General features: G+C 39.9%; 4 protein-coding genes across 9 annotated transcripts; 3 read left to right on the top strand and 1 right to left on the bottom strand.

Annotated features, from left to right (window-relative positions):
- Positions 1-2,893: 2,893 nt before the first annotated feature.
- Positions 2,894-31,511, top strand: sh3rf2 (SH3 domain containing ring finger 2). 2 transcript variants are annotated; one of them, XM_032555200.1, is made up of 11 exons: positions 2,894-2,970; positions 3,486-3,891; positions 8,892-9,182; positions 13,139-13,234; positions 14,127-14,477; positions 28,315-28,436; positions 28,597-28,767; positions 29,414-29,685; positions 29,776-30,083; positions 30,165-30,469; positions 30,561-31,511. In XM_032555200.1, exons 1-11 carry the CDS (start codon positions 2,909-2,911, stop codon positions 30,739-30,741), a joined length of 2,565 nt encoding a protein of 854 aa, XP_032411091.1. In that variant the 5' UTR covers positions 2,894-2,908; the 3' UTR covers positions 30,742-31,511. The 2 variants fall into 2 exon arrangements, with proteins under 2 accessions (XP_032411091.1, XP_032411090.1); XM_032555199.1 differs by having other exon boundaries at positions 2,900-3,200.
- A 1,728-nt stretch (positions 31,512-33,239) lies between these two features.
- Positions 33,240-51,987, top strand: kif3a (kinesin family member 3A). 2 transcript variants are annotated; one of them, XM_032554930.1, is made up of 19 exons: positions 33,240-33,409; positions 34,716-34,989; positions 35,211-35,355; positions 36,812-36,896; positions 37,054-37,159; positions 39,278-39,417; positions 39,559-39,756; positions 40,043-40,217; positions 40,306-40,404; positions 41,023-41,109; positions 43,844-43,852; positions 44,919-45,075; positions 45,160-45,340; positions 46,946-47,056; positions 48,129-48,254; positions 48,804-48,857; positions 48,934-49,002; positions 49,105-49,235; positions 50,375-51,987. In XM_032554930.1, exons 1-19 carry the CDS (start codon positions 33,404-33,406, stop codon positions 50,421-50,423), a joined length of 2,202 nt encoding a protein of 733 aa, XP_032410821.1. In that variant the 5' UTR covers positions 33,240-33,403; the 3' UTR covers positions 50,424-51,987. The 2 variants fall into 2 exon arrangements, with proteins under 2 accessions (XP_032410821.1, XP_032410822.1); XM_032554931.1 differs by lacking the exons at positions 41,023-41,109; positions 43,844-43,852 and having other exon boundaries at positions 33,241-33,409.
- A 6,176-nt stretch (positions 51,988-58,163) lies between these two features.
- atrx (ATRX chromatin remodeler) lies at positions 58,164-93,284 on the top strand. 4 transcript variants are annotated; one of them, XM_032554587.1, is made up of 35 exons: positions 58,164-58,358; positions 59,771-59,832; positions 59,914-59,963; positions 60,071-60,180; positions 60,276-60,356; positions 60,447-60,556; positions 60,645-60,712; positions 62,608-64,421; positions 64,500-64,877; positions 65,174-65,240; positions 66,085-66,230; positions 66,323-66,484; positions 66,562-66,676; positions 66,788-66,893; positions 67,150-67,326; positions 68,922-69,063; positions 69,148-69,257; positions 69,641-69,787; positions 69,883-70,060; positions 71,169-71,306; positions 71,510-71,685; positions 71,777-71,894; positions 72,666-72,796; positions 72,965-73,059; positions 73,595-73,734; positions 74,503-74,659; positions 74,759-74,859; positions 75,454-75,562; positions 75,643-75,820; positions 77,374-77,565; positions 85,694-85,843; positions 89,645-89,758; positions 90,248-90,343; positions 90,427-90,555; positions 91,702-93,284. In XM_032554587.1, the coding sequence occupies exons 2-35, from the start codon at positions 59,776-59,778 to the stop codon at positions 91,921-91,923; spliced, it is 6,264 nt and encodes a 2,087-aa protein (XP_032410478.1). In that variant the 5' UTR covers positions 58,164-58,358; positions 59,771-59,775; the 3' UTR covers positions 91,924-93,284. The 4 variants fall into 4 exon arrangements, with proteins under 4 accessions (XP_032410478.1, XP_032410477.1, XP_032410476.1 ...); XM_032554586.1 differs by having other exon boundaries at positions 62,608-64,877; positions 74,506-74,659; XM_032554585.1 differs by having other exon boundaries at positions 62,608-64,877.
- Positions 93,285-99,808: 6,524 nt separating this feature from the next.
- Positions 99,809-108,212, bottom strand: fgf16 (fibroblast growth factor 16). Its single transcript, XM_032554176.1, has 3 exons — positions 107,072-108,212; positions 104,262-104,365; positions 99,809-101,173 (listed from the first exon to the last, which is right to left on the bottom strand). The coding sequence occupies exons 1-3, from the start codon at positions 107,373-107,375 to the stop codon at positions 100,976-100,978; spliced, it is 606 nt and encodes a 201-aa protein (XP_032410067.1). The 5' UTR covers positions 107,376-108,212; the 3' UTR covers positions 99,809-100,975.
- Positions 108,213-117,290: the final 9,078 nt, after the last annotated feature.

Here is a 117,290-nt window from a genome sequence, read left to right as displayed (position 1 = left end):
TATATCCACCTTTAGCTTAGCAATGGTGTGACCCAGTTCTTTTAAGAATGGGGTGAAAAGGTGCTGTATTAAATTAAAAGTGATAAATTAAAAGATTTATCACTGTAAGAAAGAAAGAAACTAAAACCCACAAAAAGTTATAAAAAAAATTTAAAACATGATTTAGGTTAAACATTCTTAGCATTCAAGGAGTCCAGGTCCGCTTGGTCCAAGGGAGGGTGGAAAATACACGGCGGCCATTTCTGAATCTGGACTCTGCTTGCTCCCTGAGATCTTTCATTTCTCTCAGCCAAGATTGGCATCACTACTGCTGCCTTTCTTCTGCTGCTGCTACATGCTCTGCTTTCACTTGCTTCTTCCTTCTGACTCTTTCAGAGCCTCCAGCTCTCCTGTGGTACTGGCCTCCCGCTGCTCCCAACCTGGTAGTTAGCCTCCCCTGAGGAGGGTAGGGATCCTCCCCTCTGCTGCTCAGTCTTGACAGGAATAGTTCATTTATTCATCAAATAATAAAACAGTAACACCCACAACTTACTAAGATTATGCTGCAACAACAAAATCCATGCTAGAAAACAGAAAAAGCATGCATTAAAAGCTTTGCCCTCCTCGATTCCTAAAACTTTGAACTCAAACTTCCTGACAGCTACGATTCTTTGCTAAGAAACAGTGGTTGTTAGGAAAACAGTTCCCATGCCGCCTTGATTGATTTGATTTCAACATTTTGTTACTATTTCAGTAGCATTTCATGCTGCAGCTACCGTAGCAACAACATTAATGTTTAAGTCATTGGTAGCAAACTTGCTACCAAGCTGAACTTGAAGCAGTGGTTGCCAGTGAGCACCATTTTAGCTTCTGTTGTCAGAGAGAAGGTTTGCATGTCATTGTCTGAGAACAGAATCTGAGGACTGACTTATTGTGTGCATTAGTCACTGTAACTGTGAAACTGTATAGATACATAAACTCAAAGTCCAAACCACACAAAAACAATCAACAATCAATAATAATTATAAAAGTACACTTTATCAATTAAGTGTGTTTAGTAATGACTGATGTAAGCTTATGTTGTGGAAACATATTCTTCATTGAGAAATTTTGACTGCATACTTTCTTAAAAACAGATTTTTCAGTTGTTTTCATTTCCAATTTATTCATAAAATAATACTTTGATGAATGCCTACAGTCTGAGCCAATATAAGACCATGATAGTAAGAATGTAACTAATTTGTTTCATAAATTAAACCAATAACATCATCTTAGGAGTTGCCAGCATTGTTTTTGCAAGTCATTGCTAATTTACAGCCATTAAGCTTTACATCATATCTACTTGGTAATATTATTCAAAATCTAGCCAAATAGAATGTTATACCAATTAAATTGGTTAATTATGGTAAGAAACAGTTTATTTGATCAGTGTGGGCAAAACTGAGGTACAAATTGAAATTCTTGCCTCACCACAGACACCTTTACAGCTTCAAGTCTTGTGACTCTTCTTAACCTTTACTAAACACCACAAAATATAAATGCAGCAATCACTCTAGACACAACTCAGGACAACTGAGAATAACGTTGACAAAACCAATGTTTTCAGTAAATATATAAAAATATTCCGATAGTATCTCTTACCAAAGGAAATGGAGAATGTTTTTACAATGTAACCATTGCTGAACGTTACTGTTTTCAAACAGTGCAGTTTCTTAACATGAACACATTTAAGTATCATTTTTCCTGAATGGGAACGGCACTTGAATGCCCCGCAAATTTTAATTTTCCAATGTGCAGGGCGACCGCAGCCTCTGACCTCTGACCTTTGTTTTGCCAGTATGTGTCCAGGTGTTGCACAAGAGCAGTCATCAAAAAAAAATGACCAAGAGGAAAAGTGTTTTATGTAAAAGCTGATCTAATGCTGAGTGTCTGATTTATTGTAACATCATTACATTATAACAATAATAATAATTATTTTCTGTAGTAGATGTAGTACTAGTATAAATTATAATAAATTTATAAAGATGAGTAAAAATAAATAACATTTTGCAAGGAAGAAACAAACAATAAAACAAACAATTGTTGCGCAAGGCGCACAAAGCTGCTTATCATTTGAAGCATAAAGCTGTCCAAATTAATGGCTGCTTTAGGTAACATATGTAAGTTTTGAACATAGTAAACTAATTATGCTTTATATAATTCGTATGCCTGATGTCCAGATTAAGGTTGTTTTATTTTTCCAACATGTTTATTTTGAATAGAAACGGTAGGGTTTTGACTTCAATCTGATTGAGAATTTGTGGAAGGAGCCAAAGATTAGGGTGATGATAAGGATGCTTTCCAATCTTAAATACTTAGAGTTCATCACCAAAGATAAATCATCATGTTTTTGGTCTTGGATGCTCTTCCAGGAACAATTTACTGCATGTTGTCCACGACCTTGACCTTCAAATGCCACTGCAGACTCAGCAGATAGGAAATAAAAATGCAACCAGGTAGACTTTGTTCAAACAGCCAATATAATTTTAGCATAATATGTGGGTGAGGGTGTGTGCATGTTTGGCTCACATCAGTCAACATAATAATAGAGTAGCTGAAAAAGTGAGAGTAGTTTCCTTTAAAAAAATGTCACTCAAACAAAAGTAAAAAAGCATGGGCCAACAAAAATGATCCTAGAAGCATTTCATCTCCAGAAGGTTCCTCAATTAAATTTAAAGGTACAGGTATACCTTCCTCTAGTAAGCTGGTTCAAAGTCTTTGAGTTCATGCTTGAGAAATAAAATTTATAATCTAGAGTTTTCATTCAGTTTTCGTGGTTCGAGTTTAGACCGTTTAAATGGCTAATATTTTAAACCCTGTACAATTTCTTTTTACAGTGCAAGGGTTAACTGAGCTCGTCATGACTGAAATCCGACACAGTTCCTGAAGAATGAGCCTGCCTGTAGAGACATTTCTCTCTTCGCCGGCTCGTTTCGGCCAGAAGCTCCACAGGTGGGTTTCGTGTTGACACGTATAACCAAACTGTAGACAGGAGGTGAGCTGTCGGTGTTTATGTGACGCCGGGGTGCTCCTCCTTCCCTCCCCGGGGCAGAGAGCCGCTCTACCGCCGTCGCCGCCTCCTCGTCCGGGTTCACACATGTCGACCGCCGCGGAAAAACTTACGCCTTTTTTAAAAGCGGAGTTCAGGGGGGAAATCACCGTGACAGGCCGTAGATGAGCGTGTAAGTAGGAGTTAAAGGTTGTTTTTGTTGTTGTTTGTTTTTCATTTTGGTTTGGAGGAATACGGATATTTTCGTATATTTCCTGTTGTTGTCTCACCTGTGCAGCCTGGTGAGGCGATAGGACACCTGTGCACACGCAGTGTTGACACGATGTAAACTCCTAATGTAGTGAAACCGCCTTGTTAAACTCAACCATGTGATATATTTAAACTTCAAAACTTAATGTTATGTAATGGAAATATTTGAAGTAGTTTATTGTGTCTCCTGTCACTTCTGTTTCTCCAGCATGGTGGATTACAGTGTTTCAAATGGACCTGGATCCGTGTTCTCATTTGAACCAGAGGACCTGGCTCTGATATCCCTCCTGGAATGCCCTTTGTGTTTTGAGCGGCTGGATGCTTCTGCCAAGGTGCTGCCCTGCCAGCACACCTTCTGCTTGTCCTGTCTGCAGAGGCATGGGGTGGCCCAGTCCCAGCTGTTCTGCCCGGAGTGTGGAGCTCCTGTCCCTGTCAGGACAGTGGAGGAGCTTCCGGAAAACCTGCTGCTGGTCCGGCTCCTGGAGGGGCTTCAGGGCCTGTCGGGACCTGGAAAAAGCCCAAACAGGGTCCTTTATGCATTGCCAGTGGATAAGGGCAGGTTTGAGGATCAGCAGCAGGAGGGTCAACGCAGAGAGTGGCAAGGACACAGTGAGGTCAGTGCATGACCCCAGTGAATATGCTCTACATTTCTTTTGGGGTTTTTATTTTATTTTTAACAATTATGTCATTAAAAGATGAGGTGTTACAGAAAGTATGTGGATCATAATGTTTACAACTGCAGAAACTTGAACAACATTGTGCAAATTTTTAGGTGTGGCTTAGTGGTAGCATACACACATTAGTGGCTGTGCCAGTTGTGGTTGTTTTCTACTGTGAGTAAAAACTACATTACCTTCGTTCATCATCTTCAAAATCATGTCTGGAATGATCCGTCCGGAGCAAAGGTTCTCAAACATTTTAATTACAAGTACCACCTTAGTAACTACAAAGTTTTGTAAATATACTGACAAATTTAAAACAGTATTGAAACAGGAATTGGACGTTTAAAGTAAGATTTATTTATTAAATGTCTTTGAAAAATGGTAAAACTAACGAAATACGGACATATAGCCTACAATAAGAAAGCAAAACATGGCTCAACAACTTTGTGCTATTCCTCCTACTATATAAAACAATGTAAAATAAGTTGGTGTTATTGTAAAACCAAAATGTAATCCTTATTTTAAGGACACAGAGCAAAACATATATTTGTCAATGGAAATTTTATTTTTTGTTTTTTGAAAAACTGAGAAACAAGTCATGTAGTTTGTAAGAACAGAATTCGAACAATGTAATATTGCGTTAAATATGTGACGTTAACGTCTTTTGTTTTTACTTTAACGGATTAAAGAAAGCTGTTAAAGTCACATATTTTATTACCTTTACTCTTAAAATTACCACTCAGTTTTAATACATTTTTTCTTCCAAAGGTATTAGGACCAACTAATTACTTTGGCACAAAAGATCCACATTTGGTTGCGGAGCTCTCGATAGTTTCAGTAAAAAGACATTTAATAGAACATAAAAGTTGAGTTTGGCCTGATAGCATGGGAAAAACCTGTCACATTTTTCATGATAATGCAGTGCTGCAGTTTAATTGGTAATATTTCTCGCAGTACAATGATGCATTTTGAAACAATGATGCTGTTTCAGTGCACACAGGTTTCAGTGCACACAGCAAAAAAAATCTCCTGGCGGTTGTTGCTACTTGCCCAGTGACTTGGTTCCAGTGACGGTATTTTTATGGTGTCTTTTGTCTTTTATGCACATTACAGCCTGAAACGGTTGAATTAATTCTGTAATAGTCACACTAGAGCATAATCCAACTCATTAAAATGGCATTCCCTGCTCCGTTTGGCCTGGAGCAAGGCGGTCCGCTCAGACCTGTGTGTGGATGCTGCTGTTCCTCAGGTGCATGTAAACTCAGAGCTGAGGGTTCACTTCCCTCATGACAAAGAGCCGAACACAAACCCCTGCATGTCCCTTGAGTCCTGTTCTCAAACACAAGTCTCCACTGAGAAAGCCAGTGCAGTGCACAGGCTCAAAGTGCTCATAAGTTATTGAAAAACTCTAAAAGGAATGCATTGAAACAGCAAGACTGGATCAGATAAACTGTGATTCAGTCATGAAGTTTCAAATTTCACTCCTGCCGGAGCACTTTCTCACAATCAACACTTTCTGTTTTTTTATGCTTTTAAAAAAGAATAAATTATTAAACATTTTAGAATTATTAATCTATTTGAAACTCATTTGAAATTTCCACATTATTTATACCTGGCATCCTGTGAACATACTAAGCAGATTGGTAATTGAGATGCATTTTTGCTTGACATCCACCTTATTGTGAAAAAGTATTGTCTTAAAGGGAAAAAAAGACTTACTTTCTCCCATTTGCTCTGCCTAGGAATTGAGGGTTTACTTAAAATCCCCATCATGAGTTCAAGCAGAGTTCAAAAGGCACTGCTCAGTTCAGGTTATTGAACCTCGGGTCATTTTACAGTTTAGACATGAAGGTATCATTTTACATGAAGTTGTTTAACTTCAATCTTTCATTCTGGGATAAAATAAGTACTACAGTGCAGTGCAAAAGTATTCATACATACTACGCTTTTTTCACATTTCGCTTTGTTAAAGCTAGAGACTCCTTTGTGTTTTATTGATATTTTATAACTGGAAATTTGAAGTTTTTTGTATATAAAAAGTGTAAAAGAGTAGCGAGCATTTGAGAATTTGTCAAAGCTGCAAATATTTAGAGACTAGCTCAAGCTCAGACACATTGGATAGAGAACATCTGTGAACATAATTTTTTCTGAGTCTAACCTGCAGAACATTAAGACATTGTGAAAAGATTTGTTTTTGTAACACACTCTGGGACCTTCACTGGACTTATACTTAAAGACTTGCACTCTGGTAAACTATTCACTAAGTAGGTGACTTATTTTTAATAGCAGTCTCGGGCTAAAAGGGGTTGAGTAGTAATCATACACACTAATCTTTATTATCTTGACATTCATGATTAAATAAAGAAACAAAAATAACATAAACAGTAACTGGTAGCTTTTAGTGCATTTCAAAAACTAACTGATTTCTAAACTTGCTGGATATTTGACTTTAAAGCTGCAGTATGTAATTTTTTACAAAAATATGTTTTTTACATATCTGTTAAAAGTGTCCCTGTCGGGACAGTATAATATGAGACAGATAATCTGTGAAAAGGTTGAGCTCCTCCATGACCTTTCAGTGCTACTTTATCCGTCTTAATAAATGCACTGCTCCTCATCAAAACGGTCTTAACGCTGTTAATCATCCTCATGTGCGTGCTGCTCAGTGTGCTAAAGGCGGAGAAAAAACTCACTGTTACAGAAAAACTGCTTATTCGTTATCATCGGTGGCCTGCTAACTAGTCTGAGAAGTTATGATAGACTCCTTTGTGGTGAACCAGCTGTAGCGTAGCAGAAAGAAAAGGTGAGAGTCTGAGCAGCGTGAACATAGGGATGCTTGACAGCACTAAGACTTTCCTCCTGGCTCTGATTGGTTGTTCTTTGTGCAGATGACAGCAGGTACATAGAGAGAAGGCAGAGAAACTCCATTCTTTTTTTTTTCACAGATTTTCGGTCTCTTATTATATTGTCACGATACAAACATATTTTTTAATAAAATTACATAGCTTTATATATATATATGTATATGTATATGTATACACATACAGCAAGGTTTCCCACAGTGTATTATAAGCTTGGCGGGCCACCAGGCTTATAATTCACTTATAATACAGACCGCTGGCTCATTGTAGCCAGCGGTCTGATTTTTGGCGTTCCCTGTTCAGTGCATCAACTATAAAAACTATAAACCATCTTTCTTACAGGAATAATTCTGTCCTGCCAGTAAAATGCTCACCACAGAAGAGACGCTTGCAGTCCTGCTTCTAAAAAAAAAAAAAAATTAATATATATTTTTTTTAAATAAAAAAAAAAACACTCTGACTCCAAACAACTTTGGAAAATAATTTTAGTCGCTCAGTTCAATACTCCTGTTCCTCACTTCCAACGTCCGTCATGGTGCCTCGAAATGAGTAAGTGACTCGTTGCAAAGGGTCAATAGTTTGGGTCATGCAGAACTCATTTCCATAGCAACGAGCAGAAGCAAGACATTCCCCCAGAACTACAGTGAAGGATTGTAGTTCATTGACCCTATGACCTCTTCTATGACATGCATAGAAGAGGTCATAGCTCTTCTATTCATGAGGTTATGAATGCTTGTGTTTCAAAACATCAGTTCATGTCCAAACAGCTCTTCGAACCTCAACACTGTGTCTCGCAAGCATTTTCAGTATGGCAGAGATGTTGGTCGGCGTGTTTTTTCCCCTGGGTTTTGGCCTTGGATATTTGGTCACCACAGGTATGAAGAAAATTTTTAACAATCTACTTCCTGGTAGCGATTCAGACATCAGTAGCTGTCAGGACGAGAGCACTTTTTCTGGGTACGATCTTTTTGACGCTTTTCTGTTCAATCCTTCCCCGACTGGGAAGCAAACGTCCCCAACTGGGGACGTTTCTATATATATATAGATATATATCTATATATATATATACAGTATATGTGCTCTCTCTCTCTCTCTCTCTCTCTCTATATATATATATATATATATATATATATATATATATATATATATATATATATATACAGTATATATATATATATATATATATATATATATATATATATATATATATATATATTACATATTTACATATTATTAATATAGAAATATTAATTATTATTGTTGATTTAATAATACTTATTAATATTTGTAATAATTATAATGATTACTATTAATAATGGCAGTAGTAGTAATATAATATAATAACAATGTTATTATGATATATTATTATTATTGTTTCTTATAATATTAAAAATAATAATAACATCATTCCCACACAAAGAACAGAACATTCAGTCAGTTTTATGTTTTTAGGCTGGATGTTTATTTTGCAATGAGTGATTACTGTGGTTGATTAGCTACCGCTACTATTAGCTATGCTAACACAATGGTGATTGATTAGCTAATTTAAACATTTGCTCTGCTGATGATCTGTCAGAGTTGGTGTTTAAATCAATTTTTTTTATTTTTAACTGAACCGAACACACAGAATTCCACACCACATCTACATGTTAAGGTTGTCATAGTCAACCTAGCATAACTGAGCTATTTCCCTCTCCCTCGCAATTTTTTTCTTAATTAACTTTTTCCTGACCTGTTTTTCTAAGACAGCTATGTACTTCATTAAAGCTCTTCATATCTCATAATATATTTGGTAAAATGCATGGTTATTTTGTCATTTAATTTTAAACAAGCATTTTAATAAATGAATTACAGGTTTATAGAATTTTAAAAACGGCTTTAAGTTTGCGTAAGGGAAACACAATTCAGCAATCTTTGATCATAACAGAATCATCAAAACATAGCTAATTTATTTTGTGGTTTCATGTCATTTATGAACAAGCTCCTAAAAAGACACAACACTTTTCTTACAGACAAACTCAGTGTGCGTGGTCTTTAAAAGCAATGTTGTCACAGGAATCCGCTGATGTCTGACTCTCTCCTACTGCTCAGGCGGCCTTCAGATCGTCAGCAAGCAACCATCGGGCTGACGTATCGGGGGAGCTGGTCTTCACACCTGCTAGCAGTGTCCCTCCCAGCCACAAAGCAGAGGACAAGCGGTACTATGAAAACAGCAGCGACAGCAGCAGAGCTTCTCTCAGCGTGCTGCAGGCGGGCAGCCAGACGCCTCAGCTGCAGCCCCTGCAGCAGGCCCTGCCGCAGCCTCTCTGCAGGGCGCTCTGTGACTTCAACCCAGAAGAGATGGATGTGGAAAACAGCAAATATTATCTCAGCTTCCTTAAGGTCTGCCACTCAACGCAACACAAATACAGCAGGGGAAGCTCATGTTCATCGCCTTCGGTTGTCAGTGTGCGTAGAGTGGAGTTTTCCTGTTTTCATTCGACCAGCCTGCCACCAGCATTCAAAACACTTTTGTCACCCAATGTGCAGCATCACCAAATAGGGGAAATACACTGCCTGGCCAAAAAAAAAGTCGCCATCTGGATTTAACTAAGCAAATAGGTACAAGCCTCCTGTTGGATAAGTACTGCATAGGCGATTATCTTTCAGCTGGCAACAAGTTATTTAACCCCAGCTGATGCAATGAGTAACTCGTCATTTCTTAAACAACCATGGCAAAAGACACATCCTGTGGTCGTGGAAAAGACGTTAGTCTGTTTAAGAAGGGTCAAATCATTGGCATGCATCAAGCAGAGAAAACATCTAAGGAGATTGCAGAAACTACTAGAATTGGGTTAAGAACTGTCCAACGCATCATTAAAAACTGGAAGGATGGTGGGGAACCATCGTCTTCCAGGAAGAAATGTGGTCGGAAAAAAATCCTGGATGACCGTGATCGGCGATTACTTAAACGTTTGGTCAAATCAAATCGAAGAAAAACAACAGCAGAACTCAGGAGTATGTTTAATTGTGAACGCAAAAGCATTTCCACACGCACAATGTGAAGAGAACTCAAGGGGTTGGGATTGAAGAGCTGTGTAGCCGTAAGAAAACCTCTAATCAGTAAGGCTAACCAGAAAAAAAGGCTTCAGTTTGCTAGGGAGCATAAAGATTGGACTCTGGAGGAATGGAAGAGGGTCATGTGGTCTGATGAGTCCAGATTTACCCTGTTCCAGAGTGATGGGCGCATCAGGGTAAGAAGAGAGGCAGGTGAAGTGATGCACCCATCATGCCTAGTGCCTACTGTACAAGCCTGTGGGGGCAGTGCTATGATCTGGGGTTGCTGCAGTTGGTCAGGTCTAGGTTCAGCAACATTGTGTGCCCAAAGAATGAGGTCAGCTGACTACCTGAATATACTGAATGACCAGGTTATTCCATCAATGGATTTTGTCTTCCCAAATGGAACGGGCATATTCCAAGATGACAATGCCAGGATTCATCGGGCTCACGTTGTGAAAGAGTGGTTCAGGGAGCATGAGACATCTTTTTCACACATGGATTGGCCACCACAGAGTCCAGACCTTAACCCCATTGAGAATCCTTGGGATGTGCTGGAGAAGGCTTTGCGCAGTGGTCAGACTCTCCCATCATCAATACAAGATCTTGGTGAAAGATTAATGCAACACTGGATGGAAATAAATCTTGTGACACTGCAGAAGCTTATTGAAACAATGCCACAGCGAATGCTGGCTGTAATCAAAGCTAAAGGCGGTCCAACAAAATATTAGAGTGTGACCATTTTTTGGTGGCAACTTTTTTTTTGGCCAGGCAGTGTATATACTCACTCTCAAATGTAAAAGACTGCACAAATAGTAGATTTTAAAGTCTTTTATATTTGTCTTTTTACAGTTTTTGAGGAGTTTATTTTCAGTTCACATTTAGGAAAATCTTAACATCCGTTCTCTGAGCTTCAGTGGTCATGTAAGTTGATGCTAGGCTAACTTAGACTTCACTAAAAAAAAAAAAAAAAAAACTTTGGACAATTTTAAGAGTTTGTTATTTTTCCAGTCCCTTATTTTTATTAATTTCTTGCTTATCTTACAGTTATGATTAAGCACTTTTTTCCCCTTTTGACACCCTTGCTCTCATAGTGAAGTAAGATATTTTGTAGCCTGTATTTTCAAGCACTCCCATTCATTGCAGGAAAATATCAGTTTTTTCATTAGTCCTGTATTTTTGTTCTGCAGACCTGTTTAGCAGGTCTGGTAGGATCCCTCTAAAACCTGCTGAACCTTTCAAATCCCTTTGCGGTGAAATGGAGGTTTTCACCTTCCTTAGAGGTTTTGTGCTTTGTTCGGACTTTAAATTAATCTTCATCCCGTATTAAAGCGTCTTTTTTTAGATACTTGGACTGAAAGGTTGATGCTTAAAGTAAATCACAGCTGCTTGGTGTTGAGACAAGTTTAATTGAGTTGAAACTTGAATAAATCCTTTTCCTAATGATGAATGAAAATAGGCCATGAGCTGTGAAGGAAGCTTATTAGAAGTTGATTTTTCTTGTTTTTTTGGTAGATGTTATCTATATTTGGATGCCATTTCTTTATTATTATTATTGATTGGCTTTTGTTTTTGTTACTTTTAAGTAGATCTTCACAATTAGAGAAAAAGAGGAGAGAAGAAAAATATATGTTAAGCCAGCATAAAATAATTCAATGCAGGAGTTTACAATTACAGTGCTACATGTCGGTTGTGAAGCTCTGATCAGAATCACTCTCTATTTAATTATCATTTGTAACAATATGCATTTTAGTCACATTTCTTTTATCAATATTTTTAAAACAACTGTAGTTCTTGGGAAACTATCCACCTCAAATGTCCATGTTGATACCGGCTAAATTAAAGTTTTGTCAGTTTGCTGCATTGGGTGGTTACCTGTATCCAGGTATCCCAAGTTTTTAAAAAGTCACAGTTTCAAAGTGGCTAAGATTTACCAGGGTTAAAGATCTTTTGCCAAAGAAAATGCTGGTGTTTTCTTTGGGTGGTTGGACCAATGTAGCCCCTCCCCCACCTCTTGCTGCAAATTGCAATTGAGCGATCTTCAACATATAACTTAATCCTAACCCTAGAAAACTTACTTGAAAAACGAATTAGGACAGATAGCCTATCTAAATATTCTCCTGACATCTTCTTGAACTGCAAAAAAATTTTAGAAACTACTCTAAATAAATTTAGTGAGTGTTAGATCTACTGTATATTGTAGCATAAATCCCTCCACCCAATTCAAAATGACAGTAAACATGATGGATATCATACGTAACCGTCACAGTCATCAGCAGCAGTAGGGATAGTTATTTCAATGATGAATAAAAGTAGTCGTGCCATGTTTTACATTTTTGTGTAAATCTCATGATACTGTAATATAGATCTTTTTTTTTATCAAACTGAACTTTAAAGAATATAAGAAAAGCACTGAACAGCATTACAGCATCACTATGACAACAGTCTGTGTTTACTGAGTTTAACTAAAAAGTTACCTGTTGTCTGCTGGGAGTTGTTGAATGAACCATGTGACCTGGAAAACACGTTTTTTTTAAAACTTCTTCTCATTTGACTTTACTTGAACACATTGCTGATTCTAAAAATAGCCAGATGTGGAGTATCCGCTGGTCAAATACAGATCGGATCTTTGAGCTTCTAACCGGGCGGTCAGCTGTCAGCGCCTATCAGGGTGAAAATTGTCCTCTCCACATCAGCAACTAATTCATTCGCGCCTCTTTAATTTTTTACTCAAGGTTAGTAATAATGACGATTTTCTAGAAAACTTATAAAGAGTCAGCAGTTTTGAAAATAGCTGACTCACGACCTCAGCATGTTAGTCTCTCTAACAACGTGCGATCATGAATGTACTGCACAGTAAGTTCACGGTGGCACCATTATGTAATGGTCACTGCGTTTTGTTCGCTCGCCTGTTTTTCACATAGGCAAAACTGAGACTTATGGAGCTGAGGGCACCGACCTCTGCTGCACTGGTCGTTACTTACCCTGAAGCATCTCTGAGGCTGTTATATAAGGGCCTCGGTTTCTTGTGCGCTCTCCACTAAAGCACACTTGAGCTGGCCTTTCTCTTTAATGGAGGTGGTCAAATGGCTTTTTCCTTTTTTTTAAGTGGTTGGCCACAGAAAGCACCAGGTCTGCAGACACAAAGCGAGCTGATGTCACATACGGCAGCAGAAACACAGGACTCTGAGAGTTTCTGGGCAGAGTGCTCAGTCTCTGGGATGAGCTCCATCTTGTTATCAACCACCTGATGTTTTCCTGCTGCTCTCTATGTGTCTCTCACTTACTTCCGATCTTTGCAGGGAGACATCCTGACCGCCATCAGGCGAGTGGACGAACACTGGATCGAGGCAAAGTTGGGGGAGAAAGTTGGGATTTGTCCCAGACAGTTTGTAGAGGTGAGCTTCTTTTCTTCTGTTTTTTTTCTCGCTCTACTTTTCAACTAGTTCTGCTTTAAGATGCTCGGCCCTCGACAGTGAAAAAAAACATGTCCCAGATGTGACTGGACACAGCTCAGCGGCTGGATGCTGCCTTATTTTTCAGTTAAATGGTTGATTCATCAGTAAAGGTCACTGTTATGCTGCAAAGCGCTGAGGCAGAGGGCTCGTCTATGAAGCTGTGCTGTGTCTGCAGCTGCTCATTAGTGTGTGACTGTGTGCTTTACTCAGGTTTGCTGGGCTTGCTTAGCTTGCTGGCTGTCATTTGTTTTCCTCTGTGCTTTCTGTCTTAAGGAATTAACTTCATCCACGCTGGAGAAAAGTGCATTTGCTCCTACAGTGTGTTCACTGCTCCTGGTTAGATTTTCTCCAAAAGTCTCCTCTTGTCACTAAGACATCTCTGCATGCACCTGCTTTTGTCCCCACGTCCTCGCCTCCTCCTTTTTCATCCATCTTAGCCTCTGCTTGTACTTTTTTCCTCTCCAAGCCTGTCTCTCCTCTCGTCGTGCAGCCAGGCGTGAAGACACGGTAATGCTTTCTCTGCCTGGGTGACATAACAGCACATCACAGTGCCGAGGGAGCAGCATCAACCCCGCTATGCCTGTCTGTCTGTCTGCTCCTTTCTCAGCATCGCTCAGCCCTTCTTGGCTGATTGGCTCGTACTTACCCTGTCTGCCTGCCAGCCTGCACAACAAGTTGTAAGGGAGAACCTAGTTTTTGATAAGTAGGTGTGTTTAAACAGCCGCTTTGCCGATCAGTGGGAGCAGAAGGTTGTCAGGCACTAGCAGCGTGTAGGAGAGGATGTTGCATGAATTCATCCTGATTTTTAGTTACGCTTCTCTGACTATTCCAGCCAAACTCTGCATCTGCCAAGCTGCTTAAAGGAAAGGGCCGGAGCGGGAGTGACTCAGCAGAACCTCACCATCAGTCCGGCAGCGGGGGCAAAGACAAGGCCGCTGACGCATCCAGCCGCTCTGCCCATTACGGAGTCCCTCAGGTCCAAACCAAGACCCCCGTCATCAATGCTTTGCGGAAGCAGCCCACAGCCAGCTCCTTCCAGCCGCCCGCCAACATCAGCTTCATCCCTCAGGGTCAGCCGCAGCATTTCTCGGTGCCCTCCGCAGCGCGTAGCCAGTCCTACCCTCGCAGAGTGAACTCTCGGCGAAACAGCCGGCGCTCTGACTCCCACAGACACCTGTTACAGGTGAGTCGAACTCTGCAAGCTCTTCACCTTTTCTTTCTGCTGTACTCGCATCACTGCTGAGCTAAGTCATGTTTGACTTTGTTTTCTTGTCAGGGATTTATCCGAACAGAAAACATGTGGTTGGCAAAAAGCGTGCGGCCGATTTTCAATGGGATAATAGAGATGTTTTGCTTGAGTCATAAAAAAGATCAAGTTGACCTCAGGAATGCAGGGAGGGAAATAATAACACTGATCTCAAGGAGCGGATAACAAAGGGGCGTTTGCCCATGCAGGGTTTGATTAAGAGGCTCTTAAGAGAACACAGATGTGGAAAAGAGCAAGATAAGAAAGATGAGAGTGGGTTGTAACATTGAAAAGGTCTTTAATCATCTGAGTCTAGGGGGAGAGTCCAGGCTGAATTCCAGCCAAACAGGGAATATGTAAGCTTGTGTCCTTTTTTCTGCCTTCAACTCAAGCAGAGTCTTGCACAAATTGAGACATTTGATACAGGATAAGAAAAAATGTTTTTAAAATACCTGTCTTGTGTTAAATATGTAACTGCATCATACAACAGAAAGGTTAGAGATTGACTGATCAGAGGTTTGTTTGAATTCTGGTCAACAATTTTATGAAGCTCTGACCAATTTCTTACTAAGAACTTTAAATACTTTTGAAATAATTTCTGAATCAACTGAAAATGTGACTGTCTTTATAATAAAATGTTTTCTAGTAAAATAAAACAGTAGCTTAAAGTAGCTTAAAGCTAAAAGTTCAGACTTTTTGCATCACTGAAAATCTGTAAATACAGTAATGTATTCAAAGACATTTGATTGAGGTACCTGTACAAATACATACTAACTAAAAATAGTTACTGCTTGTTATTTGCAGAAAATATTAAAACTCACACAATTATTTTTGAATACTTCAGAATGTACAATGCTGAAAATTAGGACAATTAAGGAACTATATATTTTCCTTAATTTTGTTTCCAAAATTGTATAAAAGGAAAAAAAACATTCCAAATCTCCCACAGTCAGTTATGCTTCTCATTTCATTTTAAAATGAAAACTACTTTTCTCTAAATAACTGAGTTAAATTTGGCAGAATGTGTCTGACAACATGACGTTGACTAAAAGTTGTCAAAAAGCAACTGATTTGAAGGAGTTTATGACCAGATTAGAAACAAAAAGCTGATTCAATTTGAGAACGGTTTCGAAGTCATTTGTAAACCTTAACCTTGTTGACCTTCTAAAGTTTGTGACCTACCAAAAATACTCAAAGACTACCTGAGTGACTCAACCACAACAAATACTGCAGGCATCACTTGGCTCAGTTAAGGTCAGAGTTCATGAGTTAACAATCAGAGTATGCATAGGAAAAAGTGGGTTATTTTAGAAGTTATTCATCTCATAATGACATGTTCTGTTGTGCAGTAAAACCAAGCTAACATTTTATCGATATAACCTCATATTGACATCTCAGACATGGTGGTGGTAGTGTGATTATCTTGGGTTGCTTTGTTTCGTACTTGATCTAAAATGAAATACAATATTTTTTTCTCCGACGTAAATTTTAAAATGAATATAACATTTTCCAACTTAATATTTCAGAAGACAAAATACTCTTAATTGAATGTTAATTGTTCATGTTAAAAATGTATTTTCATTGTCGACTTCAAACAGCCTTTCTGTCATGATCAATCATTAATTATTCAGAGTAGCAGCAGAAGCAACATCACCTCCTATAAACCATTCAGTGTCACACAGGTTTACACATAAACAGGGTTTCGATAATACTTAAAAACCTGACCTCATAACAGAGTTCATATTTAGACTCTTTAGCATCTTTATATAGATGTTTGCCATGATTAGTGCAGTTAACAGCAGGCTCTTTCTTTAATTATGAGATTTCAGTATTTTTCTAATCCACCCTGCTTAATGACCAAATTTTTCAAGAGAATAAAAAAAGAGTAAAATTACTGTTTTAGTTTCCTGCTATTTGCTGACATGTCCCATTCTATTTCAGTAGTGGCTTCTGCCATCCTGAGTCTTGTTCTTTAGATAACAACTTCCACACAAGTTACAGTTACTGTTTAAGTGTTATTTGTTTACAAAATTTCAAATAAATACTAGCATTTCAAATGAAAGGCTGCATTTAAGTTTTTATAATCTTAAGGAATAATACAGCAGAATATCCAGATGGTAGATCATCAAGGCGTTTACACCGACTGCAGCGGTCGCACTGAAACCTGAAAACCCTTGATAATATAATCTGCTGGTCCGCCCCCTCACATAATGGTTTCCCTTGAATTACCTCAGATTTCAGAGCTCTAACCTGCAATTACATGTGTCAGCTCATAAAAAAAAGTAGGGGGAAAAAAATCTCATTTGTGCTGAAGAAACAAGGAGGGGAAGGAAGTGGAGGACACCTGAGAAGAGTGATAAGAAATAGAGGAAATGGAACAAGTAAGGCAGGAAGAGGGGAAAAAAAATGTGAGAGAAAATACTTGTAAAGAAAGATGTTTTTGAGCTGGGAAGAAAAGCAGCCCACAAAAAGGCAATCCACAAGAGGGAGAAGGAAGGAGGTGGACAAATGAGAGAATGATGTGGAGAGTGGGAGGCTTAGAGTGTCCCTCAGTGTGTCTGCTTATTTTGCTCATGCTGCTGCTACTGATGATGATGAGGATGATGATGAGTCACTTGTGAAGTTGGTTACATAACAGACCACACTATCCTCCTTCCTCTTCACGAAGCAGGTAACACCTTTACATCAGTCGGCATCAGACAGGCATTAGCCTCTCGGTTAGGGCCGGGTCCCTGAAGCCGAGGCCGGGTCCGCCCAGGCGACCGAGCCCAGCTGGGGTTGGGGTGAGATGGGGTTTCTCCGTAAAGCTGACAGGCTCCTCTTACCTCAGGTTCTGCTTTCTGAGAGAGCGGCAGCATCCCTCCCACTGTCAGGGAAATGACGTTCATCATTGTGAATATCGACATGGTTGCGTAAGAGCAGAATTTAGGATGGAGATAGAAAAGGTAAAACAAAATCAATATAAGATCAGGCTTCCCGTTTTACAGCAGAATCACGCCTTACATTTAGCACAAACTATTTTAATCCATATCAGATGAACTTATTCACCTGGTATGGAATTCCTTTTCAAATTAGAATTTTTTTTTCTCAACGGGACTTTTGGTTTCTAATGTCATATGTATTTATAACAGGGGAATTTCAATTTCTTACAACAAAATTATCTGAGGAAGGGACTTTTATTTTCTGATGAGACATGTGCTCCAACTCAGTTTTTCCAGTTCTTATCAGTGTTTGTGAAAACTTTTGAACTACCGCTGCCAAAATGGCATATGTGGGAGTGTGTCAGGCAGGACATTTCTGAAACATGTATGACAATGTACTCAACTTGTATCTATTTAATAGTGGGTGTATTCAAGTTTGCACTAGGACTGGGGACAGTCCTAAATATTTAATGAACATGTAGGTCCTCAGATATTTGCTACTTAAATTTGTCCAACTAATTCTCTTTAAATGCAGATGCACACTATTTATTACAGTCAAGAGTTTTGGATAATATTTAAAAACCAGTCAAAATGTTATATGATGTCTGTAATCTTAATCTGGCCCTGCTTTTTGGAGCAGCACCTTCTGTTTTGAATTTATTAGGATCCCTACATTGTCAAAAACTCCCACAAATTAAAATGACTCTCCAAATGTAAGTTTGGAAAGTTAAAAATGTAGTCTTATATGGATATTGTTTGACTTATTATGAACCTTCTGCTGCACGGAGCTCTGAAATATGTTCATTTGCATTTCATTATGTGCGGATCAGTAATTGCTGGTTCAGCTAAGCAAACAGAGCTTTGCTCCCACTTCATCGCCACAATCCTCTCAGCTTGGATGCGGCGCAATGTGCCGTGTCGTGAAGTTGCTCAGCTGATAGAAACACAGAGACATGTTGATGAAAGCAATACCATGGAAACAGGCTTAAATCCTAAATGGTCTAGTGCTCATCTGTCACTAAAAGTCTCTATGCTTGGACTTACAAGGCAGATGCAGACTTTGGTCAAAGAGTTGTCCAGCACATGCAACATTTGTCGCACAGACAGTTTTTTTCATCGCGTATGTGACTGTTTTGTCGAACTGCACAGCAGGTCAGTCAGCGTGTCGAACGATTGTAAGTTTTTTTGTCTGACATCTTAAAAATACTTCATTATTGTCAGACGTGTTTTCACAAATACTGGTTCTTGTGTTCAGATAATATTTAGATATTCTGACAACATTTCAGAAAACATCACACTCTGTCAGTGGTGGTAGTGTGATGGGATGACACTGCTTGGTTACTTTTAAGGCCCGTTTGATTTGCTGTAGTTGATGAAGCCATATATTTTGCTTTCTAGCAGGAAATCCTGATGGAGGTCATTCAGCCACTAGTTTCCGATCCAAAGCACACCAGCAAGACGGCAAGTGAATGACTTAAAAATTATTTGAGTTGAGGGATTCGAGGGGACTTTGTTAAAGTTGAACTTACGTTCAATGGAAATGTTTTGTCATGACCCATAAAAGACTAAGCATGCACGTTGTGGCTGAATTGAAACAATTCTGCACAGAGTCCCTTCACATTAATGTAAATGAGTCAGAGTATTATCACTCAGACATTCAATGAAAGTATCTGCATCAGACCTCACAAACCACTTATTAGCACTAAAAAGCTGGACTCCTCATTACTCTCTCATGCAAACCATAGAGGTTTCAGTCATCCCTGACAACATTTGATGTCACCCCCAACTTTTCATCACCTCCTCTGCACCAAGTGACAGCGGTTATAGTCTGAATCATATTATGGATTTGTTTTCTCTTTATTGAAATGTCTGTCTGTGACTGTCTCCATTCAGTCACAGACAGGGTTACACTGTCTCCATGGATTACACTAATCCAGTTTTGTTTAGACTGAAGCAGGGTGTGTCTATTTTGGGATTGGTTTTACAACTTCCTGTGATTTTATTATAGATGCACATTATACCCATTATCTATACTGCATTTGAAGTACTCACCTTTAGCTCATCAGCAGATGAGTTACTATGGGAAGCTCATTCATACCATGTTACTGTGTTGTGACAGCTAGTATTGGGGAAAAATGGGCCTTGTTCCTGCTGGAAAAAGGCATCCCCACAGCATGATGCTACTGCCACCATGCGTCACTATGGTGATAGTGTCTTTCAGACGATAAGTCAAACCTTTATCGCGTGGTTTAGATATGTGGATATGAGACAGTTTGTTTTGAGGGGTCTCAAATAGAAATTGGGATGAAATAGTTTTGAGAACAGTTGGTTTTGTCCTTAATAATTGCTGAACATTCACTATTAGTTTGTGTTTCTGTAAAAGCGGATCTTATGACAACTTGGTTCATGTTGTATTCTCTTCTACATCTCTTTTAAAATGCTGGCTGCATTCAGTTTATAAGTGTGCAGTCTGGTTCCTGTTTTTAGATTAACATTTTTAGGCTTTTTTTTGGCCTTTTATTTCTCCCTCGTCTCATTGAGACATGTGGTCTCATTTTCAAGAGCAATCGGTTTTAAACTACCACACGAGTTTACAATATGTTAGTACAAACTCTGCAACAAATTAACAGAAAATAAAATGCAAGATGGGAGCAATAGGGATCAGCCATGCAGTGATTCTTTCACCATTAAGGCCTCTAGTTTTGATGTCTTTGTTGTCGGGTTCAAAATATCATGCTACATTTATGAGGGGACACATTTAAGAAAAATATTTATCCCTTGACAAAATATAAAATACATTTCCACATTCAAGCTGGCAGTAAACTTGGAGGTGATTAGAAATTAAAGTTCTGACAATTGAAGACTTTAAACAAAGTACTGGTATAGCATTATTCACTTATTAGTACAGCATGTGTCTTAATGGCAGTTTGTTAGGATGAGCCAAAGACAAAAGGCCGCTCTGTTCAGCTTAAGTACTCACAGAACATCTTGAACAAACCCTTATTACAAATCTATCCTGGTGACGCACCCTCAGAAAGATTTATTATTTCAGCCATGAGCAGCCGAGGGTTCAGCAAATTCAAAACAGCTTTGATTTTGCTCTGCCAAAGTGAAACACAGTACGATTTGAAGCAATTTTAGAGAAGACGGTGACATGAGTTTCAGAAATAAACATCCTGAAGGATAACCTTAACCCCATGTAGTCCTTACCATAACATCTTTCCAGCTTTGTCAGGATCTGTGTTTTCTGTGTTCATTTAGAGTTTTTTGTGTCCTTGCGTCTCTTCGTTGTCCTGTCCTCCCCTTGATTGTTCCCAGGTGTGTCTCGTCTCTGTGATTACCCTCCCGTGTATTTAACTCCACCTGTGTTCTTTGTTCCTCGTCGGGTCCTCGTCTATGTTTCGTCAGTGTTTCCTTGTGCCTGCTTCTTGTTGCTGGACTTATTTATAATTAAAATCATCATCATATTCATCTTACCTGGGTCTACAGCGTCTGCCTCACCAACCCGCACCACACCTCATGACAGTAGGACCCGACCAAACCGAACGGTGAGGCACGCTATTTTTACATCATGGACCCAGAAGATGTTAAGGAACTCACGGAAACGATCGGGGAATATAATCAATCAATCAATCAAATTTTATTTGTATAGCACATTTCAGCAGCAAGGCATTTCAAAGTGCTTTACATCATAACAAACACAGAATCACAATGCAATATAGAATCAATCATTAAGTCAAGTTACATCAATAAATTTGTAATTGATTACATTTCAAATACAATTTTAAACAGGTGGGTTTTCAGTTGAGATTTAAAAGAAGTCAGTGTTTCAGCTGTTTTACAGTTTTCTGGAAGTTTGTTCCAAATTCGTGGTGCATAGATGCTGAAAGCTGCTTCTCCTCGTTTGGTTCTGGTTCTGGGGATGCAGAGCAGACCAGAACCGGAAGACCTGAGATGTCTGGAAGGTTGATACAATAAAAGCAGATCTTTAATGTATTGTGGTGCTAAGCCGTTCAGTGATTTATAAACTAACAACAGTATTTTAAAGTCTATTCTTTGAGCTACAGGGAGCCAGTGGAGGGACTTTAGAACTGGTGTTATGTGCTCTATCTTCCTGGTTTTAGTGAGAACGCGAGCAGCAGCATTCTGGATCAGCTGCAGCTGTTTGATTAATTTGTTGGACAGACCTGTGAAGATGCTGTTGCAATAATCAATACGACTGAAGATGAACGCATGGACGAGTTTCTCTAGATCTGGCTGAGACATTAGTCCTTTAATCCTGGAAATGTTCTTCAGGTGATAGAAGGCCGACTTTGTAACTGTCTTTATGTGGCTCTGGAGGTTCAGGTCAGAGTCCATCACTACTCCCAGGTTTCGGGCCTGATCGCTGGTTTTCAGTTGTAATAACTGAAGCTGTGCATTGACTCTAGATCGTTCCTCTTTAGGTCCAAAAATAATAACTTCAGTTTTGTTTCTGTTCAGCTGGAGAAAGTTTTGGCACATCCACACATTTATCTGTTCTAAGCATCTGTTCAGTGATTGGATGGGCTCTGAGTCACCTGGTGACATCGTAATGTAGAGCTGTGTGTCATCTGCATAGTTATGGTAGCTAATATTATTTCCTGTTATAACCTGAGCTAGTGGGAGCATATAAATATTGAATAAAAGGGGTCCTAGGATTGAACCTTGGGGTACCCCACATGTGACCTTTGACCTCTTTGATGAAAAGTTTTCAATTGAAACAAAGAAATCCCTGTTCTTTATGTAGGATTCAAACCAGTTAAGCACTGGACCGGAGAGTCCGACCCAACTCTCCAGTCGATTCAGTAATATGTCATGGTCAACAGTGTCAAAAGCTGCACTGAGATCCAACAGAACCAGCACTGTGGTTCTGCCACAGTCCGTATTTATATGGATGTCATTGAACACTTTTACCAGGGCGGTCTATAAGGAGGCGATGGCCAAACCATACGCTGCCTGCAGACGGCTCGGTTTCGCCATTCGCCTGGGACACCTGCTGGACTACTGGGTTCCTCGTTTTCCGCACCCGGGGTTGGTGGAGTTGCAGAGGGAGGCAGAGTGGGAGCGTATGGCGGCTCTAGCCGTCATGGCTGGCGAACCTCTGCCTCCCAAGCCGCACACGTTCTCCGCCAGCCCAGATCCCGCTCCAGTTCCGGGACCAGCACCTCCAGCCGGCGCACCCGTTCCAGCCGGCGCACCCGAGGCCGTTTCTGCCGGCGTTCCAGCCGGCGCACCCGAGGCCGTTTCTGCCGGCGTTCCAGCCGGCGCACCCGAGACCGTTTCTGCCGGCGTTCCAGCCGGCGCACCCGAGGCCGTTTCTGCCGGCGTTCCAGCCGGCGCACCCGAGGCCGTTTCTGCCGGCGTTCCAGCCGGCGCACCCGAGGCCGAATCAGCCGGCGTTCCAGCCGGCGCACCCGAGGCCGAATCAGCCGGCGTTCCAGCCGGCGCACCCGAGGCCGAATCAGCCGGCGTTCCAGCCGGCGCACCCGAGGCCGAATCAGCCGGCGTTCCAGCCGGCGCACCCGAGGCCGAATCAGCCGGCGTTCCAGCCGGCGCACCTGAGACTGAGACTCCCTGTGTTCCTACCGAGACTCCCTGTGTTCCTTCCGAGACTCCCTGTGTTCCTTCCGAGACTCCCTGTGTTCCTTCCGAGACCCCCTGCGTTCCTCCTGAGACCCTGACCTTCTGCGTTCCTCCTGAGACCCTGACCTTCTGCGTTCCTCCTGAGACCCTGACCTCCAGCGTTCCACCCGAGACCCTGACCTCCAGCGTTCCACCCGAGACCGAGACTCCCTGCGTTCCACCCGAGACCGAGACTCCCTGCGTTCCACCCGAGACCGAGACTCCCTGCGTTCCACCCGAGACCGAGACTCCCTGCGTTCCACCCGAGACCGAGACCCCCTGCGTTCCGACCAAGACCCCCTGTGCTCCACCAGAGACCCTGCCTCGGGGGGCTCGTCGTCGCCGTCTGTGGGCGGCCCCCGGGACTCATCGCCACCTCCAGCGCCGCGGACGGCCGCCGGACGGCCTCCGTGGTTCCCGCCTCCAGCGCCGCGGACGGCCGCCGGACGGCCTCCGTGGTTCCCGCCTCCAGCGCCGCGGACGGCCGCCGGACCGCCTCCGTGGTTCCCGCCTCCAGCGCCGCGGACGGCCGCCGGACTGCCTCCGTGGTTCCCGCCTCCGTGGTTCCCGTCTCCGTGGTTCCCGCCTCCAGCGCCGCGGACGGCCGCCGGACTGCCTCCGTGGTTCCCGCCTCCGTGGTTCCCGTCTCCGTGGTTCCCGCCTCCAGCGCCGCGGACGGCCGCCGGACCGCCTCCGTGGTTCCCGCCTCCAGCGCCGCGGACGGCCGCCGGACCGCCTCCGTGGTTCCCGCCTCCAGCGCCGCGGACGGCCGCCGGACCGCCTCCGTGGTTCCCGCCGCCGCGGACGACCGCCGGACCACCTCCGTGGTTCCCGCCTCCTTTGCCTCCGCCCACCCTGTGGGTAGTTTTTTGTTTGTTTATGGACTCTTGGCCCTTCTTGTGTTTCCGCCCACGATGGTGGGTAGTTTTTTGTTTTTCTGGACTCTGGCCCCCCGTCCAGCGCCCCTCCGCCCACCCTTGTTGTGTTTTTGTTTTTTCTGGACTCTGGCCCCCCATCCGGCGCCCCTCCGCCCACCCTTGTTGTGGTTTTTTTTTTTTTTTGGGCGTCTGGTAGCCGCCCTTGAGGGGGGGGGTACTGTCAGGATCTGTGTTTTCTGTGTTCATTTAGAGTTTTTTGTGTCCTTGCGTCTCTTCGTTGTCCTGTCCTCCCCTTGATTGTTCCCAGGTGTGTCTCGTCTCTGTGATTACCCTCCCGTGTATTTAACTCCACCTGTGTTCTTTGTTCCTCGTCGGGTCCTCGTCTATGTTTCGTCAGTGTTTCCTTGTGCCTGCTTCTTGTTGCTGGACTTATTTATAATTAAAATCATCATCATATTCATCTTACCTGGGTCTACAGCGTCTGCCTCACCAACCCGCACCACACCTCATGACAAGCTTAATCTGAGTTAAAACTTAAACTAAATAGGTGCTCCAAAGGATAAATTGATTAATGCTTGTTATATGTCATGTAATAAAAAATTAAGATATCAATGTTAAAACTTGGTGGATCTGGGCTGATATATATATATATATTTTTTTTTTTTTTACAAAGGCTGGGTCAGATCATTTTTTTTGTGTTTGTCAAATTAATTATATAACCATTATTGCCAATTTTGATGACATTGATTTAATTAAACCTTTGATAAACATGCTCTGCTACATTCCACAAGTAATTTTAAACCAATTAAACCAACCAAGTTAATAATAGAACCAACAGTAACATACGATAAGCAGACCATCTTGACCCTTCTCCTGATACTGAATTAAAATAACAGAATTTACTATTTTTATGTTGAATGTAATTCAGGTCTAGTTTTTATTAAAGTGTTACCTTCACATACAATAAACATTATATCATTTAACAAACCTTAATCCCATGTAGTCCTGGCCAAACGTTTCTACGGACTCATTTAAATGTCATCTGAAAAGTTGTCATTTGAGTCAGGCCTGCAGTCGGTAAGTTTTTGGAATAGCCCAGACCTTCTCACAGTTGAAAACTTGGGCGCTGCTCTTAAAAGCCTGGTTAATACTCAGGAATCAACCAGTTTGAATAAATATGACCAGTTCTAGTTGTGGTTGAATAAACAGTCAGATTTATGCCTAGGTTTAATTGTCACTACAGTGAGCTTGTGGTTGCTGAACAATTTCTTAAGGTTCATTTAACCGCATATTATATGTGTCTGAACATGCATGTATAATTTTGCATGATTCACTTAAAGACCCAAATCAGTAAAACATTTATGCCGATGGTGACTCTATCCAAAGTTTTAGTGTGAACAGGATGAATATTGATATCCTCACACTCAAAGCGCCTCATGTTTGCGTAAGTCTTTAAGCACAGAGGGAAAAAAACTGAACAATTTGGAAGGAATTTAAATAATTCAAGAGGTGATAAAAGTATTTTTGTTGTTGTTGTTGCATAATGTTGCAGAAGAATTTTTGCACAGGAGTTTTGCATAATTGTAAGAAACTGTGAAATGAATCTGCTGCCTTAGAAAGGATATGTAAACTCAAACTTGTGAGGTCCTACAATAATGGTTATGATTGTTTTGGGTATAATTGTGTGTATGGAGTAACGGATGTGAAAGAAGAAATATAAAACATTTTCCTCTGAACGATGGATGACGTAGAACAAACTATGTATCTTAACTTTCTCTCACAGCTCAGCCATTTCTCATTACTATTTTAATTATCATTATTTAATAAATTTATTTTAATTGTTTAAGTATCCAGTCCTGGAAACTTGCGCTACAGCTTAATAATTTTGGACTTTGTGCTTTTAGGATTTAATGTGAATTGAGAGCCTGATGCGAGCTGCATTTAGGAAACAAAATGCCCACAGGCCAGCAGTAATGCTTTAAGTAGAAGATGAGTGGGGGTAAGCTATAAATAGTACCAAATGTCTGTTATGACAAAAGATAAAGGGCAGCACGAAAGTTTCTCCACCCACTTTGTAGCGACTGTATTAAAATAATGTGAGCAGGAGACAGTGGCGGAAGGAAAAGCAGAAACATGTCTAGTCAAAGCCTTGTTAAAACCATCATCAGTGTTCTAACAAGAGGGATTAAGCTCTGAACTGGATCTTTAACGGTTGGCTGGCTCGCCGCCGTGTCACTCCCTGTCATTCACCGACAACGTCATGGCTGACTCACAGCTGGCTGACATCTAGCCTGGAAAAAGTTTCCCAGCTTCTCAGCCTTACACAGAGAAACTATGTTCATAGACTAACTATTCTGAACAAGCTTTCGTTCATTTATATTTCATGGTGTATTCTACGTAGCTTTATGCATGTGCATCGTTATTGCATCAGCAATTTGAAAGTAAAAGGCTTTAAGCACTTCAAAGAGTAAATCATCAAATCGTAAACGCTACGCAGACAGATGAGAAAGTAAAGGAGCAGAGCGATTATGATGCTAGCTGTTTGCAACACAGCTTATTTTTGTCCACTTAAAAGTTATGTGCTGTTGCTTTCAAAGTGTCTGATCACAGGCTTGTGCAGCTGTAAAAGATTATGAGGAGAGATGATGAACAAAACCTCATTAGGATAGCAGAAAAATTATGCTTTTTATTGTCATTTTTAGACTTTATGAGAAGTCTCGCAATCTTATTTCTTGTTTAAAGTCATAAACAAATTTTCTCTACAAAAGCTTTTTTCTAGCTAAGTAAGTACTTCTGTTATTATGCAAAATAAATATTGTTTGTTTGCACCAGACACTTTTATATCTTATGCTGTGTTGTTAAAGCTTTTTTATAAAGTCTGTGCCAGAGAGGAAACAGATTAACCATTACAACCATTTTGGTTGACAACATGGCAAATTTTTTTTAATTATATGTCTTAAATGCTGGTTTGACTAAAGTTCAATTAAGCTAAGTTTGTTGCTGCGTGGTGGAAAAGAAAGACAAATATTATTGGATTATTTTTCAAAGTTTCTGTTTTATGCGTAACTTCTTGAGTGAATTTTTTCCCCCTAAGCTTCATATTTACATTCACAGAAAAACAGAGTAAATTCTTCCAGTTATCAAATCAGCTTGAGATCTGAAGTTTTTATACTTTAGATCTGTGATTTTCCTTCTTCATCAACCAGTTTTGCTCAGTCTGAAGCCTACAGAGGAGTTTCATGGTTGTTTCAGTGACTGCAAGTTGCCCAGATTCTGTGGCTACAAAACAAACCCACAGCTTCATCTCTCCACCACCATGCTACCAGCTCTTCAGACAAACTAGACTGCTTTTGTCTCTCTTTAATTTTACAGTCAAGAACTGTAACAATAAACTTGCTAACTGAGGCTTGCAGAGTCAGATTTTGTGCATCTTTTTAAGCATGACCCTCTTCTGGCTTTGGGTGATTTTGCTGTTAAAGCCCATCCCAGTTTGATGGATTTAAGTAGCAATACCTGACAACTACTTTTCTTTCTAAATCCAATGGAAGCAGTCATGGTGTACTTTGCATGCTGCTTTTCTATTTTGTAGTTATTTCTGTTTGGTGAGTAATGAAAGTTCAGAATCTGCTGTGTGATTTGGAAATGTAGGGTAGATTTGAATAATTTTCCCATCTGATCTAGAATAAATGTTTATTTTTGTGCTACTGTTTAAGACCTCGATTTTGAAATATGAAACTTAAACTCCCCTACTTTAAAACAGTGTAGCACAAAAGTCATTTGCGTCAGTTTTTGAACTTCCTTTCAGATAATATCATCAGCTTCTCATGGTACAGAAATACATGCTCCTGTATTTATTTATTTTATTTATTTATGTGCATAATAAATAAAATCCTAGGACTTACTGGGTAAAAATAACTTCACAACTTGGCAATCATAATTTCCCAATCATAAGAGCTGTACTGAATTTGTTAAAATACCCTGAGAGACACAATGAGACATCAGCTGTCTACGTCGGACAGATCAAAGGAATATCAGCTGTAGTAATAGGTTTTGCACAGAAATTTTCCACTTTGTTCTTTTCTGTTCTGGTGCATGAATTACCATTAAGCTACACCCAGTATAAGTCACAGTGCATGTAGGATGAGGTTTAATGACGCCATTCGTACCCACCATCAGGTCTCTTGTTGACTCATGTTGTTAAAAAAAAAAGAAGACATTACATTCCCAGAAATGCAGCTGTGCCCTCATCTCTTATACATGTGTACTTTCATAATGCGCTGTGCATCATGCTTTCAGTTTCTTATTATAATTTCAAATCGGATTGCCTTTCAGAGTGAGAAGAAAATGACCAGTGAGACCCCGTCCACAATCTCCATGGCTCTGATGAACCCCCAAATGGCCTCCTCCTCTGCAGACGGCAGAAACTCCTCCACGCAGCAGCTCTCGATCAGCGTGTGAGTCATCTGTAAAACATAACATTATTAAGATGATAATGTATGATCATGTATGCAAGAATGAAAGTATTAAGGGTATAATAAGAAAAGCTTGAGTGAAATTTTATGGGCTATGAAAATGTGGTAACAACTTAAGCAAACCATGGGTGTGCCCCCCCAGGTGCGCTGTCCTGTACTCCTACAAACCTCGACGACCGGAGGAACTGGAGTTGAGGAAAGGAGAGATGGTGGGCGTGTACGGGAAGTTCAAAGATGGCTGGCTGCGTGGGCTGTCGCTCCGAACGGGGAAAGTGGGCATTCTTCCTAGCAACTACATCACCCCTGTGCTAAGGTGAGAGGCTGCATCTATATACATGCTAGGAGGCTTTCAGTCATGCATACATTTCAGAAATGTGGTCAAACTCAATGGAATTCAATGCCCAAATAAATAAGAGAAACAATTTTAAGATCTCTCTCTAATTTATTATTGAAGAACTTGATACACAGCTTATTAGAACCAAACACCTCTCTTGAAGAACTAACAAAGTAATGCCAAATTGTGACATGAGAGAAAAATAATTCATGGTTTGCAAAATATTTTTCAAATAAGTTGTTTGTTCATTTGTTCTCATGAGTCAGTGCTTTGTGGAACCACCTTCCACTGCAATTACTGCTACATACCTATCAGGGTGTGTCCCAGCTCGGTCAAATTGGATGCAGAGGCTCTGTGAATATCACGTTTCAACTCTTACTGTGGCATCTTGGTTGGCATTAGTTCTGGACTTTGACTGGGCCGTTTCAAAACATGAATATGATTTGATTTGATCTAAACCATTCTATTGCAGCAATTTATTTAAGGCCCGTGTTCCCTGGTCCACCACATCATGTTAAAATCACAATAAGACACAGTTGTGTTTGTGGTTAAAGTGTGAAAAAATGTGAGAATACTCTTGTAAGGTAAAGTACTGTTTTTAAAATGACATGCGTTTTTGTTACAGAACCTCAGCCAGACTTTTGGAGACCAAAGCAGCTAACGCATCATCGCATTACAACACAGTATCTGGGAAGAAACCCACCGCTGCAAAAAGTCCCACTGTGGTCCTTGCTCTCGACAAGGTGGGCGGCGATGGAACGAAATTCTCAACAGGACCGGTGTCAACTGTGCCAAATGGAGCACAGCACGCCGCGTCCTCCAGTGGAGCTGCTAAGCCGTCCTTTTATGGGACGTCTCAAGGTTGGGACACTGTGAGACGTGTTTTCAACCCCAGAGGTCAGTGAGAAATCCGTTTCTAATAATGGGCTGCTTTATCTTGGTCAAGCAGTTGTTAAACAAAAATGCACTCTTTATATTTTATTTCAGCCTCAAACCGTCCCTCTCATGCGTCCTCTTATAACATCCCGTCCAACTCGCAACCTTTCGCACAAGTTCAAGCGTCGGGCTACTCACCTGCTCTTCAGAGAAAGAGAAACAGCAGCTTCCCATTCTCCAACTCCAAACCTTATGGCTGGATGACTGAGCCAGCAGTGCTCTCTGCTGGTGCAGTCGTGAAGGACAGGGACTGTGGTGCCTCACATGAAGCAGTATTTCAGCATCACAGGCAGCCTGCTGCAAATGCACCTCAGTCGATTTTAGTCAGACCTGACGCACAGAAAAACAGCATAGACAAGGTAATGTCAGATTCATGTTTGCCTTCGTTTTCAAGTTCTCAGGCTTTTGGGAAGGTTAAATGTTTCTTTGCATTTCCAAAGCCTCCAAAATCAGTTCGGTTCCTGACGGATGAAGAGTCTCCTCCTCCAAGACATCGGACCTCCTCTTGGTCATCTGGGTCTCAGGTTCACCCAAACTGTCGTCCTGGGCCCCTGCCTTTAGAAGTGTGGGCCCCTTCTCTCACCATGGGGAGAGACGGACCGGGGATCCTCCTCAAAGACGGGAAAGGTCCAGTTCTTAGGAAGGGCTTTGAAACGGCCGTTTCTGATCCAAATTCTAACCTGCAGAAACCATTCCACTCACAGCCGTCGCTGTCAGCCTTGTCCGCTCAGTTCAGCCCCGTCAGGTAAACTTCACTTTGGAGTCCTCACTCAGCCAAGTAGAGGCAGACCTGAACAATTACTTATCTATTTTATTTGAAATGCTTTGTTTTCCAGGCACAGAGTGACCACAACACATTTAGCCCAGACAGACTCAGAGCTCAGTCTGCTGCAAGGAGAGGTGGTCCTTGTCCACAGACCTCGCCCTGACGGACGGGTCCTCCTGACGCAGGAGAGCAGCGGACAAACAGGCATTTTCTACAACACTATTCTCCAAGCCCTTGAGAGGCTCAGCTGACTGTGTATTACTGCTAAATTAATGGATACTTTTATTAGGGATGCACCGATTGCAGTTTTCTTGCCGATTATGATCTTTAAAAAGTCCAATTTTGGCTGACACCAATTTCTTTTGTCTGATATGTTGCTGAATATAGCATGAAAGTCGCTGAGTTGGCAACAGTGGGGTGACTATTGTTAACTGCAAATATGCAGACATAACCTGGTGGGTCGGTCTATCAGTCAAACCTCTCTGACAGCAGAGCAGAAGAGAACAGTGGCTGATTTTTAAATATTTGCTGACATAGGGGGATAAGATGTGTTTCACATGTAAGTATCAGCCAATCACTAATCTCCCAAAAATAAGGAAATCCGCTCAGATAAATCGGCTGGCCGATAAATTGGTTCACCCCTAATTTTTATCCTGACTGCCAAATAACTTAATAGATCAACTGAACAAAACGAGTGTTTATGTCCAAAAACGAATCCTGCCGCACGACAATCAAATAACAGGTTTTTACTTTGGACTTGAGTGGATGTGAGAGCGTGGGTAAAGTCTTCACAGATGTATTTTGCGTCCTATAATGTGTGCGCATGTTTGTAACACGTGATATTATTCAAGTTTTGCACTAAGAACCCACTTCAGGTTCCTTGCTTCATCTGTTACACAATGGTGAGTGCCTTTGTCAAAACCCACCAAGAAAACATATTATATTTGTACATATTTAGAGAGATTAGGTAAATTATCTGTACTGCTTTTGTGTTAATAAAGTATAGTTCCAGAACCTCTAACAGTTTGGCTTCTTTCTTCTATAACCCAACCTTTCTTCAGGCCACTTTAATGAACCTGTAAGTATTTTTCATTGCAGTATTACGGCTGGGAAGCTATGACTGAATTTGCCTCAATTGAGACCAAAATGAAAGGAAAATGTTACATTGCATAGACAGCTATGATAGTCAAAACAAAAAAAGTTTAGAAGAACCAAACGCTGGTCAAGAAAACTAAATTGCTAAACTAGGACCATTAGAACATTTTTAAAGTTTATCATACCTATATACAAGATTTACAAAGGGTAACATTATTGAGAAAAACTGTAACAATCCCCAGACCTTTTTGACTGTTTCTGGCAGGCTGTCGCCTGGACTCTTCACCAATAAATCCTGCTGATTATTTCATAGACAAAATTCTAAGAGTAAGACTTTTGTGACCTCGGTAATAATTTGTTCACATAGATCAATTGAACCATTGAACTATTCATTTCATCTCAGTTTCATAGAAACTAATCACGACTTAAAAACTGCAACTTGCTGACTAGACATGGTGCCCACAAGTTCTTTTTCGTTTGTTTTTTTTTACCTATTCATTTGATTTGCCTCTGAAATATTACATATTTCAAAGATAATTAATATATTTTAAGGAAAGCAGAAGCCTCTGTAATCTAACCAAGCATTTTTGCAAATCTAATTTAAAAGTGAATCTGTTTACTCCTTTTTCAGAAAGAAAAGACAGTCCCTTGCTGTTTAGTCAGGATTTCAACCACAGCACACACATTGATGCATCAAAAACATCTTAGTTTTTAATCAATTAATCATAATATAGTGAATGATAAATAGATGTTGGACCGTGCTCAACAAGTTCCGATCTAAGCTGGTAGGAAAGGACTAATTTGTCATTTTGTGAGTAGAAATCTGAGAAAACTTTAAAGTACTATTATATTTAATAACATATTTGTTGATGACAACTTTTTATTACTGTAAGCACATGACACCAGTCTACCATAGATTCTTAAACAGTGCGTCTATCCATGACAAGTGGTTCTAAATTTCCCACTGCTTAATTCAGGAAAGGCAGAAGTTATTATTTTAAGTACCATAAAATTGCAATGTTTGAAGTCAAAGCTCAGCAACAATCAAGGAGCCGAATCACCACAATCCATGTACAGCAACTTTGGAGAAGACTAACTACAGCTCCATTAGTCAGAACAAAGATCGATTCTTTAAACAGATTACAGCAGCAGCACTAATAATTGCGTATCTTGTTATTTTGTTTGTTCTTAGCATGGAGTTATCAATAGTACCTATCAATATTCATATTAAAGGTAGGGTTTTTCTGAAATATTAAACAAAAGGAATTTATTTTCTTTTGTCTGTCCAAATAGTCCAAATAAAAAAAGTCTAGTCTTAGTTTTTGAGAGGTAGATAATGAGAAATTAATTTATAGCATTTTACATATAGGCTATGGATACAGTACTGTGTCGTCTACTGGATACAGTGTAATGAGCCAATATTTTTTTTACATTGGCTTCTACGATAAAAAAAAAAAAGTATAGTCAAATATCTATTAGTCAGATATTTTGCTGACTAATGGCTCAGAGTCCTCGTTTATGTTATTAAAATAACAGTTCTATGGTTTAATAAATTGCAGAGTTACCAAATTAACTTCTGTAAAGTAGTGCTAATATATACAGTATATTACTGTATGCAAACTGTCCAGTCGAAACCAGTGGATACGCATGCGCACACCGACTCAGACTGGAGCTGACAAGCCAACGGCCATGAGCTGCTGATGAGAATGACAACATCGCTGGTGCACAAATTCAGCGAGCAGTAACCCCAAAATCAAATGAACAGAACACTCCAAGCGTCTAGAAGCCTCCATATATAGCACATTCCACTTCCTCACTATGCCGGTAAGTCGCCACGCCTTTTTGTATGTTTTTTCTTGTTTTGTTTTGTTCGTAAGTAGGGTTCCTCCCTTCCTCTGTTGATGTGATGCTAACCCCGCTTAGCATTAGCATATCAGTTATCGTAGCTGTTGCAGGATACAGAGATATGTTAAAGGCCTCTGACAACTGTCCCGTTTCTTTTTAATGTTTTATGTACTATTGGGTTTATTTTTGTCATAATAGCTTTTACTTTACGTTCGCTTCTTCCATGTAAGTGAACATTGCAGTTATTATTAGGAAACCAGCTGCGGTCAAAGCAAAGACCTTAACGTCGTTACCTAGCAACATCTTGTAACATTTTGACCCATAAAGGGATAATTAAAACCTCTCAGCTCTGATTGATTTATGCATTTATTGTGTCTGCTTTAGATTGCGTGTTCTCTTATGGGGTGTTTATGAGACGGTAAATTCCGTCTATACATACAGATGCAATTGCAACACTGATAAAAACGCGTAAAAAGCTGTAAAATATATTTTAGCAGAATAATCTCGAAGTGAAAATTTTAGTAATCCAGTCTTTAATTTAAATATACAATTTATTTGCGGACTAAAATCACATGCTAAGAATTACTGTAACAAAATCAGTGCACAGTTATTGTCAATGCAACAATCATTTGCCAATGGAGCATCACTTCACAGGACTGGAGCATACAGAGAGAGGGATTTTTCATCATTTCTCCTTGGAGTCTGTTCTAGCACACATTAATCAAATGAATGATTAATTACCAGGCCTCTGCGTGATTTGCTGAGGTTTATCCTTTCCATTTGATTCATGTATTTGGTAGCAGAGCCATCTGAAAGTTGCAGGAAAGCAATTAAGACCAATGATGGAGACCCCTGGCCTGGTCTAGACTGTCCAGAATCCCTTGACTCTCTTGAGTCTCTTTACTCTCTTTCACTTAGCTAAACCATTGAGTTTTCTGTAGGATTTAAGTATAGGGACTGATATTGCTATATTGTGTTAATTTAGCTTTATGTTTTGTATCAAGGATCTGAAAATCAACCACTGTTCCCTTTTGTTTGTCCATGAGAGAGGATTGACTAATATTTTAATTAGCTTGATGTTCTGAAGCATTTAAGTGTGGCAAACATGCAAAAAAAAAAGGAAATCAAGATGGGCAAACACTTTTTCTCACCACTGTTTTTCCACAATACTTTTTCTGCATGTCTTCATTATGAATGCCAAAATGTTCCTGTGTATGCATATATGTATCCCATGCTATTTGTCAGCTATGCCCGTCCATGTGTTTCTTATTTTTATCCATTTCAGAGCAGTAAGGCTGAGAAACAGGAAGTCAGTGATAATGTCAAAGTTGTGGTAAGATGTCGTCCCCTCAACCAGAAGGAGAAGATGATGGCCCACAAGCAGGCCGTCATTGTGGACGAGATCCGTGGCACCATAACGGTGAACAAACTGGAGATTCCCCACGAACCTCCTAAGACATTCACCTTTGACACTGTGTTTGGGCCTGACAGCAAGCAGCTAGATGTCTACAACCTCACAGCCCGCCCAATCATCGACTCCGTTTTAGAGGGATATAACGGTACAGTTGTTGTCCTTATAGAAACGATTTGTTTAACAAGCTCTGTTAAACCATTGAAATAGTTAACTTTCAATCGTTGCAGGGATTACTGTAGTGTGGCTTATAACAAGCACATAACAGTTCTTCTAAAGTAACTTCTACTTGATACTTTGTCATTTTCAATTTTCACAATCCATATTATTAGGAATGATGGAATTATATTATTTGATTCCCCAATCCAGGCACAATTTTTGCATATGGGCAAACTGGCACAGGAAAAACCTTCACCATGGAGGGGGTGAGGGCGGTACCAGAACTTCGAGGGATTATTCCAAATTCTTTTGCTCATGTTTTTGGACACATTGCCAAGGCAGAGGGTGACACAAGGTATGAAATCAGACTGCAGACAGCATTTTATTATATCCCTTTATGCATTCTATAACATTACAATCACAAACATGCTCATATTTTATCTGATAAAGTTCTGCATAATTATCAAACTTCAAAAAAAAGAAACATGGGTTTTCAAGCTTGTTCCACACCTTCTGCCCGGTGACTGCTGGAGATAGGCAGCAGCACCCCTGCAATAATAAGCAGGTATAGACGATGGACGGATGACCTTCAAAAACGTTTTAGTAGTGAAAGGTTTTCACATGAAGACCAACTTTATTACACTTTCCTCATTCCAAATTAGCCCAGGCTCAGTCACATTGACCAGAGAGCATCTGTTAACTTCAGTTTTTGTTGTCCCACAGAATGTAAATTGAGAGACTATTTACCTCATTGACTATTTACCAATGAGGTAAATCTGAGAGTGATGACTGCAGTCTACAAAATATACAATACACTCTTATATTTGTTTGTAAAAATAAATAAATAAAAAATAATAAACCTAACTTGCTGCACTACTTGCTGCACTACTAAGAAGTAGTGCAGCAACTTATTGGTTTCCAATAAGTTGCTGTATTTCCACTTTTTTATACACTGTTTTGTGATGGTCTATCACATGCAAAATACAGTGACGTTTTACTTAACATGATGCTAAAGTAAGGATGTTGAAAGCATATTAATGCTTCTGCCAGATACTCTTGGGAAACAAACCTTAGAGCGTAATATAAGCATGAACAGGAAACAGGAAATGTTGCTTGCAGAAACTAGGATAGGCATTGGTGCCATTTCTTGTGAACACTGGTTCACACAAACTACATGATTGAACTGAGCTAGGATTTTTTTTTTTTTTACCCAGGTGAACATTTCATATCCTTATTGTGGTCTACCCTTTTTTTAGATTGCGTCTGATAAACACAGAATTTTTCACTGGTAGATTAACAGCTTTGACAGTCATTTTAGAAATATGACACAATTAAGTGGCTGGCAAGTTTTTCTAACCAATACCGGGGAATTGAATCTATTTCTCGTAACTGCACTTAAAGTTGTAAAGTATGTGACGTGGTTTTGTTTCTGAACAGTCATGTTGTGCAAGCAGAGCATAACCATAAAGCTCTCCTGTTGCTAAGCTCTGAACATAATTTATCCTACTTACTAGTTATAGTTAAACATGTCATTGTCTGGATGAGCTCAGGAAAAGTAAAGATTTTTCCCACATACTTATTAAATCCCACTAAAGAAATATACAATGACTTGTCCTCATAGAAGTTAATTGGGTGATCGACTTCCTTTACATATTCTTGTTATGGGCTAGCTTTTTTTTTCCCTCATCGAGATTGTGGGAACAAAGTGAAAGCATTCATATACACAGGGCTTTTTGAAAGGTTTCAAATGTGTATATTCCAGCATCAGCCTTTTTAAAATGTAATTTTTTTTCTCTGTTTGTCTTTGACAGGTTTTTAGTTCGTGTTTCGTACCTGGAGATTTACAACGAGGAAGTGCGGGATTTGCTGGGCAAGGACCAGTTGCAAAGGCTTGAGGTAACAGGATATATAAATTTAGCGACTGATTAGAAATGTATTGCACAATGACTTGTCTTAAAAGGCACAGTTGTCATTTGTCTTTGCTAAACTCTAAATTTGGATTTGCAACTGTTGCAACTTTCAATGATAAGGATCTTTTTTTTTTTTTTTGTAGGTCAAAGAAAGACCCGATGTTGGCGTGTACATCAAAGATCTCTCTGGTTATGTTGTAAATAATGCTGATGATATGGACAGAATTATGACACTCGGTCACAAAAACCGTAAGCACAACCACTGAATTGATAAGAAATCATGACAGTAACAGATCAAACACAAAACGCATATAACTGTCAACTCTTTTTCTATGAGAAATTCTGCTGTGGTCTGAGGTTCATATGCACCCAGCCTGGGCATAGATGTCATAATACATTTGGGTTTTGAATGGATTATTTGAATTATTTTTCTCGGGTGGGATAATGCAACTGCATAAAGTCTCAATGATTATATCTGGCTGAATATTGGATAATTTTTCCTGATAAAATTGATAGAGTTCTATTGAATTGGTTTGTTTGCTGAAACCGACCCAGCTTTGAAGCCTAGTTCTTGCATTTTCTATACAGTTAAAGCCTGGTTCTGGTAAGGCTATTCCAAAAATGTAAAGTTAGGCAGCTTCATCCATGCCAAGACCAGTTTCAAGGTGTGATTAATGTGTTGAGCACCTAGCAGTATTCACGTTTTAACCATAACATCCAAACTGTCACCCTCATACGTTAGCTCCAGAATTTGACCAATGATATGTCGAATTTGGAATTTTTTTTTCTTCTTGTTCACACTGTTGTGGCTAACATTTCACATGTTTTTGCAAAGACACGAATGAATGTAGAGACTTTTGTTCAGACTAACTCTCCCTGCAGCGAATGCTAAGTCTGTTAACTTTTAGCAGTGTCTATTTGGTTTTTGGGTTTGTTTGCCTGTTTCACTTACTTATTAATAGCTTGACTTTTTTGCCTGAAGTATTCTGGCATTCTTCTGGCCAATACAATGATTATTGTGCAAATCCATTAAGATTATCAATATTATTTTAATTTTGTTTAAATATGTTAAACATATGTAAAACATTATTACAGACTAAAAGTAATTCACTAACAGTGAAGCCATCAACATTTTTAATTAGTATTAGTGATAGTTTAACCTATAGTAGTATGATATCATGTTAAAAATATAATTTTTTTATTTGCTGTGTTGACACATATACCAAATCCAGTTATTGAATTGCTTCAGGCAAAACTTAGGAATTTTATAACATGTGGGGGACAGGAGTGACCCATACTAAACGAGCATGAGGTTCAGAATTTCATGCTATGCTCCGGCACATAATTTTCTTTAAACCTTTACTATGACTTCAAATATTACAAAGCTCATTGAAAATAGCCTCCATGATTTTCTCTTCTTGCACACAGCAGTCGTGGTGCAGGAGGGATTGTATGTTTATTCTTCTGACTGTCATCGAAATGAAAGTCTGTTGCTTGTAGTGAAAAATGGTAAGGCGGCATTATGTGAAATGCACTGCAGACACAGGCTTCTGTTTGTTAAGTTAATGTGCATAAGGCGTCAAATTCTTTGTAATTTTCCCCCGCTGTAACAAAAAAATCCTGTTTTGCACACATGACTTTGTTGATGTCATTTTGCAGAGAATTTACTGCCTCCGTCATAAAATATGTGAATTTGGCTCATCCAGGAAGTATTGCAGTTAATTTTTTAAATTACACATATGCTAATGCAGACTTCCTGTGTCAATTAGAAAATAGTGTATCAATAACATACTTTGTACAGGAACCTCAGTTTATAATGATAGTTTTGGGATATTCTCAAGACATTTTTCACACCACGATCAGTTGCAACATAATGATGACTATTTTTTAACCATATGTCACATCGGCTCAGGAAATGGAAAAAAATAACGATAAAATGTGATATTTTTGTTGGATGTTGCAACAATACTACTCATGATAAATCTCTATTTTTCTCACCTGTCTCTTTTTTATCGTAGAGTGATGCTTCCAATGCTCTGTAGTTTATTAAGCACTTTGCAGTCAGTTTTAATCCAACACACTTTATATGTTTTTGTATTGAAATGATGAATTCATGATCTTGGAATATAATAGACATCACCAGTCATCGCATATATGTTTGGTGAAGTCAGGTGAGGCTTTCAAATTTATGAACACTGTGCCATTGTCAATAATAGTGGTGGATGCATCATGCTGAGGTTCTGCTTTGCTACCAGTGGTACTAATGAATTGCACAAAACAAAAAGGTTGAGATATTGGAGGAGCAGTACTTTAAATTTTAAATGTCAAGTTTAAATTGATCTTTTTTTTCGTTTTTTTTTGGTGCAGGATCCGTCGGTGCTACAAACATGAATGAGCACAGCTCCCGCTCTCATGCCATCTTCACCATCACCATCGAGTGCAGTGAGAAGGGTGTGGATGGTAACCAGCATGTGCGCATGGGAAAGCTTCATCTCGTAGATCTGGCAGTAAGTATGAGATAATAAATGATTTTAAACTTTTATTAAGTATATAAACAGTGAGGCTTATATACTGTACTTCTAAATAAGCCTCACTGCACATGTTCTGCATAATCTTCACCAACTACCGCTTATTCTCAACAAACACAGGGTTCAGAAAGACAGGGCAAAACTGGAGCCACAGGTCAGCGTTTGAAGGAAGCAACGAAGATCAATCTGTCCCTCTCCACCCTGGGTAACGTTATCTCCGCCCTGGTGGACGGCAAGAGCACTCACGTCCCCTACAGAAACTCCAAACTGACCCGTTTGCTTCAGGATTCGCTGGGGGGAAACTCCAAGACCATGATGGTACAGCTTCAGTTTGAACACAATATTAGGAGCCCTTTTTAAATGTCATATCTCACATGGATTAATTGTAAGGCTGTGTTACGGTATTCCTATTTGAAAAAAAAAAAAAAACCTTTAGGCAAGTTGTTGTTTTACAGATATTCAAGGCACATTTCTGTATTGTATTTTTTTATTGGTCTGATGTGATCTTCTAATTTTAGATGTATTGTTTTCATTAGTTGTCTGAGGAAAGTCGTTATACCTGTGTCTGCCTTAAAATTTTACACACCATACCTTTCCCTACCAGTGTGCAAATATAGGTCCTGCAGACTACAATTATGACGAGACCATCAGTACCTTGCGCTATGCTAACAGGGCTAAAAACATCAAAAACAAAGCCAGAATCAACGAAGATCCCAAGGACGCCCTTCTACGGCAGTTTCAGAAAGAGATCGAGGAGCTCAAAAAGAAACTGGAAGAGGGTAAGGAGCTAAATAATTAAAAAAAATATAACATATAATGTGCTTGTTTTCTTCAGAGACTAAAATGTTGTTGTTTGTGCAACACTAGGTGAAGAGATTTCTGGCTCAGACGGCAGTGGATCAGAGGAGATGGATGAAGGGGACGATGAGGCAGGAGAGGCAGGAGAAGGCCGACGGAGGAGGAGGGGTAAGAGTTGATCATTAATGAGCACAGATTGTGGAAAAAGTTAGACCCACATTTTTGTGTGACTAAAACAAAATCTGTTCTTGCAGTTTAGTGTGCGGTTTTAGCACAAGAATAGATAACCATCTACATGATTTGCATGTAACTTGTTTGATCCGTCGAGAGTGTTTTAATGCTAAGCAAGTATTCAGTTTCTAAGATCTGAATCAAGTCGAAGTTGTTTTGAGGTTTGATGCATAGCATGACTAAAGCTGCAATTAACCTCGTAGTTTGCTCATTTAGGAGTTCCCCCGGTAGTCTCAACATGTACCTACTGTGAGTGGTGTGAAAAATGAACAAGAATTATTTTGTCATCACAATAGAATTCCATTTAGTTAGTTTATTTTTATTTTTTTTTAGATTTCTTTGTGATTTTAGTTTTAAGTTGTTTCTCTGAGCTTATCTGGTCTGCTGAGTTAGCAATTTGCATGTCTGTACCTCCAGCTTTTTCACTTGCAAATGATTTTTGCCTTATTTTTTGTTCTTAAACTTATAATCACATTTTCCTACAACTGTTTATGGTTTATCTTTCTTTCATGTTTCTGTCTTTGGGCTTTGGGACTTCTTCTGCTTCTTTTTCAGACAGTTGTGATTTCAGCAGAAGTAATAGTTCAGAATTTACCAACACTTCCTCAGTGACACCGCCCACTGACGCCGACCTGCGGGATAGTGAGTTGGAGTAACCCTCTGCTCACCAACCAGCCTGCCCACATATTATAGCCCTTTTCACACATGAGCACAGGAATTTTAAGCTTTTTAATATATTAAATCCAATGTGATATTTTTGCTGCTGTGACCATGCATTCATTTGAATGTTTTACTTTATTTCTTTTTCTTGGTGCCTATTACTTTTCTTGACTTATATGGCTGTATTCTCAAGTAGAAGAGAACAAAATATAAATATATTAATATATTCTTGGAGTAAAAATGTCTAGAAAGCTGAGTTTTGTAGCATGGCAGCTGCATGAAGATCTTTTGGGGAAGTTTAGTATCTTCAATCCTTTAAATCGGTAGATAACAATCCCTTAAATCCAGTCAAAGTTGTCATATATGTGACCTATACTCCTACGTTATTAATGCGTGCTTTTCAAGATCTTTCTGTAAGATTTTTAGTAACACTCTGTAAATAGCTGAAATGGTTTGTATAGGTAGGTGGTTTTCCTTAGGGGGTTTCCTGTTGCCTTGATGTCAAGTCTACAAGCTGAGTCAGAGAAAGTATTTTTTCTCTTGACATAGATGTGAGATAATATATAAAACTGTGAACAGTGGTACAAAATGTTGGAGTGTCACAGAGTTTTCTTCAAAGACCTTTTAAATTGAGTGACTGACGGTTGATCTTAGTCATATTTAGTCACTGGGAATTTGCCAAGGACACTTCAACCAAATCGATGTGATTAGGTTCTGATGCAGACAGAAAATTTTAATCTGACCTAAAAATAATTTATTTTGATTGATTCCAAGTATTTTATTGAAAGAGCATCGTTCTTGTTCCACATTGTTCCATGTATTCCTTACTTATGGAAGTAATAATCATAATAATGGTTAACAAATACTGTCACAATTAAATAATTGTTTTTTGAGGTTAGAAAAACAATGCAGCAGCTGCTCTTCAATAATATGTTTCAATAAAGTAAGTGTTGAAATGTAGGATATTATATCAAATACAAACTCAAATAAATTTATCAGTATACTGTTCTTCAACATAATACTAAAAAAAATCAATGACAAAAAATAATCAAATCTAAAAATATAACTAAATTACAATAAGAAATGAATGTTTAATTATCAGACTGTCGTCAGATTGTCAGGTTTTAATGTTTCCAAGAGATCTTTGACTTAGATTTCTATAAAATATTTTCAATACAGTTGTGTTTTAATTGACTTTTGTCTCTTTTATTCCACAGAGTATCCACACAAATGAGCTGATTATGTTTTATGTTTATGTATGTTTTGCCAAGTACCTCAACTGTCTGGTTATTTGGGCCATTTGCAAAGTGTAACTTTGTGGGTTTAGTAGTTTTGTGTCCATACATTATGGGCACCAGGAAATGGGGGGCTCGGACACCCTTCGGGGTTTTCCTGCATACAATTTTAACCCAAGCAGCACAGTATTAGCTGCTGCAGAGATGACATGCAGAGGGCACTGATGTGCCAACAGTAAAGACAAAGAAGCTCAACAGGGTTTTCTTCATCTAGTTAGTGCAGTCTATGATGTCAGATACGTTGATAACTTTGCGCCTCTGTGATTATGTGCAGACGTTCTGCAGCCAAATTAGTTGTAAAACATCTTGTTTTAATCATATTTATTTACCTAGACTAAGAAGATAAAATCACAGAAATTAATAAATATTACACAGAGTTCATTAATAGAGGTCAGTTGTAAGTTTTAGTTGAACCTTATTGTGTTTAGTATCCTGAATATTCACAATATCAAATAAAGTATCTGAACAAATACTTTATTTCTTAAATAATAAAAAGTAAGGGATTCCATCTTTAAAGGACTTTTTATTGTGACTGCAGTATATGTGAAAGTCTAATTTAATGATTTAAAACGTTCATTAAAATTATTTTTGTGGAAAATTTTTAGGATTTATCCTAATCCTAGAATAATCTAAACTAATGATTATTGGCGGCCTTAGGCCCGGTACAAATCCAGATAAATACCAGACCATTTCTGCTGTTACTAAAAATGCAGAAGTTTATAAAACTCATATTAAAGAATTGGGCAGCTAAGACTTAATATCTTTGAGTATTGAACATAAAAATAATTTCTGTCCTTTGTAGGCAGTCTATCAGAGAACATTTTCAAAATCCTTTCCAGAGTTAAGAACATGTGTAAAAAGGGCTTTGTCTTTTCTTCCTGTCTTTATCACTCCTGTATTATCACAGCACAGCTCCTTACCTTTCTTTCATTTTTATTACACGGATATTAAAAGTGTCTCCCTGGTTCCTGGTGTGACCCACTTTGCAGATTTCTGTCTGATTTATCTGCTCAGTAGCAGTAAATCTTTCTAAGAATGAATACTTCACATTTTACCTAACTGGTTGCTCCTTTGACATCATAAAGAGCTTCAGCATGAGCATTGTCTAACCAGATTGTCTGCTTTCATCTCTAACTTGCCTTATTATGTGAAACGTTTGCCCCTAACCTCAAAGATGCAGTTTGCCCATGTCTTGTTTTGTTATATATAGTTAAATTCATCTCTCTTGACTGGCATATGGTTGGTCTTGCTGAAAGTTTTCGTTAGTATTCGTTTCACTGTTTGACCTCTTTTTTGGTGCCCTCCCCGTACACAACTTTCTAAATCACTTTGTAATGCATTTTTTTCTCTCTCTCTCTCTCTCTCTGTCCTCCTGTTGCAAATGATGCCTGTTTGACTCGCTTTGTACCTTTTTATTCAAGGCCAAAGAGGTTGGTGTTAAAAAATAAACCCCAGATGGTTCTAAGTCATGTAGCAAACAATTACATTACAATTTAAGGAGATTCAGCTAATACTGCAGCTCACTCCGATGGAATTACTGAATAAGAGACGATTACTGGTAACATTTTTATGTCTGGCTTTCAAGGACGGTTTTCATTTTCATCTTCATGACAATCACGGTGTTGAATCTCTCATTTGATACAGTTCTTTGGGGAAAAAAGACATTACAAATTTTCCCACATTATTAACTTAAACTTTGATGTAGTTTATTGAGATTTTATGTGGTAGACCAACATGAAGTAGTGCAGCACTCTGAGGTTGAAGGAATTGTTTAGAGCTACGCAATATGTTGATTCACAATTGTCATTAAAGTATTAGTGTGAGCAATGTTGCAGTTGTGCAGGACTGCATGGATGCAATATTCAGCAGGAGGTTATATTTTAAGTGCGATGCATGCAAATTCTGCCTCCCAATAACATTTTGGACCTGTTGTGTACACTTTCTCTTTCCTTGATTCCCACAGTTAATGTATGTCTTTTAGTTGTGCAGATGCTAAATGTCAGCGCGTGTGAATATTGGGACAAAAGAATGGATATACATCCATTATGTACAGTATATTCAGTTATACATGCAAAAGACTTTCAGTTGTAACTGTAATGAAAGGTGAGCAGCAAAATGCACGCCTCAGATTTATTCCTTTGTAAAATATTTTGAAAATCAAGCATGATTTTCCTTCTACTTCACAATTCTGCTCTTTGTTTTATAACATAAAATCCCAATGACAGTATCCATGAAAGTTTGTGGTTGTAAAATGACATAATGTGCAACGTTTTAAAGAAACTGTCTAGGTTTTGTTGGATACATATTAAGAATTTATTATTGTGCATTATCATTTATCATTCCCTTAAAATAACAACAAATCGATCCTTTAGCATCCATTACACCACCATCATTCCTCGACAGTGGTGTAATTAACTGTGCACACTATGAATTACCACTGATACTTTCTAAGAAGTATCTGACAGACTTTGATCATATTCTCTGTTCTCATTTTAGGAAGGAAGAAGGTTTCTCCAGACAAGATGGTGGAGATGCAGGCAAAGATTGAGGAAGAAAGAAAGGCTCTGGAGGCCAAGCTGGACATGGAGGAGGAGGAGAGGAACAAGGCAAGAGCAGAGCTGGAGAAAAGGGAGAAGGATCTTCTTAAAGCCCAGTGAGCCATAAAACTTAAAAATCATACATGGTTATTGAGGTCAAAATTGGACATCTCGAGTGAACCATTTTTAATATATTTTAGACAGGAGCATCACCTCCTGCTAGAGAAATTGTCGGCTTTAGAGAAGAAGGTGATTGTAGGTGGAGTGGATCTTCTCGCTAAGGCTGAGGAGCAGGAGAGGCTCCTGGATGAATCGAATAATGAGCTTGAGGAGCGTCGCAAGCGAGCAGAACAGCTACGCAAGGAGCTGGAAGAGAAAGAGGTATGATCTGCTGCAAATCAGGTCCCTGGTACCAAACCACTTTGATTGATAGATCATTTGTATTGTGACTCAGTTTTTCTCTATCTGATACAATTATGGCATTTGTGAATAATTGGTGGTATACAGCTTCTAGCCTGATGGAGCGATAAGAACAATCTGATTTTGTATGTTCTGAGCGACAAGTAGCCGAACAAAATTCTTGCAGCTTTTACCTAAAATCTGCTGTCGGTCACCAAGTGCAAGCTGTACCGGATATGAGACCACAGTGTTGCTGCAAACTGAAAAGCTGAATCATTGTGGTGTAAATAAAGTTACCTCTCAGACTCAGATTCTCACATCCTTATTGGACTTGCATTCTGTGTTGGCATTATCTCATCAGCTGTACTGTGGGTACGGAAAGTATTCAGATCCTTTTAGATTTTTCACTCTTTCTTGCATTGTAGACGTTTGCTGAAATCAAAAAGTTCATATTATTTCTCATTAATGTACACCCAGTGTCCCATCTTGACAGAACCCCCCCCCCCCAGAAATGTAGAAATTTTTGCAAATTTATTAATAAAAAAAAACTAAAATATCACTTGGTGATAAATATTCTGACCCTTTACTGTGATACTCATATTTAATTCGCATGTTGTCCATTTCTTCTGATCTTCCTTGAGATGGTTCTACTCCTTCATTGGAGTCCAGCTGTTTAATTAAACAGATTGGACTTGATTAGGAAAGGCACACATCTGTCTATATAAGACCTCATAGTGTATGTCGGCACAAATGAGAATCATGAGGATGAAGAAACTGGCCAAGAAGCTCAGAGACAGAAACGTGGCAAGGCACAGATCAGGCCAAGGTTACAAAAGAATTTCAAAAGGTCTCAAAAGAACCTTAAATGCAAGAAGTGTGGGACGACCAGAACTCTTCCTAGACTTGGCCGTCCAGCTAAACTGAGCAATTGTGGTGAGAGAGAGGAGGAGAAGAACCCAAAGATCACTGTGAATGAGCTCCAGAGATGCAGTAGAAAGGTCCTCAAAGTCAACTATCACTGCCTCTCTCCACCAGTCGGGGCTTTATGGCAGAGTGGCTCGATGGAAGCCTCTCCTCAGTGCAAGACATAAGAAAGCCTGCATAGTTTGGCAAAAAAAACACATGAGAGTCTCCCAGACTATTAGAAGTAAGATTCTCTGGGTTGATGAGACGGAGATTAAACTTCGAGGATCTGCCAGGAAGAATGGCAGAGGATCACCAAATCCAGAAGTGAAAAACTTGTTGCATCATCTCCAAGAAGATTCATGGCTGTACTCACTCGAAAGGGTGATTCTACTCAATACTGAGAAAAGGGCCTCAATACTTATGACCATGTGCTATTTCAGTTTTACTTTATTAATAAATTTGCAAAAAATTTCTATATTCACATTTTTATCTTGTCAAGATGGAGTGCTGAGTGTACATTAATGATAAATAATATGAACTTTTTTGATTTTATCAAATGGCTGCAGAGTGAAACATTTAAAGGGGTCTGAATACTTTTCATACTCACTCTATGTTACAATGTATACTATATTGTACTATATGTTTCTGTATGACAAATTACCTTTCTCCCTCCATAAACAGCAAGAACGTTTAGATATAGAAGAGAAGTACACAAGTCTGCAGGAGGAAGCTCAGGGAAAGACCAAAAAGCTGAAGAAAGTGTGGACCATGCTAATGGCTGCCAAATCAGAAGTAAGTCCAATAAATAAAAATCATCTGGGAGTGAATTGAATTGTCTGCGTTGGAATAATTTCAATTAATTATTCACTCTTCCTTCCGATGTTAGACTTTAGCTCCTATTCTTAGTTAATTTACACTAGATCCTTTTTTTAGTTGTTTTTTTTTCACTTGGGATTACAAGAATGTCAAATTCGTTGTGCAGAAACATCTTTGAAGGGACTTGAAATGAGCTTGTTGAGGGCAGATTCTTTTCCCCTTTTCATGCCTCCTGTGATCTGGAGTTTGACATTACTCACATATACCTTGGTTACTGATCTCCCCTGCCTCTGAAGTAGCAGGATACCTCCATGATGATAGCATCTCCATGATGACCGAGATGCTATCATCTCAGGCCTGCTGCCACTTGAACTTTGTTCATAAAGATACCATTCATCCCGTGGCACACAGAGTTCTGTTCCATTGACTGACTGTTCTTTAGGATCTTTGAAATGGTTTAAGTTTTTAAAAAAATGACAGATTCTGATCCAAATTATTGACAGGCCTCTGATTTGGTCACTTTGCAACATAGTTTCTCTGAGCTGGTATAGACTCATTAAGAGGGAATTTTAACCAGGATGGAAATGTACTGATAGAAACCCATGAAACTTAGATACGGCATTAATAAGCTGCTGCCTTGTTTGCTGTTCTTTTTGCTTTATTATTCATTCATTATTCACTATTAGCTCTTCTGTTTTTGAAGCACATCATTGTGAAATAGATAGATATCTCATATCTATTTTATGAGATATTGAGATCTCATAAAATCTCAATATTTTATGAGATCTTAAAGTTAATTCGAGAAATATCTTTGGTTAGTTATTAATTATTTCTATTTATTGCGACCCTTATTATTTAAAATATGCTATCTTGAAATTGATAGGAATGAATGTTTCTTTCATAAACATGACTTGCATATAACCATAAATAATATAAAATACAGTAATTCATTTCGCTGGGTCTATCCACAGACGAGTTCATTTTACTGTCAGCGATAACGGAACATTTTCTCACAGTAATATTTTTTTTTTCCTGATGTATTTATCAGATGGCAGATCTGCAACAAGAGCACAACAGAGAGATTGAGGGCCTCCTGGAAAACATCCGCCAGCTGAGTCGAGAACTGAGGCTCCAGATGCTCATCATAGATAACTTTATTCCCCAGGAGTATCAGGTCCATGTTGTTGTTTTTTTATAAGGTTATTGTTTTATACATACTGCAAAAATGTTACATATCCCTGTTCTTCAACTTAAAAATGTTTGCATACCACAAATTAATATGTAATCCATAATCTGCCATTTAAAGTGTGAAATATATATAATCTCACCCTGAGCCAGACGAAAAGAAAGGATATTTACAAATGTTATTTAAAAACTTGTGTTATAGTTTTAACAGTTTTTATATTAGCATGTTTTACACCTTTAAATTCGATTAGAGAGGGATGTTTTAATCCCAGCCCTGACTGAAGTCGAGCCTGACTGGCGTATGCCGGCACACACACATGAATACGCTGCAGCTTCAGCTAGAGGACACTTCTCATGCACAGTGGGCTTGAATCAGAGCAACCTTGAAGTTTGTTAGTTCAAGAAAATGTAAAAAAAAAAAATCAGAAACTGAAATGATGTATTGTTTGCTACACTATGCTAGGCAGACTGGTATTTTAGTTTGAGTGAAAATCTGACCTAGTTTCTACTTCCTAAAAATGTTCTCTTTTTTTTGTAGGCGATGATAGAAAATTACGTCCACTGGAATGAAGATATTGGAGAATGGCAGCTGGTGAGTTGAGATTGCACAGTTGTGCCGTTAAAATTTAAATCTTGACTTAACCTTTGTTTGTGATTTATTTTTTCAGAAATGTGTGGCTTACACTGGCAATAATATGAGAAAACAAACCCCAGTTCCAGACAAAAAAGAAAAAGATGTGAGTTTCAGAAGTTTGTCACCAATGACTAATCATCTGGATGTTTAGTTGTCATTGAGGTGCAATATTTACCCTTTTCATGTTTGTCTTCACCACTTCCAGCCATTTGAGGTGGATCTGTCCCACGTGTACCTAGCATATACAGAGGAGAGCATGCGGCAATCACTGATGAAACTAGAGAGGCCCAAAGCCTCTAAAGGCAGTAAAAGTGGCAGACCGAAGACCGGCCGAAGGTAAATTTGCTCCAAAGCAGATCTTATGTTTCATGCACCACTAGACTCTATTCTTCGGCAACCTTTGCAATTTTTATTTCTCTAGGCTCGTTGTTTTAAAATAAATGTTTAATCTTTAGGATATTGACAAAAATACACAAATAATAACTTACACAGTACAAAAATTAGAAAAGGATAACCCAGCGTGTATGTTCAAAACTTTTCTCTCCACAAGAATCAACCTTCTGTTTTAACACTGACTTAGAATATGAAGCTTTTTTTTCCTGCCGTTTCACATCAAATCAGAAAGACATTTCCTGACATGATTGCAGTTTCTGCTTCACTTTTTTTTTGCACTTGAGCATCTTGTGCAAAATTCTTTTTAGAGCATCTTAAACAGCTGAATCCATTTGGTTTGACCTTTTCACCTCATGCGGAGACCGAACCAGTTTAATCCCAAGTCTTTATAAACCCAAGCACGCTCATTAAAAAAAAAAAAAACAACTGTTCAATAAATTCTCCCATGTCTGCATAGTAAAAACTATGTTGTGATAAAATAAAACTAATTACAGGGGTGAAACCTTTGCTTGAGGTGATGTTTATATGTCTACTTGCTTGCTTAATTAAGTGATTAACTGCCCAACTGATTTACTGGTTGTTTTTTGAAAGTGATGCAACCCATCATATCTGATAATAGATAATAATATGCATATGTTGCATCAGTCCTCAGTGGTGTTACCAGAATTTTACCCACCTCATTTTAAATTCTGTTGCAACTCTTCCTGTGTTTTTTTTTTGTTTTTGTTTTTTCACCTTTTTACATTTTGAGTTTTGCATTTTTATGTTCTGTTTCAAACAAAACGCTGCTAAATATTATTATTGTTGTTGATGCCTCGCCTATCATTTTTACTTGCATTTTACTAATGTAAATTTCAACTTTTTCTTTCTTTGCTATTTAACAAAGCTGCATAAGAATTTTTTTGTGCAACTGTTTCGGAGGCCTATACATCACTACATTTTTTTGTGTGTGTTTTTAAAATTGCGCAAAAGCCTGATCGAAATTGCTGATACGGTGGTACGGCGCTGTTCTCAGAAATCAGGAAACTTAAAGCTACCCAAGGATGTTCGATAACAATAATCATGCACCTATCTCCCCACAGGAAAAGATCCGCAAAACCAGACACAGTGATCGATTCCCTTCTGCAGTGATGATGTGGTGATCAACATTTCACTACAGCTTTACCTTGACTTCAGCTTTGATGTAACGTAAAAGAAGTATTTAGTCCTGCTTATGGTCGAACAGTAATAGATTTTGATCGCACACTGCATAAGATGGTAAGGTTTTAAATGTGATCAGGCGGCACCTTTATTAGGAGAACAACCACTTGAAAATAGGACACAACGAAAGACAATCTGCTTGAAGCAGTGCCTTGCAACTATTCAGGCCTCTTCTGCTTTTTCACATTTTGCCACATTGGAACCACAAACTTCAATGAATGTTGTTTGGATTTTATGTGATACACCAACAGAGACAAGTGCATAACTGGGAAGCGTAATGGAAATGACGCATTGCTTCTAACATTCCTCACAAATACAAACCTGAAAGTGTGGCGTGCATTTGTATTCAGAGCTTTCAGGGTTATGTCTCTACTGGCTTTGTATGGACAGACACCACTCACCTTGTGCAACATTGTGAATGGTGTGTTTAAGATGATGTGCAGTATTAGTTTTTCACATAAATTAGCAATTTCCAGGGAGGCCATATAGCTCTCTCCATATCTTTTTGTTAGCTGGATCCTCTAATTAGTTTGCAACAAACTGCAGCAGGGCTTTATTTCAGCAGTGGCATTCAAAGACCAGATCTGTGAAGTGTGCAAATAGTAGTTGATCTGACAACAGGGTCTTCCAACTGAGCTGTGGAGCTTTGCAGCTCCTGCAGAGCTACATGAGACTGAATTGTTAACATTCTTTCTTCAGAAAGCACCTTTATAGTGAGATTAAGTCACATATAGATGGCCTTTGTTTTATACCGTGGTGACTTCTGAAGTTATGTTGCATTTTATCTAGGGATATCAGAATAAAATGGGCTGAAAACAAGTGCACGCCACACTTTTTAGAAACTATGTATCATTTCCTTTCCATTTTTAATATTCAGCACTTTTGGATTGTCTATAAATAATTGAAAGTTTTTGTTATATCGGGACAAAATGAGAACTGGTAAAAGGGGAGTTAAGACTTTTGCAAGGCACTTGAGTCAGATTGTTTAAAATGAAATTACAATGCTGTCCTACAAACAGCAACACCTTCACAAGTGTCCTGTTAACACATTTATCTCAGAAATTAAACTTTGACTGTTTTGCTTCTCATAAATTAACATATTTCTGTTCAATGAAAAACTGAATACATTCTAATCGGATTCTAGTTAGTCAAATTATTCTATTGCAGAAGCAAGAAAACGCTTTAAATTCAACTGAAGCGCATTAAACTTCCTAATCTGTTTTCTTTAATAGGTCAGAAGCATTAAGGGCATGCATGCCGTTTAGCTCTTACGTCTGCACCATTTCCTCCACTTCAGTCAACTTTATTTTCAACTCTTGTTGTGATGCACCATAAATGTATGTATCTGTATCCCTTATGCACTTGTATGACCTTTTTTTTAATGTTTTGGTCTTTAGTGGATGTAAGCTAGCTTTTTTTGTTGTTGTTATAGTGTATGTCAAATGTTTACACCAACAAACATCTGGATTTTATTTAATAAATTATTCATGTCTGATCTCAGGTTCTCGTTGTGTAGTGATGTCACAAAGCAATGCATTGCATCCAGCTTCCCTACGAAATTATGCCTGTTAATTTAAAGATCCTACTCTGGGTTGATCTGAAGATTTAAAAAAAGGCTTGCATAACATTTTCATTGTCACATTTCAATTTATTTTTTTAAAGGCATTTCATCTACAATAGAAACGCAAAATAAATATAAAAAAATAAATATTACATTATTATAAATAACTTAGACAAGGAGCTTAATACTTCATGGGGTCCCTTCATCTTATATACTTGGGAGGATGTAGGACACGGTCTGTGCACTTGCTCACATTCTTAAGAAATTCATGTAGTTGATATCTGCTCTTGTATTCCAGTGTGCAGTGGGTGTCGTTTGTCTGAAACAAAATCAATTTGACAAATTTAGCTCCAAAAAAACAACAACAAAAAAACACACATTCAATTTATCTCAAACCAAAATTAATGTGCACAATATTTTAGGAAAAGGCTCTTAATATTTCGTTCAGCAGATATATTAAATCCATTAAATACACTATAAAGTCTAATTTGTTTAGATCGCATGCAAATTATTCTGTACCATGTTGTTGTATTGATGCAGGGCCCTCCGTAGCTCTTCAAACTTGCCGTGTTGAGGGTGATTCTTTGCCTCAGTAATGTTATAAAGAGCCTTCTCAGCCAAACAGAAGAATTTGTCCTATAAAGTATAAAAATCACAATTAAAAGTAGCCAACAGAGTTCAGACTTGGAGAATCATTCATGGTCTTTACATCTTAACTCATTGAGATCAAAAGAAAAGGATTGTAGAATTTTTTGGGAAACGTAAAAATAAGGTACTAAACTCTGATGTAGATAAAGAAACAACAGATTCCCATGTTATTTGTTAAATTGAGAATTGTAAAATCTTACATTTAGAGGGAATTAACCCTTTTTCATTTTACCATTAATCTATATGTTTCATCATGACTAAATGGATAAAAGTTTAAAGATGTCAAAGATCACTGTGACACAAATACAGCCATTTAAAAAAATTAACATTTTCCACATACCGCACATGTATCTTTATAAATCCTTGGCACCCTTCCGTGTAGGTTCTAAAATAAAAACATGATTGCTTATTGTCAATCAGACCTGGAAAAAAGCTCTTAATAAATGATTTGTAGTATTCTTACCTGTTTTAACAGATCTTCAGTTGCATTCTTAATGTGGCGCAGATAAAGCACACACTGTTTTTTGTTTAATGGACAGTTGTGCACTGACGCTGAATACACCACCACGACCATCATCACACTAATAAATACGGAGCACTGAAACGCAGAGGTGTTCATGTCTGCCTCTAAAGAAGCTATTGAGTCAGCTCTGTCAGGTTCAGCAGAAGAACTCGATTCTCCTGCAAACTCTCAATACTGCTGCTTATATCTGTTCACGTCACTGTGGTTGATAACGTCAGAAAGGGAAACACCAAATTGGGACAGGATGATGAAGAAGTCTTATCTGGCTTACTTACTTTCCACTATAGACTTTTATATTTACTAAGAAATTGACGCCTCCAATTTCTGCTGCTCAGGAACGATTGACCGCCTTCATTTAGATGTGCAAAATGACTTAAAGCTCAATGCTAGTATGAGAAATTAAATGAAGATCCTCTTGAAGCTTTTAACACTAATCTACTAAAGCCAGAACACACACCATGAAGCAAACTAATCATGTGACAATTATTCAAGAGCAACTTTATTGAAGAGATATTATTAGTTTATTACTAAAGTAAGATTCTTTTCCTGTGACATGATAAAATGACTGCTGTGTAGGTTCATGGGAAATAATTAGAGGCGAGCTTTTAACTTAAACCCACGCATTAGTAAAGGGAAAATGTGACAGAAGAAAAAAATTCCTGTTAGTGACAGTTTATGCACACTTCTGCCCCTGGGGAACGGCCTTTTGTTAGAGTGCAGAAAAGTTATTACTTTATGCTGTGCACACAATATTAGTAGATGAAAAATATCCAACAATCAAGGAGAACATAAAGACAAATACAAGTCTTCTACTAATATGATTATTACCCAGATGAAGTTGCAACACTTCATTGCTTTTTTCTTTAAGCTGGAAATAGAAGTCAGCCTGAACTGATTGGCATCGAAAGCAAAGGGGCCAATCGGTCTGACTGGAGCTTGAGACTATGACCTGAAACTATAAAGACTGATATCTTTGCAAAATTTAACATCCACCTTACCACACTCCACCACTTGTGATAAAGAGTACGTGCACTTTTGCAGCACCAAGTGACAACAGTATGAGCTCCATCTGGAGGCGAACGTTAAATGAATCAAGACCTACTATAGTTTATTTAAAACTATGACACAGGACAGGACGAAAAAGCCCTCTAAACATTTAGTGACCGGAGGCTGTGAAATACAGTACATGTACTTTTCTTTCAAACTTAAATATTTCTGATCAAGCAATTTTTAATTCCAGACCAGTATATTCTGAGTAAATAGGATCATTTATTAAGGGAGAAGGTCTAGGACTTCAGGGGTTGGCAACGTAAAAATGTTTACAGAGAAAAATAAAAGGTGGAATTTAAAATGAAACAAAGAAATGTTTCAAACAGTATATTTTAACCCAATTAATACTCAAAAACAGGATTGCAAAACTAATGGGGGAAGTAAGGGAGCGGTCAAGTGTAGCTTCAGCAATTAAATAACCAAACAAATCACTCTAAAACTAAAAACAACCCAAAGGAAAACACTAAAGCGGCACCAAACTTTCCAAAAACAAGCTTCTAGATTGAATTAGAGTGAGTCAGTTTCAGAATCAGTCTGCTAAACAAAGAAAAGTGGGTCAGCAGAACAAAATACTCAAAAGCTTCCTCTTCTTTTTTTTATGGCGGTTGGCAAGCAACTTACTGATGTGCATTACCACATACTCAAAAGCTGCCCTAAACAGTCTTCAAAAAAGCTAACAAAGTGACAGTCAGCTGCACAAAACCTCTTCCTAAAGCTGATTTGATGAACATTTTATAGGGTGCAGGTGGGCCTCATCATCGTCTGATTGGGTTGGTGATCTTCAGCTGGTCCAATGCGGTTGCTTCTCTTTAGCCTCCAGCAGCCGTGTGCTACCACAACTGAATCTGCAAAAACAAAAAGATACTGCACAGCCTCTGGAGGCCACGGGCCTTAACAGGTGTTCACTTCCTTCCCTTTTTAAGTCATGAATTAACTTGGGGGTAGTGTAGTTTTTGCTTCAACTTTTGTTGTACATTTCCATAACTGAAATTTTCCTTCATCAAAATGAAAGTTTTGGATATCCAGAAGAGTTGTCCTCTGAATTTCAGATACCTCAAAGTCCTTCTTCCTTGGATGAATGCCATCATTTTCCCTCTCTTGTCTTGGACAGCAACCCAGGTAAAACACTGCTAGCATTGTCTCTGTTTTAGGAGTAGCTTGACACAAGGAATGTGACATTTTCAGCCTTTTTGTAAGATGGTCTGTACGCTGTGGCTCTTGATATGCTGACCCCAATCCCAGTGCACTCCTGGAGAACTTTACAAAATACTTGAGTGGATGTTCATTGATATTCCTTCTTGTGGTTATCAACTTTACATGAATATGTTTGGATACATCACTAAGTGAAAAAACAGCTTTTCTTTTAGCAATGTCCTCTAGTGGCCTTCCTTTCTTGTCTGAAATGTCAGTTGTGATCTTCTAGACCAGTGTTTCCCAACCCTGGTCCTCAAGGCACACTGTCCTACATGTTTTAGAGGGTTCCCTGCTTTAATGTGCCTGATTCAACTGATCGCAGGTCAACAAATGCCGGTTAATCAGTCATCAATTGAAATCACCAGGACTGAAGCAAGGAAATGCCTAAAACATGCAGGGCAGTGAGCCTTGAGGACCAGGGCTGGGAAACGCTGTTCTAGACATTGATCAAGTCCGTACAATTGTATAAGCTGTAATATGGCAATTACATCTTTTTGTACATTAAAAAAAAGCTTATTTTAAAATTTAGTGTTGTATAATCAAATTTTCTAAGATGATGAATTTAGGATTTAATGCACTTTATTTGTGGGATTCCTCTGGATTTTGTTTTAGACCCTTTAGAAAGAGTTAAAATGATCTTTTATCTAAATGGTCTTTCGAGGACTTTCAATATTATTGAACTTCTAAGAAGACAGAGAAGTTCTAAAAATTAGGCACCAAACACTGCATGTAGGCATAGATTTCCAGTCAAATTTGGTCAAATCAGGTGATGTTTGGGACCATCAACATCTTTAGACAGTCATCCCAAATTCTTGGCCTGAAACAGCTTTTTTTTTTTTGTTGCTATTTCAAAGAAAAAAGGGTATGTGTTAAATAATTATTTATTAATGAATTTAACAATGTCTGTCTTTGGTTCCATAAAAGGTTGGAAAATGAAGAGCTGAGGTGAATTTCTCTTTGTTTTTCAGACGTTTCCAAAAAGATATTTAGAAGATTGTTTGTATGGGTGACATGAAGGTTTTTCTTCCTTGCATTTTTGTTTCCAAATTGCTCCTACAGTTTACAAGCTTCATCAGTGATCTTTCTGTCACTCAGTGTGACCACCATGACTTAGTTGACACAAATAAAAAGTAACAAAATAAAATGGGAAAGTCACAGTTATGCTGAAATGAGTGGACATACCTCTGATAACATGCCATCAAAAAAATAGACCATGATTAATATATTTCCACCTTTTTTTTGACATTTTTCCTGTTCAAGCTGACTAAAAAACATGTTAAAAGAACAAATGTTAAAAATAAAATGGCTGCAGTAACCCGTTTCATAAAGTTAGCAGAAAGGATCAAAAGCTTGTGTGCATGCATGTAGAATGTTTTATGTTGAGAGGGAAACAAGCTCAACTTCTGGGCACCATCTCCAAACTTTGAGTTTGGCATAGAAACGACACTGAACATCACCAAAAATACCATACCCATAGGTGGGGACAGATTGATTTAGGGATATTTTTCTTCAGACGGAGCAGGTTAAAATGCAAAACAGTTTTGACCTATACATTTGGGAATGAGCTTGAAATGTGAAGGTAAAAAAACATCTCATTTTCAGCATGTCTGTGAGTCCCTGCTTCAAAAATACATTGAAAAATGGCTTAATGACGTTTCTGGCCAGCCACATCCAACAACAAAAAAACAAGGGAGGTTCACAAATTTTCTCTGAAGAGAGTTGTGAATAAGAAAAGAGGTTGAGATGCAAGATGTTGAAAGACTCCTATCCAGAAGACTTGAATCTGAAGTTGAATCGAAAGCTGCATTAACAAAGCACAGTGTGTGTGTGTGTGTGTGTGTCTATAATCATGCTACAAAGGTATTTCACTTTTAAATTTTTTTTCAATCTAATAAATTTCTGTTTTCCAGTAGAATTGCACATGATAAATGTTGCATTGTATGTTTTGAAATGTTTATCATGTTACATCCCAGAAATTGAATATTTTGACAGGAGTGTGAGGGATTCTATGAGCATATGAATAATCAGTAATATAACAGGATAGAATTTCACCTATGAAGATATTTTATTTATTTTGCAGCATCTATTTCTGTAGCTGATTAGTAGTAAAAAACATTGCAATGTAAAGTGAGTGTGTGGATAAGGTATGGTATGTTGCCACTGATTAAATGTTACACACAATTAATTACTCTAGGTTTTTCTTTAACAGTAAAGATTTGATTTAATGTGGCTTGTATCTGCGTAAAACATGACCTTCAGGAAAAGTGAGTCATTTTTCAGTTGTCCATCAACAAGGTGAAAATACATGATTTACTAATAATAGTTTAGCTGGTGTCTTAGCCATGGGTTTCTCAGATTGAATGGGACTTCCAGCACTTTGAGGATCTCAGATCACTGGGTTTAAGTCTAAAAACAATATAGAAAAATAGACAAACACTGGGCATGACATGTCCATGAAAGAATCCCGTTAAGTCTGAATGACTGAGAAGAGGACTACTGCGAAACCCGGCTTGATTCACTAGTCTATTGTCAGAGTTTGTGTGATAAATGGACTTTCCTTATCCAAACAACACTATCATCTTTGCTCTACTTTCAGTGGAAGCTTTTGCTTCCTTTGGACTCAGCCAATCACATCCTCGGAGCCCCTGACGCTGCCAGCCAATAGGAATACTCGCGCGGTTGAGACTGGATGCGCCATTTTACTGCGTCCACAGTCATCCGGCAAGATGGTCCCTTGCTTTGTTTCTTCTCAGCGGAGTTATTTCGGCTTTTAGCCCTAAATTTTAGCTTCACCACCATCGAAATTTAGTACATTGGGCGGAGCGGGGTTTGCTGAAGTAAAACAACACCTCGCTGCCGTACGTCAGGAAATGACGACTGCTGAAAGCAGGTATGGAGGTTGTTTATACTGTTTGTTTTAGACGAGCCATCTTTGCATTGATTAGTGTGTTGGCTTCGTTAGCAGAAAGCCGGGCCATGGCAGCCTTGATGCTAGTTAGCACGCTAGGCTAACTGTGTGCTAACCGTTAGCTGCGCAGCCGGCAACATTGAAGTCCACAGACATGCAGGGTTGAATGCTTACATGCATACACCCGAAATGTAGCGCAATACAGCAAATAACGTTTTAACATAAATTATTAATGAAATGTCTGGATTTGTGTTGCAATGTCGACAGCTTAATGCAGCATAGCTAATAAGTGTGGATGCTACACGGTAGTTCCAGGCTGCAGGACGCGGGTTCGTACCATGTTATGTCCACATAAAGGAAATTAAGGCCTGAATGCATGCCCATGCAGAGGACCTTGCATGCAGAACCACCAGTGCAATAGGACCAGTCTCAAATGAGCCAAGGAAATTCTGTTTTCAGTCTTAACCAAGTGCTAAACACGCAAATTGACTCGACGTCACGATGGTCATGAGTTTCTGGGCTGTCAAAACTGGAAGATGTTTTAGTTCTAGATAAATAAGCTGCAAACGACGGAAGAACAGAAAACCAGGCCTGAACTTAAATTTTAATCATAACAATAAAAATTTTGATCTCGAAACTGAGCGATAGTTACCCTCATCTAAGGCCATGCAAAGTAGGTTGATGGTAAACAAAATGTGATGTGCCTCCATCTCAAGTACTTTCTACTGTAAGACACTGGATAGAAACTTGACCTATATGTGGAATATAATTTTTTTTTTTTTGATTATAGTCGAACTGGGAACGGCTTTGATTTTTAGTTTTTATAAGCAGTTTTTATAAGAATTGACACGTACGTGGTCCCTGTAACTTCGAGTTCATTGTCATTTTTTAATTTATTTAGTTGTTTTTTTTAATAACTTTAATCACATAAAACAAGTATCTTTGCTTGCTTCTGATTTCATGTTGGAAATGGATGTTTCTTTGCTAAATTTGGGAAAGTGTAGTCTGGCTATTGCCTTCTTACAGAATTCTGATCAATTCTCATCTCCCAATTCAAAGCTTTGCTCAAGGGGGCAGGTTTTGTTTTTCTTTAACCAGGCTAGGGAAAGTCTAAAACAAGCACACAAAAAAAAAAACCAGAATTCACTGATCATGCCATTCCTAATAGATACTGATTTCAGTTTTCTTAAAAGCCGGACCTACCAATTCTGAAGTTGTCCAACTTTTATCCAGTTTTCTTTCATTTTGTCATTAAAGTGAAGAGTGTGCTGCAAAGTTTAGATTTGTTGCATCTGATGAAGAATATAAAATGGCTACATCGTTTTTGGTGACTTGACTGCATTATGTGTCATCACTGCACACACACAGAAAAAAAAAGTTTGATGTCTCTCCAGGTAAAATGAGTCTGGCTTCTTCCGAATCAAACCTAGATCAAATGGGAGAGAAAGGAGAGGAGGTGAGTGTGCCGTTTGAACACGTGCTGTAAACATATTTTCCATTGTTTATAAACTTAAAATAAATCCTGGTTTCTGCGCAGCCTGGGAGCTCATCGGAAAGCATGAAACCATCTTCTTCTCGAAGCAGGAGGTTAGAAACTCACTGTTAATTTATGAATATGGCTTTTATTTTGCGGTTGTATTTTAATGGTGCAGATACTGCTTAAAATACTAAAGATGCATGTCTACACAATTTAGGAAGCCCACCAATGTAACAAAGCACACAGAACAGAAAGACTCTGACGCCTCGACTAGCAGCGAAAACGAAGGTGCCACCTCTGACAGTAACACAGGCAGCGGATCTAAAGGTAAGAGTTGTGCAGTGGGAGTTAGACTCATTGTAAGTTGTGCTGTAGCTGGAATGAAGTGGGATCTTTGTGTTTCTGTCGTCTTATTTTCTCAGGCACTTTAGTGATGAAACCGAGTGGGAATGAAAGCAAAGGTGCCATGAAGCTCAGAGTGGATTTCAAACAGAAAAAAACAGGTGATATTCTGCTTTTATTCAAATGTTTGGGCATAAGTCTGATACATTGATATTAGAAAAATAAGTAACCACTTAATTTGTTGGTCACAGACGATACCCTGGAGAAGAAAGTCAACTGCACAGCCTGCGGAAAACAAGTAAACCAGTTTCAGCGTAACTCTGTGTACGAGCATCCTATGCTCAAAGTACTCATTTGCAAGGTATTCAAATTTAACTTTATCTCAATGACCTTCTTAAATATTTGTACTGTTTACGGATTGCTGATCATATTCATTTCTATTTCTGCAGTCATGTTTTAAGTACTACACAAGCGATGACATCGGCCGGGATTCTGATGGGATGGATGAGCAATGCAGGTGGAGACAATCGAAAGAACACCGTTTTGTGATATGCTGAAGTAAAAAATATATCAGAATGTTAACAGAAAAAATAAATAAATAAAAAGGACTTTCATCTAATTAACTGTCACTATTGGTTACCAAGCAGAGATCGGTAAATGCAAGAATGAGAACAGCAAGAATTATGTGACAAGCTCTATGTTTGTTCAGTCCATTCTGTTCTAACTAGACAGTAACTACTATCTAATACTTGAGGCTTCTTAAAAGGATTTTGATAACCAACATTTCTGGCTCAGATCAGCAGCAGTGTAACTATTAGACAACCTTGAAAATAGACGGGAGCTTTCTCCTTATCTCTAAACTCTCCCTAAATTCCAGCAGAGTAAAAATACAATAACCTTTATATAAATTAACTACAGCTGCAAGAGGCAAAGTAAATAGTTTTTTTCAAGTTGTACAAGGAATTAAATATACTTTCTAAAATTCCTCTTACACAGAATTAAACAGATGCGTTACAATGCCTTGCGAAAGAATTTGCACCCCTTGACCTTTTAATTTCAACCATAAACTTCAGTGTATTTAATTGGGAGTTTAATTTGATAGACCGACATAAAGCAGTGCCTACTTATGAAGTGGAAGTAAAATAATACAAAGTTTTCTGTCTTTTTCCCAATACTGCTTTAAACTTTTCCACCACTTTGTCCCTGACCTGTCAATTGTTGTATTGTCTTCATATTTCTGCAGCGTTTTGGCAAACCTGTTTTGCCTGTGAGACACACTATATAGATGCTAAAGTTGGTAGCACTGGAAACGACACTCTGTTTGAGAAAATATCTGTATCTGCAGCAGTGAAGTAATAGGCCTCCTGGATAGTATAAGGTAGTGTGCAAAATTAACTCAGAAAAATTTGCATCTGCTGAGAGCTCCATCGGCTACTGGATAGTGAAGAAATGATCAGTACACAAGCCTTGGCTAATAATATTACAACTGTAGCAATATAATGTGATTCAAGATGACCAGAAACAAAAACATTGAACAAAACTGCTGCTGAACATATTTGCATGAGCCAAATCCTTGTCTGTGTGTAAAAAATGTTTTAGAATGGAATAGTCCTTTGAGTCTGGCTTCTTCCGAATCAAATGGGAGAGGAGGTGAGTGTGCTATTTGTAGTCAAGTCATTGATGCACACTGAAATACGTAATAACAGAAACATTATTGCACAATTTAATATTACAAAGGTATATAAATATTAACACCATTAAGTTTTAAGTTAGGTACTTGCCCCCTAATAATGCTCAAATGAAGACGATCAAAATATTTTTATACTGCATTTTAAAAATATGTTTTTTCTTTTCATTAGAAAGAACCCCATGCCTTAAAACTAGTGTTGAAATGGGCAATTAATATTTATCTTAATTCAAGTTTAAAATTTGAGTGTTGCAAAATTGCTCAAAGGTGAATTAATTGGATGATTTTTAAATGTTGAAAATTTATTTTGGGAGTATCAGAGTAAAGTAGACTGAATACCAACTTGTAAATTGTACAAGGAACAATTTACAAGATTGTTCCTTGTAAAAAAAATAAACTTTTCATTAACTTTACTATTATACACTGCTTGTATTGGCTTGTCTCATAACCCAATAAAATGCATTGAAGTTTTAGTGGCAGGCAAGGAAATGTCACCAAGTTTAAGAGGTATAAGAACTTTTGCACAATACTACATTGGGAAGTTTTAGAAATATTAATTTCTGTAATGGGAAGTTGAAGTCATGGTCGATTCTCTTCCCTGTATTGGTTGTCATGCGATTGATGTCAGGTTTAGTGTATTTAGAGCTTTCAAAAATGTTTTAAAAGCAACATGTAGAAAAGTATTCACTATTTACCTTGAAATATTGTTTAAACTTTGCCCTCAGATGGTGTGCTGAGGGTGGAAAGCTAATCTGCTGTGACTACTGCAACAACGCTTTCTGCAAAAAGTGCATACTGCGCAACCTGGGCAGGAAGGAACTGTCCAGCATCACGGATGAGGACTCCAAGTGGCACTGCTACGTGTGCCGGTCCGAGCCCCTCCGGGACCTGGTCTCTAACTGCCACAGCATCATGCAGAGGAAAGAGGAAATGGAAATTAAGCAACGAAAAACGGATAAAGCTGAGGAGCGTGAAGGCAAGAAAGAGAAGAAGAAATCCTCCAAGGATCAGAAAGCAATTGCAAATGGAAAAGAACACAATGAAGGCTTGGGGACCATGACTTTCTCCTATAAAAATCTGCAGATACCCAAAGATCTAATCAAGAAGACAAAGAAGCTTGTTGAAACTACAACCGGGTTAAATAACACTTTTATTCAGTTCATCCAACAGGCGACCGACGACCAGGCAGACACCACCATCAGGTATCGACATTTGAAAGCCTTCAAGGCTGTGCTCTCAGATCTGAGGAAAGCCCACAATGCCTTGGAGGAGGCTTTGAAGCCCGAGTTCAGAAACATGGAGCTGCAGAATGGTACTGAAGGGCAACATGCGAGAAAGACTGGCAATGTTGTGGAACCTGCAGAAAACGAGATGGATTGTTCTGCAGATTTACTTCCTGGTGAGGATGGGGAGCAGTATAATGAAGTCAAGCCAATTTGTGACACAGAAGAAATGAAGGAGACTAAGCAGCTGCCTGATGAGAATGATTTAGTTTGTAAATCTGGCAAAACCAAAAAGGTTTCAAAGGACCAGGATAGTATAGCAGATTTAGTTTGTAAAACGGAAACGGGGGAGACGGTTGAAGAGCCGCCTAATGAAATAGAGGTTTCAACAAAAGAGTCACTCAAAAAGCCGTCTATTGAAACAGATCCAGTTGATGAAGCAGAATCGATGGACGAAGGGGTGAAAGAGTTGGATAACCAGCAGGACATGAAGTCAGAAGACGAAGTGTCCAATAAGCCTGAAATGGAAGAGCACCAAACAGAAACAAGCGTCCCCAAAAAGATAATTAAAAGCGAGGTCTTTGACAGTGAACCAGTGTCTACTGCTGAAACATCCCTAGATCATGACATTATGTCTGTTCCTCCTTCAGTCCCTGAGGAGCTTTTCCAGATGGTGGAGAGCCTCGCTGATTCCTCCATGCTCTCACAGACCGATACCAGTTCAGTGAAAGAGGTGGATACAAAGTCAAATGAACATCCTCCAGAAACCCAATGCCCCCAACCCAGAGTTAAGAACCTGATAGTCAAACTAACTCCTGTACCAGTTATCAAAAGCAGCAGTTCTAGGTCTTCTAGGTCAAAGGACAAAGAAAAGGATGCAGAACAGCCGAGCAAGAGTAAGGAAAAAGATGAGGGTAAGAAAGACTCCGATTCTAGTCGAGCAGAAGAAGCCGACAGCCCACCACGAACCCGCCGCTCCAGTAGGGTGAAGACCACTCCTTTAAGGAAGCAAGGGGAAAATAAAGGCAAGAAGGACTCCTCTGAGTCAGAGTCTGAAGGAGACGGCAAGGCCAAGCCATCAAAGAAATCCAGTAACACTAAAAAAGAGACCAAAAGTTCAGAGAAAACATCAGAAGACTCTGACTCAGACGAAGTTCCTCTTGCTCTACTGGAGAAAGCTGCAACAGGCAACAGCAGCACAGACGAGGAACAGGAAAGCACAATGGCTAAAAAGCGTCTCTTCAAATCAGACATGTCTTCAAAGGACACCGAGAAGCTAACCAAACGCAAACGTAAGTCCGAAAGCTCAGGTTCAGATGCAGAGAGTAAAGACAAGAAGACGTCCAAGAAGAAGAAGAAGCAAGCCGGTTCGGACAACTCAGACTCTGATTCAGATGGAGAGAGTAAAAACAAGAAGACATCCAAGAAGAAGAAACAAGCCGGCTCGGACAACTCAGACTCCGACTCAGATGTGGAGAGTAAGAGCAAAGCAGTCACAGCTAGAAGGAGGTCTAGCCGTGTCAAGAAACAGGAGAACTCCAAGGGCAATGAAAAAGACTTCTCTGATAAGAAGCAGAAGCGATCTTATGAAAAGAAGCGGAAGGGAAAGAGCCCAAAAGCTGCCTCCAAGCTACAGTCTTCATCTGAGGAAGAGGAGGAGGAGGAGGAGGAGGCTGGAGGCGACTCTGGAGAGGATAGTGACCAGCAAAAGATCAAGCCCATTGTGGAGGATAATGTCCTTGGAGGCAGTGGAGTCTTCAATCAGTCCTCAGGTAAAGTTGTTCTGTGTAGAAATGTTTACATTTGGTTTCTCCTTTTATGCAAAGACGAAGCTTTTCCTTATCGCTGCTTTCACAGTTTCTTTCAGTCTCATAGAGCCTCTCCGGTTTACACTTAAACTTTTCATTTTTTACAGAGATGCCATGATTTTAGTTTTTCCCCACACAATTTCATGTAATTACAAAATTTCATTGACAGTGAGCTGAAGTACATTTTACTATTATATAACTTCATAATAAAAGTGTTTGGGTTCATTGGGAAATAATGCTGTTTTTTGTTTTGTTGCTAGGAGACGAGGTAGACCCTAAAGGTGATTCTCAAGTTTTTGAAGACGACGACGACGACCCTGAAAACAGGTACTGAGGAAATGCATAGAGAAGATATGTAATAATTACACACAGGTGACCTCCATTTACTAATTGCGTAAATTGGGAAGGAATTAGTTGCACTGGGTTTTATTTATGGGTATCAAAGTAATGGGGTATGTCTTTTTCTACACACTTAGGATACCCTAAATGTTCAAACCATGTAGATGTTTTTACCTGTGTTGAAAGTCATTTATCATTTTTCTTTCCATTTCATAATTATGCACCAGTTTGTGTCAGTCTGTTGTATAAAATACAAATAAAATGTTTTGAAGTTTCTAGATGTACTGTGACAAAATCAGAGGAATGAAAACAGCAAGGCAGTGCTGGTTCTAATTGAGGCTACAGGTTGTTGAGTAGAAATGTTAAACCTATTAGTTGGGTACTCCTGCTTCAGATGGCTTATTGATTTATTTAACCTTAAACACTCACATGCTGAAGAATAAAGTTGTTTTATTTCCCTGGACTAATTCAGTTAGGCAACTTTAACTGGTTGGACCCAAACAGTTGCTCTGCTGCAGAATGTTGTAATCTTAATATTTCAGTAAGTAAAGTTATTTTTTTATTTTACATTTTTATCAACAAATAACTAAGTGGAATGACACGTAGGTGCTCAGACTAATTTGTCTACAAGTAATCTCTACATTTAGGGAAATGTTTGCTCATTAAAAGTGTATTTAGTTGTTGTTCTAACTTACTTTCAACCAACCGGTTAACTATGTTTCAACCTTGATAGTTTGTGGATCTAAAAACAACACTTTGTGCTTGTTTTTGATTGTTAAAATGCATGACATCTTCATGGGGCTTTTGTTTCTATTTTTCCCTTTTCTCAAAGGATTGCAAAGAAAATGCTTCTTGCACAAATAAAGTCCAGTTACTCTTCAGGAGCAGAAAGCTCCTCTGACAACGAAGAGGAAGACACGAAAAAGAAATCCTCCAAGAAAGTTAGAAAAGGAAAAGAGGACGACGAAGAGGAGCGAGGTAGAGTCCAAACTGAAATATGCAAGTGCAGAAATATTAAAGAAGACCAATTGCCTCCTATCCTTTAATAATATTTGTTTCTGTCCTGAAAGATGATGAATTTACAGAAGACTCTGAGTCTGATGTTGATGTGAAGAAGCGCGGCGGTCGGCACAAATTGCTCCGTCATAAGCTCTCCTTGAGCGAGGGTGAATCTGGAGACTCGAGCAAGGAGAAGAAGAGCAAGGGCAGCAAGAAAAAGTCTTCACGTAAAGGTAGATTCTGGCTTTTATTGACAGGACTCCCCAACTGAGAAACCAGTAAGTGACTTTGTTGTGTTGTTTTATATCAGTTGGCAGCGACGACTCTGAAGACTCAGACTTTGAGAAGTCAGCATCTGGTTCTGCGTCGGCGATGAGTGAGGAGGTCAGTGACTCAGAGGTGGATAGCAAGCGTCGAAAGACCAGGTGAGAAAGCGGGATCTTGTCCAAGCAATCATTTACTTTCTGTTGATTAGACCCGTTTTCTCTTGGTGGACATAAAAGAAAAGAACATGCTTCCTGTTTTTATTTCTGTAGATCAGCAAAGAAGAAAGAAGATGAGAATCAGAGGAGCTACAAGCAGCAGAAAAAGAAGCGACGTAGAATCAAAGTTCAGGACGACTCCTCCAGCAATAATGAGAAGGTGTTCTAGATGCAGTCTCATAAAATTTCTTATTTCTGGAAGGATTACCTTGTGGTGGAGGCAAACTCAACTAAAGTTTACTAGTCAAGTCATGCAGAGCTTCTAAACGTTATTAAACTTGCCCTGCAGTGTGTTTTGAGAGTTATTGGACCCATAAATGGATCTTGGGGGTTGCTCGCTCACTGATAATAAGGACTAGCTCTTTGCACCAGAGGGCTAAAGATCAAAGAGCTGAACTTAATGTCCTTTTTCACAGAGCGGAGAGGAAGACAGTGAGGATCAAGATGGAGAGGGGCGCAAAGGCCGGAAAAAGATCCGCAAAATCCTCAAGGACGACAACTTGAGGACAGAGACGAGAGACGCTCTGAAGGAGGAAGAGGAGAGGAGGAAACGTATCGCTGAGAGGGAGGCGCTCAGGGAGAAACTCCGAGAGGTAAGCATGGACATTCTTGCTGTTTTGGGAAAAACAAACCTTACACATAAGGTGTGTGCTGTGGCATTTACAATGGCAAGATAACATGGTCAAAAACCCACTTAAACCTGTAATGGTAATATAAGGTGTATTGTCTTTGAATATTACAACTAAACTCAAAACTCTGGGGGAAGCATAGAAATTAATATGGAAAAATTTTTAAGTTTTAAAATTATTTATTTTTTGAAAAGTAAAAAAAAAGGACTTTTTACATTTTTATGTTGAATTTTTCTCACGTTTGTGTGTAACTTTATGCTCATGCAAAAATAAATAAAAATGCTGTTTTTTTTTTTTTTTGGCCTCTTGATCCTTTTAGATCAGGGGTGCAAAAAGTCAGTCCTCGAAGCATCCTGCATGTTTTAGTTCTCTCCCTGGTTTAATGCACCTGGATCAAATGATGGCTGGTTGGAAGGTCTAAGAAGAACATTGACAGAGAGGTTCAGTCAGCTGAAAAGGTTTTTGGTGCCACCAGGGAGAGAACTAAAACATGCAGGATGCCGGCCCTCGAGGACCGACTTTGGGCACCCCTGTTTTAGATCAAGGTTTTTAAACTGGGCCCAGTGGGAAATGGAAAACAAAGAACTGAAATTCTGATTTATTAGGATTTTTACAAAAATAAATGTTTCACAGAATAAAGTTTGTGCTGTAATCTTAATGTGGAAAGCTCAAACTTTAACAGGTCAATTATCTGTTTCTTGTGGGCATCAATTATTGGGAGAAGATCGTTGTAAATATCGTGCAATACTGCTACCACAAGGTGGCGGCAGTGGGAGAACTGAGTGGTTAAAAATTTATAAATAAAACCTCACTAAATACAACTCCTGAAAGTACGACTGTACTGTCAAAACAGCTTTAAAATGCTACCGGAGTAAGAATTTGATTTTTTTCATGTTCATCTTTTTTTATTTTAATCATTTTCATCAATTTGCACAACATGCTTTAAGGAACAGTTTACAAGTGGGGAAAATTTACAAGAACATCCACCGGCGGTGAATACGATAATTTCTCACCAATATGACCAAAATATCCAATATGAAAAAACATATGTTTGTGAGACTGTCTCTGGGTAAAATTCAGTAGGACAGGACGCTATGGACTACTTTTAATAGCAATTAACCTAATCTGTGGGTACAACAACTGGTACATAAACTTTGGAGTTTTTTTAAAACTTGGAACATGGTTAATGTTGTCACCCATGAACTACTGGCCTCTGCACTTTACCTTTTAATAGAAAAATGTTTTAAAAGCACCATTCTTACTTTCACAAGAGGAAGTTATATTTGGTGCTGTTAGTAATTGTCATCAGTTTTAGCTCAACGCTCGAGCTAAGCTAATGTTCCTAGCTGTATCAATCTGCCCGATCAGCTGATTGAGTCCTGTAGTTTTTTTCTTTTGCAGGTAGGGGAGCCATTAGTGATAACATCACGGAACCTGTCTTGGAAAAAATCCAGTCATGTCCCATCAATTTCTCAGAATGGTTTAATTCGCCTTTTAAAATGGCTTAGAAAACCTTTTTTTTCTAATTATTAGATTATCTTCCTGTAATCTGCCTACAGGTTGTTGTAGTAGAAGAAGCCTCCCAGGTGGCCTGCCCCATCACCACCAAGCTGGTCCTGGATGAAGATGAAGAGACCAAGGAGCCGCTGGTTCAGGTGCACAAGAGCCTCGTCACAAAGCTCAAGCCTCATCAGGTGGATGGTGAGTAAATGCCACTGGGATACAAATTTGAGTTTCAGGCCAGTCTGAAATGATTCCCACTCAGTGTTTTGTGCTTGGTTTCAGGTGTTCAGTTTATATGGGACTGCTGCTGCGAGTCTGTGAAAAAGATTCAGAAGTCTGCAGGCTCTGGCTGCATCCTGGCTCATTGCATGGGTCTAGGAAAAACTCTACAAGTAAGAAATGGATTCATTTGTCTGGATTTTACATTTTACCGAAACTGCACTGATGTTAAGAGCTACATCTACAGCACATTCAAATTTGTATCTTTAAGATGTTTGTTTACATAAAGAAAATTACATTTGTCTTAATTTGTTCCTAAAACATTAAATGCGATCTTCGCTGCATGAGATTGCTAGAGACATTGTTGTTAATGTCACACTGGATTTAGTTGCTGCACAGAAACTTCTCCAAGTAATTCCCAGAGTTGCATTTTTCTTACAACACTGCTACATATTGCAAATACGCAAGACAGAATAGCTCTGCTAGGTCCTTTTTTTTTTTATCTCCAAAGCTGTGCGATGTGGCCGTTTTTAACTGTTCCCATCTTGGCCTGTAGGTGGTGACGTTCCTCCACACCCTGCTGCTTTGTGAAAAGCTCGACTTTAGCACAGCTCTAGTGGTTTGTCCCCTCAACACTGTTCTTAACTGGCTCAATGAGTTTGAGAAATGGCAGGTGGGACTGAAGGATGAGGAGAGCCTCGAGGTAAGAAATGCTCCCGTTTATTTATTATTTGCTCCTGTTGTCAGCCTTGCAAAAATCATGTCTATAGTTGATGATTATGTATTTCTCACCCACAGGTAACAGAGCTAGCCACAGTTAAGAGGCCTCAGGAGCGAGCCTATGCTCTCCAGCAGTGGCAGGAGTCGGGTGGCGTTATGATCATAGGTTATGAGATGTACAGAAATCTGACGCAGGGACGGAACATCAAGAGCAAGAAGCTAAAAGAGACATTTCAGAAAACGCTTGTGGATCCAGGTACAATTTGTGTAAACAATAATTAAAAAAAAGATCCCTTGTGACTTTATTATGGCTGGAAGGTTGGTGGTTGGGATTTAGGTGTGAGGTAATCTAAATCTGAGGTTCTCTAAGGTCCAGATTGGATTTAACAATAAGGTCAAAGCAAATTCCTTTGATTTAAAATTACATGAAAAGTGCCATCAGAATTGATGGACCATGGGCCATACTCTGGACCATAATCTGTTAAAATTTTTGACAGTAAAGCACTTGGAATTTTTTAAGGAATTTTTACCTAAATTTGATTCAACTTAATTACTTTTCATGGCTAAATAAGCTAATTTATTTATGCAAAAGACGCTGAATTTAATGTGCAACAAGATGGTGTAGCATCACTTTTTTAGAATGTACTTCACACATTGTTTTAGGAGAAAAATCTGAATTTTGTTAATATATAAATTTTTAGATATTTACTGAGAATAATTGAATGTTTTTGTAAAATAAACTTGTTAGTATTTTTCCTTTACTTATGAGTATAAAGTAAAAAAAAAACTCTAGATAATTAAAATGAACATATTAGTCACTATTAAATCATCTGCAATTGTGGCTAACATTGATTTGCTTCCTTTCTGTTTTGACATGACCCATTGATAATTAGACGCATGCAGAGGTTATGTAGGAATTTTCTTTGTGAAGTGTAGAAGTCTTTTTTTTAACAAATTTCTTAATTCTGCATGATTCCATTTTTTATTTTCCTCTTTGTACCCCACCGGGGGGTCTTTTTGTGGGCTCTAGTGTCCTTTATTTTTTTGGAAGTAGGCTGACAGGAGAGGGGGGAAGACATGCGGCAAATGTTGCCGGGTCCGGGAGTCGAACCCGCGACGGCCGCGTCGAGGACTCAAGGCCTCCAAGCATGGGTCACGCTAACCTCTACGCCACCACGGCACGCCCATGATTCCATATTTTACAGTGATTTTGTGCCCAATGCCATAGTTTGTTTTGTGGCTTAGAAATGAGTTTGATCTGGGTCAGCATTCAGGGTTTGAGGATTTTCTGTTTTACTGTAGCTTAAAAAGAGGTCTCTTTAAACATGTGTGAAGCTGATAATGTATAATTGTCATAATTTTAGGTCCAGACTTGGTGATATGTGATGAAGGCCACATTCTGAAGAACGAGGCTTCTGCTGTCTCCAAAGCAATGAACTCCATCAGGACGAGGAGGAGGATTGTCCTGACTGGAACACCTCTGCAAAACAACCTCATTGAATGTGAGACATTTTTGTTTCTTTGAAACCAAAATTGAGATTTAAAAACATTTTTCTCAGCATTTTGCATGAGGATTAAAAGTTCAAATCTGTTGCTGCAGGTGACTGAACCGGATGTTTCTATAAATTTCTTCACCACTATCCCCTCATGCTTGCTCAATACTAATGCATTTTAATTAATTTAAGATGTAATGTGTCTTCTTCAGACCACTGCATGGTGAACTTTATCAAGGAAAACTTGCTCGGGTCGGTCAAGGAGTTCAGAAACCGCTTCATTAACCCCATTCAGAATGGCCAGTGTGCCGACTCGACGCTGCATGACGTCCGGATTATGAAGAAGAGGGCGCACATCCTCTACGAGATGCTGGCCGGCTGCGTTCAGGTAAGAGACTCTCAACCAACGGACTCGGCCTCTGCTCGACCTTTCTCCTTTTCACCTCTTAGAATAACATTTTGTTCCTTCTCCCGCTCAGAGAAAAGATTACTCGGCGCTCACCAAGTTCCTGCCTCCCAAACACGAGTATGTGCTGTCGATCAGAATAACCCCGCTCCAGTGCAAACTCTACAGACATTACCTGGAGCACTTCACAGGTGAGAATGTTTGGGAATCTTTTTAATCTTTTGCAGCAGGGTCCTGCAGGGCGTCGTGTTTCCAATAAAAGTTCTCTTTACCTGATGTCAGTTCCACAGAGAGGGATTTCAGACGAATACAAAGCCCTTCTGGACGCTCTCTGTTTTGTCATGCATTAAGTAGTTTGGTGGACTTCCCTGTCAGATTGTGGCCCAGCACATGTATGTGTGTGTATATATGTATTAGAGTTGAAGTGGCAGCTGGCACTGTGCCGCAGGCAGGTTTTAAGCCCACTTTCCCACGTTTCTCCCTAATGAAGAGCTCTGGGAGAGAGAGGGGGAACAGAGGAAGGGGGGAGATGTGGAAGCATAAAAAGGAGAGAAATCTAGCTGAAGTAGGGGCCAGAGGTTTTACACCAAAAACAAAGAACAGGAGAGCTTGGTATGTGCGGGGGGGATTGGTGGTATGCGCCCTGGCTCGTTAGGCTGAGATGTCCACAGTGCTGATGTTGTGGCTGTGGACCCTTCACAGTGGGGTCTTCAGGCCAATTTCAGCTGTAAACGGTAACCTTTTGCTTCCTGGGGGCACTGCAGGCCATCTTGTGACGTAGAAGAAATGGGAAAAATCAGAACAAGAAATTAGTTTATAGTTTTAGGCTGGAAATGAAAGAATCATTTTGGTTTGTTTGCTTGTGAGCAGATTGAGATCATGCTGCATGTGAGGTGAACACACATTCATCTTCCTGCTTGTGCTTTTCTTTTTATTTTTTCCTTTTCCCCCCTTGCGTGCAGGTGTGGGGAATGCTCTGGAAGGGGGCCGGGGCCGAGCGGGAACCAAACTCTTCCAGGATTTCCAGATGCTCAGCAGGATCTGGACCCATCCCTGGTGCCTTCAGCTGGACTACATCAGTAAAGAAAACAGGGTACGGCTGGGAAAGAAAAACATTAAATTTTATATTAAAAACTGGGTACAAATCACACATGGACAGTGGGGAAGCTGTTGAAAATGTTTTACTGATGGATCAAATTGCCCATGTATTCTTTTACACCAGTACATATAAATGTTTGACACAAGTCTTGTTTTGGTGCAGGGTTACTTCGATGAAGACAGTATGGATGAATTCATCGCTTCAGAAACTGAGGAATCCTCCATGAGTCTGACCTCAGAGGATGAGAAGGCGAAAAAGTAAAGTTGGATTCACTCCCCCTCCCCCCATCATGGCTGTATGCCAGCTGTTTTCTGTATGACTTTATCAGTCCCTCTTTGTTTATTGACAGTTATGGCCTTTTGTTTCTGCACAGCACTTTTCAGGTCCCAGAATAAAATTTCAGTAAGGTTGATATCTAGACTTGATATGATTCTTTTTTTTTTTTCCAAGCCATTCTGTTCTAGATTTCCTGCTGTTTGGGATAATTTTTCTGCTTCCCAAAAAGATTTATGACACGGTAGCTCACATTTGACTCGAGAAAAGTTGATTGAGTTTTCTACAAAGTTACTTTTTGCCTATTACAGTTTTACATAGAGGAACCCATTGTGTCTTTTTAAGCACTTGATTTAGATTTCAGTGCTTTTAGAACCACAGAAAAAGAAAAGGTGTACTTTTTTTTTTCTCTTGATTGTAAACCGTTTTGACCTCTCTCATCTTTCTTAACTTTCTCATATCTTGGATCAGTAACTCAACCTGACGTTTATGTCTTCCACTGCTCTCCATTTCCAACAGGAAAAAGAAGCAGGGAAAAGGGAGGAAGAAGGGCTCTGACGACTCGGACAGTGACGAGGTGGAGGTCATCAAGGAGTGGAACAGCAGCTCTCGTGGCAGGAATGGAGAAGGTCGAAGCCAACCTGAGCCTGTTGAAGAACGTAAGTTTGTTTTTGTTCATCCTTGCTGTGAGATTAGACCCAGAGTGTAATGAAATAATGCGATTATTGAGGTACAAAGAGCATGGCCTTGTCTGAAACTAATAACAAAGATGTCCACCATCATTTTTTAATCATTTGTGTTCCTGAGCTGACTATTCGGGCAGATGAGACGAGAGCTTCATAAAGAAAAAACTGTTATACACTGCAGCTGTCTAATAACACAGATGTTAATGTCTGATTTGCAGTTTGTGATTCGGCACTAAACTAAAAGGGCTAATTCACAGAGTGTTTTTTATGTTTTTGTTTGAAGGATTCTGGACTGCTTTTGATAATGTCTTGTTTACCATCTAAAATACTTAAGCTACACCTGGTTTTTGTCGTTTTGGCCAGTCATCCACATTCCCATTTATAACACTTTCCACGTGCGGCACAGGTGGCACTCACCAAAAAGGAAGCAAACATTTTGTTTCCAAGCAAATGCGTAGTTGAATTGAGGGATTAATTGCTGCAAAATGTTACGCTCACACTTCAAAAAAGACAGAAAATATTTCACAAATAGAAGTCGGAGTTGTTTTTTTAGGAATGCTCTTCCTCGCCAGATAGTTCTGCTGTCAGTTGTTGAATACCAGATTATTTTATCTGCAGGAAATGTCCTGCACGTCTAGCAAAGACATAAACTTCAGTAAGAAGTACTTTATGTCCGAATTCTTTTAAGACGTCTGATGTATAGCGATGTAACCGAGCCGTAATCTGTGTTTCTACCCCAAGCAGCCCGGGCAGCAAACTCTACGCCAGGGAGTCCCTGCTCTGCCGACTGGTACAAGGAGTTTGTGACAGAAGCTGACTCTGAAATCCTGGAGCACTCAGGAAAGATGATGCTGCTCTTTGAGATCCTGCGCATGGCTGAGGAAGTAGAAGATAAAGTGTAAGAATGTTCATGCTATGTGGAACATAAAAAGTATAGCTTTATTGAATCCCAGTGTTTGTGGATGTTTTAAATTAACATTGAGGCCGCTTTTGTCAGGTTGGTGTTCAGTCAGTCGCTCATCTCTCTGGACCTGATAGAAGATTTTCTAGAACTTTCCTGCAGAACAGAGGAGGATGAAAAACTTTCTCCATACAAAGGTTACCTTCCCACTCCTATTCCTGTTGAGTTTTAATAACTGACTGTATGTTTGTCTATGGCTACCTGATAGTAAACTGCTACTGACTTTGGTTTAAAATAGTGCATTAGACTTAGAAAAATAAAGCAAACGTCAGAGGATGCTGAAGCTCTCCAGCATGTATTTTGCTGGTTGTGGTTTGCCCTTAAACCCACTCAGATACACACACATGCACATTGCTGCTGTTGTTTTAAGGTCATGTTTCTAATTAAACTTCAGCAGCTGTTTTTGCTTTCATTTTGAAAATGATTAGAGCTCGCCTTTTTTTATTCCACGAAAAAATGTTTGCTCAAGGGTTTGTAATTTTGTAATGAAAAGATCAGAGTGCCGTAATTAAAAACATGCCGAAACGTTGGTTATTAAGGCTGGTGGGCGGAGTAGGCCATCTTCAAGACAAAACATTGCATTTAACCAACGTAGCCATCTCTCTGCACTCTTACAATCCATAAGATTTTTATTTATTTGGACAAGGAAAAGCCAAAGTTGATGTCAGTATTAAATTGTGCATGCTTGCAAAAGAAAAGCTTAATTTCTAATAATATGTTTGGTTGTTAAGGTGAAGGAAAATGGTTCAGGAACATCGACTATTACCGCCTCGATGGCTCCACCAACGCTCCCACCAGGAAGAAGTGGGCAGAGGACTTTAATGACACCAGTAACATAAGGTGCGGTGCTTTGTTGATCTTTAATAAACACTAAAACACAAAATATTATGTTACTGTAATATTCTCTCTGCCTCATTCAGGGGGCGTTTGTTTCTTATATCCACCCGAGCCGGTTCTCTCGGCATCAACCTGGTGGCCGCCAACAGGGTCATCATTTTTGATGCCTCCTGGAATCCCTCGTACGACATCCAGAGTATCTTCAGGGTGTATCGCTTTGGCCAGGTCAAACCTGTCTACGTCTACAGGTTCCTTGCGCAGGTGAGCTTTTTTTTCCTGACTGTTCCGACTAGGTGTGTGATATGGACTTCGTTTTATCACGATATCGAGCATTATTGTTATATCATTAAAAGTGACAATAAGAACTTTTTATTGGATCTTTATTATCTAGATTTATGACTGACTGTGTGTCACAGTATATATAAACCCACAAACATAAATACTGCTTTGGAGAAACATTCATGGTATTTATTGATGCCTTCATTGATAAACAGTGAAGATAAGGACAGTTTTAGGGGGTTTTAAAAACAATTGAATGGATGATTCAAAACTCTCATGAAAAAATTATCAAGATAAATGACAAACATTAGGATAAATGCCCACCCCTGTTTCCGACACTCTTTCAAGTTGCCAATAATAATAAGAAAATCTGACTTCCTATTGATGTCTTTTTTTCTGTCAATGTTTCTCATTTCTGATCCTCTTGGACCACTGCTTCATGTTTTAGGTGTTTCCCTTCTGCCACACACCTGACTTGAGTAAGTGGGTGATTAACAAGCTTCTGCACCACTTGATGGCATGCGGAGGAGGTCATCATTTGAATCAGGTGTTCTGAAACAGAGACGCATCTAAAATACCCTGAGCAGGGGGGCCCAAGGACTGGAATTGAGAAACATTGTTCTATGTCCTTGTTAGCAGTGCAGTGTTAAGGGGAAGAAATTGCAAGGGTGAAATAAAATTTGGCCATAAGGGCTCTTGATTGAAAGGTCTTTTAAACGTTTTAGCCACTTGTTTCTGGTTAACGAGTCATTCAGCCATAAAAAGACTCCTTAACCCAAAGGACAAATCGGGGGGGTGTCTACGGATGGCGTAGACCAAGAAAGAGGAAACTTTGTTTCCAGCAGTTTTTCTCAAAGACTGTTTCCATTTCTTTAGTTACATTTTTTTTAATGCATTACAAAGGACTGCACAATACAAGGAAAACATGCAAAATGCAATAAAATTGGTAAATGCTGCGATAACAGCGGATTGTGACAAATGCAAAAATAAAGTATTACCTCTAACCTTCATAAAAAGGTTTCATTTAGACTGTTTTCTGATCAGAACAAATTATTTGTAGTTCCTGACATTACCATCTCAAACTCTTCTTAAAAAATGTATACCACCAAATATATTAGCCATTGAGATCCTGAATGCATTTTGCTTAATTAGCTAACACTCATGACAGTTCAGGAAGTTGTTTATGATATGCTTATTGTGCATTCTTAGCACAAAATGTCATTTACCTCCAGCAAAGTTTGCACACAGTAGACAATCAGCTGTAGGAAAATACATTTGTATTTTCTAATCACATGATGTTCTCATATGGTCCACTCTAAAAAAGCACAAGAAAGTCTGACTGCCTAATGATGATGTATAAAGAAATTAATTGAAATTAATAGGTAGAAAAAAATATCAATTTCTGACATTACCATTGTTTTCTTTAGTTGTCCAGTAAATTTTTCATCAGTTTTGCCAAAATAGATATTTTCACAACTGTCACCAATATTGTGTCTGATATATTTGTTCTCCCTGCTTTTATTCCCCTCTTTCAGGGCACAATGGAGGAGAAGATTTATGAGCGGCAAGTGACCAAGCAGTCTCTGTCGTACCGAGTTGTGGATCAGCAGCAGATCGAGAGACACTTTACGATGAACGAGCTGGCTGAGCTCTACACCTTTGAACCGGACATGCTGGATGGTCCTTCAGAGAAGAAGAGCAAGAGAGCAACTCCGATGCTTCCAAAGGTTAGCATGCTCTAACTTTACACTTCACATCTTAGGCAAACATCAAATTTTTAATTAGATCAGCTTTTATAAGGTTTATAAGGTATAAGATTTCTTTCCAGCTTGTCCAAGGACAAAACAAGTTTATTTTATTTTATTTTTTTTACCACGAGACGGAAGTTTTTTCAGACCCGCAGCTAATGGCATGGTTTCTCTTTTGAAGTTGAGCATAAACTAAACTACTACTTAAACTCTGCCAGCTTGTATAGTAATCAACCTTTCTAGAGATTTCTGCTCCTTTTTTTTTGTTTCCTTTCACACCCCTGCACTCGCCTCCTCTCATTGTAGCGCAGGTGCTGTGACACTACTTAGGTCTCCTGCGCTTTAATAGGAACACACAAATCTAACATGGGTCATCCAGGCCAGCACAGCTGCATAGATCTGTGTGTTTACTGTTATTTACTAAATAGTCGTCTCATTGCAACACGGCTGCTTCCCTGCTATAAACTTGCAGTCCTCTCTATTTTTTTAAATCTTTTTTTAAAATCTTTTTATTCATTCCTTGAGGTCTTTACCTTCCGTTGATCCTTGAGTGGGTTCCATCTATTTCCACCCACTACCTTTTGCAGTCTGTGGTTTATTCAGGTCTGTTTTTGAAGTGGTTTTACCTCTGAAATCTGTAAACAGATCGGATAAAAGAAACACTATATCCGGCTTGGTGGCATTTTAAATGGATTGTAAAACGGTCAGTCTTTACAGAAAATTTGTTTTTCATTTAGATGATCAAAAGATTTTTGCTGGGGCCTTTTACTAGATCTGCTGAGTTACCCAACCTGTGTTCTACTGTCTTCACAAAGGTCCAGATGACCATATTTGAACCTGTCATAGAAGCCAGGGTCCTTTATTTCATTCCTTTAAATAGGCCAGTTTCATATTTGGACTAAAAGTTGTTTTAAGGTTCCACATCAAAGCTACTCCATCACGGTGTCAACACACTCATAACAGTTTACACGTTGCTTCTCAGTTATACATTTATCTGTGACTGTTTCCTGAACTGTTCAATTCAGTTTTCAACAGCTGGTGAAACATGGAGTTCAGAGGAACCAATTTGTGAAATTTCCTGAAATATTTGCCTCTTTGTTGTTCATTAAACTTGCTAATGAAAAAGTAAATTACTTTCTACAGAGAGCCAGCCTTTTCTTCAAGAAGAGAAGTAGGAGTACATTGTTGTCTATCCAGGATGTTAAAGTGTTTTCATGTAATTGTTGGGGTGTAAAATTACAGATTTTACCTTTTCAGAAAGTTGATTTTTTTGTTTTTGACATAACATGGCTTTACAAATTTTTTTTTATTTCTGCAGATAACCTTCTGAAAAATGATTTTAACATAATTCATATTTTAATTTTTCATTCATTTTCAAGTAACTTCTTGAAATGGCACTTTTTCATACAAATAAAGTCATGTACTGATGAGCTGTCAAAGTGCAAAAGAAGATTTTCATATTGGTCATTCAAGTTAACATGAACTGTTTGCACAGTACAAGCAAATCCTGTAGAACGTACTGAAATGCTTTTTACAAAAAAAGGGCAAATGTTACATAAAAGGCATAGTCGGGTTGTAGCTTCATCTGCAGTAATGGGGTTGGTTCTCTGGTCTGTTATGGTAAACAATGAATTAAGCCAAAAAGTGAAGCTCTTGATTCTTTACTCTCTGCCATCACTACTGAAACAGAAAGATCCTGGATACAAAGGTTTAATTGTAATGTAATCCATAAAAATGTCACCAATTTGACTGCATTTAACCATGATGTCTATAATTGTAGGATGCAGATGTGTTCACACTGTTGCTGATAAGAGTTTATTAAACTCCTGCATGCTGGAAGCTTGTAGTCCTTAATGAGCCAGTTGATCTTTATGAGCAGTTATATTGAAGACACAGGCTAGAGAGTCTATTAACAGACTGACCTGTTGTCAGTGGGGTAACTGTAGTGGCAGCAGGACTACAGTACAATGGAAGGAATTTGCTATTTGGGATGATGTGAAGATGAGTCAAACACTCTTCTTCACTTTGAGCCAACAAAGTTCAGAAGGAGAAACGGTTTGAGCCACAACAGTTTTGCCCTTTCCACAGAAAATACAGATTTCATTAACAATCCCACCACACAGACCGCAAACTTTGCTCACAACCAGATTTTTCTTTTTTTTTTGCCAGATTCTTTGGTTTTATTCCATCTTAAATCGGACAGAAAACCTCACTAAAAGTTAATATTTCCTCTGTCGCTGTTCGTTTTCTGCTGTGGTTATTTTAGCACCTGTTATCCCACTTCTCCACGCCGCCTCCTCTTTACTCTTTACTCATGTTGCCTCTCTCTCTCTGCCAGTACCCCACGGCATCGTTTCCCCGCCATCTTCAAGAGCATCTGTTGTTATGACTTTGCACTTTACAGCACTCACTTTGAACACTATCTGCCTCTGGCCTTCCCTGCATGATGAAGGGTCATTATTTTAAACCCCCTCTTAAACATGTCTGTGTGCTCCTCCAAAAAATCTAATTGGAGGAAGCAAACACACTTCCCCTTAATGACAAAGAAGGTACTCGTAGCCCAGACATGAGTTTGACAATCTCTGCCCACCCTCTCTGAGATTATATTCCACCTCTTCGTGTTCGTCGTACTTGTCTTTTCTCATCTGACGTGCCGCCACATGCACAGTGAGAAGGTGCAGGAGGCGGCCTTCTGAGAATTTTAATCCAGATCTCCCAGCCTCTGCAGATGTTGCTGCGTTGCATGCCGCCAGGAGGCTCGGAGCATGCCCATGTCCTGCTCTCAGCAGGTAATGGCTGCAGTGGTCATTAGGCTGCGACAGGAACAGTTAAATGCTGTGGGCAAGCTGAAGTCGAGCAGCGGTGCAGACTGGAGCAATAAACCACGCCGTACTTGGCTCATTGTATGTAGGAAGCCATCATTGGTTGGAAAAATCTCATTATATACCATTTATCAGTGGTTCATGGGAGTTTTTTTTTTATGACAGTATTAGAAATTACTTTTAAATCTACTCGACCGTTTCTTCTTCTTTAACTGCATTTTGTCACCTCTGAAAAGACATGCCTAATCTTGCCCGGTTGCTGGTGGAAAGAACGAACTAATGATGGCAAGAGCCAAAACCAGAGCTGTTGTGGGTGAGAAAAACCAAGGGGGGGTGTTGGCTCATTTTCAGTTTTCTGGTCTCTTGGGAAGATCTGTGGAGACACTGGTGTGGCTCCACAGATTTGATGCTGGTTCTTGTTCTGAGTTTGGGCTTAAATCAAATCTGCAGTACTTCCTCATGGTTTTCTCAGAGAACAATGGTTTATTTTTTGCATTTGGGCAATCTTTTCAGATTGTACAGGTGTGCACTTTTGATATAAAATGCTGTGGGCAAGCTGAAGTTGAGGAAATCATTTGAAATATTATCAAGCCTTCTTGCTGCAAGTGGTCATTTATTGTTTGTCCGAGGAGCAAAGGTAAAGTTATATTTAGTTGTAGTATTTTAAAACAAAGATGGGGTAGTAATTCCAGAATAGCAAAAGATCACATTTTCTTAGGCTCACTTTTAATCACGATTGATTTTGTCAGGTAATCGGTGCACAAAACTAAACATGAGCACCTTTCTCCCTGTGTCTTTAATTTGTATAGATTAAAATTGATTTGTGCTAAATTAATGTTCGTGTCCACCTTTGTCTTTATCCTTTTTGTGGCAAAACTTTTTTTTTCCACAAGCAAGAAAAACACTGTAAATATGCTTATGAAGCTTTCAGTTATAAACATCAATTATCAGAAAATAACATTTAGTTAACCTCTAGTGGTGTCTAAAAAACATGCTTTTGTAAAAATATTACCACCCAGCCTTGTTAAATCCTTTCTGAATCCCTCCTGACCTACCAGTTACTCCATCTGACTGGCTGTTGTGATGAGCTTTTAGAGAAGTAGACCCCCATAATGCTGCTAGCCGAGGCTTGTTTCATGAAAAAGTGGTATGTGTTTTGTCGTTTTTAAGGGATTGCGAAATGCATGATTTTGTGTCTTTGTTAACTGACTGACAGGTGGATAAACCGGTGGACTTGTACCTTGGGCCTGGAGGGTGTGAAAACATTGTGGCTTTGAGTTGAGGGTTGTCCTGAAGCTCCAAACAGACCTAAAGCATCAGAGGATTTTCAGGGAGAAAATGTTAGTAGCAGCCATATAGAGACTGCACTTATTACTGGTTTGCTGCTGTTGAACGGCATTTGACTGGTTGCTACAGATGATGGACATTTTTATTAAACCTGTCTAGTCTTCACTCCTTGATGTATAAAACAAATTTAAAGACTTATACTATGGTCTAAACACGATTATTATTAAGCGTACTTTCAAGAGTGACTTTAGTCAAGAGTGAAAAATGTTTAAGAAATAAAAAAAGTGCAGACAGGCTGTTGAATACAAACTTCAAAGCAACTCAAAGGAAACGGCTGAAGTCGTTGCTATCCACAGTTAGTTTTACATCAAGTTTGCCTCCATTACTGCCCTCTTCATTTTGGATTGTTCATTTAAAAGCTCCTCTGTAAAACGTCTCCATTTTAAGCTGAACTTTATTATTGTTGTAATGGGTGGTGTACCTGACATGATGCATGTCAGGTTACCTACATAATGCCTGATGTCTTCATTTATTACACATTAAATAGTTTTTTTGTATTAATGGCGTCAACATGTTTTAGACAAAATGCTTAATAATGGAGAGAAAAAAATGCCAGTTTTTTTTTTTTTTTTCTGTAGCATGTATTTTTCAGTAAAGAGGGACGTACGTTCTGCTAAAGTACTCGTCAGATGCCTGTGCCAGGCTATAAAGTCTACATGAGGCCCACTTATGTTTATTTGCAAGTTTTTGTCTTTGTGATGTGAGAGCTGTTGTGTTTAGATCAACAGTTTATATCTTTTATAGGGGGGCTTGCAGGATTCCCCCAAGAGAAATGCCTTCTATTGGGAAATCGTTTTCATGTTCAAAAATCCTGTTTTTGGGGAGTGTGGGGAGTTTCCAAATAACTCCTGTAGTGTTTAGCAAGTCATATGCACAAAAATTAGCTCAAACAAGTGAAGCTGCATGGTCTGCTGCCTAACAACCTGGTTTGTTTATTGCATTAAACTCTAAAATTGGTATAAATTCGACAGAACGTACTAAATAAATAAACTGAATCCATGGGCTGCATCACTTTATATGAACCAGGATATCTTCTGATGCCAAATGTGGCTTTTGAAGTGACGTCATGGAAAAGCAGGTGAAAGTTGACTTGAGTGTGAGGTCTCAGTGCCTCCTCTCTATGCATTTGCCCACCCACTGTCTGTGCACCCTCCTCCCCCCACACAGCAAATTGATAGGCTTCCCTTTGCATGTTCATGAAGATGACAATGGTGCAGGTCAGGTTACCTACATCATTAGTTCTGCCTCAGGACACACACACCGAGCGCTCCAGGAGAGAAGATGGACCGGACCACCCCAGAGCCATTGCCGGTGGGGATTACTTGAGTATCCCAGAATGCACTGTTTACCAGCAGGAGCGTCTGTACTGTCATTTGACCTGCAGCTCCACTGACCCATTAACAGTCAGAAACTCTTCTCTTTCACGACTTTGGAGGAAAACGTTTTTTTGTTTTAGCGATTTAAAAAGTAGTTGCGTTTCCTGTCTGGTTTCAGTGTAGATTTCAATGTCCCCTTGGTCAAAATGCCGCACTTAAAGAAATCTGGACACCAAATACCAGTTGAAAGGTTTATGTTTTCATCTCATTCACCTCCATACTCCTAAACTAAATCTACTGAAACAAATTACCTTCAGACATTGTATATTTATTAATTGAAATGTGTGTAATGTTACTACCTATGGAAACATGCAGTTGTGCTGTAAAGGTAGAGGTTTATTCAGAAAGATTAGTGAACAAACGGCATCCTGAGGAGCAAAGCAGACAGGTTGGGGTAAAATATATGGAGAGGTTTAAAGCAAGGTGAGGTTATAAAACATCCCAAGCTTTGCACATCTCATAGAGAAATGTTCAGGCATAATCTGAAAGTTAAGAGTACGGCCCAAACTGCGAACCTAGAAAGTAATAGCAGCCACCTGAACTTGACAGGTCATTAATCAAGGTGGTTAACTTTGGTTGAACTGTAGAGATCACCCAATAGTTCTGTACATCAATCTGGACTTTATGGAAGAGTGATGATGACAGCCATTGTTGAAGAAAGCCAGAATATGTTCTGTTTGGGGTTTGCTACAAGCCTTGTTGGAGATGGACATGCATGCATGTGGAAACAGATGGTCTGGTCAGATGAGACCAGACCATCCACAGATTCCGCAAATCTGTGGCGGAACTTGTAAATTGTTTGGACGTTTTCCATCCAATTTGACTGAGTTTGAGTTTTATTTACTTAATTTTCAAAGAATGGGCAAAATGTTCAGTCTCTAGATTTGCAGAGTTGGAGTCCCAAAAGATTTGCAGCTGGAGTCGCAGTCATAGCTGGTTCTATGAAGTATTGCCACACTTCCCAGTTTTTCTTTTTAATTTTCTTCTTAATAACATAAGTTTTTTCCACTCCACTGTTAGACACAGACTTGTTGGTCTGTCATAGAGGTCTGCAACCTTTTAAAACCTAAAAAGCCATCTTTGCTTTCAGGCCAGTTAAATATAACTAGTTTAGAGCCACTACAGTCACATGACAGCTTACAATTTTTAGATGGATTAGTCACTCTAGGAAATTTGGTGTCATTTTTAAAGTACCACCATTTTATGTATATTAGGATTTAAATTAAAGACGAAAAATTTAATTTTGCAAGAAAAGGATGGAATTGTTTTATGTTGGATAGAAAATATATAGATCCCAATCTGACAAGAAAAAACTGATCTTAAAACATATTATTGGTACTTTTGATGTCATTCTTTGCAAAAATTAAATACAATTATTGCTTACTGCTAAAACCTAAATTTATTACATCTGGATTTAAAAACATTAGTTGGTTCTTTGTCATTTTTAGCCAAAGTTACTAAGAGCTGCTGTAGAATGTCCAAAGAACCAATTTGTGGTTACGGAGCCGCAGGTTGAACATCTATGGTTTAATTATCTAGACTCTCACTAAAATCAATTGAAGCTGGTTGCAAAGTGATAAAATATGCTATAGTTCATAGGGTGTGAATATTTTCTTAATTATGTATTGTGTTGGCCTTATTCTCAGGGGGTAAAATGGGGCCCCACTACCTGCTCAGTGTTCCATCACTCCCACTGCTGGTGGCACTGGCTGCATTTTATTTGACCTTTTCTTCCCCTTTCTTTGAGAAAACAAGCCTGGCCTTTTATCCTAATCGGGGCCATCAAACCCCTCTGTGCTTTTATGTCCTAATTAGAGGGTAAAGCTGCAGTGGAGTCGCTCGCTGCATGCCGCTTCCAAATGTTTGGTTGTTTAAGGGTGGCCCGGTTTTGTCCTGATTGAGAGCGATGGCCAGGAAACATAAACACATGTCGCTAAGAAGCACCGGTGGGTTCAAGATCTAAGTCCACGAGTAGCCGCAGCGCGTGTGGGTGAGAAGCTCTTCACGGAGCCCCAAAAGATAGCTCTTGTGAAGTCGTCCTGCCGATCGCCCAGCTCTCCCGTCCCCCTCTGCGCTTCGGAGGGTCCGGTTTCACTTCGTCTAGTCTGGTGTTTATTTTAAATTTATTCACCACAGGTTTGCAATCACTGCTTAATTTCATGGCTTGATGTTTCAGTTTTACCTAATGCCAATAGCATTTATGGCTTTTGTTTTTTAAACTAAGTTCACACGCATTCTATTCAAGGAAGGGTGGTGAACAAGTGCTGAAGCCCTGTTTGAATGCTCTGGTAAATAAGCCAACCTGACATTGACGGAGTTTCAGATTAAAGCAAAGCTACCTTGAGCGAAGGGAATGCAGCAGAGAGCGTAATTTAAACCATGTTGTCTTAATTTCACTCTGCTGTTGTTTTCAATAACAATGCAGGCATGGAAACCAGAAAACTACAATCCAATTTGTGTCTGGAATTGACTGAACAGATTGTTTTGCTTTATAATGAACTCATTTGGATTATCTGACATTGGACACGCCGATGTCTGATTCTGCTTCTGTGTCCTCTCTAGGATCCGATCCTCGCTGAGATGCTGCAGAACAACAAGGACCAGCTCGTGTGTTATCACGAACATGACTCCCTGCTGGACCACAAGGAGGAGGAAGCCCTCAGCGAGGAGGACCGCAAAGCGGCTTGGGCCGAGTACGAAGCAGAGAAGAAGGTGAGAAACATCAGCTCACACATAGCATGGTCAAGAATTAAATTTGTTTGGTGTTTTCCTGGTCTGGAGAAATAATATACAGTAACTCTTTCCATGCTCCAAAACTCTGTAGATTTTTATTTTTTACTTGACAAATTGTCTAGAAAGGACAGAACTCTGCAAACAAATGCGTAATTTTAAAGCCACAGTCGTCATCTCCTCCATTGTTGAAATCCCTGACGTCAAAGCATGAAGTGGAGCCATGGAGAACCTGTTTTTGTTTGTGAATGTTGGATTGCTAGATCTATCATCACCTAGATCAAGCAGATGACAGGAACTGCTGCTGCTGGTTTGGGTTCAGCTTTTTAAATCTCTAAAGTTGGCTAAGCAGTGCCAAAGCTTGTCAAAGTGAGGATGTCGGTTCATAGAAGGTTAGAAACTCCTCGCTCTCTGTCTCCATTGTTCTCTTCTCCTCTCCTGTGGGGCAATTAGCGGGGTTTATTTGGAGAAGTGCAGAAAGGGGATAATGTTGTACAAGGACAACTCTTCCCTCTCCTCGTAATCCTAGATTCTAATTCACCCTAATGATTATTTTTCCAACACGCTGTTCTCTCTCTCCTGTCCTGTGTGTAAAGCAGCTTTTCCCTCAGAGTTTTTATGCTTGTCAGTAAACTGGAGAGTTCCCATGTGCTGGAAGAACATGGATTCTGGGGTCAAATCATTACTGTTCACACCTCTACCATCTCTCTCACAGTAAAGATCCATATATTGGTTCCTGCAAAAACTAATCACGTTTATGCTGTGGAAACCTGCTTATTGTATGTTTAGGCAGCTAAAATCAAATTGTACAGCTATTCACAAGTAGTTCCTCTGTCATAGGAAAGAATATACTTGATGAGTGCGGATTTGAAAACAGGACTCTTATTTGACTATTTTGCTGTCGTTCACTGTAACATTGTAGGATGGTGTTGACGCTTAGCATAAGGATAAAGGCATTAGGTGAAAGAAGATTAACTTGTAATATTTAATTTATTTAAATTATTGAGTAGTTTCTTGAAGAAATCCTGGAATAAAGCCATCTCTGATCCCAACTTGTGCTTAATGAATCTGCTTTTAGTATAGGGTAATTCAGTCCAGGTTTGCCAAGTCGTGGTTCTATAAATATTAAAACGTAGCTGATCTGAGTTGGTCCAGATGCTTAAAAAAGGAACCATGTAACAGCCCTTTACCACTTTGCTGAATCAAATGCCAAATTAAGCATCATGTTGTTTTTATGACCTGTGAAACATATAGCTAATAAAGCCCTGCTAGGTAAATATTTTCTTATTGCATTTCTAGAATGTTGTAAAAACTTAGCGAAAACGTAGGAATTTGTAACTGGAAGAGTGACATTTTGAACTAGGAAGTGTAGAAGCCCTGAAGTGTTTGCTCCTCATCCACTGCAGGCTGTTCATCAGAGGTTCATTCAGTTTTTGGTTTTGAATTTACGAGAGCGACAACTGTAAAGAAACCCAACCTCTGTTATAATGTCTTCTCAGTGTAACGTTTGACTGATGCTGGCGAGAAAAAGCCACATGTATAAGATTGGATTTACAATGTGAACAAAAGGGTGGGAAACCAAGAATGTGATCTAGCTCTTGAAATAAAATTGAAGCTATAAGTTCTTTGTTCCTCTAATGCACACACCAAAGATGATTTTAAAATAACCTGAGCCCAATTTGAAAATTGAGTCTGGATTATTTTTCACTTCATTGGAGTGATCTCCATCCTGAACCTCCAGAATGGCTGCGTGTTAAAAGTGAAGAGTGTGTATTGTGGTTGTTTGGAGGGTTTGTACTGTTTAGATTTGCACACCTGTCTCTGACCAGGTCCAAAGGCCCCCGTTATCCACCCCCCTTCACACACACACGCAGACACTCAAACACACACACGCATCCTTCTACATACCGGATGGCCAGATTACAGGGCATGGGGAAACCATCTGCAGCTGAGACTCAATTACATACAAACATCGGCATTCTGCTGGCCTTTACTGAGACAAGACTGTTTACTTCAGGTCATTACACACACACACACACACACACATTTAATACAGCAGGAGCTGCTTGATACTGGGAAACTTGTTGCTCTCACCGAATGAATGTTCAGAATTTTATGCTGTAACATATTTTGTCTCCAGATGGATTTTAGAAATGTTCTGAAAGATGTGAGAAAAACATGAACTCTGATTTTTTTTTTGTTGTTATATTTAGTTTAAGGCAAGGAGCAGAGCTGTGTCCTTTGAATCTCACCTGAGATTCTGTATCCTAGTCATTAAGGTTATCTTAACCATGATTTGTTTCTCTTTCTAATCTGCTAGCAATAAAATGAATAGCATTCTGCATCTAATCAGAATTACATGGTTGAAGTAGTGATTTTATCCCACTGCTTTTATAGGCTGTTGTAAATAGCTTTTTTGAGATGTACCTCGACAGATACAGCTTCAGTCTTCAGCAAAGCCGTGCTGATGTCTTTTTATACAAAGCAGTTTGCTGAACTTCTAGAGTAAACCTGCTGTTTTTATTGCTCTGTTTTGATATGACTTATTGATAACATATTTCACTAGTTTTAGTTAATTGTGTGTAAACAAACCTTAATGTTTTCTCTTGGCATTCTACCTGTCTAAACACAGGCAGAAGAGGTCACATGACATGGAGACCAGAGGCTGCAGCAGCCTATACGGTCTCTTTCACTGTGAATGTGATTTTGAAGGGTGAAAAACACTTGGATTGTTGGGGAAAACTTATAATTTAAATATTTGTGTACACAAAAATTGGCCATGAAAACACAATGTCTTTGTTGGACGATTAATAACCACTTATTCAATAAAGCAACAAATCTGTTGACGTTTGCTTTGGTGCTACTGGTGACATTTGGAGACCGGCGCTAACTTTTTTCATCCTAACTTTTGTCCAGCTGTGAGCCGAACCCCATTTCTAAATTCCTCACACTTGACCCCATGATCACAAAGCAGCATGCCATCTGTAGACTGCGCAACAGAAACGTAACTTTTTCCCAAAAATAATTCACTATTTCCATTGTCTTCTAAACGTGCCCAGGTTTTTATTGTAGATTGTAAAAAGAAAACGATGTTTAAAATGACTGCTTGTTAGCTCTGAAGTGGTCCATAAAGTTAACAGCTAAATTACACTGATGGAAATTCAAATGTATAACAAAACGGTTATTAAATACCTTCAATACTGCTGTGAAGGTTGGGTTTTCAGCCACTTTTACAGCCACTTCATCTGTATTCAAGCCTGAATACAGGTGAAGGGTTTGAATTGGCAGATGAAACCACATTCATAGTTCTCAACACATTTAGATTAATATTTAGATCTCCCACAATGTCATTTGTCTGTCAACTATGCAAATCAAAGCCATTCAGAAACGTCTTGTAACTTTAATGAGAAGTTGGAAAAGGCATCACACAGGGTGCAGATGTAAAAAAAAGTCAAAGATCTAAAACAAGTATGAGGGGAGTTTCATCCTAGACTCAGGTATTGATCTCATCATCATCAGTGCTAATACAAAGCCTTATTTGTGGTCAGCTAATAAGGCTGACCACTAAGCCTGGTCTCCAACAGATGCCATGGAGACCAGAAAGCCCTAATCAGGCATCTCAAATCTGATCAGATTTTTAATATTTTGTGAGAAACCTAGTCTCTCGTCAACCACAGGGCTCGATAAACAGTTGTTCTCTTGGTGCCTCTAAAGCTCAGTCTAATTGATAATTACCTCCTCCACTCCCCTCCCCCGCCTGTTTCTCCGCCTTGTTTTTCTCAGGGCCTGTCGATGAGGACCAACTACGCTTCGAACTACGCTCAGCCAGACATGGGCACATCTAACTACTCCTTCAATATGGCAGCTTTGGCCACCATGTCCAACCAGCAGCTGGAGGTAAGTAATGAGCCCCATATGCCTCCCCCACAGCACGGCGCCCCACATTCCTCATCCCTCCCCTCCGCCACCCCCTCTCACTCCTAATTGTGACACCAGTCTAGCAGCGGCTGACCAGTTCATAATGTCTGGGGCGGCTATTAATACACAGTCACTGAGGGAGGAGAGATGCACACTGTAAGAGGCAGCTTGGCGTTTAATGCGGGTCAAAAATACTTCAAACTTCAACCAATTTTCATGTTTATAGAAGCTCTTTTTATTTGGAATTGCTGGAAGTGTTGCACAATGAAAATACAGATCTCCATGGGAGACATTTACTTTTAGTTTGTCACTGCGTGGAGTCTTTGTACTACTTTTATTTACTGTATAAAAAAAAAATCTATGGACTCCATGATTGTCTTCACCCCCTGAGACGTCCACTCTTTGCTGCAGTGAAAATCTCACCTGTTTCTAATTGAATGTTTCATTTCTCTTCTACATTTCATCCAGGACCTCATAAACCAGGGACGGCAGAAAGTCATTGAAGCAACAAACGCTTTGAAAGCCTTAGCTCGGGAGTCGATGGAAGACGTCATTGCCAGAATAGTGAGTTTTAAAAGCTGCCCAAGCCGGGCTTTAAATCAGTGCAGATCATGCCTCCTAATCTTTAATAAACCTTCTCCCTGCAGTGGAAGGACAACCCAACGCTCACAGAGAGCCAGGTCCAGGCGCTCACGCTGAGGCACCAAGCCGCCGTGGAGATGGAGCTCAAGCGCAGGGAAGGCATTTACAGAGAGGTCCTGAACAGGCAGCAAACGGTGAGAGAACGGCTGAGAAAATACTGTTTTGTAGTTTTGAATCTCATACTTTTGCATTTTTACATTTGTAGATTGTTCTGAATCCATTTTACCTTGGAATAATAACACTTTTTAACTCACAAATTATTGTACACAATTGTGTAGATCTAAACAAAGCTGTAAGTTGGGCTCTTTCACATGTTCTTTAAAACATAGTTTAGTAATCATTATATTCCCCAGCATTACAATGCCATGCAAAATAGATGATGGGCTAAGAACACTTCAGAATGACATGGTTACAGTAGTAACCATTTAACAATACTGCAACCATTACAAGGTCACAGTGGTAACCATGTAGTTTGTCATATTAAAAATACAAACTTAAGCACATTTTATTTGAATTTTATGTGATAGACCTATTTGAATTATTTCATAATTGTATTTTTTTTTAAGCAAAGATTTTAAAAAATCTACAACAAATGTTTTGCTGTTGTATTTTGCATCCTTCACTCAGACTCCCTTAAATCTAGTGTGTCAAACTCTTTCAATTCAGGCCACATCAAGATCACAAATGTTGGTTGTGGCAGAATGTATAGATAAAACTATTCACCTATTAAACTGTTAAAATATTATAGCTTTCTCTGCAATGAATTTGTACTTCTTAAAATTAAATAATATTGAACATATTATCACACTGATGTAATTCGACTCTATACAGATAGGTACTCGGTGTTTCAGGATCTTTGCAGTTTTCTGGAAGTGTTTTCCAGGTTTGTGGTGTGTAGAAACTGAATTCTCCTTGTCCATGGATCACCTTGTTCTGGATTATAACAACCCTAAACAAACAGCCTGGATGCTCCCTCTCTAGCTGTGTAAAGCTGAGATGCTTACTTCAAAAGACTTGGAGATGCAATGACAGCAAAATATTTATTCATGGTGCTGACTATATATATATATATATATATAACATAGGCTAAAATATTGATGTATTTTATTTCTACTTTACAATCATGCACCACTTTGTATAGGTGTCTCACACAAAAACCCACCAAACAAATTGTAATACTTTTACTCTCTGTTATACATTTTATGTTTGTGTGTCTGACTTACGATCATCTTCATATATTGTTGTTGTAAACACTGATGTCTCCGTCTGTGTCTCCCCAGCTGATGGTGTATGTTCAGAAGCTGATCACCAACAGGAAGGTACAGGAGCAGCAGCTGGCCATGGCCAACCAGGCCACCTACTTGAACCAGCTGGCCCTGCAGAACGGCATGATGGCAGGCGGGATGAGCCAAATGAATTTGCTCGGGCTTTACCAGCGCCTCCATGGCATGGGCGGCAATCAAGGCGGCGGCAAGAACCCGGGCCCCTCACAGGGCATGTAGGGTCAGCTCGGGCCCTCTTTCATCCCACTAGTGGACAATCTGGTTCCCAGCAGCCCCCCCTGCTGTCTGTGACAAACTCGCTGTGAGACCACTCAGAGCTCAAATGTAACCAAGCAGAGACTGCTGTCTGCTGGGGCCTCTGATTGAATAGTGTTGTGCTGTGATTCACTGAGAGACAGTAAATATAATGTATACATGACTGTGTTAAAGGTTTGTCCAGAAGGTTGACAGGAAAAAAAAAATGTATATACCACCTTTATGTTATTCAAGATCTGTAGAATCACTTTTCATGTATTTAACAAAACAAACCTGTTTTACCCCCAATGCTTTTTAGCATTGTATTGTTTTCCCCTTCAAAAAGGGTTTCCTTGTTATTTAAACTCAGTTTTTTTATACGGTTTTAAATGCCTACCAACATCCGAGTGGGACCACAACCATTGGTTACAGAACTACAGGACAAGATAAGCTCTGATTATTAGTGATTCCTCGTCAGATATCTAACAAACTAGAACAGCTTTTGATGCTGCAAAAGTCCTGCTTATTTCAGGAGGTAGAAGAAGCTAAAAACATCAACAAAAAGAAGAAAAAATGGCCTTATATAATTTCCTAAAAAAAAGAATCTCTGTAAAAACTTGAGATTTGTTGTGAATATTTTCTATTCTGCTTTTAAGTGTTTACATTAGTTGTGGCTGAAAATGTTAATGGAATGCTTGTGTCGTCCAGAACTGCCTGCTGGCTTCGATCTTTTTGTAACATCATTCTTATTGTTACGTGTTGCCTAGCATAGCACTGCGTGTTCCTGCTCATTCATTTACTTGTTTTTTTTTTTTCTTCATTTGCTTCACTTGTGTTGATTTCCCCCAGTTGGGTGGGTTTGCAGGGCGTTGCGAAGCTCAGGCCTCTTCAGCTGGGTGTCACAGGGCCCAAACTTTGCTCCGAATCTGTCTTTGACATTTCGAAATATCCCTTTCAGAATGGACTGGACAGGAGGAGCGATCGACTGGAATTCTTATTATACGCGGCTGATTTCGTCCGGTGCTTTGTGAGTAATGCTCTCCTGGACGCTGAAGTTTCACCAGGCAGGGTCCCCGGACGACTTGTATTCTACTTTGGCACATTCTTTCTTAAGAGCTTAAACCGGTGTCGCCATTTAGTAAAAAGGAAGGTGGACTGTTCTCACCAAGAGTCGACTTCTATGTTTGCACAAGCTGTGTTTTTTAAATGTAGAATAAGTTACTTCGCCCATTATCGAAGAATGTTCTTGCGTTAGCAGATACATCGATGTGTTTTGCCATTAACGAATTGCTATAATCTTCATAAGTATTTAATATAACATTTAATAAAGTGACCAAAACAATGAACAGCGAGTGTGGGAGTCCTGCTTATAGACAGCTGTCTGCAGTTCCCCTGGAGGAATGTTGGAGTTGTAGTTTGAGTTACTCCTCGATCATTTCTGCTCTTCCATTTAATCATTCATTTCAAATGGGGAAAAAAATGTTTCAGGTGGAGGTGTGCAAAAAAAATCAATAAGGAAACTTCAAGGGTTCATTCCCAATCTTGAAATGTCAACTTTTTGCTTTCATTATTTTCAAAGTCTGCATCAGTATGGAATGTGGGAAAGAAAAAAAAAATCGAGACTTATGATTCTGTTATCTAAAAGATTTTAAAAATTAAACAGTCTTTCACAACTTAAATTTACATCTTTGTCTTTGAAATGCCACATTTAAACAAACATTTGTTAAAACAGTAAAGATGCAATTTTTTGCTTTTTGTCATTTTGACCTTAGATTGGAGTTTTGGTCTTGAGCCAAATGTGGTTTTGAAACTGGGTCTGGTTTAGATTTCAAACAAAGCGCTAAGATTGTTTAGTTTTATGAACAGAACAAGATATCGAAAATTCACAAAGGTTGCGTTAAGGAATTGAAATTTATCCATCCATCTTCTTCCACTCTTCCGGGGGAATCCCAAGGCGTTCCCAGGCCAGCCGAGAGACATAGTCCCTCCAGCGTGTCCTGGGTCTTCCCCGGGGCCTCCTCCCAGTGGGACGTGCCCGGAACACCTCACCAGGGAGGCGTCCAGGAGGCATCCTGACCAGATGCCCGAGCCACCTCAACTGGCTCCTCTCGATGTGAAGGAGCAGCGGCTCTACTCTGAGTCCCTCCCGGATAAATGAGCTTCTCACCCTATCTCTAAGGGAGAGCCCAGACACCCTACGGAGAAAACCCATTTCGGCCGCTTGTATCCGCGATCTCATTCTTTTGGTCATGACCCAAAGCTCATGACCATAGATGAGGGTGGGAATGTAGATCGACCGGTAATTCGAGAGCCTCGCTTTTTGGCTTAGCTCTCTCTTCACCATGACGGACCGGTAGAGCGCCCGCTTGACGGCAGACGCTGCGCCAATCCATCTGTCGATCTCCCGCTCCCTTCTTCCCTCATTCGTGAACAAGATCCCGAGATACTTGAACTCCTCTACTTGGGGCAGGACACCCCCGACCCGGAGAAGGCACTCTACCCTTTTCCGGCTCAAGACCATGGCCTCGGATTTGGAGGCACTGATCCTCATCCCGGCCGCTTCACACTCTGCTGCGAACCGCTCCAGCGAGAGCTGCAGATCACGACCCGATGAAGCCAAAAGGACCACATCGTCCGCAAAAAGTAGAGATGAGATCCTAAGGCCACCAAATCGGATCCCCTCAACACCTTGGCTGCGCCTAGAAATTCTGTCCATGAAAGTGATGAACAGAATCGGTGACAAAGGGCAGCGCTGGCGGAGTCCAACTCTCACTGGATACAAGGAAGCTGAGCCTGGGGACTCTGTGTTGGGCTCTCTGGGGACGAAGTCGCCGAGGTGGTTAAAAAGCTCCTCGGTGGCAAGGCCCCGGGAGTGGATGAGATCCGCCCGGAGTTTCTTAAGGCTCTGGATGTTGTAGGGTTGCGTTGGCTGACGCGACTCTGCAAAATCGCATGGACATCGGGGGCAGTTCCCCTGGATTGGCAGACTGGGGTGGTGGTCCCCCTGTTCAAAAAGGGGGACCGGAGGGTGTGCTCCAATTATAGAGGGGTCACACTCTTAAGCCTCCCTGGCAAGGTCTATTCAGGGGTCCTGGAGAGGAGGGTCCGACAGCTAGTCGAACCTCGGATTCAGGAAGAGCAGTGTGGTTTTCGTCCTGGTCGTGGAACGCTGGACCAGCTCTACACCCTCGGCAGGGTCCTGGAGGGTGCATGGGAGTTTGCCCAACCAGTCTACATGTGTTTTGTGGACTTGGAGAAGGCGTTCGACCGTGTCCCTCGGGGAGCCCTGAGGGGGGTTCTCCGGGAGTATGGGGTACCGGGCCCTTTGATACGGGCTGTCAGGTCCCTGTATGACCGGTGTCAGAGTCTGGTCCGCATTACCGAATTGAAATTTAGTGCGGTATTATTCATTCCATATTTGACAAATGTGTTGGTGATTTTAAAGGTTATGTTACCGTGCCAGAAAGCATAAAAACCAGTACCATTATACCATGCTGCTGGATCGGAAGCCATTCCTGGCATCCTCTTGTAACAAGCTTTATAGAGCACACAAATAAAAAACCCAAATGGCTACCTTTTTTCCTTTTCTTAAATCCACTTTAATCTCACCTTCTGAAGCCACTAACAGTTTTTTGCCAGAGTTTTTTCTATGGATCTTTAGCTCCTTCAGAGTTACGACTTCTAATTGATATTTTCCTTGCCCAGCCTATTTTGGCCTCGGTTCCCCGGCTCTGAAGACCTTCTGTCCTCCAACACACTTGAATCAAATGAAAAACTAATTACCAGGCCTAAGCAAAACTGAATGACTACTGGTGAGTGAATTCAGCCGTTTGATTCGGGCTATATTTTATGTTTTGAAAGAGTGTAAGTTATATAACAGGACATAGCTTTTGTCCTGTGAGCAATTCCGGTTGGTGGCGGTAATGGTAACCTAACGTTTTAGCAACCGCCAATAAATCTCAAGAAGAAGAATCTTTGATTCAGGGTGTTGGCACGTCAAAGTTGGTAATCCTTGAGGACTGGAGTTGGAGACCCCTGGTTGAGGTGGAGTGTCTAATCATGGTAGGTTTATAATTATCCTATACTTTGTTGGATGATAGCTTGAAAAGTGCTCTGTCCGATGTTCTTGAAATATTGTTTTATAACCTAATTCTGCTTTAAGCTCTTCCACAACTTTCTCCCTGACCTGTCGTCTGTTTCCCTTGGTCTTCATGATGTTTGTTCGCTGATATTCTCTGAGGACGTCACAGACCAGCTGTAGTCTTACTGGGGTGTTTTCACACCTGATATCCGGTAGACTCGGTTTAATCGGGGACCAAAATTGCGACGTTTTTTACATTTTCAGCAGGTGAAAATGTAAAAAGTGCAGTTTGACTTCGCACTGCACTGTCAAACGATCCAAACCCTTTGAAAGACCTGTTCCCGTCCTCGCCTGCGGGGGGCACTGCACCAAGAACAATCAAAGCGAACGACATGAAAACCTCCGAAGACATGAGCACAGCTTCTTTCTTCATGTAAACAAAAATGGAGTGGATTTTGCGGTTCTAATATTTCTCTATTGTCCACGTGCGGTTTCTCCCATTAGCGTGTTTGTTTTGTTTGTTTTTTATCCAGAATGCCCGCTTTCTGCGGTGTCTGGTCCGCTTGGCGTTCATATGGTTTTGGTTATCTTCGGAGTCCTATTGCACATTCACACCTTCCCAGTCTTTGTATGCAAACAAATGAGTTTGATTAAAGTGGATTAAATAGAGTTGGTGCGAATCCCCCTCACCCCCAACACAAAATTGGACTATATATCCTATATTATGCGCTACTTGGCTCACAATTATATTGGTCAACTCTGGTTCTCAAGGTCCCCTTTCCTGCATATTTTGGGAAGTAAAGTTTTATTTGTAAAGCACCTTTCACAGATAAAATCACAAAGTGCTTCACCAAACATGTAGGAAATGCACATCAAGCATAACATGAAAGTAAATTGGTTGTATAACTAATTTTTGAATTGGTTAGCAACAAGGTGTGCGGCAACAAGTTGTCTCCTTGTTGCCGCACACCTGATGTAAATAATGAGTGATTACCCTGCTCCAGCAACACTAGACAGCATACAGAGGAGGTCAGTCAGTCAGTGGAGTCAGGTGTGCTGAAACAGAGATGCATCTAAAGCCTGCATGAAAGGGAAGCCAGGAGTGAGAAACACCTGTCTGACACATTATGGGCAGTTGTTTAGTTTGCTTATGCCTTGGACTGGCCCTGCCTCAGAGATCGAATCACCAGCTGTTTCTTGTACTCTTCCAATTAGAGCAAAGAGTTTTAAAGAGATTAAACAAGGTTTGAGGCGGAAATTGATGAGACATGTATTTTGAAATACTGCATCATGTAAGCCTGTTTTATTAGACACACCCTACATCCTGACACACTGTCCACTTATTTTGCATTTCATACTCAAACCTTTCTGTCCCACTCTCTCCTGTCCATCTTTCATCTATTTTTCCCCTCGCCCGGTATTGTTTTCATTTCTGACTCTGCCAGGGTTTTCCCCCTGCATGTCTTTGACTTTTCCATTCCAACCCCCCCAACTCCCCCTGGGACAGCTTGCTCTCACAGTGTACTCATATCTGCCAGTAAAGAGAAACATTACAACTATTGCAGATGTTGAAATGTTGATCCCATCCTATCGCAAACCCCAGATCACCACCACCAGCTCAGGTCTGTGGCACATCCCCGCTGGCTGTCGGCGCAGCGGGCAGCTGCTTCTGTCCATTCAGAATAAAAAAAGAAAATCTCTGCAGCAGAGGCCCCTGCAGTGAACAGCCAATCACTTCGCCTAATCCACCCTGATGTGTAAAGCCAATTAGAAGCTGGGATCCAGTTGCAAAAGAAATCTGATTTTGTACGGTGGATGTATCTGGGCCAAAGCCTGTGGAGACAGAAGGAGCCTGTGTGTATCGCTTCACAATAAGAATCTGACTTTTTAAGGGGTTTATGAGGGCAAACTAGCATTGCAGTGGTTTTCGCCCCTGGGAAACTAGTGCATGTTTTTTGGCTTTTAGCAACACTTAGTTTGATGTTTTTAAACAGGAACACAACAACCAGATGTTGTTCATAACGCCAGATAACAGGGTTCATATGCAGTCTTGAAAGGCTTGGAAATGTGCAACATTTCATTTCAGTATTTTTATGCTCCAGATAAGAATGAAAATTTCAATCACATCAGAAAATAATTTGGGTTTTCCCTCCCAGATAAATAAGTCCCTGAAAGAATTGGTGCAACAAAACTGGTTGTCCGAGGCGTTTACGTCTACTTTGGACATAATTATCCTAATGTCAGTTCTTCATGTACCAAATTAAATCTTGAATTTAAGAGGCTTAGCCATCTTGGAAACCATACATTTGACCTGTAGATGGTCACTGGCCGATGTTACAGAGAGAGATGAAAATGAGGGACAAGTATTAATTCCTCTTTTACGTTTCTTACAAATAGGGCTGTGAAAATATATTTGCCCCTTTACAAATGTTTTGGGATTTCTTCCCATTTGACTTTTTTGCTGTGTAAAAAAAAAAATATTTAAAAAAGTTAGTGCAGAATGCAGTTTTCAAAATATGATTTTATTTATTAAAGTGAAAATTTTTCCTAAGCCATAAGTGACAAAGTAATTTCCCTCTAAGCTTAAGTTGTACTACCCCTGCTGGCAACCACTGCTATTGATTATTTGTGATTACTGGTAATAAATATTTGTCTCAATGGAGTGATGTAGAGGCCCATTCTTTTGACAAACTGTCAATTCAGCCATATTGCAGGTTTTCCCAGCATGAATGGCCTGTTCAAACATATTAACTGGTTTTAAGTTCAGACTTGGAGTAGGCCTTTCTAAAACTTACGTTTTCTTTTATCTTGTGCCACAGATTTACTTTGGATCATTGTCCTGCAGCATAACCAAAGTGTGCCTGACTTTTAAGGTCTTAAGGTGGCCAGACATTCTCCTGCATCGTTTTATGTTGAAAAGCATAATTCATGGTTCTGTTAATGACTGCACATCATCCAGATCTTGAAGTAACAATCAGCCCCAGACCATCACACTACCACCACCATGCCTGAGTCTTTATGATGTCCAGCTGTAACAAGACTTGCAACATCCAGTCAGACCATATTTTGTCTCCTCAGTCAACAGAAAAAACATTTCCTCAGTTCTTAGAGACCATCAATGTGCTTTTTACCAAATGTTGGTTGGACCTTTGTGTTCTTTGCAGTCAGCAGTATTTTTTACCTGGAAACTTTCCCATGGAGGCCATTTTAGCCCACTCTTTTCTTTCTTCTTGTTGAATCGTGAATTTTGATATGCTGGCCGCACCTAAGAGGGTTCACCGCTGTCCCATGTTTTCTCCATTTGTGGAGAATGGGTCTTACTGTGGCTTTATTGAGGCTTTGGAAATGGCTTTCCAGGCTGATGGATGTTTAATTTTTATAGGCCAGTAGGATGACATGATGTGTTACTTTTTGATATCATTAAACCTTACTAATTTTGTTGGGTTCTTTTTAAGTGATTTCTTAACTTTACAGATCTTAGAGGGTCAGCGAAAAATGAAATGATTTGAGAACGGCTTTTCAGATTTACTCACATTCTGTTTGGCGATCATAATTTGTTTCATGATCTAAAACATTTAAGTGTTACAGAAACCACAGAGCTGTAGTCTGTTGATTTCCACTTACATATTTGAAACCTGAGCAGATTAGAAGCATTTGGTGTAAATTGAATTTTTGCATTTATGTTGGGAAAAGTGACCAAAAATAGAGAAACTGACTTTTAAAAAAAACATAATGGATGAAAACCCTAAGGTAATTAGCACTGTTTGAAAATGCAATGAAAAACACTTCTTCATACATAATATATCTGGTTTTAATTAGTACATCACACTTTAATCCAAGCAAAAATGGTCTCTCACAGTAAGTTCTCGATAGCAGGACAATTTTATTGTCATGTCTGTTGCAGTTCTTCACTCCTTTTTTTTGCCTCATTTCAGTAGAATCTGCAGTCCAAATATCTTCACGTTCATTACAAAATAAACTCTTTGCAATAAATAAATATATAGATTTACATTTATACTTTATATGTAGAAAATAAATATATTGTACATCTCATAAATAGGAACACCCATATGTACACCTCAAGACGCTTGCATGTTTTTTTTTTTCTTTAATAATGTTCGCCGCACTCTGAACATTACAAGTCGCCACTATTTAACCAAACGTATCTGTTATTCCTTTAAACCGCAGTCGGTGAAGTGCTTACGTCCCGAGCCTACTGAATTTACGCTTTCATTTAAATGTGATGAATGTGATGTTTAGGTTCAAACCAAACCCACAGCTGGGACTTTGGATGTTTAGGTAAGTGCTTCATCAGTCCTACAGTCATTGCAAAGATGTTGCCCTCTTTTTTCCATCTGAGACGTTCGCCTTGTGGTAGTTTTTAATCTGCGTACAGATTGTGAAGTACCTGATTATACCAAACTTAGCAAGCCAAACCCTTCTTGCATGTCATACCAGAAATGTCTGTAGCACTCCTAAAAAGGGAACTTCCTGGAGCTTTTCTAGCCACCAGATTTAGTTTTTCAGGTTTGTGCTTTCACACACAAGAAGCCCCCACTCCATGTGCTGTTGCATGTCACTCAAGTGTCTATGCGAGGAAAAAAAAAACAAAAAAACCCTGGCATCTTGGTTTGGTTTTCCTGATTCACCCCCAGCTGCTCAGTCCTCCACAGAGGAAGCAGTCTCCTCTTCGCTGAAGTCCAAAGCCGAGGCAGACGAAAGACATCCAGGATCGAGCTGAATGTTTATGTCCTGGTCACATGTGACCTCCGTGAGAGCTCAGGGGTAAACAGTTCTCCACAAGATCCAGAATATCCACAACACCCCCACTCTCTAGTCTTCCGCCTCTTCGACTTTGTTTATCTCTGGGGCTCCAGATGTAACCAGTTCTCCCAGTGTGAGCGTTGGTCACCTGTCCTGGAGCAGATCTCTGTACGCCTGAGGCATCTTCCCCATTTACACTGACCGTGGCAAGAAGTGGGTGAGTTTCTGGTGTTTCTTAGTCCTGCCACCCTCCCTGGGCGATCCATCCTTGTTTAACGCCACGTAGTAGAAGCGTCCCGTGTCCGTGTGCTTGTACAGCGTCGAAGCGTAGGTGTTGTACCAGTTCTCCTCAAAATGCTCCCTGAACACGCACTCTGCTGTAAGCTTACTCTGCAGAACAGGAAACATGATGTTAGCCCAGGAGAACAGACAGAAATGATGTTCACAGTTTTCACTTCTTCACCTTGCAGTCACTAGGTTTAATGTATTTCATTGGGATTTTATGTGTCAGAGCAACAACACACAGTGGAGCATAACTGAGAAAAAAGTTGTGCATTTCCTTTACTTTAACTGGGCCATTCTAACACATAAATATGCTTTGGTATAAAACCGGGGTCTTCAATCCATGTCTCGAGAGCCAATGTCCTGCAACTTATAGACCCGTCTTTGCTTCATCACACCAGAGTCAAATAATCAAGTTATTAGAAGGATTTTAGCAAGATATGGAGAGCTTAAATAAAGACTGAGGAGGTAATTCAGTCATTTGCTTCAGGTGAGTTGAACCAGGGATTAAAAATCAGAGAGTTCTGGATTTGAAGTCCCCTGATTTAAACCATTTAATATTAGCCCTTACTAAATGTTTAGACATTGTTCTGCTAGATGGTGAACCTTTGCCTTGGTCTCAAGTATTTTGCAACCTCTAAAAGATTTTCACCCCAAATGTCCGTGTATTTAACTGCATTCATCTATATATTAACTCTGTCTTAGCTGAAGAAACGCTTCCCCACAGCATGATGCTTCACAGACACTTCAACTTGAGTAACTTTTTAAGTTACCATGGGCCACTTATCCGTTTACTGATTATTCCTTTCCTTTGTATGGCCACATCTAGACCATACAATTATCTCAAGATTTGTACCATTATCTTGAGATTTCCAGACAATTGATAGAGCAGGGTACTGTGAAATAGTCAAACCTCAGAATATTGATTTATAATTTAATCCTGCCTTGAACATCTCTGCTGTGCTCCTTGGTCTTCATGATGCCGTTTGTTCCCTGTTTTTTCTGAGGCCTTCACAGACCAGATAGTTTCATACTGAGTACTAAATTGTTAGTCGTTTGCAAAAGGCTATTGGAGGAAAAAAAGAGTTGCTCTAAACATGTGCTGCATTTACAGATTTTTGTTCATAAAAATAGTCAAAATCCATGTAGAGTTTTTCTTCTAAATCACTGACATGCAGTGAAGTTTGTAGTAATAAATTAAGATGAGAAGATTCAAGGTGTGTGAGATCCCCACAGTTTCCACTCCTGACATGAACTCATTGAAAAGCTAAAACAAAGCAGTACAAGCTCATTTGGGCTGGAGCTCATTATGAAAAAAGAGGGGAAATCATTACATGCAGCTTTTCACTTTACGCTCCACTCTCACTCCTCAGACCTGCTGACCTCTTGCTGTGCATGGAGAATCATTTCCCTCCCTCTGATGCAACGAGAACAGTCGGCATTCCATCACACTAAAAGCTTTAGTCTTCACTGACAGAGCAATATGAGCAATGGCTGCAGGTTCAGCAGGCGAGAGGGAGCAGGCTGAATTTAAAGCATGAGAAACATGACAGACATCAGAGCTGCCTGTCTTTGCGGCCCTCTCTTTCCCATCAGGTTTGCTTGTGCCGCTTTTACGACTCTTCACTTCTACAAAACTGCTGCAGCAATCTCGATGATTGGCTTTCAGGCTGTGCTTGGCTGCTTTGTGCAGGAAGGCTGTTGTCTGTAAACACAGCCTAAAGGGCACATGACTGGGCCAGCTCCATGCTGACACACATCCTCATGCACACACACCTCATCGGATCAAAAGCTCGTCAAGGTCTGCTGCTTGTGGGACGGAAGCGCCCCTTTACCTGTTCAGCTTCCCCTCCCCACCTCCTGGACTCTCACATCCAGACAGACATGTCGACATCTCCCCTTCTGTCAGTCAGGTGACTCAGTCAGGTGTGCAATTTCCCCTCCAAACCACCACCTCCGACCTCCACCCACACCCTCCTCTCAGGGCCAACCCCCCAGGATGCCAGACTCCGATAACGTGCAGTAACAATATCTGCACTTCCAGCATAATGGCCTACTTAAAGGTAGCCTCTTTTCAAAAACGATGAGAGCCGGGGCCGGCCCACGAGAGGCCCCCAGGTAATGCCCCGGGACACCTGATACAGGATTGCCCTAGCATACTTCCCCTTCCACTGCTTTTATCTCTTCCCTTCCCTATCTCCCTGTCTCGAGGTGTGTGAGAACTGAGGATGTACACCGACCAGAGGAGGAAGCTTGACCACATTTACATCCAAAGTGATTCTGGCCCATTCTCTCTCCTCTTTGTGGCATATTTAAAAACTATAGGAAGACACGGTCTGTATCCTCCTTGAACCCTTGCAGACAAAGAACAAGCATGAAGAGAAAGGAACACACGCTTGTTTTGTCTCGCTGTGGTTTTACCATTAGCCACCTGAGAGCTTTGATTAAGATACAAATAAGCTATGGTTCTGTTTAGAAAAATAGGCCCAAGAAATGAAGAAAAGGACATTTTCAAAGCATGACAAGAACATGGTGTATTTAACACCACACGGCTCCTAGACAGCCTTGAAAGTATCTTGGAAAAGAATGGAAAAACAAAGTAGAAAATGGAAACAATTTTCAGGCTTTTTTCTATCTCCCATTGTGTCATCCATCCAGTTTACATAATTTAAAACATAATATTTGTGCCTTAAAACTGCTTTACAAGTACCAATAAATGGAAATTTGTACGGAATAGTATGAAATTATGTCGTAGAAAAATGTTCAGCAACCCAGCTGGAGGTTTTGGTTTGTATACAGCAGTGGTTCCCAAAGATTTTCTTCTGGGCCCCCCCAGTGGTTCCCAAAGATTTTCTGGGCCCCCCTATGGATTACAATAAAATCCCCCCCAAAAAAGAAAAAAAAAAATCAATTGGGCACACACATCGTTCAACCAGACACAAACCTATACACATATTTTGTTTTCAAACTCCACTGAAGTTTATTTCACACTTCAGATTGCAACAAAACACACTACAAACCATCTTTACAGTGAAACACTTTTGTGTAGCTGTTTTTGTTTTTATTATTATTCATCCATACTCCCCCCCTGCCCCCTGCAATGGCACTGCGCCCCCACTAGGGGGTGCGCCCCACACTTTGGGAACCACTGGTATAGAGTAGAGTGAGATTCCGTTTTTTATCAGTAGAAACTCACCGATCCATAGAGCTCTCCTTTCTCATTCATGCCCAGGTAGAGTCCAGCATCCACCCCTCTGATGCTGACCAGCCCCACTGCCAGGCTGATGAATTCCAGGATACCTGAGGTCAAAAACACACACTGAGATGTCAACAGAAGCCAACAGAACCAATGTAATAATTTTAGGAATCTCCTCCTGTTACTACAAGTTGTTTCTGTCTGGTACACTATAACACTGGTTATTTAAGTTTAATTGAGGACATTAGCTTGGTAGAAAATGGCTAAAAACTGTTACAAAGTTAGCTATATTTTTGGAAGCTAATCCTATTGCAACAATTTTAGTAGAATTTAACTGCATTTGTTGGTTCAGTCAACCACCATTCCACCAGACAACTATGCTATCGACATGTTTATGGGGTGTAGTGTGAGTTAATGCAGTATATCAACATCAACTTAGTAAAAGTTATGAACTACAATTACAGTTTTGGTTGAGCTTCTGTGTTGAAAGAATTTAAGATTATATTCAGCTTTCGAAGGTTTAGTGACGGCACTAAGTCAAAACTTCAGGCAGCTGTTCCTAATGAACAGCAAACGTACTAACTCTTAGCTCTGAGCCAGATGTATTGATAATGAACGGCACATCTTGGCTGTCATTGTCAGAGGATATGCTTAAATGCAGTGTTTTGAAGTACATTTAAAAACATGAGTACTATTTCAGTGGCATTGTGTTTAAACTGGTTTAGTGTCAGTGTTAATGGTAAAGTCAAACTTACCAAGTTGGCTTTTCAAACTAAAGGCAGACTTTGCCAAAGAACAGTTATTGTCAACTAAAACAAGAATGTTTTACATTCAGCTTTATTGGAATAGATTTCATGTTACATGCTTTAATACCAAATCAGTTCTTATTTTTTGTTTTCTGTTAACTGGGAAGGCAAACCAAGCGGCCTCTTTGAAAATCAAGGAAGAGACTCTGAACTTTCTTAGTATGGAGCTATTGTTTCATTAATTGTTTGTTCTATTTTAGGTAGTAAAGCAAAACTTGACGAATATTGCCCATTTGTAAAGCATAAATGTATTTAGAACTAAATATTTAGAAACTAACTAATTTATTAGACAATATTAAAATGTGATCAAATTTGACTAACCTTGTTTGGGAAATACACTTTAAACACTGGTTTGAATTTGTCAGGTGTCTTCAGAAGTTAAACTTTCCACTCACAAATACTGCTAAAAATCTACCTCAGCAAAACAGATGTTCAAATTATTACAATCATGTTACTGACTAAATGTTGCCCCCCAATAACAGTTCCTGTCATCAGTGTGAACTGAATAATAGTGTTCAGAGGAAATGATGAACCTATTTTCAAAATTCAGACTCATCAGAAGCAGAACAGCTTATAATGTGATAATCACTAGGTTTAAATGTCATGATTGAGTAAATAAGTGAAAAATAAGCTGGAAAAACACTATGGTGAATAAGTAAGACTGTCATATTTAAACTAGTAATACTATAAATATTAACTTGTTTTTCATTGATTGCAGGGTCTTTCCCTTAACTGCTATGACTAACTTCTTTCTAGTCTATCATAATGACGTGAGGTTTTCTGTAAAGTCCAATGTTCCCCAGGGACTTCTAGCACAGCCTGGGAAGACACTTTAATGAAGCTGGTAGATGGTTACAGTGAAGGCAACTTCAAAGGCAGCGAGACAAGTGGTAAAATTAAAAGCCACTGGGTGTTGTGATGCAGAGGTTACTCAGAGAGGATCCAGCTGGCTGCTGTGACTGGCAGAGGCCAGCTCTTCCAGCCACCTGGCCTCCATCTCCCCGACCTCATCAGATGACAGAGAGCATCCCTCTAATTTTTTTTTTTTTAAGAGAGTGTGTTTCATATCCTCTAATCAAAGTCTCCTCTTGCTTGGCGCAGCGAAGACGACCTTGCATTTTCTTTCATTCTTTCCTCCCTTCTTTCTTCCTTTTTTTTTTTCTCTCTCTCTCTCTTTAACTTTAAGTGAAGCCAGACAGAGACAAACACGCGGACCACCCATCCCCTGTAAAACACCGACTTATTTTTTGGCTCAAGCATGAACATTAAACCGTAGCTTGGATTCCGCGGTGGTCACGCTTTAATTCGGAGTTATTCTGTCCCGCAGCGAGCGAGCCGCCCGGCCCGCACCTGTGACACATGCGGCGCCTGGACATGTGCGCGTCTCTGCCCTGTGACCCCCAGCACCCGAGACAGACTTTTATTTCACAGGTGACACCCGGGCTTTGGCCCCGCGAGAAAACAACAGCTGAGGCTCAAAACATGTGAGATAGATAGTCTGCCTATTAACGGAACGGGCTTATCAGAGAGTGGGGACTGGCACGCGCACGTGTTGAAGCTGGTTGTCACGGAGACGCGCACGCGCACGCTTTATTTAAAGCGTCGAGGGGGACACCTGCTCCCGGGTGCCCGCGAGCGCAGAGATTTCTGGAAAAAAAAAACCCCGCGCGGCTGTTCAGCACGAGCGAGTTCACCGAGGAGGATGCGCCGCCGGTGGAAAAACAAACTAATATCCAGAACATGGGATTGTTTTACAAGATGAAACTAATAAATCCGTGTCTGCTTAAACTCAGACACGTTTAGAACCACATTCAAGTGTGTAAAAATGCAATAGTAAAAGTGCCTAAAGTTAAGGAAATCAATAAACTTATAAATAAAACTATAAACACGCCAAAACAGAAACGAGCTTCCGAACGGCGAGACTTTAACTAAGGGGGAGGAAACATTAAAAACATTAAATGAAATGAAACTTCTACAGATACCCTAAATGCCAAAGAAACTCACCAAATCTGCTGTGGTCCTGCCGTGTCCCATGCACGGTGCCGTTGGGGAATATCTCCAGCTGAAAGCCAGTCCTGCAGTAGAGCTGACGCCGCCTCAGGATCCCCTTAAGGTGGCCGAAGTCTGTGGGCGACCCCTGCTGCAGCCTGCCTTCGATCTGCCCCAGCCGCTCGCTCAGCCCCGCCGGAGACTCCGACAAGGGCGCGCTTGCCAGCGCAGGGAAGCTCTGTAAATCCAAGTCGAGCGTCCCCAGAAAACTCCCGACCTCTGCCATCGTTTGCACAGCTGTCACATTAAGCGAAGGCATTTGAGACGTATGTGCAGCGACTTGCGGAGGGAGAAAAGTTTACACACAACTCCGGTCCATGTACGCAGGAAAAAAAGAGCGTCCCCGGCGCGCCGTGCTCCTCCAAAGTCAGGAAAGTCCTCTCAGTTTATTGATAGTCCTTTGCTTTAATCATGAGTTTGATATCTGTGTTTATCAAATGGAAAGACTCTAATATATACATACTCCCCACGCATTCTCACATTGGACACTCAGATTCAAGCCACGCCTGGCTGGCATCCCTTCTTACGCGCATCAGTTTGCTTTACTTAATCTTCACTTTTAGACCAGCTTTTTGCAACTCATGACACAAATGAGTTGAACGCTCTTCTTATAGAAAGTTCTTTTTTTTTTAATGATCCGATCACTTCAATCCATGTGCAGAAATGTCTCCAGAATGTATCCTCTTCTCTCTTTGCGGTTTTCCGCTGTCTGTTAAAACCGCAGCGCTCATCCAGTGGCAGAAAAACCTGGCAACACGCGGCGGTCCATTAAACTGCAGCGCAGATGCAGAAGTGGAAACTATCATGATGAAAACGCACACATATCAACTGACTGCGTCTATTTAGCCGCTAACCCCATCAGCCCCTTCAACCACTGAAGCCAAGCCTTCTTTATGTCGGCTTTTGGGTCAGAATCCTGGCTTAATGGAGGGGGGGAAGGAAAACCGCAAAAGAAACATTTACATGAAAGGATTATCAAAGTAACCTGTGCACACGCTCACAGTAATCCAACCTCCTGCACACACGTTTGAGGGACCAAGCACTGCAAGTTGGAGCTTTTCACGGGAGCATTTTCCCCACCTCTTCGCTGGAAGCAGGTGCTTTCTTACCCTCTCTGCACGCAGTTTGCAGTAAAGCTCCAGCAAGCCAGCAGCTTAAACCACTGACTTCTGCGAGGAGGTGTGGTGAGGCGAGGAAAATCCAGATTCTGATGATGTGCGGAATTTAGTCTGACTGTACAGAGATTTCTCTAATTAATTTTCAAATAATAATAGCCTAATAATAAAAGATGTTTTTCTATGATTGGCATAGACTGACCTCCATCTGTCTTTAACTTTCATCACATTTTCTGTCCCTGCTGGACAAAAAATAAATGCATATCCACAGCCTAATACTGCCACCACCATGTTTCACAGTGAACATTGTGTTGTCAGAGTGAGATGTAGTGTCAGTTTTCTGCCAGAAAGTTCAGCTTTGGTCTAATTGATCCTCATGTTTGCTTTTGGCCCCAAGTTTGTGACAAACTACTAACATGGCTTCTCTTAGATTTCTTCCTCCCTGACCTGTCTGCTGTGTTTTTGTTTTTTGTTTTTGGGGGTGGGGGGTTCCATGATGCCAAGGTTCACTAATGCTCAAAACGCCAATGCTTTAACAAAACAGCTGTAATCATCCTGAGATTAAACTATAAACAGGTGGACTATTATTTAATTTTATTGCACTTATTTGGGATATTGGAGAAAAGCTGGCTCACGAAATGCATTCAAATGTGTGTTTGTAACATGGCAAAATGTTCTTGAATGCTTTTAAGATGAAATTTAGAACACAGATTTTAAATGAGCTCTGAAAAAGGGTCAAACACGTGAAAATTGAGAACACAAGTTTTTGTTGTTTTTTTTTAGAAAATGAGAGTTTGTGTTATTGGATAAGAATGTTTGATCTGTGCCTTCATGCACATGAAAGGGAGCACTAAGAAACCCATAACAGGATTAATATAATAATCATAATTTATGACTGATTGGGGATTTTTGCACTTCTTCTGTGCACAATGGGACAACAAGTTCCAACTTGTGTTTGTGAAGTTTCAAAAAAAAAAAAAAAAAAGAAGAAGAAAAACACAGCTGTTTTGTCGAGGCCTTTATTTCTGTGTGATGATCCAAACGAAAACAAACTCCAGGAGTGTTTTAATTAGTTCGCCGCTCCTTGGATATCAGTGACAGCGGGTCCTGATGGGAGGAGGGCGTGATTACATCAACAGCACCATTTAACTATTGGCGTGTTATTTCAGACCTCCTTCGAGCTGCTTTCTGAAACCCCCGTCCTGAGGGGGAGTTCCCACCTCGGGGCTGCTCATCGCGGGCTGCTGCGGCTTCCCTGCAGAGAAACGTGGATTTATGACGGAGCCTGGCCGCCTGAGAAGGCTGACAAATCGCGAGTTTTAAGTGTGTGTGTGATTGTTTTGATGTCACCGTCAGGATTTAGATGAATTTCCTGACTTCTTGTTTAGGGCTAATTTATCAACTTTTGTGGAGGTGCTGCAGTCTATTCTCAAGCAGATGTTAGTGGCTCAGAGTGGAATACACGGTGATGGACCCTCCAAAGCACGCAGGCCTTTTTTCACTACTACTAATTATGCCACTATAAATCTTAGGGGTGTGTCACGGCTGCATTGAAGTCAGAGGAGTGACGGTGGCTTTCAGCTGGTGCAGTATATGAAAGGTGGTGGGGGTGATGGATGCCCCGTGGGCCTCACGCTTGATGAATTGGGCAAGGGGTTGACGAGGAGTCACCGATGGTCAGGCTTTGTGCGAAAAGACACCAGGGCCCTCGCTGCTGAGGAGGATGAAAGGAGGATTCGTCTCAGCTGTAGGTTGGGAGGATTAGAGAAAGCAGATGAGAGGGGCAAAGAAAGAGCAAAGTGAAACAAAAATGGGGGAAGGAAACCCATCTTCCTTCTGATTTTTGCTCACTGTCCATCAAGTTCATGCAAAACTTAAAACCCACCTCACAGTGGCATGCTGAATTTTAATTTCTTTATCATTGTGGCTATTATAACTACGTCTGTTACTGGTCAGTCATATTTCATAGATGACATGGCAGATATACAACTGCAAATTGAAAAAAAAAAAGCAACCAAGGGTTAAAATGTTCCCATATGCTGAGAACCTGCAGAGGATACTGAGAAGAAGAGAATAACCTCAAGCGCATGGCCGCGGCTTTGAAGTTGCTCTCTCATGAGTCACTGAGAGTGAGTTCACAATGAAAATGAAGTTACACTTGCATTGGGAACTGGGGACTAATAGGAGCCTCACCTGTTTGTTTGGATTAGACAAACTTCACATGTGTCCTCCTCAGAGAGGGGAGCCAAGGTCTGCCTGGAGAAACCGAGCCAGGATTCAGTTGACTCAATTACTGAGGTAAAGAAACGTCTCAGCAGGTTGGGAACAAAACCTAAGCAGCTGTGGCAGTGCCTTTAAAAGTTAGCAAATCCTTCCTCATTTTTGGTTGTTCTTTTGTCAAACTTTGATGTAATTTATTAGGATGTTCCAACTCAGTGTCTAGAAGCATGGAGGGTAAAAAAATGGATTCAAGCATTCAAATATTTTAAGAACAAAAATTGGAGAAATGTCTGTTTGCATTTATATTTAACCCTTTTATGCTTCCTTTAGAAGCTACATAATGAGTAAAGAGAATCCGTCTGTGTTTAATTTACTCTCTGGGCTGAATAGAGACAAAACCACAAGATCTTTGGTTTTTCAGTTTGTCACTAACGAGATGCACCAAACGTGGAACAAGGTGCTCTTGTCAGATATAGTCAAAATGTAACTTTCTGACCTACAATTTATTTAACTAACTTTGCATGTTAATCTAAACCACACCTTCATTTGAAACATGACGTTGGCAGCAGGATGCTGCGGAGATGCTTTTCTTCAGCAGAGACGAGGAAGCTGGTCAGGGTTGATTTGGAAACAAAATACTTTAAACTGGATGAAGGTTCACTTCCCAACAGGACAACTATGCTAAACGTGCAGCCAGAACTACAGTGGAAAATTTTTTGTCCAAAAAGCATGACTGGTCCAGTCAAAGTGCAAAGCTAAATCTAAACTAAAAGTATGTGGCAACATGTGAAAGATGTTCACTTTCCAACTAATCTCATAAATGTTTTGGTCAAGAGTGAGCAAAAGAAAAAATGCAGGACACAGAAGGACACAGCAGGAAGAGACGTACCCTGAAAGACTTGTGAATGAATTTGCAATTAAAGGTGGTTCAACAAAAGTATTTATTCACAGGGGTTGAATAAAAATGCATGCCATTTTTTCAAATTTGTACCTCTAGTAGATTTTAAAAACCATGTGTCCTTTTATTTTTGCAATAAAAAACTATTCCCACAACATATAGGACAATATTTGTACCTGTAAACAAACCCCCGCTCTTTTTCAGCACTTTTGAGTAGACTATATAAAGTGCTATACACATACAGGTCATTTATCATGTTTCTTCCACTACCATGTTTTACAATTGAAATGTGTGCCCATGGCGGTACAGTCTTTTTAAATTTCTTTTACTTTTTTCCCCATAAATATTAAATATTTGACTCTATTTTTTTTATTCGCTAGTATTCCCTAAAAAAATCCTCTAGAGTTTTCACAAGACATTTGTTAATACTGAGTCTTAATTATACACAGTGCTCTATTCCCAGTGATTTATGAGGACTGTCAGTGGTAGTGTGTCAACCCTTGGTGTAAATGGGGCTGAGTACAAATGCAGACAGCGTTCAGATATTTCTTTGGTATACGTGTAGAAATCTTATATCATTTTCTCTCAATTTCTTGATGACATAGTCACTACCTTGTGTTGATCCGTTTCATAAAATCCCAGTAAAATGCAATGAAGTTTGTCACTTGACAAAATGTGGAAAAATTTAAGTATAGTGAATGCTCTCTTAAACTTTATCAAAACGCATTACATAAGGTAACTATGAGGGGTAAATTGAGAGGTTAAAGTTCAACTTTTCATGTCAAGATACAGAACAAAACATACAGAATGACTGCAGCTGTTGGAGTTTACAAAAGTCTTTATGGTTTAGACGCTCAATTTTTCTTCTGATTTGCTCCAAACAGGTGAAATATTTCCAGATTCCAACATCTGCCTTACTAGCAACAGAAGAGTCAGTGTTTGCCATTAATCTTTAATGAATGCCCAGTTTAGAAGACAAACCCCTGCTTTTCCTAATCCGTCTCTTCTAATCATCAGTTCTGGGATCAGGTCCTCGAACCCCTCTTAACCTCAGCCTTAAGAAGGCAGAGAGCAGAAAAAGGGCTGACTCAGTGTTAGCGGCTACCACCAGGTTAACAAGGCTACTAAAGGGGTCAGAGCCCCCTCCCTCCATGTCCGCCGGCCTGCAGAGCTGCACCACTTTACATTAAGACAGTTAGCTGCAGACCAGTGGGAAAGGGAGGATATCATCTGTTCTTATTTTACCTTTTGTCAAGCAGCATGTGGAAAATGATCTTCGCTGTGAGTTATTTGCAGAGCTGGATTCCGTGTTATTTCATTCCCAAGCAGAGACATAACAGAGAGGGTCTCTACTTTCACGCAGGTGGTCCTCCGGCCTTGTTCAAGGGCGCCGTGTGCGTTGGGGCGGGGGCTGGGAGAGGGGAGACACAGACAGATGCATGCGAATTTAGGTAATGGTGTTACATTTCAGCGCTTGCTTTACTTGGCCGGCCCATGTAAAGATAGTGTTAATTAATTTGTTTGCTTTGCTTTCAAGCACCAACAAATGGAGCCCTCCAGGTTTAGCGAAGCCACTTGTATGCAAAAAACAGCGTCTAAAACCAACATTTGTTGTACAAATTGCTTGCATGTGTCTTTGGAGTAGGGGGTGGAGGGGACTCCTTGTCATGACACCAACAGAGATGTTCTCTTTTTTTTAACTCAAAGGGAAAACCGTAGCAGGAACATTTGAACTCTCTCGAAGATTTTGGTTTAGCAGCTAATTATCCGTACTCCAGTTTTGGAGTTTTGCTCTTCTCATCAGACAGCTGACTTGAACTGAAGCATTACAAGTCATATTTTTTAGCTTGAACTTTCCCCTCCGGTGTTTCTTTTTTTTCTTCTTTTTTTAAGACTCTTTTCCTTTTATGGAAGCCACATTTCGAGTGGCGAATGCACATCTGTAAGGCTGTACGGAGTGTGATCCTGCCGTATGACTCTCACCGGTTCGTGATTTTTGAGCGAGAGGTCACAGATGAACGGTCGGAGTGACGTTCCACCTGTCTGCCCACTGGTGCAACGACAGCTCAACTTTCTCAGCTCTGCAGGGCTGCAGTCTGAAGTTTCAGAGTGTATATGCGTGATCATGATCCCGTCTGATGAGGGAACAGGCCCGCAGAGCAAGACTATTTTTCTTACTACAACACAGAGCAGGAATCTACCCTCAAACAGATGTTAGGAGTCCTTTGTAGAGGCTTTGGCATGGAGCCCAACTCTACCTATCTGCACAGCTATTTACATGGCAATCCAGCTGCTCAGCCTTTTTACTCTTCCCTCCACCCTTCTCTGCTCGCTCTGCCTGTGCCTTTAACCCCCCCACCGCCTACCCCTGCCCCAAACCTCGCCTTTTGAAATCAAATACCTGCTCTTATATAAACTTTGATCAATCAAAGGCAGTAATTTGTTTAGCTGGCGAGACAGTGACATACTGGTGCAGGTTCGGTTACTCACAGAAGAAAAAGGCCAGGCTTCCCGTATCTGAGAATATCTCGGGGCTGACGCAAACTTTTACCCCACACTTTTTATATTTAGCTGGTTTCTTTCTGCAGAAGAGACAAATATATCCAAAATATTTTAGCCTCGCTAATTTGATTTATTGTCAGATGTAGTTCAAACAGATGTTGGAGAGAGGGATTTATAATTAGACCGATTCCAGGAATGAGGGTTTATATTTGCTTGCTTACGAACAGGGGTATTAAAGGGTTTACGGCAGAGGTAAAGGGTTCTCAGCAGTAAAGACTGACTAATGACATTTAAATACTTCACTAGCTGCTTATGCAGCACTATTGCCTTGCAGCAAGAAGGTTCTGCGTTCCTGGAGTTTGCATGTTCTTCCTGTGCATGCATGGGTTCTCCCTGGGTACTCCTTGTTCCTCCCATACTCCAAAGCTGTGACTGTTAGATTTAATAGTTACTCCTCATTGCCATCAGATTGTGTGAGTGTATGTGCATGGTTGTTTATTATCTGTTGCCCTTTGATGGACCAGCGACCTGTCCAAGGTGAATGCCTCCTGTTGCCCAATGATCACTGGAGATAGATGCCAACCCTCGATGGATGGATTTTTCTTTCTTCTAGTAAAATTAATGTACAAGAATTTAGAAAAAGCTAACTCAATCATTTACTAACTTGTCAAATTGGTTGCAATTCTCAGATCCTTCCCTAATTGCCCCAAATCTCAGAAACAGTGTTTCTTCTTCTACATGTTTACCAGGTCCTAGCATCGAACCGGCTTTCTTTCATCAATCTCTTTCTTCTTGTCGCTCTTCCATAATGGCCATATTTGTTGAGTGAACAACTAGCAGTTGTTCTGTCTACAGATTCTCCCACCTGAGCCGTGGATCTCTGCAGCTCCTCCTGAGATACCATGAGACTCCCGAGTTTTCCTGCAACCTTACAAAAATGTGCTGCCTTCAAATAAAATCCCAAGAAAATAGACTGAAGTTTCTGTGACAAAATGGGGAAAATGCAAAATTTTACCTGCCTTAAATAGTGGTCACCATGCCATACTCTGTGAACCAGAGCACAGCTCAAGCATGCTGACACTCAGCCTCATTTGTCTGTGATTTATCAGGCTTCCTGTGATCTGTGCCAGTAGATAATCTGTTGACAGAAGCGTTGTCAGGTTGTGGAGTGAACTTTAAAAGCTTAATTTGTAGGACAATCTCACAAGCGTCAAATAAAATAAAGAGCTGCTTCTAGAAAGTCACAGTAAACAATTTATGACCTCGTCTCATATGTTCTCTAGCACATATTGAACAGCAGAGTTATGCTGGCAGAAAACGGTAAGAATACTAGGCATAGATGCTATTTATTAACTGATTTATGAAAGTTTTATAAGCCCTGGAAAAACAGCCATATTGAGTTTTACGATCCAGAAGAACACAGTCTTCTCACTCTGCTATGGATCTGTTCCTTATTAAGACGCAGCTCAGTGGCTGCATCATCATAAGAAGATAATTAGACAAGCAACCTTCATGCAAATGAAAGGAAATGAAATCAAAGTCCACTGGGGCCCTGAAGCTGGCCGGCTCGTCAGTAGAGGGTGCTGATGTGTTTTCCCCTTATAGAGCTTCAGCCAACATCTCAGATTGCCTCAGAATCATGCGATGTCACGCCATGACAAATGGAGATACATTAGTTAATTAAAATGGGGAGTTCAAAACGGGGTGACGCAGGTTGTCATTTTTCTTCCCGCCCCACATTCCTCAGAGTCACGATGTAAAAGCAGAGCCAGGTCCAGCTCTGACTCTCCTGGCGTGATTGGTCGACTTCTTTTTCCCGTCTCTGTAATCAAGGCCGCCACAGCATCTGACGTCGTTTTTTTTTTTCTTGGTGTTTTTTCTCCCTGCTTTTCCCAGGTTGGTTGTTGACTTAAGTGGACACTCATTTAATATGTTCACGGAGATAATTTATTGTCTGAAAAGATTAACAGTGTAGGTTTGTATAGGCCTGCACCTAAACAAATGAAATCCCTGGACATTATGCAGTTCAGAAACATTCAGTGGCTTAAACCAATTTGTCATAAATGAAAATACAGAAGGGAACCAAAAGCGCCAGTGGATTCATAGTAGAAGATTTGCATTTTTAGGGTTAAAGTGGAAACAAAGCAGAAGAAACTCATAGTTCTCCTCCAAGTCAATTTAGCATCTTCAACTTTGATGTTGTCGGGGCAAATAGTTGTTGGGTTGAGACAGTTTCTGCCTTCGCTGCCAGAACCAAGGCTGGAGGCAGAGACAGGTGCACGGCGTTCATCACATCCTGATGGAGGAATCCGACGGCCAAAATGTCCTTCTCGACATATTGGAAACGTTTGTTAACAGATGGAGACTTGTGCTGGCAAACGTTCCCTAACTTTGGCCAAAAACGAGGGAGGAAGGGAGAGGAGAGCGGGTGGAAAGGAACGTTTAATTTCAAATGGCACGAATGACTCAGATAGAGAAAGAGGAGGGAGGGAGATAAGACATAAATCAATCAATTTTATCGTGTGCATGTCCAGGGTTTAGAGGGCCTTGCAAAAGTATTAACACCTCCTGGACTTTTTCATCTTTTGTCAAGTTACAACTACAAACTTCAGTTTATGTTATCAGGATTGTGAGTGATAAACCAACCATAAGCAGGGAATAACATTCAGATAGCATGATGCTGCCAGCATAATATTTCACAGTGGATGGTATTGGAGGAAATCGCAATATTCGATTTCCTCAAATTTTACAGCTGGCATCAGTTTTCAATTCAATCTTACAAAAATTAAAGTGAATTCAGTCCAGTCACACAAACATGTGTGTACAGTTCAATTTGATCCTAGTTCAATCAATGCAGAGAAGTTCTTTTTGTTATTAAAAGTGATCAAATGTTTTCTGTCTTAGGAGACTTGACTGCATCAAGTTACTTTCTAGCAGATTAAATCCTCCTGCATGAAAACCAGTGATGGCATAGTTACTTTGACAAAGTAACTTTAATCAGATTACTGATTACTTCTTGAAAAAGTAACTTAGTTAGATTACTGATTACTTGATGTGGAAAGTAACTAAGTTACATTAAAAGTGACTTTTTTAGTTACTTTCAACAGCTGCTAACAACAACATTGTGAAAATTACATTGATCTTTGCCAAAACTTAATTGTAAGTTATTTTATAATAGTAACATCAACAATGTGTCTCCACTTATAAGGTTGAACTGAAGGGGAGATTGTTTGATGGTTACAACAGTACAAAAAAAAAAAAAAACTTTAGTAATTTGTGCGTGTTTTTGTGTGTTTCAGTATTGTCTGGAAAACTATAAATAGGATTTTAGAGCCCCGCCCCCCTGCCCCAGCCTCCAGGTTGTGCATTACGGCCCTGCGTTTGGTGTCACAGCGCACAGAGCTCCTCCTGCGGCTCCTCAACTCAGATGTCCCGCTGC

This window comes from Xiphophorus hellerii, chromosome 23, assembly GCF_003331165.1.
Source record: "Xiphophorus hellerii strain 12219 chromosome 23, Xiphophorus_hellerii-4.1, whole genome shotgun sequence".
NCBI classification, from domain to species: domain Eukaryota; kingdom Metazoa; phylum Chordata; class Actinopteri; order Cyprinodontiformes; family Poeciliidae; genus Xiphophorus; species Xiphophorus hellerii.
The sequence above is the reverse complement of the archived record's forward strand: the minus strand, read 5'-3'. Positions and strand labels throughout refer to the sequence as shown.

Coding starts and splice junctions, on each gene's coding strand:
- sh3rf2 (XM_032555200.1), top strand. CDS start 2,909: ATGAGCCTGCCTGTAGAGACATTTCTCTCTTCGCCGGCTCGTTTCGGC. Junction 13,235..14,126: donor GTCCCAGACAGTTTGTAGAG/GTGAGCTTCTTT, acceptor TGACTATTCCAG/CCAAACTCTGCATCTGCCAA. Junction 30,470..30,560: donor GCTCAGTTCAGCCCCGTCAG/GTAAACTTCACT, acceptor TTTGTTTTCCAG/GCACAGAGTGACCACAACAC.
- kif3a (XM_032554930.1), top strand. Junction 40,218..40,305: donor CAAAAAGAAACTGGAAGAGG/GTAAGGAGCTAA, acceptor GTGCAACACTAG/GTGAAGAGATTTCTGGCTCA. Junction 48,255..48,803: donor TTATTCCCCAGGAGTATCAG/GTCCATGTTGTT, acceptor TTTTTTTTGTAG/GCGATGATAGAAAATTACGT.
- atrx (XM_032554585.1), top strand. CDS start 59,776: ATGAGTCTGGCTTCTTCCGAATCAAACCTAGATCAAATGGGAGAGAAA. Junction 60,181..60,275: donor CACAGGCAGCGGATCTAAAG/GTAAGAGTTGTG, acceptor TTATTTTCTCAG/GCACTTTAGTGATGAAACCG. Junction 69,258..69,640: donor GTCTAGGAAAAACTCTACAA/GTAAGAAATGGA, acceptor CTTGGCCTGTAG/GTGGTGACGTTCCTCCACAC.
- fgf16 (XM_032554176.1), bottom strand. CDS start 107,375: ATGCCTTCGCTTAATGTGACAGCTGTGCAAACGATGGCAGAGGTCGGG. Junction 104,366..107,071: donor GCAGGACCACAGCAGATTTG/GTGAGTTTCTTT, acceptor TTTTGACCTCAG/GTATCCTGGAATTCATCAGC. Junction 101,174..104,261: donor AAGGAGAGCTCTATGGATCG/GTGAGTTTCTAC, acceptor CCTGTTCTGCAG/AGTAAGCTTACAGCAGAGTG.